The sequence below is a fragment of the Semicossyphus pulcher genome, unplaced genomic scaffold (assembly GCF_022749685.1).
Source record: "Semicossyphus pulcher isolate SPU_LCO1_2020_fin unplaced genomic scaffold, fSemPul1.0.p SCAF_16, whole genome shotgun sequence".
Classification (NCBI taxonomy): domain Eukaryota; kingdom Metazoa; phylum Chordata; class Actinopteri; order Labriformes; family Labridae; genus Semicossyphus; species Semicossyphus pulcher.
The window spans coordinates 28,089,917-28,234,095 of record NW_027211670.1 but is presented as its reverse complement, the minus strand read 5'-3'; positions in this window follow the sequence as shown (position 1 = coordinate 28,234,095).

The following is a 144,179-nucleotide window of genomic DNA, read 5'->3' as shown; positions in this document are numbered from 1 at the left end:
CATCTTCATTTAACTGATTTCATCGTTAACTGATTTCATCTTCATTTAATTGATTTCATCGTTAACTGATTTCATCGTTAACTGATTTCATCGTTAACTGATTTCATCTTCATTTAACTGATTTCATCGTTAACTGATTTCATCGTTAACTGATTTCATCTTCATTTAACTGATTTCATTTTCATTCTTCATTTAACTGATTTCATCGTTAACTGATTTCATCTTCATTTAATTGATTTCATCGTTAACTGATTTCATCGTTAACTGATTTCATCTTCATTTAACTGATTTCATCGTTAACTGATTTCATCGTTAACTGATTTCATCTTCATTTAACTGATTTCATCGTTAACTGATTTCATCGTTAATTGATTTCATCGTTAACTGATTTCATTTTCATTCTTCATTTAACTGATTTCATCGTTAACTGATTTCATCGTTAACTGATTTCATCTTCATTTAACTGATTTCATCGTTAACTGATTTCATCGTTAACTGATTTCATCTTCATTTAACTGATTTCATCGTTAACTGATTTCATCGTTAACTGATTTCATCGTTAACTGATTTCATCTTCATTTAACTGATTTCATCTTTAACTGATTTCATCGTTAACTGATTTCATCTTCATTTAACTGATTTCATCGTTAATTGATTTCATCGTTAACTGATTTCATCGTTAATTGATTTCATCGTTAACTGATTTCATCTTCATTTAACTGATTTCATCGTTAACTGATTTCATCTTCATTCTTCATTTAACTGATTTCATCTTTAACTGATTTCATCGTTAACTGATTTCATCTTCATTTAACTGATTTCATCGTTAATTGATTTCATCGTTAACTGATTTCATCGTTAATTGATTTCATCGTTAACTGATTTCATCTTCATTTAACTGATTTCATCGTTAACTGATTTCATCTTCATTCTTCATTTAACTGATTTCATCTTTAACTGATTTCATCGTTAACTGATTTCATCTTCATTTAACTGATTTCATCGTTAATTGATTTCATCGTTAACTGATTTCATCGTTAACTGATTTCATCTTCATTTAACTGATTTCATCGTTAACTGATTTCATCGTTAACTGATTTCATCTTTAACTGATTTCATCTTCATTTAACTGATTTCATCGTTAACTGATTTCATCTTCATTTAACTGATTTCATCTTCATTTAACTGATTTCATCGTTAACTGATTTCATCGTTAACTGATTTCATCTTCATTTAATTGATTTCATCGTTAACTGATTTCATCGTTAACTGATTTCATCGTTAACTGATTTCATCTTCATTTAACTGATTTCATCGTTAACTGATTTCATCGTTAACTGATTTCATCGTTAACTGATTTCATCGTTAACTGATTTCATCTTCATTTAACTGATTTCATCGTTAACTGATTTCATCGTTAATTGATTTCATCGTTAACTGATTTCATTTTCATTCTTCATTTAACTGATTTCATCGTTAACTGATTTCATCGTTAACTGATTTCATCTTCATTTAACTGATTTCATCGTTAACTGATTTCATCGTTAATTGATTTCATCGTTAACTGATTTCATCTTCATTCTTCATTTAACTGATTTCATCGTTAACTGATTTCATCTTCATTTAACTGATTTCATCGTTAACTGATTTCATCGTTAACTGATTTCATCGTTAACTGATTTCATCTTCATTTAACTGATTTCATCGTTAACTGATTTCATCTTCATTCTTCATTTAACTGATTTCATCTTTAACTGATTTCATCGTTAACTGATTTCATCTTCATTTAACTGATTTCATCGTTAATTGATTTCATCGTTAACTGATTTCATCGTTAACTGATTTCATCTTCATTTAACTGATTTCATCGTTAACTGATTTCATCGTTAACTGATTTCATCTTTAACTGATTTCATCTTCATTTAACTGATTTCATCGTTAACTGATTTCATCGTTAACTGATTTCATCGTTAACTGATTTCATCTTCATTTAACTGATTTCATTGTTAACTGATTTCATCGTTAACTGATTTCATCTTCATTTAACTGATTTCATCGTTAACTGATTTCATCGTTAACTGATTTCATCGTTAACTGATTTCATCTTCATTTAACTGATTTCATTTTCATTCTTCATTTAACTGATTTCATCGTTAACTGATTTCATCTTCATTTAACTGATTTCATCGTTAACTGATTTCATCGTTAACTGATTTCATCGTTAACTGATTTCATCTTTAACTGATTTCATCGTTAACTGATTTCATCTTCATTTAACTGATTTCATCGTTAACTGATTTCATCTTCATTTAATTGATTTCATCGTTAACTGATTTCATCGTTAACTGATTTCATCGTTAACTGATTTCATCTTCATTTAACTGATTTCATCGTTAACTGATTTCATCGTTAACTGATTTCATCTTCATTTAACTGATTTCATTTTCATTCTTCATTTAACTGATTTCATCGTTAACTGATTTCATCTTCATTTAATTGATTTCATCGTTAACTGATTTCATCGTTAACTGATTTCATCTTCATTTAACTGATTTCATCGTTAACTGATTTCATCGTTAACTGATTTCATCTTCATTTAACTGATTTCATCGTTAACTGATTTCATCGTTAATTGATTTCATCGTTAACTGATTTCATTTTCATTCTTCATTTAACTGATTTCATCGTTAACTGATTTCATCGTTAACTGATTTCATCTTCATTTAACTGATTTCATCGTTAACTGATTTCATCTTCATTCTTCATTTAACTGATTTCATCTTTAACTGATTTCATCGTTAACTGATTTCATCTTCATTTAACTGATTTCATCGTTAATTGATTTCATCGTTAACTGATTTCATCGTTAATTGATTTCATCGTTAACTGATTTCATCTTCATTTAACTGATTTCATCGTTAACTGATTTCATCGTTAACTGATTTCATCTTTAACTGATTTCATCGTTAACTGATTTCATCTTCATTTAACTGATTTCATCGTTAACTGATTTCATCTTCATTTAATTGATTTCATCGTTAACTGATTTCATCGTTAACTGATTTCATCTTCATTTAACTGATTTCATCGTTAACTGATTTCATCGTTAACTGATTTCATCTTCATTTAACTGATTTCATTTTCATTCTTCATTTAACTGATTTCATCGTTAACTGATTTCATCTTCATTTAATTGATTTCATCGTTAACTGATTTCATCGTTAACTGATTTCATCGTTAACTGATTTCATCGTTAACTGATTTCATCTTCATTTAACTGATTTCATCGTTAACTGATTTCATCGTTAACTGATTTCATCGTTAACTGATTTCATCTTCATTTAACTGATTTCATCGTTAACTGATTTCATCGTTAACTGATTTCATCTTCATTTAACTGATTTCATCGTTAACTGATTTCATCGTTAATTGATTTCATCGTTAACTGATTTCATTTTCATTCTTCATTTAACTGATTTCATCGTTAACTGATTTCATCGTTAACTGATTTCATCGTTAATTGATTTCATCGTTAACTGATTTCATCTTCATTCTTCATTTAACTGATTTCATCGTTAACTGATTTCATCTTCATTTAACTGATTTCATCGTTAACTGATTTCATCTTCATTTAACTGATTTCATCGTTAACTGATTTCATCGTTAACTGATTTCATCGTTAACTGATTTCATCTTCATTTAACTGATTTCATCGTTAACTGATTTCATCTTCATTCTTCATTTAACTGATTTCATCTTTAACTGATTTCATCGTTAACTGATTTCATCGTTAACTGATTTCATCGTTAACTGATTTCATCTTCATTTAATTGATTTCATCGTTAACTGATTTCATCGTTAACTGATTTCATCGTTAACTGATTTCATCTTCATTTAACTGATTTCATCGTTAACTGATTTCATCGTTAACTGATTTCATCGTTAACTGATTTCATCTTCATTTAACTGATTTCATCGTTAACTGATTTCATCGTTAACTGATTTCATCGTTAACTGATTTCATCGTTAATTGATTTCATCGTTAACTGATTTCATTTTCATTCTTCATTTAACTGATTTCATCGTTAACTGATTTCATCGTTAACTGATTTCATCTTCATTTAACTGATTTCATCGTTAACTGATTTCATCGTTAATTGATTTCATCGTTAACTGATTTCATCTTCATTCTTCATTTAACTGATTTCATCGTTAACTGATTTCATCTTCATTTAACTGATTTCATCGTTAACTGATTTCATCGTTAACTGATTTCATCGTTAACTGATTTCATCTTCATTTAACTGATTTCATCGTTAACTGATTTCATCTTTAACTGATTTCATCGTTAACTGATTTCATCGTTAACTGATTTCATCTTCATTTAACTGATTTCATTGTTAACTGATTTCATCGTTAACTGATTTCATCTTCATTCTTCATTTAACTGATTTCATCGTTAACTGATTTCATCTTCATTTAACTGATTTCATCGTTAACTGATTTCATCGTTAACTGATTTCATCGTTAACTGATTTCATCTTCATTTAACTGATTTCATCGTTAACTGATTTCATCTTCATTCTTCATTTAACTGATTTCATCTTTAACTGATTTCATCGTTAACTGATTTCATCGTTAACTGATTTCATCGTTAACTGATTTCATCTTCATTTAATTGATTTCATCGTTAACTGATTTCATCGTTAACTGATTTCATCGTTAACTGATTTCATCTTCATTTAACTGATTTCATCGTTAACTGATTTCATCGTTAACTGATTTCATCGTTAACTGATTTCATCTTCATTTAACTGATTTCATCGTTAACTGATTTCATCGTTAACTGATTTCATCGTTAACTGATTTCATCGTTAATTGATTTCATCGTTAACTGATTTCATTTTCATTCTTCATTTAACTGATTTCATCGTTAACTGATTTCATCGTTAACTGATTTCATCTTCATTTAACTGATTTCATCGTTAACTGATTTCATCGTTAATTGATTTCATCGTTAACTGATTTCATCTTCATTCTTCATTTAACTGATTTCATCGTTAACTGATTTCATCTTCATTTAACTGATTTCATCGTTAACTGATTTCATCGTTAACTGATTTCATCGTTAACTGATTTCATCTTCATTTAACTGATTTCATCGTTAACTGATTTCATCTTTAACTGATTTCATCGTTAACTGATTTCATCGTTAACTGATTTCATCTTCATTTAACTGATTTCATTGTTAACTGATTTCATCGTTAATTGATTTCATCGTTAACTGATTTCATCTTCATTTAACTGATTTCATCGTTAACTGATTTCATCGTTAACTGATTTCATCGTTAACTGATTTCATCTTTAACTGATTTCATCGTTAACTGATTTCATCGTTAACTGATTTCATCTTCATTTAACTGATTTCATTGTTAACTGATTTCATCGTTAACTGATTTCATCTTCATTTAATTGATTTCATCGTTAACTGATTTCATCTTCATTTAATTGATTTCATCGTTAACTGATTTCATCGTTAACTGATTTCATCGTTAACTGATTTCATCTTCATTTAACTGATTTCATCGTTAACTGATTTCATCGTTAACTGATTTCATCTTCATTTAACTGATTTCATCGTTAACTGATTTCATCGTTAACTGATTTCATCTTCATTTAACTGATTTCATCGTTAACTGATTTCATCGTTAACTGATTTCATCGTTAACTGATTTCATCTTCATTTAACTGATTTCATTGTTAACTGATTTCATCGTTAACTGATTTCATCTTCATTTAACTGATTTCATCGTTAACTGATTTCATCGTTAACTGATTTCATCGTTAACTGATTTCATCTTCATTTAACTGATTTCATCGTTAACTGATTTCATCTTCATTTAACTGATTTCATCGTTAACTGATTTCATCGTTAACTGATTTCATCTTTAACTGATTTCATCGTTAACTGATTTCATCTTCATTTAACTGATTTCATCGTTAACTGATTTCATCTTCATTTAATTGATTTCATCGTTAACTGATTTCATCGTTAACTGATTTCATCTTCATTTAACTGATTTCATCGTTAACTGATTTCATCGTTAACTGATTTCATCGTTAACTGATTTCATCTTTAACTGATTTCATCGTTAACTGATTTCATCTTCATTTAACTGATTTCATCGTTAACTGATTTCATCTTCATTTAATTGATTTCATCGTTAACTGATTTCATCGTTAACTGATTTCATCGTTAACTGATTTCATCTTCATTTAACTGATTTCATCGTTAACTGATTTCATCGTTAACTGATTTCATCTTCATTTAACTGATTTCATCGTTAACTGATTTCATCGTTAATTGATTTCATCGTTAACTGATTTCATTTTCATTCTTCATTTAACTGATTTCATCGTTAACTGATTTCATCGTTAACTGATTTCATCTTCATTTAACTGATTTCATCGTTAACTGATTTCATCGTTAATTGATTTCATCGTTAACTGATTTCATCTTCATTCTTCATTTAACTGATTTCATCGTTAACTGATTTCATCTTCATTTAACTGATTTCATCGTTAACTGATTTCATCGTTAACTGATTTCATCGTTAACTGATTTCATCTTCATTTAACTGATTTCATTGTTAACTGATTTCATCGTTAACTGATTTCATCTTCATTTAACTGATTTCATCGTTAACTGATTTCATCGTTAACTGATTTCATCGTTAACTGATTTCATCTTCATTTAACTGATTTCATTTTCATTCTTCATTTAACTGATTTCATCGTTAACTGATTTCATCTTCATTTAACTGATTTCATCGTTAACTGATTTCATCGTTAACTGATTTCATCGTTAACTGATTTCATCTTTAACTGATTTCATCGTTAACTGATTTCATCTTCATTTAACTGATTTCATCGTTAACTGATTTCATCTTCATTTAATTTATTTCATCGTTAACTGATTTCATCGTTAACTGATTTCATCGTTAACTGATTTCATCTTCATTTAACTGATTTCATCGTTAACTGATTTCATCGTTAACTGATTTCATCTTCATTTAACTGATTTCATTTTCATTCTTCATTTAACTGATTTCATCGTTAACTGATTTCATCTTCATTTAATTGATTTCATCGTTAACTGATTTCATCGTTAACTGATTTCATCGTTAACTGATTTCATCTTCATTTAACTGATTTCATCGTTAACTGATTTCATCGTTAACTGATTTCATCGTTAACTGATTTCATCGTTAACTGATTTCATCTTCATTTAACTGATTTCATCGTTAACTGATTTCATCGTTAACTGATTTCATCGTTAACTGATTTCATCTTCATTTAACTGATTTCATCGTTAACTGATTTCATCGTTAATTGATTTCATCGTTAACTGATTTCATTTTCATTCTTCATTTAACTGATTTCATCGTTAACTGATTTCATCGTTAACTGATTTCATCTTCATTTAACTGATTTCATCGTTAACTGATTTCATCGTTAATTGATTTCATCGTTAACTGATTTCATTTTCATTCTTCATTTAACTGATTTCATCGTTAACTGATTTCATCGTTAACTGATTTCATCTTCATTTAACTGATTTCATCGTTAACTGATTTCATCGTTAATTGATTTCATCGTTAACTGATTTCATCTTCATTCTTCATTTAACTGATTTCATCGTTAACTGATTTCATCTTCATTTAACTGATTTCATCGTTAACTGATTTCATCGTTAACTGATTTCATCGTTAACTGATTTCATCTTCATTTAACTGATTTCATCGTTAACTGATTTCATCTTCATTCTTCATTTAACTGATTTCATCTTTAACTGATTTCATCGTTAACTGATTTCATCGTTAACTGATTTCATCGTTAACTGATTTCATCTTCATTTAATTGATTTCATCGTTAACTGATTTCATCGTTAACTGATTTCATCGTTAACTGATTTCATCTTCATTTAACTGATTTCATCGTTAACTGATTTCATCGTTAACTGATTTCATCGTTAACTGATTTCATCTTCATTTAACTGATTTCATCGTTAACTGATTTCATCGTTAACTGATTTCATCGTTAATTGATTTCATCGTTAACTGATTTCATTTTCATTCTTCATTTAACTGATTTCATCGTTAACTGATTTCATCGTTAACTGATTTCATCTTCATTTAACTGATTTCATCGTTAACTGATTTCATCGTTAATTGATTTCATCGTTAACTGATTTCATCTTCATTCTTCATTTAACTGATTTCATCGTTAACTGATTTCATCTTCATTTAACTGATTTCATCGTTAACTGATTTCATCGTTAACTGATTTCATCGTTAACTGATTTCATCTTCATTTAACTGATTTCATCGTTAACTGATTTCATCTTTAACTGATTTCATCGTTAACTGATTTCATCGTTAACTGATTTCATCTTCATTTAACTGATTTCATTGTTAACTGATTTCATCGTTAATTGATTTCATCGTTAACTGATTTCATCTTCATTTAACTGATTTCATCGTTAACTGATTTCATCGTTAACTGATTTCATCGTTAACTGATTTCATCTTTAACTGATTTCATCGTTAACTGATTTCATCGTTAACTGATTTCATCTTCATTTAACTGATTTCATTGTTAACTGATTTCATCGTTAACTGATTTCATCTTCATTTAATTGATTTCATCGTTAACTGATTTCATCTTCATTTAATTGATTTCATCGTTAACTGATTTCATCGTTAACTGATTTCATCGTTAACTGATTTCATCTTCATTTAACTGATTTCATCGTTAACTGATTTCATCGTTAACTGATTTCATCTTCATTTAACTGATTTCATCGTTAACTGATTTCATCGTTAACTGATTTCATCTTCATTTAACTGATTTCATCGTTAACTGATTTCATCGTTAACTGATTTCATCGTTAACTGATTTCATCTTCATTTAACTGATTTCATTGTTAACTGATTTCATCGTTAACTGATTTCATCTTCATTTAACTGATTTCATCGTTAACTGATTTCATCGTTAACTGATTTCATCGTTAACTGATTTCATCTTCATTTAACTGATTTCATCGTTAACTGATTTCATCTTCATTTAACTGATTTCATCGTTAACTGATTTCATCGTTAACTGATTTCATCGTTAACTGATTTCATCTTTAACTGATTTCATCGTTAACTGATTTCATCTTCATTTAACTGATTTCATCGTTAACTGATTTCATCTTCATTTAATTGATTTCATCGTTAACTGATTTCATCGTTAACTGATTTCATCTTCATTTAACTGATTTCATCGTTAACTGATTTCATCGTTAACTGATTTCATCGTTAACTGATTTCATCTTTAACTGATTTCATCGTTAACTGATTTCATCTTCATTTAACTGATTTCATCGTTAACTGATTTCATCTTCATTTAATTGATTTCATCGTTAACTGATTTCATCGTTAACTGATTTCATCGTTAACTGATTTCATCTTCATTTAACTGATTTCATCGTTAACTGATTTCATCGTTAACTGATTTCATCTTCATTTAACTGATTTCATCGTTAACTGATTTCATCGTTAATTGATTTCATCGTTAACTGATTTCATTTTCATTCTTCATTTAACTGATTTCATCGTTAACTGATTTCATCGTTAACTGATTTCATCTTCATTTAACTGATTTCATCGTTAACTGATTTCATCGTTAATTGATTTCATCGTTAACTGATTTCATCTTCATTCTTCATTTAACTGATTTCATCGTTAACTGATTTCATCTTCATTTAACTGATTTCATCGTTAACTGATTTCATCGTTAACTGATTTCATCGTTAACTGATTTCATCTTCATTTAACTGATTTCATTGTTAACTGATTTCATCGTTAACTGATTTCATCTTCATTTAACTGATTTCATCGTTAACTGATTTCATCGTTAACTGATTTCATCGTTAACTGATTTCATCTTCATTTAACTGATTTCATTTTCATTCTTCATTTAACTGATTTCATCGTTAACTGATTTCATCTTCATTTAACTGATTTCATCGTTAACTGATTTCATCGTTAACTGATTTCATCGTTAACTGATTTCATCTTTAACTGATTTCATCGTTAACTGATTTCATCTTCATTTAACTGATTTCATCGTTAACTGATTTCATCTTCATTTAATTTATTTCATCGTTAACTGATTTCATCGTTAACTGATTTCATCGTTAACTGATTTCATCTTCATTTAACTGATTTCATCGTTAACTGATTTCATCGTTAACTGATTTCATCGTTAACTGATTTCATCTTTAACTGATTTCATCGTTAACTGATTTCATCTTCATTTAACTGATTTCATCGTTAACTGATTTCATCTTCATTTAATTGATTTCATCGTTAACTGATTTCATCGTTAACTGATTTCATCGTTAACTGATTTCATCTTCATTTAACTGATTTCATCGTTAACTGATTTCATCGTTAACTGATTTCATCTTCATTTAACTGATTTCATCGTTAACTGATTTCATCGTTAATTGATTTCATCGTTAACTGATTTCATTTTCATTCTTCATTTAACTGATTTCATCGTTAACTGATTTCATCGTTAACTGATTTCATCTTCATTTAACTGATTTCATCGTTAACTGATTTCATCGTTAACTGATTTCATCTTCATTTAACTGATTTCATCGTTAACTGATTTCATCGTTAATTGATTTCATCGTTAACTGATTTCATTTTCATTCTTCATTTAACTGATTTCATCGTTAACTGATTTCATCGTTAACTGATTTCATCTTCATTTAACTGATTTCATCGTTAACTGATTTCATCGTTAATTGATTTCATCGTTAACTGATTTCATCTTCATTCTTCATTTAACTGATTTCATCGTTAACTGATTTCATCTTCATTTAACTGATTTCATCGTTAACTGATTTCATCGTTAACTGATTTCATCGTTAACTGATTTCATCGTTAACTGATTTCATCTTCATTTAACTGATTTCATTGTTAACTGATTTCATCGTTAACTGATTTCATCTTCATTTAACTGATTTCATCGTTAACTGATTTCATCGTTAACTGATTTCATCGTTAACTGATTTGATCTTCATTTAACTGATTTCATTTTCATTCTTCATTTAACTGATTTCATCGTTAACTGATTTCATCTTCATTTAACTGATTTCATCGTTAACTGATTTCATCGTTAACTGATTTCATCGTTAACTGATTTCATCTTTAACTGATTTCATCGTTAACTGATTTCATCTTCATTTAACTGATTTCATCGTTAACTGATTTCATCTTCATTTAATTGATTTCATCGTTAACTGATTTCATCGTTAACTGATTTCATCTTCATTTAACTGATTTCATCGTTAACTGATTTCATCGTTAACTGATTTCATCGTTAACTGATTTCATCTTCATTTAACTGATTTCATTTTCATTCTTCATTTAACTGATTTCATCGTTAACTGATTTCATCTTCATTTAATTGATTTCATCGTTAACTGATTTCATCGTTAACTGATTTCATCGTTAACTGATTTCATCTTCATTTAACTGATTTCATCGTTAACTGATTTCATCGTTAACTGATTTCATCGTTAACTGATTTCATCTTCATTTAACTGATTTCATCGTTAACTGATTTCATCGTTAACTGATTTCATCTTCATTTAACTGATTTCATCGTTAACTGATTTCATCGTTAATTGATTTCATCGTTAACTGATTTCATTTTCATTCTTCATTTAACTGATTTCATCGTTAACTGATTTCATCGTTAACTGATTTCATCTTCATTTAACTGATTTCATCGTTAACTGATTTCATCGTTAATTGATTTCATCGTTAACTGATTTCATCTTCATTCTTCATTTAACTGATTTCATCGTTAACTGATTTCATCTTCATTTAACTGATTTCATCGTTAACTGATTTCATCGTTAACTGATTTCATCGTTAACTGATTTCATCTTCATTTAACTGATTTCATCGTTAACTGATTTCATCTTCATTCTTCATTTAACTGATTTCATCTTTAACTGATTTCATCGTTAACTGATTTCATCTTCATTTAACTGATTTCATCGTTAATTGATTTCATCGTTAACTGATTTCATCTTCATTTAACTGATTTCATCGTTAACTGATTTCATCTTCATTCTTCATTTAACTGATTTCATCTTTAACTGATTTCATCGTTAACTGATTTCATCGTTAACTGATTTCATCTTCATTTAACTGATTTCATCTTCATTTAACTGATTTCATCGTTAACTGATTTCATCGTTAACTGATTTCATCTTCATTTAATTGATTTCATCGTTAACTGATTTCATCGTTAACTGATTTCATCTTCATTTAACTGATTTCATCGTTAACTGATTTCATCGTTAACTGATTTCATCGTTAACTGATTTCATCTTCATTTAACTGATTTCATCGTTAACTGATTTCATCGTTAACTGATTTCATCTTCATTTAACTGATTTCATCGTTAACTGATTTCATCGTTAATTGATTTCATCGTTAACTGATTTCATTTTCATTCTTCATTTAACTGATTTCATCGTTAACTGATTTCATCGTTAACTGATTTCATCTTCATTTAACTGATTTCATCGTTAACTGATTTCATCGTTAATTGATTTCATCGTTAACTGATTTCATCTTCATTCTTCATTTAACTGATTTCATCGTTAACTGATTTCATCTTCATTTAACTGATTTCATCGTTAACTGATTTCATCGTTAACTGATTTCATCGTTAACTGATTTCATCTTCATTTAACTGATTTCATCGTTAACTGATTTCATCTTCATTCTTCATTTAACTGATTTCATCTTTAACTGATTTCATCGTTAACTGATTTCATCTTCATTTAACTGATTTCATCGTTAATTGATTTCATCGTTAACTGATTTCATCGTTAACTGATTTCATCTTCATTTAACTGATTTCATCGTTAACTGATTTCATCGTTAACTGATTTCATCTTTAACTGATTTCATCTTCATTTAACTGATTTCATCGTTAACTGATTTCATCGTTAACTGATTTCATCGTTAACTGATTTCATCTTCATTTAACTGATTTCATCTTCATTTAACTGATTTCATCGTTAACTGATTTCATCGTTAACTGATTTCATCTTCATTTAATTGATTTCATCGTTAACTGATTTCATCGTTAACTGATTTAATCGTTAACTGATTTCATCTTCATTTAACTGATTTCATCGTTAACTGATTTCATCGTTAACTGATTTCATCTTCATTTAATTGATTTCATCGTTAACTGATTTCATCGTTAACTGATTTCATCGTTAACTGATTTCATCTTCATTTAACTGATTTCATCGTTAACTGATTTCATCGTTAACTGATTTCATCGTTAACTGATTTCATCTTCATTTAACTGATTTCATCGTTAACTGATTTCATCGTTAACTGATTTCATCTTCATTTAACTGATTTCATCGTTAACTGATTTCATCGTTAATTGATTTCATCGTTAACTGATTTCATTTTCATTCTTCATTTAACTGATTTCATCGTTAACTGATTTCATCGTTAACTGATTTCATCTTCATTTAACTGATTTCATCGTTAACTGATTTCATCGTTAATTGATTTCATCGTTAACTGATTTCATCTTCATTCTTCATTTAACTGATTTCATCGTTAACTGATTTCATCTTCATTTAACTGATTTCATCGTTAACTGATTTCATCGTTAACTGATTTCATCGTTAACTGATTTCATCTTCATTTAACTGATTTCATCGTTAACTGATTTCATCTTCATTCTTCATTTAACTGATTTCATCTTTAACTGATTTCATCGTTAACTGATTTCATCTTCATTTAACTGATTTCATCGTTAATTGATTTCATCGTTAACTGATTTCATCGTTAACTGATTTCATCTTCATTTAACTGATTTCATCGTTAACTGATTTCATCGTTAACTGATTTCATCTTTAACTGATTTCATCTTCATTTAACTGATTTCATCGTTAACTGATTTCATCGTTAACTGATTTCATCGTTAACTGATTTCATCTTCATTTAACTGATTTCATTGTTAACTGATTTCATCGTTAACTGATTTCATCTTCATTTAACTGATTTCATCGTTAACTGATTTCATCGTTAACTGATTTCATCGTTAACTGATTTCATCTTCATTTAACTGATTTCATTTTCATTCTTCATTTAACTGATTTCATCGTTAACTGATTTCATCTTCATTTAACTGATTTCATCGTTAACTGATTTCATCGTTAACTGATTTCATCGTTAACTGATTTCATCTTTAACTGATTTCATCGTTAACTGATTTCATCTTCATTTAACTGATTTCATCGTTAACTGATTTCATCTTCATTTAATTGATTTCATCGTTAACTGATTTCATCGTTAACTGATTTCATCGTTAACTGATTTCATCTTCATTTAACTGATTTCATCGTTAACTGATTTCATCGTTAACTGATTTCATCGTTAACTGATTTCATCTTTAACTGATTTCATCGTTAACTGATTTCATCTTCATTTAACTGATTTCATCGTTAACTGATTTCATCTTCATTTAATTGATTTCATCGTTAACTGATTTCATCGTTAACTGATTTCATCGTTAACTGATTTCATCTTCATTTAACTGATTTCATCGTTAACTGATTTCATCGTTAACTGATTTCATCTTCATTTAACTGATTTCATCGTTAACTGATTTCATCGTTAATTGATTTCATCGTTAACTGATTTCATCTTCATTTAACTGATTTCATCGTTAACTGATTTCATCTTTAACTGATTTCATCTTCATTTAACTGATTTCATCGTTAACTGATTTCATCGTTAACTGATTTCATCTTCATTTAATTGATTTCATCGTTAACTGATTTCATCGTTAACTGATTTCATCGTTAACTGATTTCATCTTCATTTAACTGATTTCATCGTTAACTGATTTCATCGTTAACTGATTTCATCGTTAACTGATTTCATCTTCATTTAACTGATTTCATCGTTAACTGATTTCATCGTTAACTGATTTCATCTTCATTTAACTGATTTCATCGTTAACTGATTTCATCGTTAATTGATTTCATCGTTAACTGATTTCATTTTCATTCTTCATTTAACTGATTTCATCGTTAACTGATTTCATCGTTAACTGATTTCATCTTCATTTAACTGATTTCATCGTTAACTGATTTCATCGTTAATTGATTTCATCGTTAACTGATTTCATCTTCATTCTTCATTTAACTGATTTCATCGTTAACTGATTTCATCTTCATTTAACTGATTTCATCGTTAACTGATTTCATCGTTAACTGATTTCATCGTTAACTGATTTCATCTTCATTTAACTGATTTCATTGTTAACTGATTTCATCTTCATTCTTCATTTAACTGATTTCATCTTTAACTGATTTCATCGTTAACTGATTTCATCTTCATTTAACTGATTTCATCGTTAATTGATTTCATCGTTAACTGATTTCATCGTTAACTGATTTCATCTTCATTTAACTGATTTCATCGTTAACTGATTTCATCGTTAACTGATTTCATCTTTAACTGATTTCATCTTCATTTAACTGATTTCATCGTTAACTGATTTCATCGTTAACTGATTTCATCTTCATTTAACTGATTTCATTGTTAACTGATTTCATCGTTAACTGATTTCATCTTCATTTAACTGATTTCATCGTTAACTGATTTCATCGTTAACTGATTTCATCGTTAACTGATTTCATCTTCATTTAACTGATTTCATTTTCATTCTTCATTTAACTGATTTCATCGTTAACTGATTTCATCTTCATTTAACTGATTTCATCGTTAACTGATTTCATCGTTAACTGATTTCATCGTTAACTGATTTCATCTTTAACTGATTTCATCGTTAACTGATTTCATCTTCATTTAACTGATTTCATCGTTAACTGATTTCATCTTCATTTAATTGATTTCATCGTTAACTGATTTCATCGTTAACTGATTTCATCGTTAACTGATTTCATCTTCATTTAACTGATTTCATCGTTAACTGATTTCATCGTTAACTGATTTCATCTTCATTTAACTGATTTCATCTTCATTTAACTGATTTCATCGTTAACTGATTTCATCTTCATTTAATTGATTTCATCGTTAACTGATTTCATCGTTAACTGATTTCATCGTTAACTGATTTCATCTTCATTTAACTGATTTCATCGTTAACTGATTTCATCGTTAACTGATTTCATCTTCATTTAATTGATTTCATCGTTAACTGATTTCATCGTTAACTGATTTCATCGTTAACTGATTTCATCTTCATTTAACTGATTTCATCGTTAACTGATTTCATCGTTAACTGATTTCATCGTTAACTGATTTCATCTTCATTTAACTGATTTCATCGTTAACTGATTTCATCGTTAACTGATTTCATCTTCATTTAACTGATTTCATCGTTAACTGATTTCATCGTTAATTGATTTCATCGTTAACTGATTTCATTTTCATTCTTCATTTAACTGATTTCATCGTTAACTGATTTCATCGTTAACTGATTTCATCTTCATTTAACTGATTTCATCGTTAACTGATTTCATCGTTAATTGATTTCATCGTTAACTGATTTCATCTTCATTCTTCATTTAACTGATTTCATCGTTAACTGATTTCATCTTCATTTAACTGATTTCATCGTTAACTGATTTCATCGTTAACTGATTTCATCGTTAACTGATTTCATCTTCATTTAACTGATTTCATCGTTAACTGATTTCATCTTCATTCTTCATTTAACTGATTTCATCTTTAACTGATTTCATCGTTAACTGATTTCATCTTCATTTAACTGATTTCATCGTTAATTGATTTCATCGTTAACTGATTTCATCGTTAACTGATTTCATCTTCATTTAACTGATTTCATCGTTAACTGATTTCATCGTTAACTGATTTCATCTTTAACTGATTTCATCTTCATTTAACTGATTTCATCGTTAACTGATTTCATCGTTAACTGATTTCATCTTCATTTAACTGATTTCATTTTCATTCTTCATTTAACTGATTTCATCGTTAACTGATTTCATCTTCATTTAACTGATTTCATCTTCATTTAACTGATTTCATCGTTAACTGATTTCATCGTTAACTGATTTCATCTTTAACTGATTTCATCGTTAACTGATTTCATCTTCATTTAACTGATTTCATCGTTAACTGATTTCATCTTCATTTAATTGATTTCATCGTTAACTGATTTCATCGTTAACTGATTTCATCGTTAACTGATTTCATCTTCATTTAACTGATTTCATCGTTAACTGATTTCATCGTTAACTGATTTCATCGTTAACTGATTTCATCTTTAACTGATTTCATCGTTAACTGATTTCATCTTCATTTAACTGATTTCATCGTTAACTGATTTCATCTTCATTTAATTGATTTCATCGTTAACTGATTTCATCGTTAACTGATTTCATCGTTAACTGATTTCATCTTCATTTAACTGATTTCATCGTTAACTGATTTCATCGTTAACTGATTTCATCTTCATTTAACTGATTTCATCGTTAACTGATTTCATCTTCATTTAATTGATTTCATCGTTAACTGATTTCATCGTTAACTGATTTCATCGTTAACTGATTTCATCTTCATTTAACTGATTTCATCGTTAACTGATTTCATCGTTAACTGATTCCATCGTTAACTGATTTCATCGTTAACTGATTTCATCTTCATTTAACTGATTTCATCGTTAACTGATTTCATCGTTAACTGATTTCATCTTCATTTAACTGATTTCATTGTTAACTGATTTCATCGTTAACTGATTTCATCTTCATTTAACTGATTTCATCGTTAACTGATTTCATCGTTAACTGATTTCATCGTTAACTGATTTCATCTTCATTTAACTGATTTCATTTTCATTCTTCATTTAACTGATTTCATCGTTAACTGATTTCATCTTCATTTAACTGATTTCATCGTTAACTGATTTCATCGTTAACTGATTTCATCGTTAACTGATTTCATCTTTAACTGATTTCATCGTTAACTGATTTCATCTTCATTTAACTGATTTCATCGTTAACTGATTTCATCTTCATTTAATTGATTTCATCGTTAACTGATTTCATCGTTAACTGATTTCATCGTTAACTGATTTCATCTTCATTTAACTGATTTCATCGTTAACTGATTTCATCGTTAACTGATTTCATCTTCATTTAACTGATTTCATTTTCATTCTTCATTTAACTGATTTCATCGTTAACTGATTTCATCTTCATTTAATTGATTTCATCGTTAACTGATTTCATCGTTAACTGATTTCATCGTTAACTGATTTCATCTTCATTTAACTGATTTCATCGTTAACTGATTTCATCGTTAACTGATTTCATCTTCATTTAACTGATTTCATCGTTAACTGATTTCATCGTTAACTGATTTCATCTTCATTTAACTGATTTCATCGTTAACTGATTTCATCGTTAATTGATTTCATCGTTAACTGATTTCATTTTCATTCTTCATTTAACTGATTTCATCGTTAACTGATTTCATCGTTAACTGATTTCATCTTCATTTAACTGATTTCATCGTTAACTGATTTCATCGTTAATTGATTTCATCGTTAACTGATTTCATCTTCATTCTTCATTTAACTGATTTCATCGTTAACTGATTTCATCTTCATTTAACTGATTTCATCGTTAACTGATTTCATCGTTAACTGATTTCATCTTCATTTAACTGATTTCATCGTTAACTGATTTCATCGTTAATTGATTTCATCGTTAACTGATTTCATCTTCATTCTTCATTTAACTGATTTCATCGTTAACTGATTTCATCTTCATTTAACTGATTTCATCGTTAACTGATTTCATCGTTAACTGATTTCATCGTTAACTGATTTCATCTTCATTTAACTGATTTCATTGTTAACTGATTTCATCTTCATTCTTCATTTAACTGATTTCATCTTTAACTGATTTCATCGTTAACTGATTTCATCTTCATTTAACTGATTTCATCGTTAATTGATTTCATCGTTAACTGATTTCATCGTTAACTGATTTCATCTTCATTTAACTGATTTCATCGTTAACTGATTTCATCGTTAACTGATTTCATCTTTAACTGATTTCATCTTCATTTAACTGATTTCATCGTTAACTGATTTCATCGTTAACTGATTTCATCTTCATTTAACTGATTTCATTGTTAACTGATTTCATCGTTAACTGATTTCATCTTCATTTAACTGATTTCATCGTTAACTGATTTCATCGTTAACTGATTTCATCGTTAACTGATTTCATCTTCATTTAACTGATTTCATTTTCATTCTTCATTTAACTGATTTCATCGTTAACTGATTTCATCTTCATTTAACTGATTTCATCGTTAACTGATTTCATCGTTAACTGATTTCATCTTTAACTGATTTCATCGTTAACTGATTTCATCTTCATTTAACTGATTTCATCGTTAACTGATTTCATCTTCATTTAATTGATTTCATCGTTAACTGATTTCATCGTTAACTGATTTCATCGTTAACTGATTTCATCTTCATTTAACTGATTTCATCGTTAACTGATTTCATCGTTAACTGATTTCATCGTTAACTGATTTCATCTTCATTTAACTGATTTCATCTTCATTTAACTGATTTCATCGTTAACTGATTTCATCTTCATTTAATTGATTTCATCGTTAACTGATTTCATCGTTAACTGATTTCATCGTTAACTGATTTCATCTTCATTTAACTGATTTCATCGTTAACTGATTTCATCGTTAACTGATTTCATCTTCATTTAATTGATTTCATCGTTAACTGATTTCATCGTTAACTGATTTCATCGTTAACTGATTTCATCTTCATTTAACTGATTTCATCGTTAACTGATTTCATCGTTAACTGATTTCATCTTCATTTAACTGATTTCATCGTTAACTGATTTCATCGTTAACTGATTTCATCTTCATTTAACTGATTTCATCGTTAACTGATTTCATCGTTAATTGATTTCATCGTTAACTGATTTCATTTTCATTCTTCATTTAACTGATTTCATCGTTAACTGATTTCATCGTTAACTGATTTCATCTTCATTTAACTGATTTCATCGTTAACTGATTTCATCGTTAATTGATTTCATCGTTAACTGATTTCATCTTCATTCTTCATTTAACTGATTTCATCGTTAACTGATTTCATCTTCATTTAACTGATTTCATCGTTAACTGATTTCATCGTTAACTGATTTCATCGTTAACTGATTTCATCTTCATTTAACTGATTTCATCGTTAACTGATTTCATCTTCATTCTTCATTTAACTGATTTCATCTTTAACTGATTTCATCGTTAACTGATTTCATCTTCATTTAACTGATTTCATCGTTAATTGATTTCATCGTTAACTGATTTCATCGTTAACTGATTTCATCTTCATTTAACTGATTTCATCGTTAACTGATTTCATCGTTAACTGATTTCATCTTTAACTGATTTCATCTTCATTTAACTGATTTCATCGTTAACTGATTTCATCGTTAACTGATTTCATCGTTAACTGATTTCATCTTCATTTAACTGATTTCATTGTTAACTGATTTCATCGTTAACTGATTTCATCTTCATTTAACTGATTTCATCGTTAACTGATTTCATCGTTAACTGATTTCATCGTTAACTGATTTCATCTTCATTTAACTGATTTCATTTTCATTCTTCATTTAACTGATTTCATCGTTAACTGATTTCATCTTCATTTAACTGATTTCATCTTCATTTAACTGATTTCATCGTTAACTGATTTCATCGTTAACTGATTTCATCTTTAACTGATTTCATCGTTAACTGATTTCATCTTCATTTAACTGATTTCATCGTTAACTGATTTCATCTTCATTTAATTGATTTCATCGTTAACTGATTTCATCGTTAACTGATTTCATCGTTAACTGATTTCATCTTCATTTAACTGATTTCATCGTTAACTGATTTCATCGTTAACTGATTTCATCGTTAACTGATTTCATCGTTAACTGATTTCATCTTTAACTGATTTCATCGTTAACTGATTTCATCTTCATTTAACTGATTTCATCGTTAACTGATTTCATCTTCATTTAATTGATTTCATCGTTAACTGATTTCATCGTTAACTGATTTCATCGTTAACTGATTTCATCTTCATTTAACTGATTTCATCGTTAACTGATTTCATCGTTAACTGATTTCATCTTCATTTAACTGATTTCATCGTTAACTGATTTCATCTTCATTTAATTGATTTCATCGTTAACTGATTTCATCGTTAACTGATTTCATCGTTAACTGATTTCATCTTCATTTAACTGATTTCATCGTTAACTGATTTCATCGTTAACTGATTCCATCGTTAACTGATTTCATCGTTAACTGATTTCATCTTCATTTAACTGATTTCATCGTTAACTGATTTCATCGTTAACTGATTTCATCTTCATTTAACTGATTTCATTGTTAACTGATTTCATCGTTAACTGATTTCATCTTCATTTAACTGATTTCATCGTTAACTGATTTCATCGTTAACTGATTTCATCGTTAACTGATTTCATCTTCATTTAACTGATTTCATTTTCATTCTTCATTTAACTGATTTCATCGTTAACTGATTTCATCTTCATTTAACTGATTTCATCGTTAACTGATTTCATCGTTAACTGATTTCATCGTTAACTGATTTCATCTTTAACTGATTTCATCGTTAACTGATTTCATCTTCATTTAACTGATTTCATCGTTAACTGATTTCATCTTCATTTAATTGATTTCATCGTTAACTGATTTCATCGTTAACTGATTTCATCGTTAACTGATTTCATCTTCATTTAACTGATTTCATCGTTAACTGATTTCATCGTTAACTGATTTCATCTTCATTTAACTGATTTCATTTTCATTCTTCATTTAACTGATTTCATCGTTAACTGATTTCATCTTCATTTAATTGATTTCATCGTTAACTGATTTCATCGTTAACTGATTTCATCGTTAACTGATTTCATCTTCATTTAACTGATTTCATCGTTAACTGATTTCATCGTTAACTGATTTCATCTTCATTTAACTGATTTCATCGTTAACTGATTTCATCGTTAACTGATTTCATCTTCATTTAACTGATTTCATCGTTAACTGATTTCATCGTTAATTGATTTCATCGTTAACTGATTTCATTTTCATTCTTCATTTAACTGATTTCATCGTTAACTGATTTCATCGTTAACTGATTTCATCGTTAACTGATTTCATCTTCATTTAACTGATTTCATCGTTAACTGATTTCATCGTTAATTGATTTCATCGTTAACTGATTTCATCTTCATTCTTCATTTAACTGATTTCATCGTTAACTGATTTCATCTTCATTTAACTGATTTCATCGTTAACTGATTTCATCGTTAACTGATTTCATCGTTAACTGATTTCATCTTCATTTAACTGATTTCATCGTTAACTGATTTCATCTTCATTCTTCATTTAACTGATTTCATCGTTAACTGATTTCATCTTTAACTGATTTCATCGTTAACTGATTTCATCGTTAACTGATTTCATCTTCATTTAACTGATTTCATCGTTAACTGATTTCATCTTTAACTGATTTCATCGTTAACTGATTTCATCTTCATTTAACTGATTTCATCGTTAACTGATTTCATCTTCATTTAACTGATTTCATCGTTAACTGATTTCATCGTTAACTGATTTCATCGTTAACTGATTTCATCTTCATTTAACTGATTCCATCGTTAACTGATTTCATCGTTAACTGATTTCATCGTTAACTGATTTCATCTTCATTTAACTGATTTCATCGTTAACTGATTTCATCGTTAACTGATTTCATCTTTAACTGATTTCATCGTTAACTGATTTCATCTTCATTTAACTGATTTCATCGTTAACTGATTTCATCGTTAACTGATTTCATCGTTAACTGATTTCATCTTCATTTAACTGATTTCATCGTTAACTGATTTCATCGTTAACTGATTCCATCGTTAACTGATTTCATCGTTAACTGATTTCATCTTCATTTAACTGATTTCATCGTTAACTGATTTCATCTTCATTTAACTGATTTCATCGTTAACTGATTTCATCGTTAACTGATTTCATCGTTAACTGATTTCATCTTCATTTAACTGATTTCATTTTCATTCTTCATTTAACTGATTTCATCGTTAACTGATTTCATCTTCATTTAACTGATTTCATCGTTAACTGATTTCATCTTCATTTAATTGATTTCATCGTTAACTGATTTCATCGTTAACTGATTTCATCGTTAACTGATTTCATCTTCATTTAACTGATTTCATCGTTAACTGATTTCATCGTTAACTGATTCCATCGTTAACTGATTTCATCGTTAACTGATTTCATCTTCATTTAACTGATTTCATCGTTAACTGATTTCATCGTTAACTGATTTCATCTTCATTTAACTGATTTCATCGTTAACTGATTTCATCTTTAACTGATTTCATCGTTAACTGATTTCATCGTTAACTGATTTCATCTTCATTTAACTGATTTCATCGTTAACTGATTTCATCGTTAACTGATTTCATCTTCATTTAACTGATTTCATCGTTAACTGATTTCATCGTTAACTGATTTCATCTTCATTTAACTGATTTCATCGTTAACTGATTTCATCGTTAACTGATTCCATCGTTAACTGATTTCATCTTTAACTGATTTCATCGTTAACTGATTTCATCTTCATTTAACTGATTTCATCGTTAACTGATTTCATCTTCATTCAACTGATTTCATCGTTAACTGATTTCGTCTTCATTTAACTGATTTCATCGTTAACTGATTTCATCTTTAACTGATTTCATCGTTAACTGATTTCATCTTCATTTAACTGATTTCATCGTTAACTGATTTCATCGTTAACTGATTTCATCTTCATTTAACTGATTTCATCGTTAACTGATTTCATCGTTAACTGATTTCATCGTTAACTGATTTCATCTTCATTTAACTGATTTCATCGTTCACTGATTTCATCGTTAACTGATTTCATCTTCATTTAACTGATTTCATCGTTAACTGATTTCATCGTTAACTGATTTCATCTTCATTTAACTGATTTCATCGTTAACTGATTTCATCTTCATTCAACTGATTTCATCGTTAACTGATTTCGTCTTCATTTAACTGATTTCATCGTTAACTGATTTCATCTTTAACTGATTTCATCGTTAACTGATTTCATCTTCATTTAACTGATTTCATCGTTAACTGATTTCATCGTTAACTGATTTCATCGTTAACTGATTTCATCTTCATTTAACTGATTCCATCGTTAACTGATTTCATCGTTAACTGATTTCATCTTCATTTAACTGATTTCATCGTTAACTTATTTCATCGTTAACTGATTCCATCGTTAACTGATTTCATCTTTAACTGATTTCATCGTTAACTGATTTCATCTTCATTTAACTGATTTCATCGTTAACTGATTTCATCTTCATTTAATTGATTTCATCGTTAACTGATTTCATCCTTAACTGATTTCATCTTCATTTAACTGATTTCATCGTTAACTGATTTCATCGTTAACTGATTTCATCTTCATTTAACTGATTTCATCGTTAACTGATTTCATCGTTAACTGATTTCATCTTCATTTAACTGATTTCATCGTTAACTGATTTCATCGTTAACTGATTTCATCTTCATTTAACTGATTTCATCGTTAACTGATTTCATCTTCATTTAACTGATTTCATCGTTAACTGATTTCATCGTTAACTGATTTCATCTTCATTTAACTGATTTCATCGTTAACTGATTTCATCGTTAACTGATTTCATCTTCATTTAACTGATTTCATCGTTAACTGATTTCATCGTTAACTGATTTCATCTTTAACTGATTTCATCGTTAACTGATTTCATCTTCATTTAACTGATTTCATCGTTAACTGATTTCATCTTCATTTAACTGATTTCATCGTTAACTGATTTCATCGTTAACTGATTTCATCTTCATTTAACTGATTTCATCGTTAACTGATTTCATCGTTAACTGATTTCATCTTTAACTGATTTCATCGTTAACTGATTTCATCTTCATTTAACTGATTTCATCGTTAACTGATTTCATCGTTAACTGATTTCATCTTCATTTAACTGATTTCATCGTTAACTGATTTCATCTTTAACTGATTTCATCGTTAACTGATTTCATCTTCATTTAACTGATTTCATCGTTAACTGATTTCATCGTTAACTGATTTCATCTTAATTTAACTGATTTCATCTTCATTTAACTGATTTCATCGTTAACTGATTTCATCTTCATTTAACTGATTTCATCGTTAACTGATTTCATCGTTAACTGATTTCATCTTCATTTAACTGATTCCATCGTTAACTGATTTCATCGTTAACTGATTTCATCTTCATTTAACTGATTCCATCGTTAACTGATTTCATCGTTAACTGATTTCATCGTTAACTGATTTCATCTTCATTTAACTGATTTCATCTTCATTTAACTGATTTCATCGTTAACTGATTTCATCTTCATTTAACTGATTTCATCGTTAACTGATTTCATCGTTAACTGATTTCATCTTCATTTAACTGATTTCATCGTTAACTGATTTCATCGTTAACTGATTCCATCGTTAACTGATTTCATCTTCATTTAACTGATTTCATCGTTAACTGATTTCATCTTCATTTAACTGATTCCATCGTTAACTGATTCCATCGTTAACTGATTTCATCGTTAACTGATTTCATCTTCATTTAACTGATTTCATTTTCATTCTTCATTTAACTGATTTCATCGTTAACTGATTTCATCTTCATTTAACTGATTTCATCGTTAACTGATTTCATCGTTAACTGATTTCATGGTTAACTGATTTCATCTTCATTTAACTGATTTCATCGTTAACTGATTTCATCGTTAACTGATTTCATCGTTAACTGATTTCATCTTTAACTGATTTCATCGTTAACTGATTTCATCTTCATTTAACTGATTTCATCGTTAACTGATTTCATCTTCATTTAACTGATTCCATCGTTAACTGATTTCATCGTTAACTGATTTCATCGTTAACTGATTTCATCTTCATTTAACTGATTTCATCGTTAACTGATCTCATCGTTAACTGATCTCATCGTTAACTGATTCCATCGTTAACTGATTTCACCGTGAACTGATTTCATCTTCATTTAACTGATTCCATCGTTAACTGATTTCATCGTTAACTGATTTCATCGTTAACTGATTTCATCTTTAACTGATTTCATCGTTAACTGATTTCATCTTCATTTAACTGATTTCATTTTCATTCTTCATTTAACTGATTTCATCGTTAACTGATTTCATCGTTAACTGATTTCATCTTCATTTAACTGATTTCATCGTTAACTGATTTCATCGTTAATTGATTTCATCGTTAACTGATTTCATCTTCATTCTTCATTTAACTGATTTCATCGTTAACTGATTTCATCGTTAACTGATTTCATCTTCATTCTTCATTTAACTGATTTCATCTTTAACTGATTTCATCGTTAACTGATTTCATCTTCATTTAACTGATTTCATCGTTAATTGATTTCATCGTTAACTGATTTCATCGTTAACTGATTTCATCTTCATTTAACTGATTTCATCGTTAAATGATTTCATCGTTAACTGATTTCATCTTTAACTGATTTCATCTTCATTTAACTGATTTCATCGTTAACTGATTTCATCGTTAACTGATTTCATCGTTAACTGATTTCATCGTTAACTGATTTCATCTTCATTTAACTGATTCCATCGTTAACTGATTTCATCGTTAACTGATTTCATCTTCATTTAACTGATTTCATCGTTAACTGATTTCATCGTTAACTGATTTCATCTTCATTTAACTGATTTCATCGTTAACTGATTTCATCTTCATTTAACTGATTTCCTCGTTAACTGATTTCATCGTTAACTGATTTCATCTTCATTTAACTGATTCCATCGTTAACTGATTTCATCGTTAACTGATTTCATCGTTAACTGATTTCATCTTTAACTGATTTCATCGTTAACTGATTTCATCTTCATTTAACTGATTTCATCGTTAACTGATTTCATCGTTAACTGATTTCATCTTCATTTAACTGATTTCATTTTCATTCTTCATTTAACTGATTTCATCGTTAACTGATTTCATCTTCATTTAACTGATTTCATTTTCATTCTTCATTTAACTGATTTCATCGTTAACTGATTTCATCTTCATTTAACTGATTTCATCGTTAACTGATTTCATCGTTAACTGATTTCATCTTCATTTAACTGATTTCATCGTTAACTGATTTCATCGTTAACTGATTTCATCGTTAACTGATTTCATCTTCATTTAACTGATTCCATCGTTAACTGATTTCATCGTTAACTGATTTCATCGTTAACTGATTTCATCTTCATTTAACTGATTTCATCGTTAACTGATTTCATCGTTAACTGATTTCATCTTTAACTGATTTCATCGTTAACTGATTTCATCTTCATTTAACTGATTTCATCGTTAACTGATTTCATCGTTAACTGATTTCATCGTTAACTGATTTCATCTTCATTTAACTGATTTCATCGTTAACTGATTTCATCGTTAACTGATTCCATCGTTAACTGATTTCATCGTTAACTGATTTCATCTTCATTTAACTGATTTCATCGTTAACTGATTTCATCTTCATTTAACTGATTTCATCGTTAACTGATTTCATCGTTAACTGATTTCATCGTTAACTGATTTCATCTTCATTTAACTGATTTCATTTTCATTCTTCATTTAACTGATTTCATCGTTAACTGATTTCATCTTCATTTAACTGATTTCATCGTTAACTGATTTCATCTTCATTTAACTGATTTCATCGTTAACTGATTTCATCGTTAACTGATTTCATCTTCATTTAACTGATTTCATCGTTAACTGATTTCATCGTTAACTGATTCCATCGTTAACTGATTTCATCGTTAACTGATTTCATCTTCATTTAACTGATTTCATCGTTAACTGATTTCATCGTTAACTGATTTCATCTTCATTTAACTGATTTCATCGTTAACTGATTTCATCTTTAACTGATTTCATCGTTAACTGATTTCATCGTTAACTGATTTCATCTTCATTTAACTGATTTCATCGTTAACTGATTTCATCGTTAACTGATTTCATCTTCATTTAACTGATTTCATCGTTAACTGATTTCATCGTTAACTGATTTCATCTTCATTTAACTGATTTCATCGTTAACTGATTTCATCTTCATTTAACTGATTTCATCGTTAACTGATTTCATCGTTAACTGATTCCATCGTTAACTGATTTCATCTTCATTTAACTGATTTCATCGTTAACTGATTTCATCTTCATTTAACTGATTCCATCGTTAACTGATTCCATCGTTAACTGATTTCATCGTTAACTGATTTCATCTTCATTTAACTGATTTCATTTTCATTCTTCATTTAACTGATTTCATCGTTAACTGATTTCATCTTCATTTAACTGATTTCATCGTTAACTGATTTCATCGTTAACTGATTTCATGGTTAACTGATTTCATCTTCATTTAACTGATTTCATCGTTAACTGATTTCATCGTTAACTGATTTCATCTTTAACTGATTTCATCGTTAACTGATTTCATCTTCATTTAACTGATTTCATCGTTAACTGATTTCATCTTCATTTAACTGATTCCATCGTTAACTGATTTCATCGTTAACTGATTTCATCGTTAACTGATTTCATCTTCATTTAACTGATTTCATCGTTAACTGATCTCATCGTTAACTGATCTCATCGTTAACTGATTCCATCGTTAACTGATTTCACCGTGAACTGATTTCATCTTCATTTAACTGATTCCATCGTTAACTGATTTCATCGTTAACTGATTTCATCGTTAACTGATTTCATCTTTAACTGATTTCATCGTTAACTGATTTCATCTTCATTTAACTGATTTCATTTTCATTCTTCATTTAACTGATTTCATCGTTAACTGATTTCATCGTTAACTGATTTCATCTTCATTTAACTGATTTCATCGTTAACTGATTTCATCGTTAATTGATTTCATCGTTAACTGATTTCATCTTCATTCTTCATTTAACTGATTTCATCGTTAACTGATTTCATCGTTAACTGATTTCATCTTCATTTAACTGATTTCATCGTTAACTGATTTCATCTTCATTCTTCATTTAACTGATTTCATCTTTAACTGATTTCATCGTTAACTGATTTCATCTTCATTTAACTGATTTCATCGTTAATTGATTTCATCGTTAACTGATTTCATCGTTAACTGATTTCATCTTCATTTAACTGATTTCATCGTTAAATGATTTCATCGTTAACTGATTTCATCTTTAACTGATTTCATCTTCATTTAACTGATTTCATCGTTAACTGATTTCATCGTTAACTGATTTCATCGTTAACTGATTTCATCTTCATTTAACTGATTCCATCGTTAACTGATTTCATCGTTAACTGATTTCATCTTCATTTAACTGATTTCATCGTTAACTGATTTCATCGTTAACTGATTTCATCTTCATTTAACTGATTTCATCGTTAACTGATTTCATCTTCATTTAACTGATTTCCTCGTTAACTGATTTCATCGTTAACTGATTTCATCTTCATTTAACTGATTCCATCGTTAACTGATTTCATCGTTAACTGATTTCATCGTTAACTGATTTCATCTTTAACTGATTTCATCGTTAACTGATTTCATCTTCATTTAACTGATTTCATCGTTAACTGATTTCATCGTTAACTGATTTCATCTTCATTTAACTGATTTCATTTTCATTCTTCATTTAACTGATTTCATCGTTAACTGATTTCATCTTCATTTAACTGATTTCATTTTCATTCTTCATTTAACTGATTTCATCGTTAACTGATTTCATCTTCATTTAACTGATTTCATCGTTAACTGATTTCATCGTTAACTGATTTCATCTTCATTTAACTGATTTCATCGTTAACTGATTTCATCGTTAACTGATTTCATCTTCATTTAACTGATTTCATCGTTAACTGATTTCATCGTTAACTGATTTCATCGTTAACTGATTTCATCTTCATTTAACTGATTTCATCGTTAACTGATTTCATCTTTAACTGATTTCATCGTTAACTGATTTCATCGTTAACTGATTTCATCTTCATTTAACTGATTTCATCGTTAACTGATTTCATCGTTAACTGATTTCATCTTTAACTGATTTCATCGTTAACTGATTTCATCTTCATTTAACTGATTTCATCGTTAACTGATTTCATCTTCATTTAACTGATTTCATCGTTAACTGATTTCATCGTTAACTGATTTCATCGTTAACTGATTTCATCTTCATTTAACTGATTCCATCGTTAACTGATTTCATCGTTAACTGATTTCATCGTTAACTGATTTCATCTTCATTTAACTGATTTCATCGTTAACTGATTTCATCGTTAACTGATTTCATCTTTAACTGATTTCATCGTTAACTGATTTCATCTTCATTTAACTGATTTCATCGTTAACTGATTTCATCGTTAACTGATTTCATCGTTAACTGATTTCATCTTCATTTAACTGATTTCATCGTTAACTGATTTCATCGTTAACTGATTCCATCGTTAACTGATTTCATCGTTAACTGATTTCATCTTCATTTAACTGATTTCATCGTTAACTGATTTCATCTTCATTTAACTGATTTCATCGTTAACTGATTTCATCGTTAACTGATTTCATCGTTAACTGATTTCATCTTCATTTAACTGATTTCATTTTCATTCTTCATTTAACTGATTTCATCGTTAACTGATTTCATCTTCATTTAACTGATTTCATCGTTAACTGATTTCATCTTCATTTAACTGATTTCATCGTTAACTGATTTCATCGTTAACTGATTTCATCGTTAACTGATTTCATCTTCATTTAACTGATTTCATCGTTAACTGATTTCATCGTTAACTGATTCCATCGTTAACTGATTTCATCGTTAACTGATTTCATCTTCATTTAACTGATTTCATCGTTAACTGATTTCATCGTTAACTGATTTCATCTTCATTTAACTGATTTCATCGTTAACTGATTTCATCTTTAACTGATTTCATCGTTAACTGATTTCATCTTCATTTAACTGATTTCATCGTTAACTGATTTCATCGTTAACTGATTTCATCGTTAACTGATTTCATCTTCATTTAACTGATTTCATCGTTAACTGATTTCATCGTTAACTGATTTCATCTTCATTTAACTGATTTCATCGTTAACTGATTTCATCGTTAACTGATTCCATCGTTAACTGATTTCATCTTTAACTGATTTCATCGTTAACTGATTTCATCTTCATTTAACTGATTTCATCGTTAACTGATTTCATCTTCATTCAACTGATTTCATCGTTAACTGATTTCGTCTTCATTTAACTGATTTCATCGTTAACTGATTTCATCTTTAACTGATTTCATCGTTAACTGATTTCATCTTCATTTAACTGATTTCATCGTTAACTGATTTCATCGTTAACTGATTTCATCTTCATTTAACTGATTTCATCGTTAACTGATTTCATCGTTAACTGATTTCATCGTTAACTGATTTCATCTTCATTTAACTGATTTCATCGTTCACTGATTTCATCGTTAACTGATTTCATCTTCATTTAACTGATTTCATCGTTAACTGATTTCATCGTTAACTGATTTCATCGTTAACTGATTTCATCTTCATTTAACTGATTTCATCGTTAACTGATTTCATCTTCATTCAACTGATTTCATCGTTAACTGATTTCGTCTTCATTTAACTGATTTCATCGTTAACTGATTTCATCTTTAACTGATTTCATCGTTAACTGATTTCATCTTCATTTAACTGATTTCATCGTTAACTGATTTCATCGTTAACTGATTTCATCGTTAACTGATTTCATCTTCATTTAACTGATTCCATCGTTAACTGATTTCATCGTTAACTGATTTCATCTTCATTTAACTGATTTCATCGTTAACTTATTTCATCGTTAACTGATTCCATCGTTAACTGATTTCATCTTTAACTGATTTCATCGTTAACTGATTTCATCTTCATTTAACTGATTTCATCGTTAACTGATTTCATCTTCATTTAATTGATTTCATCGTTAACTGATTTCATCCTTAACTGATTTCATCTTCATTTAACTGATTTCATCGTTAACTGATTTCATCGTTAACTGATTTCATCTTCATTTAACTGATTTCATCGTTAACTGATTTCATCGTTAACTGATTTCATCGTTAACTGATTTCATCTTCATTTAACTGATTTCATCGTTAACTGATTTCATCTTCATTTAACTGATTTCATCGTTAACTGATTTCATCGTTAACTGATTTCATCGTTAACTGATTTCATCTTCATTTAACTGATTTCATTGTTAACTGATTTCATCGTTAACTGATTTCATCTTCATTTAACTGATTTCATCGTTAACTGATTTCATCGTTAACTGATTTCATCGTTAACTGATTTCATCTTCATTTAACTGATTTCATTTTCATTCTTCATTTAACTGATTTCATCGTTAACTGATTTCATCTTCATTTAACTGATTTCATCTTCATTTAACTGATTTCATCGTTAACTGATTTCATCTTCATTTAATTGATTTCATCGTTAACTGATTTCATCGTTAACTGATTTCATCGTTAACTGATTTCATCTTCATTTAACTGATTTCATCGTTAACTGATTTCATCGTTAACTGATTTCATCGTTAACTGATTTCATCGTTAACTGATTTCATCTTCATTTAACTGATTTCATCGTTAACTGATTTCATCGTTAATTGATTTCATCGTTAACTGATTTCATTTTCATTCTTCATTTAACTGATTTCATCGTTAACTGATTTCATCGTTAACTGATTTCATCTTCATTTAACTGATTTCATCGTTAACTGATTTCATCGTTAATTGATTTCATCGTTAACTGATTTCATCTTCATTCTTCATTTAACTGATTTCATCGTTAACTGATTTCATCTTCATTTAACTGATTTCATCGTTAACTGATTTCATCGTTAACTGATTTCATCGTTAACTGATTTCATCTTCATTTAACTGATTTCATCGTTAACTGATTTCATCTTCATTCTTCATTTAACTGATTTCATCTTTAACTGATTTCATCGTTAACTGATTTCATCTTCATTTAACTGATTTCATCGTTAATTGATTTCATCGTTAACTGATTTCATCGTTAACTGATTTCATCTTCATTTAACTGATTTCATCGTTAACTGATTTCATCGTTAACTGATTTCATCTTTAACTGATTTCATCTTCATTTAACTGATTTCATCGTTAACTGATTTCATCGTTAACTGATTTCATCGTTAACTGATTTCATCTTCATTTAACTGATTTCATTGTTAACTGATTTCATCGTTAACTGATTTCATCTTCATTTAACTGATTTCATCGTTAACTGATTTCATCGTTAACTGATTTCATCGTTAACTGATTTCATCTTCATTTAACTGATTTCATCGTTAACTGATTTCATCGTTAACTGATTTCATCGTTAACTGATTTCATCTTTAACTGATTTCATCGTTAACTGATTTCATCTTCATTTAACTGATTTCATCGTTAACTGATTTCATCTTCATTTAATTGATTTCATCGTTAACTGATTTCATCGTTAACTGATTTCATCGTTAACTGATTTCATCTTCATTTAACTGATTTCATCGTTAACTGATTTCATCGTTAACTGATTTCATCTTCATTTAACTGATTTCATTTTCATTCTTCATTTAACTGATTTCATCGTTAACTGATTTCATCTTCATTTAATTGATTTCATCGTTAACTGATTTCATCGTTAACTGATTTCATCTTCATTTAACTGATTTCATCGTTAACTGATTTCATCGTTAACTGATTTCATCTTCATTTAACTGATTTCATCGTTAACTGATTTCATCGTTAATTGATTTCATCGTTAACTGATTTCATTTTCATTCTTCATTTAACTGATTTCATCGTTAACTGATTTCATCGTTAACTGATTTCATCTTCATTTAACTGATTTCATCGTTAACTGATTTCATCGTTAACTGATTTCATCTTCATTTAACTGATTTCATCGTTAACTGATTTCATCGTTAACTGATTTCATCGTTAACTGATTTCATCTTCATTTAACTGATTTCATTGTTAACTGATTTCATCGTTAACTGATTTCATCTTCATTTAACTGATTTCATCGTTAACTGATTTCATCGTTAACTGATTTCATCGTTAACTGATTTCATCTTCATTTAACTGATTTCATTTTCATTCTTCATTTAACTGATTTCATCGTTAACTGATTTCATCTTCATTTAACTGATTTCATCGTTAACTGATTTCATCGTTAACTGATTTCATCGTTAACTGATTTCATCTTCATTTAATTGATTTCATCGTTAACTGATTTCATCTTCATTTAACTGATTTCATCGTTAACTGATTTCATCGTTAATTGATTTCATCGTTAACTGATTTCATCTTCATTTAACTGATTTCATCGTTAACTGATTTCATCGTTAACTGATTTCATCGTTAACTGATTTCATCTTCATTTAACTGATTTCATCGTTAACTGATTTCATCGTTAATTGATTTCATCGTTAACTGATTTCATTTTCATTCTTCATTTAACTGATTTCATCGTTAACTGATTTCATCGTTAACTGATTTCATCTTCATTTAACTGATTTCATCGTTAACTGATTTCATCGTTAATTGATTTCATCGTTAACTGATTTCATCTTCATTCTTCATTTAACTGATTTCATCGTTAACTGATTTCATCTTCATTTAACTGATTTCATCGTTAACTGATTTCATCGTTAACTGATTTCATCTTCATTTAACTGATTTCATCGTTAACTGATTTCATCTTCATTCTTCATTTAACTGATTTCATCTTTAACTGATTTCATCGTTAACTGATTTCATCTTCATTTAACTGATTTCATCGTTAATTGATTTCATCGTTAACTGATTTCATCGTTAACTGATTTCATCGTTAACTGATTTCATCTTCATTTAACTGATTTCATCGTTAATTGATTTCATCGTTAACTGATTTCATCGTTAATTGATTTCATCGTTAACTGATTTCATCTTCATTTAACTGATTTCATCGTTAACTGATTTCATCTTTAACTGATTTCATCGTTAACTGATTTCATCTTCATTTAACTGATTTCATCGTTAATTGATTTCATCGTTAACTGATTTCATCGTTAATTGATTTCATCGTTAACTGATTTCATCTTCATTTAACTGATTTCATCGTTAACTGATTTCATCTTCATTCTTCATTTAACTGATTTCATCTTTAACTGATTTCATCGTTAACTGATTTCATCTTCATTTAACTGATTTCATCGTTAATTGATTTCATCGTTAACTGATTTCATCGTTAATTGATTTCATCGTTAACTGATTTCATCTTCATTTAACTGATTTCATCGTTAACTGATTTCATCTTCATTCTTCATTTAACTGATTTCATCTTTAACTGATTTCATCGTTAACTGATTTCATCTTCATTTAACTGATTTCATCGTTAATTGATTTCATCGTTAACTGATTTCATCGTTAACTGATTTCATCTTCATTTAACTGATTTCATCGTTAACTGATTTCATCGTTAACTGATTTCATCTTTAACTGATTTCATCTTCATTTAACTGATTTCATCGTTAACTGATTTCATCGTTAACTGATTTCATCGTTAACTGATTTCATCTTCATTTAATTGATTTCATCGTTAACTGATTTCATCGTTAACTGATTTCATCGTTAACTGATTTCATCTTCATTTAACTGATTTCATCGTTAACTGATTTCATCGTTAATTGATTTCATCGTTAACTGATTTCATTTTCATTCTTCATTTAACTGATTTCATCGTTAACTGATTTCATCGTTAACTGATTTCATCTTCATTTAACTGATTTCATCGTTAACTGATTTCATCGTTAATTGATTTCATCGTTAACTGATTTCATCTTCATTCTTCATTTAACTGATTTCATCGTTAACTGATTTCATCTTCATTTAACTGATTTCATCGTTAACTGATTTCATCGTTAACTGATTTCATCGTTAACTGATTTCATCTTCATTTAACTGATTTCATCGTTAACTGATTTCATCTTTAACTGATTTCATCGTTAACTGATTTCATCGTTAACTGATTTCATCTTCATTTAACTGATTTCATTGTTAACTGATTTCATCGTTAATTGATTTCATCGTTAACTGATTTCATCTTCATTTAACTGATTTCATCGTTAACTGATTTCATCGTTAACTGATTTCATCGTTAACTGATTTCATCTTTAACTGATTTCATCGTTAACTGATTTCATCGTTAACTGATTTCATCTTCATTTAACTGATTTCATTGTTAACTGATTTCATCGTTAACTGATTTCATCTTCATTTAATTGATTTCATCGTTAACTGATTTCATCTTCATTTAATTGATTTCATCGTTAACTGATTTCATCGTTAACTGATTTCATCGTTAACTGATTTCATCTTCATTTAACTGATTTCATCGTTAACTGATTTCATCGTTAACTGATTTCATCTTCATTTAACTGATTTCATCGTTAACTGATTTCATCGTTAACTGATTTCATCTTCATTTAACTGATTTCATCGTTAACTGATTTCATCGTTAACTGATTTCATCGTTAACTGATTTCATCTTCATTTAACTGATTTCATTGTTAACTGATTTCATCGTTAACTGATTTCATCGTTAACTGATTTCATCGTTAACTGATTTCATCTTCATTTAACTGATTTCATTTTCATTCTTCATTTAACTGATTTCATCGTTAACTGATTTCATCTTCATTTAACTGATTTCATCGTTAACTGATTTCATCGTTAACTGATTTCATCGTTAACTGATTTCATCTTTAACTGATTTCATCGTTAACTGATTTCATCTTCATTTAACTGATTTCATCGTTAACTGATTTCATCTTCATTTAATTGATTTCATCGTTAACTGATTTCATCGTTAACTGATTTCATCGTTAACTGATTTCATCTTCATTTAACTGATTTCATCGTTAACTGATTTCATCGTTAACTGATTTCATCTTCATTTAACTGATTTCATTTTCATTCTTCATTTAACTGATTTCATCGTTAACTGATTTCATCTTCATTTAATTGATTTCATCGTTAACTGATTTCATCGTTAACTGATTTCATCGTTAACTGATTTCATCGTTAACTGATTTCATCTTCATTTAACTGATTTCATCGTTAACTGATTTCATCGTTAACTGATTTCATCGTTAACTGATTTCATCTTCATTTAACTGATTTCATCGTTAACTGATTTCATCGTTAACTGATTTCATCTTCATTTAACTGATTTCATCGTTAACTGATTTCATCGTTAATTGATTTCATTTTCATTCTTCATTTAACTGATTTCATCGTTAACTGATTTCATCGTTAACTGATTTCATCTTCATTTAACTGATTTCATCGTTAACTGATTTCATCGTTAATTGATTTCATCGTTAACTGATTTCATCTTCATTCTTCATTTAACTGATTTCATCGTTAACTGATTTCATCTTCATTTAACTGATTTCATCGTTAACTGATTTCATCGTTAACTGATTTCATCGTTAACTGATTTCATCTTCATTTAACTGATTTCATCGTTAACTGATTTCATCTTCATTCTTCATTTAACTGATTTCATCTTTAACTGATTTCATCGTTAACTGATTTCATCGTTAACTGATTTCATCTTCATTTAACTGATTTCATCGTTAATTGATTTCATCGTTAACTGATTTCATCGTTAACTGATTTCATCTTCATTTAACTGATTTCATCGTTAACTGATTTCATCGTTAACTGATTTCATCTTTAACTGATTTCATCTTCATTTAACTGATTTCATCGTTAACTGATTTCATCGTTAACTGATTTCATCTTCATTTAACTGATTTCATCTTCATTTAACTGATTTCATCGTTAACTGATTTCATCGTTAACTGATTTCATCTTCATTTAATTGATTTCATCGTTAACTGATTTCATCGTTAACTGATTTCATCGTTAACTGATTTCATCTTCATTTAACTGATTTCATCGTTAACTGATTTCATCGTTAACTGATTTCATCGTTAACTGATTTCATCTTCATTTAACTGATTTCATCGTTAACTGATTTCATCGTTAACTGATTTCATCTTCATTTAACTGATTTCATCGTTAACTGATTTCATCGTTAATTGATTTCATCGTTAACTGATTTCATTTTCATTCTTCATTTAACTGATTTCATCGTTAACTGATTTCATCGTTAACTGATTTCATCTTCATTTAACTGATTTCATCGTTAACTGATTTCATCGTTAATTGATTTCATCGTTAACTGATTTCATCTTCATTCTTCATTTAACTGATTTCATCGTTAACTGATTTCATCTTCATTTAACTGATTTCATCGTTAACTGATTTCATCGTTAACTGATTTCATCGTTAACTGATTTCATCTTCATTTAACTGATTTCATCGTTAACTGATTTCATCTTCATTCTTCATTTAACTGATTTCATCTTTAACTGATTTCATCGTTAACTGATTTCATCTTCATTTAACTGATTTCATCGTTAATTGATTTCATCGTTAACTGATTTCATCGTTAACTGATTTCATCTTCATTTAACTGATTTCATCGTTAACTGATTTCATCGTTAACTGATTTCATCTTTAACTGATTTCATCTTCATTTAACTGATTTCATCGTTAACTGATTTCATCGTTAACTGATTTCATCTTCATTTAACTGATTTCATTGTTAACTGATTTCATCGTTAACTGATTTCATCTTCATTTAACTGATTTCATCGTTAACTGATTTCATCGTTAACTGATTTCATCGTTAACTGATTTCATCTTCATTTAACTGATTTCATTTTCATTCTTCATTTAACTGATTTCATCGTTAACTGATTTCATCTTCATTTAACTGATTTCATCGTTAACTGATTTCATCGTTAACTGATTTCATCTTTAACTGATTTCATCGTTAACTGATTTCATCTTCATTTAACTGATTTCATCGTTAACTGATTTCATCTTCATTTAATTGATTTCATCTTCATTTAACTGATTTCATCGTTAACTGATTTCATCGTTAACTGATTTCATCTTCATTTAACTGATTTCATCGTTAACTGATTTCATCGTTAACTGATTTCATCTTTAACTGATTTCATCGTTAACTGATTTCATCTTCATTTAACTGATTTCATCGTTAACTGATTTCATCTTCATTTAATTGATTTCATCGTTAACTGATTTCATCGTTAACTGATTTCATCGTTAACTGATTTCATCTTCATTTAACTGATTTCATCGTTAACTGATTTCATCGTTAACTGATTTCATCTTCATTTAACTGATTTCATCGTTAACTGATTTCATCGTTAATTGATTTCATCGTTAACTGATTTCATTTTCATTCTTCATTTAACTGATTTCATCGTTAACTGATTTCATCGTTAACTGATTTCATCGTTAACTGATTTCATCTTCATTTAACTGATTTCATCGTTAACTGATTTCATCGTTAACTGATTTCATCTTCATTTAACTGATTTCATCGTTAACTGATTTCATCGTTAATTGATTTCATCGTTAACTGATTTCATCGTTAACTGATTTCATCTTCATTTAACTGATTTCATCGTTAACTGATTTCATCTTTAACTGATTTCATCGTTAACTGATTTCATCTTCATTTAACTGATTTCATCGTTAACTGATTTCATCTTCATTTAATTGATTTCATCGTTAACTGATTTCATCGTTAACTGATTTCATCGTTAACTGATTTCATCTTCATTTAACTGATTTCATCGTTAACTGATTTCATCGTTAACTGATTTCATCTTCATTTAACTGATTTCATCGTTAACTGATTTCATCGTTAATTGATTTCATCGTTAACTGATTTCATTTTCATTCTTCATTTAACTGATTTCATCGTTAACTGATTTCATCGTTAACTGATTTCATCTTCATTTAACTGATTTCATCGTTAACTGATTTCATCGTTAACTGATTTCATCTTCATTTAACTGATTTCATCGTTAACTGATTTCATCGTTAATTGATTTCATCGTTAACTGATTTCATTTTCATTCTTCATTTAACTGATTTCATCGTTAACTGATTTCATCGTTAACTGATTTCATCTTCATTTAACTGATTTCATCGTTAACTGATTTCATCGTTAATTGATTTCATCGTTAACTGATTTCATCTTCATTCTTCATTTAACTGATTTCATCGTTAACTGATTTCATCTTCATTTAACTGATTTCATCGTTAACTGATTTCATCGTTAACTGATTTCATCGTTAACTGATTTCATCTTCATTTAACTGATTTCATTGTTAACTGATTTCATCGTTAACTGATTTCATCTTCATTTAACTGATTTCATCGTTAACTGATTTCATCGTTAACTGATTTCATCGTTAACTGATTTCATCTTCATTTAACTGATTTCATTTTCATTCTTCATTTAACTGATTTCATCGTTAACTGATTTCATCTTCATTTAACTGATTTCATCGTTAACTGATTTCATCGTTAACTGATTTCATCGTTAACTGATTTCATCGTTAACTGATTTCATCGTTAACTGATTTCATCTTCATTTAACTGATTTCATTTTCATTCTTCATTTAACTGATTTCATCGTTAACTGATTTCATTCTTCATTTAACTGATTTCATCTTTAACTGATTTCATCGTTAACTGATTTCATCTTCATTTAACTGATTTCATCGTTAACTGATTTCATCTTCATTTAATTGATTTCATCGTTAACTGATTTCATCGTTAACTGATTTCATCGTTAACTGATTTCATCTTCATTTAACTGATTTCATCGTTAACTGATTTCATCGTTAACTGATTTCATCTTCATTTAACTGATTTCATTTTCATTCTTCATTTAACTGATTTCATCGTTAACTGATTTCATCTTCATTTAATTGATTTCATCGTTAACTGATTTCATCGTTAACTGATTTCATCGTTAACTGATTTCATCTTCATTTAACTGATTTCATCGTTAACTGATTTCATCGTTAACTGATTTCATCGTTAACTGATTTCATCGTTAACTGATTTCATCTTCATTTAACTGATTTCATCGTTAACTGATTTCATCGTTAACTGATTTCATCGTTAACTGATTTCATCTTCATTTAACTGATTTCATCGTTAACTGATTTCATCGTTAACTGATTTCATCTTCATTTAACTGATTTCATCGTTAACTGATTTCATCGTTAATTGATTTCATCGTTAACTGATTTCATTTTCATTCTTCATTTAACTGATTTCATCGTTAACTGATTTCATCGTTAACTGATTTCATCTTCATTTAACTGATTTCATCGTTAACTGATTTCATCGTTAATTGATTTCATCGTTAACTGATTTCATCTTCATTCTTCATTTAACTGATTTCATCGTTAACTGATTTCATCGTTAACTGATTTCATCGTTAATTGATTTCATCGTTAACTGATTTCATCTTCATTTAACTGATTTCATCGTTAACTGATTTCATCTTCATTCTTCATTTAACTGATTTCATCTTTAACTGATTTCATCGTTAACTGATTTCATCTTCATTTAACTGATTTCATCGTTAACTGATTTCATCGTTAACTGATTTCATCTTCATTTAATTGATTTCATCGTTAACTGATTTCATCGTTAACTGATTTCATCGTTAACTGATTTCATCTTCATTTAACTGATTTCATCGTTAACTGATTTCATCGTTAACTGATTTCATCTTCATTTAACTGATTTCATCGTTAACTGATTTCATCGTTAATTGATTTCATCGTTAACTGATTTCATTTTCATTCTTCATTTAACTGATTTCATCGTTAACTGATTTCATCGTTAACTGATTTCATCTTCATTTAACTGATTTCATCGTTAACTGATTTCATCGTTAATTGATTTCATCGTTAACTGATTTCATCTTCATTCTTCATTTAACTGATTTCATCGTTAACTGATTTCATCTTCATTTAACTGATTTCATCGTTAACTGATTTCATCGTTAACTGATTTCATCGTTAACTGATTTCATCTTCATTTAACTGATTTCATCGTTAACTGATTTCATCTTCATTCTTCATTTAACTGATTTCATCTTTAACTGATTTCATCGTTAACTGATTTCATCTTCATTTAACTGATTTCATCGTTAATTGATTTCATCGTTAACTGATTTCATCGTTAACTGATTTCATCTTCATTTAACTGATTTCATCGTTAACTGATTTCATCGTTAACTGATTTCATCTTTAACTGATTTCATCTTCATTTAACTGATTTCATCGTTAACTGATTTCATCGTTAACTGATTTCATCGTTAACTGATTTCATCTTCATTTAACTGATTTCATTGTTAACTGATTTCATCGTTAACTGATTTCATCTTCATTTAACTGATTTCATCGTTAACTGATTTCATCGTTAACTGATTTCATCGTTAACTGATTTCATCTTCATTTAACTGATTTCATTTTCATTCTTCATTTAACTGATTTCATCGTTAACTGATTTCATCTTCATTTAACTGATTTCATCGTTAACTGATTTCATCGTTAACTGATTTCATCTTTAACTGATTTCATCGTTAACTGATTTCATCTTCATTTAACTGATTTCATCGTTAACTGATTTCATCTTCATTTAATTGATTTCATCGTTAACTGATTTCATCGTTAACTGATTTCATCGTTAACTGATTTCATCGTTAACTGATTTCATCTTCATTTAACTGATTTCATCGTTAACTGATTTCATCGTTAACTGATTTCATCGTTAACTGATTTCATCTTTAACTGATTTCATCGTTAACTGATTTCATCTTCATTTAACTGATTTCATCGTTAACTGATTTCATCTTCATTTAATTGATTTCATCGTTAACTGATTTCATCGTTAACTGATTTCATCGTTAACTGATTTCATCTTCATTTAACTGATTTCATCGTTAACTGATTTCATCGTTAACTGATTTCATCTTCATTTAACTGATTTCATCGTTAACTGATTTCATCGTTAATTGATTTCATCGTTAACTGATTTCATTTTCATTCTTCATTTAACTGATTTCATCGTTAACTGATTTCATCGTTAACTGATTTCATCTTCATTTAACTGATTTCATCGTTAACTGATTTCATCGTTAACTGATTTCATCTTCATTTAACTGATTTCATCGTTAACTGATTTCATCGTTAATTGATTTCATCGTTAACTGATTTCATTTTCATTCTTCATTTAACTGATTTCATCGTTAACTGATTTCATCGTTAACTGATTTCATCTTCATTTAACTGATTTCATCGTTAACTGATTTCATCGTTAATTGATTTCATCGTTAACTGATTTCATCTTCATTCTTCATTTAACTGATTTCATCGTTAACTGATTTCATCTTCATTTAACTGATTTCATCGTTAACTGATTTCATCGTTAACTGATTTCATCGTTAACTGATTTCATCTTCATTTAACTGATTTCATTGTTAACTGATTTCATCGTTAACTGATTTCATCTTCATTTAACTGATTTCATTGTTAACTGATTTCATCGTTAACTGATTTCATCTTCATTTAACTGATTTCATCGTTAACTGATTTCATCGTTAACTGATTTCATCGTTAACTGATTTCATCTTCATTTAACTGATTTCATTTTCATTCTTCATTTAACTGATTTCATCGTTAACTGATTTCATCTTCATTTAACTGATTTCATCGTTAACTGATTTCATCGTTAACTGATTTCATCGTTAACTGATTTCATCTTTAACTGATTTCATCGTTAACTGATTTCATCTTCATTTAACTGATTTCATCGTTAACTGATTTCATCTTCATTTAATTGATTTCATCGTTAACTGATTTCATCGTTAACTGATTTCATCGTTAACTGATTTCATCTTCATTTAACTGATTTCATCGTTAACTGATTTCATCGTTAACTGATTTCATCGTTAACTGATTTCATCTTCATTTAACTGATTTCATTTTCATTCTTCATTTAACTGATTTCATCGTTAACTGATTTCATCTTCATTTAATTGATTTCATCGTTAACTGATTTCATCGTTAACTGATTTCATCGTTAACTGATTTCATCTTCATTTAACTGATTTCATCGTTAACTGATTTCATCGTTAACTGATTTCATCTTCATTTAACTGATTTCATCGTTAACTGATTTCATCGTTAACTGATTTCATCTTCATTTAACTGATTTCATCGTTAACTGATTTCATCGTTAATTGATTTCATCGTTAACTGATTTCATTTTCATTCTTCATTTAACTGATTTCATCGTTAACTGATTTCATCGTTAACTGATTTCATCTTCATTTAACTGATTTCATCGTTAACTGATTTCATCGTTAATTGATTTCATCGTTAACTGATTTCATCTTCATTCTTCATTTAACTGATTTCATCGTTAACTGATTTCATCTTCATTTAACTGATTTCATCGTTAACTGATTTCATCGTTAACTGATTTCATCGTTAACTGATTTCATCTTCATTTAACTGATTTCATCGTTAACTGATTTCATCTTCATTCTTCATTTAACTGATTTCATCTTTAACTGATTTCATCGTTAACTGATTTCATCTTCATTTAACTGATTTCATCGTTAATTGATTTCATCGTTAACTGATTTCATCTTCATTTAACTGATTTCATCGTTAACTGATTTCATCTTCATTCTTCATTTAACTGATTTCATCTTTAACTGATTTCATCGTTAACTGATTTCATCGTTAACTGATTTCATCTTCATTTAACTGATTTCATCTTCATTTAACTGATTTCATCGTTAACTGATTTCATCGTTAACTGATTTCATCTTCATTTAATTGATTTCATCGTTAACTGATTTCATCGTTAACTGATTTCATCGTTAACTGATTTCATCTTCATTTAACTGATTTCATCGTTAACTGATTTCATCGTTAACTGATTTCATCGTTAACTGATTTCATCTTCATTTAACTGATTTCATCGTTAACTGATTTCATCGTTAACTGATTTCATCTTCATTTAACTGATTTCATCGTTAACTGATTTCATCGTTAATTGATTTCATCGTTAACTGATTTCATTTTCATTCTTCATTTAACTGATTTCATCGTTAACTGATTTCATCGTTAACTGATTTCATCTTCATTTAACTGATTTCATCGTTAACTGATTTCATCGTTAATTGATTTCATCGTTAACTGATTTCATCTTCATTCTTCATTTAACTGATTTCATCGTTAACTGATTTCATCTTCATTTAACTGATTTCATCGTTAACTGATTTCATCGTTAACTGATTTCATCGTTAACTGATTTCATCTTCATTTAACTGATTTCATCGTTAACTGATTTCATCTTCATTCTTCATTTAACTGATTTCATCTTTAACTGATTTCATCGTTAACTGATTTCATCTTCATTTAACTGATTTCATCGTTAACTGATTTCATCGTTAACTGATTTCATCTTCATTTAACTGATTTCATCGTTAACTGATTTCATCGTTAACTGATTTCATCTTTAACTGATTTCATCTTCATTTAACTGATTTCATCGTTAACTGATTTCATCGTTAACTGATTTCATCGTTAACTGATTTCATCTTCATTTAACTGATTTCATCTTCATTTAACTGATTTCATCGTTAACTGATTTCATCGTTAACTGATTTCATCTTCATTTAATTGATTTCATCGTTAACTGATTTCATCGTTAACTGATTTCATCGTTAACTGATTTCATCTTCATTTAACTGATTTCATCGTTAACTGATTTCATCGTTAACTGATTTCATCTTCATTTAATTGATTTCATCGTTAACTGATTTCATCGTTAACTGATTTCATCGTTAACTGATTTCATCTTCATTTAACTGATTTCATCGTTAACTGATTTCATCGTTAACTGATTTCATCTTCATTTAACTGATTTCATCGTTAACTGATTTCATCGTTAACTGATTTCATCTTCATTTAACTGATTTCATCGTTAACTGATTTCATCGTTAATTGATTTCATCGTTAACTGATTTCATTTTCATTCTTCATTTAACTGATTTCATCGTTAACTGATTTCATCGTTAACTGATTTCATCTTCATTTAACTGATTTCATCGTTAACTGATTTCATCGTTAATTGATTTCATCGTTAACTGATTTCATCTTCATTCTTCATTTAACTGATTTCATCGTTAACTGATTTCATCTTCATTTAACTGATTTCATCGTTAACTGATTTCATCGTTAACTGATTTCATCGTTAACTGATTTCATCTTCATTTAACTGATTTCATCGTTAACTGATTTCATCTTCATTCTTCATTTAACTGATTTCATCTTTAACTGATTTCATCGTTAACTGATTTCATCTTCATTTAACTGATTTCATCGTTAATTGATTTCATCGTTAACTGATTTCATCGTTAACTGATTTCATCTTCATTTAACTGATTTCATCGTTAACTGAATTCATCGTTAACTGATTTCATCTTTAACTGATTTCATCTTCATTTAACTGATTTCATCGTTAACTGATTTCATCGTTAACTGATTTCATCGTTAACTGATTTCATCTTCATTTAACTGATTTCATTGTTAACTGATTTCATCGTTAACTGATTTCATCTTCATTTAACTGATTTCATCGTTAACTGATTTCATCGTTAACTGATTTCATCGTTAACTGATTTCATCTTCATTTAACTGATTTCATTTTCATTCTTCATTTAACTGATTTCATCGTTAACTGATTTCATCTTCATTTAACTGATTTCATCGTTAACTGATTTCATCGTTAACTGATTTCATCGTTAACTGATTTCATCTTTAACTGATTTCATCGTTAACTGATTTCATCTTCATTTAACTGATTTCATCGTTAACTGATTTCATCTTCATTTAATTGATTTCATCGTTAACTGATTTCATCGTTAACTGATTTCATCGTTAACTGATTTCATCTTCATTTAACTGATTTCATCGTTAACTGATTTCATCGTTAACTGATTTCATCGTTAACTGATTTCATCTTTAACTGATTTCATCGTTAACTGATTTCATCTTCATTTAACTGATTTCATCGTTAACTGATTTCATCTTCATTTAATTGATTTCATCGTTAACTGATTTCATCGTTAACTGATTTCATCGTTAACTGATTTCATCTTCATTTAACTGATTTCATCGTTAACTGATTTCATCGTTAACTGATTTCATCTTCATTTAACTGATTTCATCGTTAACTGATTTCATCGTTAATTGATTTCATCGTTAACTGATTTCATCTTCATTTAACTGATTTCATCGTTAACTGATTTCATCGTTAACTGATTTCATCTTTAACTGATTTCATCTTCATTTAACTGATTTCATCGTTAACTGATTTCATCGTTAACTGATTTCATCTTCATTTAATTGATTTCATCGTTAACTGATTTCATCGTTAACTGATTTCATCGTTAACTGATTTCATCTTCATTTAACTGATTTCATCGTTAACTGATTTCATCGTTAACTGATTTCATCGTTAACTGATTTCATCTTCATTTAACTGATTTCATCGTTAACTGATTTCATCGTTAACTGATTTCATCTTCATTTAACTGATTTCATCGTTAACTGATTTCATCGTTAATTGATTTCATCGTTAACTGATTTCATTTTCATTCTTCATTTAACTGATTTCATCGTTAACTGATTTCATCGTTAACTGATTTCATCTTCATTTAACTGATTTCATCGTTAACTGATTTCATCGTTAATTGATTTCATCGTTAACTGATTTCATCTTCATTCTTCATTTAACTGATTTCATCGTTAACTGATTTCATCTTCATTTAACTGATTTCATCGTTAACTGATTTCATCGTTAACTGATTTCATCGTTAACTGATTTCATCTTCATTTAACTGATTTCATCGTTAACTGATTTCATCTTCATTCTTCATTTAACTGATTTCATCTTTAACTGATTTCATCGTTAACTGATTTCATCTTCATTTAACTGATTTCATCGTTAATTGATTTCATCGTTAACTGATTTCATCGTTAACTGATTTCATCTTCATTTAACTGATTTCATCGTTAACTGATTTCATCGTTAACTGATTTCATCTTTAACTGATTTCATCTTCATTTAACTGATTTCATCGTTAACTGATTTCATCGTTAACTGATTTCATCTTCATTTAACTGATTTCATTGTTAACTGATTTCATCGTTAACTGATTTCATCTTCATTTAACTGATTTCATCGTTAACTGATTTCATCGTTAACTGATTTCATCGTTAACTGATTTCATCTTCATTTAACTGATTTCATTTTCATTCTTCATTTAACTGATTTCATCGTTAACTGATTTCATCTTCATTTAACTGATTTCATCGTTAACTGATTTCATCGTTAACTGATTTCATCGTTAACTGATTTCATCTTTAACTGATTTCATCGTTAACTGATTTCATCTTCATTTAACTGATTTCATCGTTAACTGATTTCATCTTCATTTAATTGATTTCATCGTTAACTGATTTCATCGTTAACTGATTTCATCTTCATTTAACTGATTTCATCGTTAACTGATTTCATCGTTAACTGATTTCATCGTTAACTGATTTCATCTTCATTTAACTGATTTCATCTTCATTTAACTGATTTCATCGTTAACTGATTTCATCTTCATTTAATTGATTTCATCGTTAACTGATTTCATCGTTAACTGATTTCATCGTTAACTGATTTCATCTTCATTTAACTGATTTCATCGTTAACTGATTTCATCGTTAACTGATTTCATCTTCATTTAATTGATTTCATCGTTAACTGATTTCATCGTTAACTGATTTCATCGTTAACTGATTTCATCTTCATTTAACTGATTTCATCGTTAACTGATTTCATCGTTAACTGATTTCATCTTCATTTAACTGATTTCATCGTTAACTGATTTCATCTTCATTTAACTGATTTCATCGTTAACTGATTTCATCGTTAATTGATTTCATCGTTAACTGATTTCATTTTCATTCTTCATTTAACTGATTTCATCGTTAACTGATTTCATCGTTAACTGATTTCATCTTCATTTAACTGATTTCATCGTTAACTGATTTCATCGTTAATTGATTTCATCGTTAACTGATTTCATCTTCATTCTTCATTTAACTGATTTCATCGTTAACTGATTTCATCTTCATTTAACTGATTTCATCGTTAACTGATTTCATCGTTAACTGATTTCATCGTTAACTGATTTCATCTTCATTTAACTGATTTCATCGTTAACTGATTTCATCTTCATTCTTCATTTAACTGATTTCATCTTTAACTGATTTCATCGTTAACTGATTTCATCTTCATTTAACTGATTTCATCGTTAATTGATTTCATCGTTAACTGATTTCATCGTTAACTGATTTCATCTTCATTTAACTGATTTCATCGTTAACTGATTTCATCGTTAACTGATTTCATCTTCATTTAACTGATTTCATCGTTAACTGATTTCATCGTTAACTGATTTCATCGTTAACTGATTTCATCTTCATTTAACTGATTTCATTGTTAACTGATTTCATCGTTAACTGATTTCATCTTCATTTAACTGATTTCATCGTTAACTGATTTCATCGTTAACTGATTTCATCGTTAACTGATTTCATCTTCATTTAACTGATTTCATTTTCATTCTTCATTTAACTGATTTCATCGTTAACTGATTTCATCTTCATTTAACTGATTTCATCGTTAACTGATTTCATCGTTAACTGATTTCATCTTTAACTGATTTCATCGTTAACTGATTTCATCTTCATTTAACTGATTTCATCGTTAACTGATTTCATCTTCATTTAATTGATTTCATCGTTAACTGATTTGATCGTTAACTGATTTCATCGTTAACTGATTTCATCTTCATTTAACTGATTTCATCGTTAACTGATTTCATCGTTAACTGATTTCATCGTTAACTGATTTCATCTTTAACTGATTTCATCGTTAACTGATTTCATCTTCATTTAACTGATTTCATCGTTAACTGATTTCATCTTCATTTAATTGATTTCATCGTTAACTGATTTCATCGTTAACTGATTTCATCGTTAACTGATTTCATCTTCATTTAACTGATTTCATCGTTAACTGATTTCATCGTTAACTGATTTCATCTTCATTTAACTGATTTCATCGTTAACTGATTTCATCTTCATTTAATTGATTTCATCGTTAACTGATTTCATCGTTAACTGATTTCATCGTTAACTGATTTCATCTTCATTTAACTGATTTCATCGTTAACTGATTTCATCGTTAACTGATTCCATCGTTAACTGATTTCATCGTTAACTGATTTCATCTTCATTTAACTGATTTCATCGTTAACTGATTTCATCGTTAACTGATTTCATCTTCATTTAACTGATTTCATTGTTAACTGATTTCATCGTTAACTGATTTCATCTTCATTTAACTGATTTCATCGTTAACTGATTTCATCGTTAACTGATTTCATCGTTAACTGATTTCATCTTTAACTGATTTCATCGTTAACTGATTTCATCTTCATTTAACTGATTTCATCGTTAACTGATTTCATCTTCATTTAATTGATTTCATCGTTAACTGATTTCATCGTTAACTGATTTCATCGTTAACTGATTTCATCTTCATTTAACTGATTTCATCGTTAACTGATTTCATCGTTAACTGATTTCATCTTCATTTAACTGATTTCATTTTCATTCTTCATTTAACTGATTTCATCGTTAACTGATTTCATCTTCATTTAATTGATTTCATCGTTAACTGATTTCATCGTTAACTGATTTCATCGTTAACTGATTTCATCTTCATTTAACTGATTTCATCGTTAACTGATTTCATCGTTAACTGATTTCATCGTTAACTGATTTCATCTTCATTTAACTGATTTCATCGTTAACTGATTTCATCGTTAACTGATTTCATCTTCATTTAACTGATTTCATCGTTAACTGATTTCATCGTTAACTGATTTCATTTTCATTCTTCATTTAACTGATTTCATCGTTAACTGATTTCATCGTTAACTGATTTCATCGTTAACTGATTTCATCTTCATTTAACTGATTTCATCGTTAACTGATTTCATCGTTAATTGATTTCATCGTTAACTGATTTCATCTTCATTCTTCATTTAACTGATTTCATCGTTAACTGATTTCATCTTCATTTAACTGATTTCATCGTTAACTGATTTCATCGTTAACTGATTTCATCGTTAACTGATTTCATCTTCATTTAACTGATTTCATCGTTAACTGATTTCATCTTCATTCTTCATTTAACTGATTTCATCGTTAACTGATTTCATCTTTAACTGATTTCATCGTTAACTGATTTCATCGTTAACTGATTTCATCTTCATTTAACTGATTTCATCGTTAACTGATTTCATCGTTAACTGATTTCATCTTTAACTGATTTCATCGTTAACTGATTTCATCTTCATTTAACTGATTTCATCGTTAACTGATTTCATTTTCATTCTTCATTTAACTGATTTCATCGTTAACTGATTTCATCGTTAACTGATTTCATCTTCATTTAACTGATTTCATCGTTAACTGATTTCATCGTTAATTGATTTCATCGTTAACTGATTTCATCTTCATTCTTCATTTAACTGATTTCATCGTTAACTGATTTCATCTTCATTTAACTGATTTCATCGTTAACTGATTTCATCGTTAACTGATTTCATCTTCATTTAACTGATTTCATCGTTAACTGATTTCATCTTCATTCTTCATTTAACTGATTTCATCTTTAACTGATTTCATCGTTAACTGATTTCATCTTCATTTAACTGATTTCATCGTTAATTGATTTCATCGTTAACTGATTTCATCGTTAACTGATTTCATCTTCATTTAACTGATTTCATCGTTAACTGAATTCATCGTTAACTGATTTCATCTTTAACTGATTTCATCTTCATTTAACTGATTTCATCGTTAACTGATTTCATCGTTAACTGATTTCATCGTTAACTGATTTCATCTTCATTTAACTGATTTCATTGTTAACTGATTTCATCGTTAACTGATTTCATCTTCATTTAACTGATTTCATCGTTAACTGATTTCATCGTTAACTGATTTCATCTTCATTTAACTGATTTCATTTTCATTCTTCATTTAACTGATTTCATCGTTAACTGATTTCATCTTCATTTAACTGATTTCATCGTTAACTGATTTCATCGTTAACTGATTTCATCGTTAACTGATTTCATCTTTAACTGATTTCATCGTTAACTGATTTCATCTTCATTTAACTGATTTCATCGTTAACTGATTTCATCTTCATTTAATTGATTTCATCGTTAACTGATTTCATCGTTAACTGATTTCATCGTTAACTGATTTCATCTTCATTTAACTGATTTCATCGTTAACTGATTTCATCGTTAACTGATTTCATCGTTAACTGATTTCATCTTTAACTGATTTCATCGTTAACTGATTTCATCTTCATTTAACTGATTTCATCGTTAACTGATTTCATCTTCATTTAATTGATTTCATCGTTAACTGATTTCATCGTTAACTGATTTCATCGTTAACTGATTTCATCTTCATTTAACTGATTTCATCGTTAACTGATTTCATCGTTAACTGATTTCATCTTCATTTAACTGATTTCATCGTTAACTGATTTCATCGTTAATTGATTTCATCGTTAACTGATTTCATCTTCATTTAACTGATTTCATCGTTAACTGATTTCATCGTTAACTGATTTCATCTTTAACTGATTTCATCTTCATTTAACTGATTTCATCGTTAACTGATTTCATCGTTAACTGATTTCATCTTCATTTAATTGATTTCATCGTTAACTGATTTCATCGTTAACTGATTTCATCGTTAACTGATTTCATCTTCATTTAACTGATTTCATCGTTAACTGATTTCATCGTTAACTGATTTCATCGTTAACTGATTTCATCTTCATTTAACTGATTTCATCGTTAACTGATTTCATCGTTAACTGATTTCATCTTCATTTAACTGATTTCATCGTTAACTGATTTCATCGTTAATTGATTTCATCGTTAACTGATTTCATTTTCATTCTTCATTTAACTGATTTCATCGTTAACTGATTTCATCGTTAACTGATTTCATCTTCATTTAACTGATTTCATCGTTAACTGATTTCATCGTTAATTGATTTCATCGTTAACTGATTTCATCTTCATTCTTCATTTAACTGATTTCATCGTTAACTGATTTCATCTTCATTTAACTGATTTCATCGTTAACTGATTTCATCGTTAACTGATTTCATCGTTAACTGATTTCATCTTCATTTAACTGATTTCATCGTTAACTGATTTCATCTTCATTCTTCATTTAACTGATTTCATCTTTAACTGATTTCATCGTTAACTGATTTCATCTTCATTTAACTGATTTCATCGTTAATTGATTTCATCGTTAACTGATTTCATCGTTAACTGATTTCATCTTCATTTAACTGATTTCATCGTTAACTGATTTCATCGTTAACTGATTTCATCTTTAACTGATTTCATCTTCATTTAACTGATTTCATCGTTAACTGATTTCATCGTTAACTGATTTCATCTTCATTTAACTGATTTCATTGTTAACTGATTTCATCGTTAACTGATTTCATCTTCATTTAACTGATTTCATCGTTAACTGATTTCATCGTTAACTGATTTCATCGTTAACTGATTTCATCTTCATTTAACTGATTTCATTTTCATTCTTCATTTAACTGATTTCATCGTTAACTGATTTCATCTTCATTTAACTGATTTCATCGTTAACTGATTTCATCGTTAACTGATTTCATCGTTAACTGATTTCATCTTTAACTGATTTCATCGTTAACTGATTTCATCTTCATTTAACTGATTTCATCGTAAACTGATTTCATCTTCATTTAATTGATTTCATCGTTAACTGATTTCATCGTTAACTGATTTCATCGTTAACTGATTTCATCTTCATTTAACTGATTTCATCGTTAACTGATTTCATCGTTAACTGATTTCATCGTTAACTGATTTCATCTTCATTTAACTGATTTCATCTTCATTTAACTGATTTCATCGTTAACTGATTTCATCTTCATTTAATTGATTTCATCGTTAACTGATTTCATCGTTAACTGATTTCATCTTCATTTAACTGATTTCATCGTTAACTGATTTCATCGTTAACTGATTTCATCTTCATTTAATTGATTTCATCGTTAACTGATTTCATCTTCATTTAATTGATTTCATCGTTAACTGATTTCATCGTTAACTGATTTCATCGTTAACTGATTTCATCGTTAACTGATTTCATCGTTAACTGATTTCATCTTCATTTAACTGATTTCATCGTTAACTGATTTCATCGTTAATTGATTTCATCGTTAACTGATTTCATTTTCATTCTTCATTTAACTGATTTCATCGTTAACTGATTTCATCGTTAACTGATTTCATCTTCATTTAACTGATTTCATCGTTAACTGATTTCATCGTTAATTGATTTCATCGTTAACTGATTTCATCTTCATTCTTCATTTAACTGATTTCATCGTTAACTGATTTCATCTTCATTTAACTGATTTCATCGTTAACTGATTTCATCGTTAACTGATTTCATCGTTAACTGATTTCATCTTCATTTAACTGATTTCATCGTTAACTGATTTCATCTTCATTCTTCATTTAACTGATTTCATCTTTAACTGATTTCATCGTTAACTGATTTCATCTTCATTTAACTGATTTCATCGTTAATTGATTTCATCGTTAACTGATTTCATCGTTAACTGATTTCATCTTCATTTAACTGATTTCATCGTTAACTGATTTCATCGTTAACTGATTTCATCTTCATTTAACTGATTTCATCGTTAACTGATTTCATCGTTAACTGATTTCATCTTCATTTAACTGATTTCATCGTTAACTGATTTCATCGTTAACTGATTTCATCGTTAACTGATTTCATCTTCATTTAACTGATTTCATTTTCATTCTTCATTTAACTGATTTCATCGTTAACTGATTTCATCTTCATTTAACTGATTTCATCTTCATTTAACTGATTTCATCGTTAACTGATTTCATCGTTAACTGATTTCATCTTTAACTGATTTCATCGTTAACTGATTTCATCTTCATTTAACTGATTTCATCGTTAACTGATTTCATCTTCATTTAATTGATTTCATCGTTAACTGATTTCATCGTTAACTGATTTCATCGTTAACTGATTTCATCTTCATTTAACTGATTTCATCGTTAACTGATTTCATCGTTAACTGATTTCATCGTTAACTGATTTCATCTTTAACTGATTTCATCGTTAACTGATTTCATCTTCATTTAACTGATTTCATCGTTAACTGATTTCATCTTCATTTAATTGATTTCATCGTTAACTGATTTCATCGTTAACTGATTTCATCGTTAACTGATTTCATCTTCATTTAACTGATTTCATCGTTAACTGATTTCATCGTTAACTGATTTCATCTTCATTTAACTGATTTCATCGTTAACTGATTTCATCTTCATTTAATTGATTTCATCGTTAACTGATTTCATCGTTAACTGATTTCATCGTTAACTGATTTCATCTTCATTTAACTGATTTCATCGTTAACTGATTTCATCGTTAACTGATTCCATCGTTAACTGATTTCATCGTTAACTGATTTCATCTTCATTTAACTGATTTCATCGTTAACTGATTTCATCGTTAACTGATTTCATCTTCATTTAACTGATTTCATTGTTAACTGATTTCATCGTTAACTGATTTCATCTTCATTTAACTGATTTCATCGTTAACTGATTTCATCGTTAACTGATTTCATCGTTAACTGATTTCATCTTCATTTAACTGATTTCATTTTCATTCTTCATTTAACTGATTTCATCGTTAACTGATTTCATCTTCATTTAACTGATTTCATCGTTAACTGATTTCATCGTTAACTGATTTCATCGTTAACTGATTTCATCTTTAACTGATTTCATCGTTAACTGATTTCATCTTCATTTAACTGATTTCATCGTTAACTGATTTCATCTTCATTTAATTGATTTCATCGTTAACTGATTTCATCGTTAACTGATTTCATCGTTAACTGATTTCATCTTCATTTAACTGATTTCATCGTTAACTGATTTCATCGTTAACTGATTTCATCTTCATTTAACTGATTTCATTTTCATTCTTCATTTAACTGATTTCATCGTTAACTGATTTCATCTTCATTTAATTGATTTCATCGTTAACTGATTTCATCGTTAACTGATTTCATCGTTAACTGATTTCATCTTCATTTAACTGATTTCATCGTTAACTGATTTCATCGTTAACTGATTTCATCGTTAACTGATTTCATCTTCATTTAACTGATTTCATCGTTAACTGATTTCATCGTTAACTGATTTCATCTTCATTTAACTGATTTCATCGTTAACTGATTTCATCGTTAATTGATTTCATCGTTAACTGATTTCATTTTCATTCTTCATTTAACTGATTTCATCGTTAACTGATTTCATCGTTAACTGATTTCATCGTTAACTGATTTCATCTTCATTTAACTGATTTCATCGTTAACTGATTTCATCGTTAATTGATTTCATCGTTAACTGATTTCATCTTCATTCTTCATTTAACTGATTTCATCGTTAACTGATTTCATCTTCATTTAACTGATTTCATCGTTAACTGATTTCATCGTTAACTGATTTCATCGTTAACTGATTCCATCTTCATTTAACTGATTTCATCGTTAACTGATTTCATCTTCATTCTTCATTTAACTGATTTCATCGTTAACTGATTTCATCTTTAACTGATTTCATCGTTAACTGATTTCATCGTTAACTGATTTCATCTTCATTTAACTGATTTCATCGTTAACTGATTTCATCGTTAACTGATTTCATCTTTAACTGATTTCATCGTTAACTGATTTCATCTTCATTTAACTGATTTCATCGTTAACTGATTTCATCTTCATTTAACTGATTTCATCGTTAACTGATTTCATCGTTAACTGATTTCATCGTTAACTGATTTCATCTTCATTTAACTGATTCCATCGTTAACTGATTTCATCGTTAACTGATTTCATCGTTAACTGATTTCATCTTCATTTAACTGATTTCATCGTTAACTGATTTCATCGTTAACTGATTTCATCTTTAACTGATTTCATCGTTAACTGATTTCATCTTCATTTAACTGATTTCATCGTTAACTGATTTCATCGTTAACTGATTTCATCGTTAACTGATTTCATCTTCATTTAACTGATTTCATCGTTAACTGATTTCATCGTTAACTGATTCCATCGTTAACTGATTTCATCGTTAACTGATTTCATCTTCATTTAACTGATTTCATCGTTAACTGATTTCATCTTCATTTAACTGATTTCATCGTTAACTGATTTCATCGTTAACTGATTTCATCGTTAACTGATTTCATCTTCATTTAACTGATTTCATTTTCATTCTTCATTTAACTGATTTCATCGTTAACTGATTTCATCTTCATTTAACTGATTTCATCGTTAACTGATTTCATCTTCATTTAACTGATTTCATCGTTAACTGATTTCATCTTCATTTAATTGATTTCATCGTTAACTGATTTCATCGTTAACTGATTTCATCGTTAACTGATTTCATCTTCATTTAACTGATTTCATCGTTAACTGATTTCATCGTTAACTGATTCCATCGTTAACTGATTTCATCTTCATTTAACTGATTTCATCGTTAACTGATTTCATCGTTAACTGATTTCATCTTCATTTAACTGATTTCATCGTTAACTGATTTCATCTTTAACTGATTTCATCGTTAACTGATTTCATCGTTAACTGATTTCATCTTCATTTAACTGATTTCATCGTTAACTGATTTCATCGTTAACTGATTTCATCGTTAACTGATTTCATCTTCATTTAACTGATTTCATCGTTAACTGATTTCATCGTTAACTGATTTCATCTTCATTTAACTGATTTCATCGTTAACTGATTTCATCGTTAACTGATTCCATCGTTAACTGATTTCATCTTTAACTGATTTCATCGTTAACTGATTTCATCTTCATTTAACTGATTTCATCGTTAACTGATTTCATCTTCATTCAACTGATTTCATCGTTAACTGATTTCGTCTTCATTTAACTGATTTCATCGTTAACTGATTTCATCTTTAACTGATTTCATCGTTAACTGATTTCATCTTCATTTAACTGATTTCATCGTTAACTGATTTCATCGTTAACTGATTTCATCGTTAACTGATTTCATCTTCATTTAACTGATTTCATCGTTAACTGATTTCATCGTTAACTGATTTCATCGTTAACTGATTTCATCTTCATTTAACTGATTTCATCGTTAACTGATTTCATCTTCATTCAACTGATTTCATCGTTAACTGATTTCGTCTTCATTTAACTGATTTCATCGTTAACTGATTTCATCTTTAACTGATTTCATCGTTAACTGATTTCATCTTCATTTAACTGATTTCATCGTTAACTGATTTCATCGTTAACTGATTTCATCTTCATTTAACTGATTCCATCGTTAACTGATTTCATCGTTAACTGATTTCATCTTCATTTAACTGATTTCATCGTTAACTTATTTCATCGTTAACTGATTCCATCGTTAACTGATTTCATCTTTAACTGATTTCATCGTTAACTGATTTCATCTTCATTTAACTGATTTCATCGTTAACTGATTTCATCTTCATTTAATTGATTTCATCGTTAACTGATTTCATCCTTAACTGATTTCATCTTCATTTAACTGATTTCATCGTTAACTGATTTCATCGTTAACTGATTTCATCTTCATTTAACTGATTTCATCGTTAACTGATTTCATCGTTAACTGATTTCATCTTCATTTAACTGATTTCATCGTTAACTGATTTCATCTTCATTTAACTGATTTCATCGTTAACTGATTTCATCGTTAACTGATTTCATCTTCATTTAACTGATTTCATCGTTAACTGATTTCATCGTTAACTGATTTCATCTTCATTTAACTGATTTCATCGTTAACTGATTTCATCGTTAACTGATTTCATCTTTAACTGATTTCATCGTTAACTGATTTCATCTTCATTTAACTGATTTCATCGTTAACTGATTTCATCTTCATTTAACTGATTTCATCGTTAACTGATTTCATCGTTAACTGATTTCATCTTCATTTAACTGATTTCATCGTTAACTGATTTCATCGTTAACTGATTTCATCTTTAACTGATTTCATCGTTAACTGATTTCATCTTCATTTAACTGATTTCATCGTTAACTGATTTCATCGTTAACTGATTTCATCTTCATTTAACTGATTTCATCGTTAACTGATTTCATCTTTAACTGATTTCATCGTTAACTGATTTCATCTTCATTTAACTGATTTCATCGTTAACTGATTTCATCGTTAACTGATTTCATCTTCATTTAACTGATTTCATCTTCATTTAACTGATTTCATCGTTAACTGATTTCATCTTCATTTAACTGATTTCATCGTTAACTGATTTCATCGTTAACTGATTTCATCTTCATTTAACTGATTCCATCGTTAACTGATTTCATCGTTAACTGATTTCATCTTCATTTAACTGATTCCATCGTTAACTGATTTCATCGTTAACTGATTTCATCGTTAACTGATTTCATCTTCATTTAACTGATTTCATCTTCATTTAACTGATTTCATCGTTAACTGATTTCATCTTCATTTAACTGATTTCATCGTTAACTGATTTCATCGTTAACTGATTTCATCTTCATTTAACTGATTTCATCGTTAACTGATTTCATCGTTAACTGATTCCATCGTTAACTGATTTCATCTTCATTTAACTGATTTCATCGTTAACTGATTTCATCTTCATTTAACTGATTCCATCGTTAACTGATTCCATCGTTAACTGATTTCATCGTTAACTGATTTCATCTTCATTTAACTGATTTCATTTTCATTCTTCATTTAACTGATTTCATCGTTAACTGATTTCATCTTCATTTAACTGATTTCATCGTTAACTGATTTCATCGTTAACTGATTTCATGGTTAACTGATTTCATCTTCATTTAACTGATTTCATCGTTAACTGATTTCATCGTTAACTGATTTCATCTTTAACTGATTTCATCGTTAACTGATTTCATCTTCATTTAACTGATTTCATCGTTAACTGATTTCATCTTCATTTAACTGATTCCATCGTTAACTGATTTCATCGTTAACTGATTTCATCGTTAACTGATTTCATCTTCATTTAACTGATTTCATCGTTAACTGATCTCATCGTTAACTGATCTCATCGTTAACTGATTCCATCGTTAACTGATTTCACCGTGAACTGATTTCATCTTCATTTAACTGATTCCATCGTTAACTGATTTCATCGTTAACTGATTTCATCTTTAACTGATTTCATCGTTAACTGATTTCATCTTCATTTAACTGATTTCATTTTCATTCTTCATTTAACTGATTTCATCGTTAACTGATTTCATCGTTAACTGATTTCATCTTCATTTAACTGATTTCATCGTTAACTGATTTCATCGTTAATTGATTTCATCGTTAACTGATTTCATCTTCATTCTTCATTTAACTGATTTCATCGTTAACTGATTTCATCGTTAACTGATTTCATCTTCATTCTTCATTTAACTGATTTCATCTTTAACTGATTTCATCGTTAACTGATTTCATCTTCATTTAACTGATTTCATCGTTAATTGATTTCATCGTTAACTGATTTCATCGTTAACTGATTTCATCTTCATTTAACTGATTTCATCGTTAAATGATTTCATCGTTAACTGATTTCATCTTCATTTAACTGATTTCATCGTTAACTGATTTCATCGTTAACTGATTTCATCGTTAACTGATTTCATCGTTAACTGATTTCATCTTCATTTAACTGATTCCATCGTTAACTGATTTCATCGTTAACTGATTTCATCTTCATTTAACTGATTTCATCGTTAACTGATTTCATCGTTAACTGATTTCATCTTCATTTAACTGATTTCATCGTTAACTGATTTCATCTTCATTTAACTGATTTCCTCGTTAACTGATTTCATCGTTAACTGATTTCATCTTCATTTAACTGATTCCATCGTTAACTGATTTCATCGTTAACTGATTTCATCGTTAACTGATTTCATCTTTAACTGATTTCATCGTTAACTGATTTCATCTTCATTTAACTGATTTCATCGTTAACTGATTTCATCGTTAACTGATTTCATCTTCATTTAACTGATTTCATTTTCATTCTTCATTTAACTGATTTCATCGTTAACTGATTTCATCTTCATTTAACTGATTTCATTTTCATTCTTCATTTAACTGATTTCATCGTTAACTGATTTCATCTTCATTTAACTGATTTCATCGTTAACTGATTTCATCGTTAACTGATTTCATCTTCATTTAACTGATTTCATCGTTAACTGATTTCATCGTTAACTGATTTCATCTTCATTTAACTGATTTCATCGTTAACTGATTTCATCGTTAACTGATTTCATCGTTAACTGATTTCATCTTCATTTAACTGATTTCATCGTTAACTGATTTCATCTTTAACTGATTTCATCGTTAACTGATTTCATCGTTAACTGATTTCATCTTCATTTAACTGATTTCATCGTTAACTGATTTCATCGTTAACTGATTTCATCTTTAACTGATTTCATCGTTAACTGATTTCATCTTCATTTAACTGATTTCATCGTTAACTGATTTCATCTTCATTTAACTGATTTCATCGTTAACTGATTTCATCGTTAACTGATTTCATCGTTAACTGATTTCATCTTCATTTAACTGATTCCATCGTTAACTGATTTCATCGTTAACTGATTTCATCGTTAACTGATTTCATCTTCATTTAACTGATTTCATCGTTAACTGATTTCATCGTTAACTGATTTCATCTTTAACTGATTTCATCGTTAACTGATTTCATCTTCATTTAACTGATTTCATCGTTAACTGATTTCATCGTTAACTGATTTCATCGTTAACTGATTTCATCTTCATTTAACTGATTTCATCGTTAACTGATTTCATCGTTAACTGATTCCATCGGTAACTGATTTCATCGTTAACTGATTTCATCTTCATTTAACTGATTTCATCGTTAACTGATTTCATCTTCATTTAACTGATTTCATCGTTAACTGATTTCATCGTTAACTGATTTCATCGTTAACTGATTTCATCTTCATTTAACTGATTTCATTTTCATTCTTCATTTAACTGATTTCATCGTTAACTGATTTCATCTTCATTTAACTGATTTCATCGTTAACTGATTTCATCTTCATTTAACTGATTTCATCGTTAACTGATTTCATCGTTAACTGATTTCATCTTCATTTAACTGATTTCATCGTTAACTGATTTCATCGTTAACTGATTCCATCGTTAACTGATTTCATCGTTAACTGATTTCATCTTCATTTAACTGATTTCATCGTTAACTGATTTCATCGTTAACTGATTTCATCTTCATTTAACTGATTTCATCGTTAACTGATTTCATCGTTAACTGATTTCATCGTTAACTGATTTCATCGTTAACTGATTTCATCTTCATTTAACTGATTTCATCGTTAACTGATTTCATCGTTAACTGATTTCATCTTCATTTAACTGATTTCATCGTTAACTGATTTCATCGTTAACTGATTTCATCTTCATTTAACTGATTTCATCGTTAACTGATTTCATCTTCATTTAACTGATTTCATCGTTAACTGATTTCATCGTTAACTGATTCCATCGTTAACTGATTTCATCTTCATTTAACTGATTTCATCGTTAACTGATTTCATCTTCATTTAACTGATTCCATCGTTAACTGATTCCATCGTTAACTGATTTCATCGTTAACTGATTTCATCTTCATTTAACTGATTTCATTTTCATTCTTCATTTAACTGATTTCATCGTTAACTGATTTCATCTTCATTTAACTGATTTCATCGTTAACTGATTTCATCGTTAACTGATTTCATGGTTAACTGATTTCATCTTCATTTAACTGATTTCATCGTTAACTGATTTCATCGTTAACTGATTTCATCTTTAACTGATTTCATCGTTAACTGATTTCATCTTCATTTAACTGATTTCATCGTTAACTGATTTCATCTTCATTTAACTGATTCCATCGTTAACTGATTTCATCGTTAACTGATTTCATCGTTAACTGATTTCATCTTCATTTAACTGATTTCATCGTTAACTGATCTCATCGTTAACTGATCTCATCGTTAACTGATTCCATCGTTAACTGATTTCACCGTGAACTGATTTCATCTTCATTTAACTGATTCCATCGTTAACTGATTTCATCGTTAACTGATTTCATCGTTAACTGATTTCATCTTTAACTGATTTCATCGTTAACTGATTTCATCTTCATTTAACTGATTTCATTTTCATTCTTCATTTAACTGATTTCATCGTTAACTGATTTCATCGTTAACTGATTTCATCTTCATTTAACTGATTTCATCGTTAACTGATTTCATCGTTAATTGATTTCATCGTTAACTGATTTCATCTTCATTCTTCATTTAACTGATTTCATCGTTAACTGATTTCATCGTTAACTGATTTCATCTTCATTTAACTGATTTCATCGTTAACTGATTTCATCTTCATTCTTCATTTAACTGATTTCATCTTTAACTGATTTCATCGTTAACTGATTTCATCTTCATTTAACTGATTTCATCGTTAATTGATTTCATCGTTAACTGATTTCATCGTTAACTGATTTCATCTTCATTTAACTGATTTCATCGTTAAATGATTTCATCGTTAACTGATTTCATCTTTAACTGATTTCATCTTCATTTAACTGACTTCATCGTTAACTGATTTCATCGTTAACTGATTTCATCGTTAACTGATTTCATCTTCATTTAACTGATTCTATCGTTAACTGATTTCATCGTTAACTGATTTCATCTTCATTTAACTGATTTCATCGTTAACTGATTTCATCGTTAACTGATTTCATCTTCATTTAACTGATTTCATCGTTAACTGATTTCATCTTCATTTAACTGATTTCCTCGTTAACTGATTTCATCGTTAACTGATTTCATCTTTAACTGATTTCATCGTTAACTGATTTCATCGTTAACTGATTTCATCGTTAACTGATTTCATCTTTAACTGATTTCATCGTTAACTGATTTCATCTTCATTTAACTGATTTCATCGTTAACTGATTTCATCGTTAACTGATTTCATCTTCATTTAACTGATTTCATTTTCATTCTTCATTTAACTGATTTCATCGTTAACTGATTTCATCTTCATTTAACTGATTTCATTTTCATTCTTCATTTAACTGATTTCATCGTTAACTGATTTCATCTTCATTTAACTGATTTCATCGTTAACTGATTTCATCGTTAACTGATTTCATCTTCATTTAACTGATTTCATCGTTAACTGATTTCATCGTTAACTGATTTCATCGTTAACTGATTTCATCGTTAACTGATTTCATCGTTAACTGATTTCATCTTCATTTAACTGATTTCATCGTTAACTGATTTCATCTTTAACTGATTTCATCGTTAACTGATTTCATCGTTAACTGATTTCATCTTCATTTAACTGATTTCATCGTTAACTGATTTCATCGTTAACTGATTTCATCTTTAACTGATTTCATCGTTAACTGATTTCATCTTCATTTAACTGATTTCATCGTTAACTGATTTCATCTTCATTTAACTGATTTCATCGTTAACTGATTTCATCGTTAACTGATTTCATCGTTAACTGATTTCATCTTCATTTAACTGATTCCATCGTTAACTGATTTCATCGTTAACTGATTTCATCGTTAACTGATTTCATCTTCATTTAACTGATTTCATCGTTAACTGATTTCATCGTTAACTGATTTCATCTTTAACTGATTTCATCGTTAACTGATTTCATCTTCATTTAACTGATTTCATCGTTAACTGATTTCATCGTTAACTGATTTCATCGTTAACTGATTTCATCTTCATTTAACTGATTTCATCGTTAACTGATTTCATCGTTAACTGATTCCATCGTTAACTGATTTCATCGTTAACTGATTTCATCTTCATTTAACTGATTTCATCGTTAACTGATTTCATCTTCATTTAACTGATTTCATCGTTAACTGATTTCATCGTTAACTGATTTCATCGTTAACTGATTTCATCTTCATTTAACTGATTTCATTTTCATTCTTCATTTAACTGATTTCATCGTTAACTGATTTCATCTTCATTTAACTGATTTCATCGTTAACTGATTTCATCTTCATTTAACTGATTTCATCGTTAACTGATTTCATCGTTAACTGATTTCATCGTTAACTGATTTCATCTTCATTTAACTGATTTCATCGTTAACTGATTTCATCGTTAACTGATTCCATCGTTAACTGATTTCATCGTTAACTGATTTCATCTTCATTTAACTGATTTCATCGTTAACTGATTTCATCGTTAACTGATTTCATCTTCATTTAACTGATTTCATCGTTAACTGATTTCATCTTTAACTGATTTCATCGTTAACTGATTTCATCTTCATTTAACTGATTTCATCGTTAACTGATTTCATCGTTAACTGATTTCATCGTTAACTGATTTCATCTTCATTTAACTGATTTCATCGTTAACTGATTTCATCGTTAACTGATTTCATCTTCATTTAACTGATTTCATCGTTAACTGATTTCATCGTTAACTGATTCATCGTTAACTGATTTCATCTTTAACTGATTTCATCGTTAACTGATTTCATCTTCATTTAACTGATTTCATCGTTAACTGATTTCATCTTCATTCAACTGATTTCATCGTTAACTGATTTCGTCTTCATTTAACTGATTTCATCGTTAACTGATTTCATCTTTAACTGATTTCATCGTTAACTGATTTCATCTTCATTTAACTGATTTCATCGTTAACTGATTTCATCGTTAACTGATTTCATCGTTAACTGATTTCATCTTCATTTAACTGATTTCATCGTTAACTGATTTCATCGTTAACTGATTTCATCGTTAACTGATTTCATCTTCATTTAACTGATTTCATCGTTCACTGATTTCATCGTTAACTGATTTCATCTTCATTTAACTGATTTCATCGTTAACTGATTTCATCGTTAACTGATTTCATCTTCATTTAACTGATTTCATCGTTAACTGATTTCATCTTCATTCAACTGATTTCATCGTTAACTGATTTCGTCTTCATTTAACTGATTTCATCGTTAACTGATTTCATCTTTAACTGATTTCATCGTTAACTGATTTCATCTTCATTTAACTGATTTCATCGTTAACTGATTTCATCGTTAACTGATTTCATCGTTAACTGATTTCATCTTCATTTAACTGATTTCATCGTTAACTTATTTCATCGTTAACTGATTCCATCGTTAACTGATTTCATCTTTAACTGATTTCATCGTTAACTGATTTCATCTTCATTTAACTGATTTCATCGTTAACTGATTTCATCTTCATTTAATTGATTTCATCGTTAACTGATTTCATCCTTAACTGATTTCATCTTCATTTAACTGATTTCATCGTTAACTGATTTCATCGTTAACTGATTTCATCTTCATTTAACTGATTTCATCGTTAACTGATTTCATCGTTAACTGATTTCATCGTTAACTGATTTCATCTTCATTTAACTGATTTCATCGTTAACTGATTTCATCTTCATTTAACTGATTTCATCGTTAACTGATTTCATCGTTAACTGATTTCATCTTCATTTAACTGATTTCATTGTTAACTGATTTCATCGTTAACTGATTTCATCTTCATTTAACTGATTTCATCGTTAACTGATTTCATCGTTAACTGATTTCATCGTTAACTGATTTCATCTTCATTTAACTGATTTCATTTTCATTCTTCATTTAACTGATTTCATCGTTAACTGATTTCATCTTCATTTAACTGATTTCATCGTTAACTGATTTCATCGTTAACTGATTTCATCGTTAACTGATTTCATCTTTAACTGATTTCATCGTTAACTGATTTCATCTTCATTTAACTGATTTCATCGTTAACTGATTTCATCTTCATTTAATTGATTTCATCGTTAACTGATTTCATCGTTAACTGATTTCATCTTCATTTAACTGATTTCATCGTTAACTGATTTCATCGTTAATTGATTTCATCGTTAACTGATTTCATCTTCATTTAACTGATTTCATCGTTAACTGATTTCATCGTTAACTGATTTCATCGTTAACTGATTTCATCTTTAACTGATTTCATCTTCATTTAACTGATTTCATCGTTAACTGATTTCATCGTTAACTGATTTCATCTTCATTTAATTGATTTCATCGTTAACTGATTTCATCGTTAACTGATTTCATCGTTAACTGATTTCATCTTCATTTAACTGATTTCATCGTTAACTGATTTCATCGTTAACTGATTTCATCTTCATTTAACTGATTTCATCGTTAACTGATTTCATCGTTAACTGATTTCATCTTCATTTAACTGATTTCATCGTTAACTGATTTCATCGTTAATTGATTTCATCGTTAACTGATTTCATCTTCATTTAACTGATTTCATCGTTAACTGATTTCATCGTTAATTGATTTCATCGTTAACTGATTTCATCTTCATTTAACTGATTTCATTTTCATTCTTCATTTAACTGATTTCATCGTTAACTGATTTCATCGTTAACTGATTTCATCTTCATTTAACTGATTTCATCGTTAACTGATTTCATCGTTAATTGATTTCATCGTTAACTGATTTCATCTTCATTCTTCATTTAACTGATTTCATCGTTAACTGATTTCATCTTCATTTAACTGATTTCATCGTTAACTGATTTCATCGTTAACTGATTTCATCGTTAACTGATTTCATCTTCATTTAACTGATTTCATCGTTAACTGATTTCATCTTCATTCTTCATTTAACTGATTTCATCTTTAACTGATTTCATCGTTAACTGATTTCATCTTCATTTAACTGATTTCATCGTTAATTGATTTCATCGTTAACTGATTTCATCGTTAACTGATTTCATCTTCATTTAACTGATTTCATCGTTAACTGATTTCATCGTTAACTGATTTCATCTTTAACTGATTTCATCTTCATTTAACTGATTTCATCGTTAACTGATTTCATCGTTAACTGATTTCATCTTCATTTAACTGATTTCATTGTTAACTGATTTCATCGTTAACTGATTTCATCTTCATTTAACTGATTTCATCGTTAACTGATTTCATCGTTAACTGATTTCATCGTTAACTGATTTCATCTTCATTTAACTGATTTCATTTTCATTCTTCATTTAACTGATTTCATCGTTAACTGATTTCATCGTTAACTGATTTCATCTTCATTTAACTGATTTCATCGTTAACTGATTTCATCGTTAACTGATTTCATCGTTAACTGATTTCATCTTTAACTGATTTCATCGTTAACTGATTTCATCTTCATTTAACTGATTTCATCGTTAACTGATTTCATCTTCATTTAATTGATTTCATCGTTAACTGATTTCATCGTTAACTGATTTCATCGTTAACTGATTTCATCTTCATTTAACTGATTTCATCGTTAACTGATTTCATCGTTAACTGATTTCATCGTTAACTGATTTCATCTTCATTTAACTGATTTCATCTTCATTTAACTGATTTCATCGTTAACTGATTTCATCGTTAACTGATTTCATCTTCATTTAATTGATTTCATCGTTAACTGATTTCATCGTTAACTGATTTCATCGTTAACTGATTTCATCTTCATTTAACTGATTTCATCGTTAACTGATTTCATCTTCATTTAATTGATTTCATCGTTAACTGATTTCATCGTTAACTGATTTCATCTTCATTTAACTGATTTCATCGTTAACTGATTTCATCGTTAACTGATTTCATCGTTAACTGATTTCATCTTCATTTAACTGATTTCATCGTTAACTGATTTCATCTTCATTTAACTGATTTCATCGTTAACTGATTTCATCGTTAACTGATTTCATCTTCATTTAACTGATTTCATTGTTAACTGATTTCATCGTTAACTGATTTCATCTTCATTTAACTGATTTCATCGTTAACTGATTTCATCGTTAACTGATTTCATCGTTAACTGATTTCATCTTCATTTAACTGATTTCATTTTCATTCTTCATTTAACTGATTTCATCGTTAACTGATTTCATCTTCATTTAACTGATTTCATCGTTAACTGATTTCATCGTTAACTGATTTCATCGTTAACTGATTTCATCTTTAACTGATTTCATCGTTAACTGATTTCATCTTCATTTAACTGATTTCATCGTTAACTGATTTCATCTTCATTTAATTGATTTCATCGTTAACTGATTTCATCGTTAACTGATTTCATCGTTAACTGATTTCATCTTCATTTAACTGATTTCATCGTTAACTGATTTCATCGTTAACTGATTTCATCGTTAACTGATTTCATCTTTAACTGATTTCATCGTTAACTGATTTCATCTTCATTTAACTGATTTCATCGTTAACTGATTTCATCTTCATTTAATTGATTTCATCGTTAACTGATTTCATCGTTAACTGATTTCATCGTTAACTGATTTCATCTTCATTTAACTGATTTCATCGTTAACTGATTTCATCGTTAACTGATTTCATCTTCATTTAACTGATTTCATCGTTAACTGATTTCATCGTTAATTGATTTCATCGTTAACTGATTTCATCTTCATTTAACTGATTTCATCGTTAACTGATTTCATCGTTAACTGATTTCATCGTTAACTGATTTCATCTTTAACTGATTTCATCTTCATTTAACTGATTTCATCGTTAACTGATTTCATCGTTAACTGATTTCATCTTCATTTAATTGATTTCATCGTTAACTGATTTCATCGTTAACTGATTTCATCGTTAACTGATTTCATCTTCATTTAACTGATTTCATCGTTAACTGATTTCATCGTTAACTGATTTCATCTTCATTTAACTGATTTCATCGTTAACTGATTTCATCGTTAACTGATTTCATCTTCATTTAACTGATTTCATCGTTAACTGATTTCATCGTTAATTGATTTCATCGTTAACTGATTTCATCTTCATTTAACTGATTTCATCGTTAACTGATTTCATCGTTAATTGATTTCATCGTTAACTGATTTCATCTTCATTTAACTGATTTCATTTTCATTCTTCATTTAACTGATTTCATCGTTAACTGATTTCATCGTTAACTGATTTCATCTTCATTTAACTGATTTCATCGTTAACTGATTTCATCGTTAATTGATTTCATCGTTAACTGATTTCATCTTCATTCTTCATTTAACTGATTTCATCGTTAACTGATTTCATCTTCATTTAACTGATTTCATCGTTAACTGATTTCATCGTTAACTGATTTCATCGTTAACTGATTTCATCTTCATTTAACTGATTTCATCGTTAACTGATTTCATCTTCATTCTTCATTTAACTGATTTCATCTTTAACTGATTTCATCGTTAACTGATTTCATCTTCATTTAACTGATTTCATCGTTAATTGATTTCATCGTTAACTGATTTCATCGTTAACTGATTTCATCTTCATTTAACTGATTTCATCGTTAACTGATTTCATCGTTAACTGATTTCATCTTTAACTGATTTCATCTTCATTTAACTGATTTCATCGTTAACTGATTTCATCGTTAACTGATTTCATTGTTAACTGATTTCATCGTTAACTGATTTCATCTTCATTTAACTGATTTCATCGTTAACTGATTTCATCGTTAACTGATTTCATCGTTAACTGATTTCATCTTCATTTAACTGATTTCATTTTCATTCTTCATTTAACTGATTTCATCGTTAACTGATTTCATCTTCATTTAACTGATTTCATCGTTAACTGATTTCATCGTTAACTGATTTCATCGTTAACTGATTTCATCTTTAACTGATTTCATCGTTAACTGATTTCATCTTCATTTAACTGATTTCATCGTTAACTGATTTCATCTTCATTTAATTGATTTCATCGTTAACTGATTTCATCGTTAACTGATTTCATCGTTAACTGATTTCATCTTCATTTAACTGATTTCATCGTTAACTGATTTCATCGTTAACTGATTTCATCGTTAACTGATTTCATCTTCATTTAACTGATTTCATCTTCATTTAACTGATTTCATCGTTAACTGATTTCATCGTTAACTGATTTCATCTTCATTTAATTGATTTCATCGTTAACTGATTTCATCGTTAACTGATTTCATCGTTAACTGATTTCATCTTCATTTAACTGATTTCATCGTTAACTGATTTCATCGTTAACTGATTTCATCGTTAACTGATTTCATCTTCATTTAATTGATTTCATCGTTAACTGATTTCATCGTTAACTGATTTCATCGTTAACTGATTTCATCTTCATTTAACTGATTTCATCGTTAACTGATTTCATCGTTAACTGATTTCATCTTCATTTAACTGATTTCATCGTTAACTGATTTCATCGTTAACTGATTTCATCTTCATTTAACTGATTTCATCGTTAACTGATTTCATCGTTAATTGATTTCATCGTTAACTGATTTCATTTTCATTCTTCATTTAACTGATTTCATCGTTAACTGATTTCATCGTTAACTGATTTCTTCTTCATTTAACTGATTTCATCGTTAACTGATTTCATCGTTAACTGATTTCATCGTTAACTGATTTCATCTTCATTTAACTGATTTCATCGTTAACTGATTTCATCGTTAACTGATTTCATCGTTAACTGATTTCATCGTTAACTGATTTCATCTTCATTTAACTGATTTCATTGTTAACTGATTTCATCGTTAACTGATTTCATCTTCATTTAACTGATTTCATCGTTAACTGATTTCATCGTTAACTGATTTCATCTTCATTTAACTGATTTCATTTTCATTCTTCATTTAACTGATTTCATCGTTAACTGATTTCATCTTCATTTAACTGATTTCATCGTTAACTGATTTCATCGTTAACTGATTTCATCGTTAACTGATTTCATCTTTAACTGATTTCATCGTTAACTGATTTCATCTTCATTTAACTGATTTCATCGTTAACTGATTTCATCTTCATTTAATTGATTTCATCGTTAACTGATTTCATCGTTAACTGATTTCATCGTTAACTGATTTCATCTTCATTTAACTGATTTCATCGTTAACTGATTTCATCGTTAACTGATTTCATCTTCATTTAACTGATTTCATTTTCATTCTTCATTTAACTGATTTCATCGTTAACTGATTTCATCTTCATTTAATTGATTTCATCGTTAACTGATTTCATCGTTAACTGATTTCATCTTCATTTAACTGATTTCATCGTTAACTGATTTCATCGTTAACTGATTTCATCGTTAACTGATTTCATCTTCATTTAACTGATTTCATCGTTAACTGATTTCATCGTTAACTGATTTCATCTTCATTTAACTGATTTCATCGTTAACTGATTTCATCGTTAATTGATTTCATCGTTAACTGATTTCATTTTCATTCTTCATTTAACTGATTTCATCGTTAACTGATTTCATCGTTAACTGATTTCATCTTCATTTAACTGATTTCATCGTTAACTGATTTCATCGTTAATTGATTTCATCGTTAACTGATTTCATCTTCATTCTTCATTTAACTGATTTCATCGTTAACTGATTTCATCTTCATTTAACTGATTTCATCGTTAACTGATTTCATCGTTAACTGATTTCATCGTTAACTGATTTCATCTTCATTTAACTGATTTCATCGTTAACTGATTTCATCTTCATTCTTCATTTAACTGATTTCATCTTTAACTGATTTCATCGTTAACTGATTTCATCTTCATTTAACTGATTTCATCGTTAATTGATTTCATCGTTAACTGATTTCATCGTTAACTGATTTCATCTTCATTTAACTGATTTCATCGTTAACTGATTTCATCGTTAACTGATTTCATCTTTAACTGATTTCATCTTCATTTAACTGATTTCATCGTTAACTGATTTCATCGTTAACTGATTTCATCGTTAACTGATTTCATCTTCATTTAACTGATTTCATTGTTAACTGATTTCATCGTTAACTGATTTCATCTTCATTTAACTGATTTCATCGTTAACTGATTTCATCGTTAACTGATTTCATCGTTAACTGATTTCATCTTCATTTAACTGATTTCATTTTCATTCTTCATTTAACTGATTTCATCTTTAACTGATTTCATCTTCATTTAACTGATTTCATCGTTAACTGATTTCATCGTTAACTGATTTCATCGTTAACTGATTTCATCTTCATTTAACTGATTTCATTGTTAACTGATTTCATCGTTAACTGATTTCATCTTCATTTAACTGATTTCATCGTTAACTGATTTCATCGTTAACTGATTTCATCGTTAACTGATTTCATCTTCATTTAACTGATTTCATCGTTAACTGATTTCATCGTTAACTGATTTCATCGTTAACTGACTTCATCTTTAACTGATTTCATCGTTAACTGATTTCATCTTCATTTAACTGATTTCATCGTTAACTGATTTCATCTTCATTTAATTGATTTCATCGTTAACTGATTTCATCGTTAACTGATTTCATCGTTAACTGATTTCATCTTCATTTAACTGATTTCATCGTTAACTGATTTCATCGTTAACTGATTTCATCTTCATTTAACTGATTTCATTTTCATTCTTCATTTAACTGATTTCATCGTTAACTGATTTCATCTTCATTTAATTGATTTCATCGTTAACTGATTTCATCGTTAACTGATTTCATCGTTAACTGATTTCATCTTCATTTAACTGATTTCATCGTTAACTGATTTCATCGTTAACTGATTTCATCTTCATTTAACTGATTTCATTTTCATTCTTCATTTAACTGATTTCATCGTTAACTGATTTCATCTTCATTTAATTGATTTCATCGTTAACTGATTTCATCGTTAACTGATTTCATCGTTAACTGATTTCATCGTTAACTGATTTCATCTTCATTTAACTGATTTCATCGTTAACTGATTTCATCGTTAACTGATTTCATCTTCATTTAACTGATTTCATCGTTAACTGATTTCATCGTTAATTGATTTCATCGTTAACTGATTTCATCTTCATTCTTCATTTAACTGATTTCATCGTTAACTGATTTCATCTTCATTTAACTGATTTCATCGTTAACTGATTTCATCGTTAACTGATTTCATCTTCATTTAACTGATTTCATTGTTAACTGATTTCATCGTTAACTGATTTCATCTTCATTTAACTGATTTCATCGTTAACTGATTTCATCGTTAACTGATTTCATCGTTAACTGATTTCATCTTCATTTAACTGATTTCATTTTCATTCTTCATTTAACTGATTTCATCGTTAACTGATTTCATCTTCATTTAACTGATTTCATCGTTAACTGATTTCATCGTTAACTGATTTCATCGTTAACTGATTTCATCTTTAACTGATTTCATCGTTAACTGATTTCATCTTCATTTAACTGATTTCATCGTTAACTGATTTCATCTTCATTTAATTGATTTCATCGTTAACTGATTTCATCGTTAACTGATTTCATCGTTAACTGATTTCATCTTCATTTAACTGATTTCATCGTTAACTGATTTCATCGTTAACTGATTTCATCTTCATTTAACTGATTTCATTTTCATTCTTCATTTAACTGATTTCATCGTTAACTGATTTCATCTTCATTTAATTGATTTCATCGTTAACTGATTTCATCGTTAACTGATTTCATCGTTAACTGATTTCATCTTCATTTAACTGATTTCATCGTTAACTGATTTCATCGTTAACTGATTTCATCGTTAACTGATTTCATCTTCATTTAACTGATTTCATCGTTAACTGATTTCATCGTTAATTGATTTCATCGTTAACTGATTTCATTTTCATTCTTCATTTAACTGATTTCATCGTTAACTGATTTCATCGTTAACTGATTTCATCTTCATTTAACTGATTTCATCGTTAACTGATTTCATCGTTAATTGATTTCATCGTTAACTGATTTCATCTTCATTCTTCATTTAACTGATTTCATCGTTAACTGATTTCATCTTCATTTAACTGATTTCATCGTTAACTGATTTCATCGTTAACTGATTTCATCGTTAACTGATTTCATCTTCATTTAACTGATTTCATCGTTAACTGATTTCATCTTCATTCTTCATTTAACTGATTTCATCTTTAACTGATTTCATCGTTAACTGATTTCATCTTCATTTAACTGATTTCATCGTTAATTGATTTCATCGTTAACTGATTTCATCGTTAACTGATTTCATCGTTAACTGATTTCATCTTCATTTAACTGATTTCATTTTCATTCTTCATTTAACTGATTTCATCGTTAACTGATTTCATCTTCATTTAACTGATTTCATCGTTAACTGATTTCATCGTTAACTGATTTCATCGTTAACTGATTTCATCTTTAACTGATTTCATCGTTAACTGATTTCATCTTCATTTAACTGATTTCATCGTTAACTGATTTCATCTTCATTTAATTGATTTCATCGTTAACTGATTTCATCGTTAACTGATTTCATCGTTAACTGATTTCATCTTCATTTAACTGATTTCATCGTTAACTGATTTCATCGTTAACTGATTTCATCTTCATTTAACTGATTTCATTTTCATTCTTCATTTAACTGATTTCATCGTTAACTGATTTCATCTTCATTTAATTGATTTCATCGTTAACTGATTTCATCGTTAACTGATTTCATCGTTAACTGATTTCATCTTCATTTAACTGATTTCATCGTTAACTGATTTCATCGTTAACTGATTTCATCTTCATTTAACTGATTTCATCGTTAACTGATTTCATCTTCATTCTTCATTTAACTGATTTCATCTTTAACTGATTTCATCGTTAACTGATTTCATCTTCATTTAACTGATTTCATCGTTAATTGATTTCATCGTTAACTGATTTCATCGTTAACTGATTTCATCGTTAACTGATTTCATCTTCATTTAACTGATTTCATCGTTAATTGATTTCATCGTTAACTGATTTCATCGTTAATTGATTTCATCGTTAACTGATTTCATCTTCATTTAACTGATTTCATCGTTAACTGATTTCATCTTCATTCTTCATTTAACTGATTTCATCTTTAACTGATTTCATCGTTAACTGATTTCATCTTCATTTAACTGATTTCATCGTTAATTGATTTCATCGTTAACTGATTTCATCGTTAATTGATTTCATCGTTAACTGATTTCATCTTCATTTAACTGATTTCATCGTTAACTGATTTCATCTTCATTATTCATTTAACTGATTTCATCTTTAACTGATTTCATCGTTAACTGATTTCATCTTCATTTAACTGATTTCATCGTTAATTGATTTCATCGTTAACTGATTTCATCGTTAACTGATTTCATCTTCATTTAACTGATTTCATCGTTAACTGATTTCATCGTTAACTGATTTCATCTTTAACTGATTTCATCTTCATTTAACTGATTTCATCGTTAACTGATTTCATCGTTAACTGATTTCATCGTTAACTGATTTCATCTTCATTTAACTGATTTCATCTTCATTTAACTGATTTCATCGTTAACTGATTTCATCGTTAACTGATTTCATCTTCATTTAATTGATTTCATCGTTAACTGATTTCATCGTTAACTGATTTCATCGTTAACTGATTTCATCTTCATTTAACTGATTTCATCGTTAACTGATTTCATCGTTAACTGATTTCATCGTTAACTGATTTCATCTTCATTTAACTGATTTCATCGTTAACTGATTTCATCGTTAACTGATTTCATCTTCATTTAACTGATTTCATCGTTAACTGATTTCATCGTTAATTGATTTCATCGTTAACTGATTTCATTTTCATTCTTCATTTAACTGATTTCATCGTTAACTGATTTCATCGTTAACTGATTTCATCTTCATTTAACTGATTTCATCGTTAACTGATTTCATCGTTAATTGATTTCATCGTTAACTGATTTCATCTTCATTCTTCATTTAACTGATTTCATCGTTAACTGATTTCATCTTCATTTAACTGATTTCATCGTTAACTGATTTCATCGTTAACTGATTTCATCGTTAACTGATTTCATCTTCATTTAACTGATTTCATCGTTAACTGATTTCATCTTCATTCTTCATTTAACTGATTTCATCTTTAACTGATTTCATCGTTAACTGATTTCATCTTCATTTAACTGATTTCATCGTTAATTGATTTCATCGTTAACTGATTTCATCGTTAACTGATTTCATCTTCATTTAACTGATTTCATCGTTAACTGATTTCATCGTTAACTGATTTCATCTTTAACTGATTTCATCTTCATTTAACTGATTTCATCGTTAACTGATTTCATCGTTAACTGATTTCATCGTTAACTGATTTCATCTTCATTTAACTGATTTCATTGTTAACTGATTTCATCGTTAACTGATTTCATCTTCATTTAACTGATTTCATCGTTAACTGATTTCATCGTTAACTGATTTCATCGTTAACTGATTTCATCTTCATTTAACTGATTTCATTTTCATTCTTCATTTAACTGATTTCATCGTTAACTGATTTCATCTTCATTTAACTGATTTCATCGTTAACTGATTTCATCGTTAACTGATTTCATCGTTAACTGATTTCATCGTTAACTGATTTCATCTTCATTTAACTGATTTCATCGTTAACTGATTTCATCTTCATTTAATTGATTTCATCGTTAACTGATTTCATCGTTAACTGATTTCATCGTTAACTGATTTCATCGTTAACTGATTTCATCTTCATTTAACTGATTTCATCGTTAACTGATTTCATCGTTAACTGATTTCATCTTCATTTAACTGATTTCATTTTCATTCTTCATTTAACTGATTTCATCGTTAACTGATTTCATCTTCATTTAATTGATTTCATCGTTAACTGATTTCATCGTTAACTGATTTCATCGTTAACTGATTTCATCTTCATTTAACTGATTTCATCGTTAACTGATTTCATCGTTAACTGATTTCATCTTCATTTAACTGATTTCATCGTTAACTGATTTCATCGTTAATTGATTTCATCGTTAACTGATTTCATTTTCATTCTTCATTTAACTGATTTCATCGTTAACTGATTTCATCGTTAACTGATTTCATCTTCATTTAACTGATTTCATCGTTAACTGATTTCATCGTTAACTGATTTCATCTTCATTTAACTGATTTCATCGTTAACTGATTTCATCGTTAATTGATTTCATCGTTAACTGATTTCATTTTCATTCTTCATTTAACTGATTTCATCGTTAACTGATTTCATCGTTAACTGATTTCATCTTCATTTAACTGATTTCATCGTTAACTGATTTCATCGTTAATTGATTTCATCGTTAACTGATTTCATCTTCATTCTTCATTTAACTGATTTCATCGTTAACTGATTTCATCTTCATTTAACTGATTTCATCGTTAACTGATTTCATCGTTAACTGATTTCATCGTTAACTGATTTCATCTTCATTTAACTGATTTCATCGTTAACTGATTTCATCTTCATTCTTCATTTAACTGATTTCATCTTTAACTGATTTCATCGTTAACTGATTTCATCTTCATTTAACTGATTTCATCGTTAATTGATTTCATCGTTAACTGATTTCATCGTTAACTGATTTCATCTTCATTTAACTGATTTCATCGTTAACTGATTTCATCGTTAACTGATTTCATCTTTAACTGATTTCATCTTCATTTAACTGATTTCATCGTTAACTGATTTCATCGTTAACTGATTTCATCGTTAACTGATTTCATCTTCATTTAACTGATTTCATTGTTAACTGATTTCATCGTTAACTGATTTCATCTTCATTTAACTGATTTCATCGTTAACTGATTTCATCGTTAACTGATTTCATCTTCATTTAACTGATTTCATTTTCATTCTTCATTTAACTGATTTCATCGTTAACTGATTTCATCTTCATTTAACTGATTTCATCGTTAACTGATTTCATCGTTAACTGATTTCATCGTTAACTGATTTCATCTTCATTTAACTGATTTCATTTTCATTCTTCATTTAACTGATTTCATCGTTAACTGATTTCATCTTCATTTAACTGATTTCATCGTTAACTGATTTCATCGTTAACTGATTTCATCGTTAACTGATTTCATCTTTAACTGATTTCATCGTTAACTGATTTCATCTTCATTTAACTGATTTCATCGTTAACTGATTTCATCTTCATTTAATTGATTTCATCGTTAACTGATTTCATCGTTAACTGATTTCATCGTTAACTGATTTCATCTTCATTTAACTGATTTCATCGTTAACTGATTTCATCGTTAACTGATTTCATCTTCATTTAACTGATTTCATTTTCATTCTTCATTTAACTGATTTCATCGTTAACTGATTTCATCTTCATTTAATTGATTTCATCGTTAACTGATTTCATCGTTAACTGATTTCATCGTTAACTGATTTCATCTTCATTTAACTGATTTCATCGTTAACTGATTTCATCGTTAACTGATTTCATCGTTAACTGATTTCATCTTCATTTAACTGATTTCATCGTTAACTGATTTCATCGTTAACTGATTTCATCTTCATTTAACTGATTTCATCGTTAACTGATTTCATCGTTAATTGATTTCATCGTTAACTGATTTCATTTTCATTCTTCATTTAACTGATTTCATCGTTAACTGATTTCATCGTTAACTGATTTCATCTTCATTTAACTGATTTCATCGTTAACTGATTTCATCGTTAATTGATTTCATCGTTAACTGATTTCATCTTCATTCTTCATTTAACTGATTTCATCGTTAACTGATTTCATCTTCATTTAACTGATTTCATCGTTAACTGATTTCATCGTTAACTGATTTCATCGTTAACTGATTTCATCTTCATTTAACTGATTTCATCGTTAACTGATTTCATCTTCATTCTTCATTTAACTGATTTCATCTTTAACTGATTTCATCGTTAACTGATTTCATCTTCATTTAACTGATTTCATCGTTAATTGATTTCATCGTTAACTGATTTCATCGTTAACTGATTTCATCTTCATTTAACTGATTTCATCGTTAACTGATTTCATCGTTAACTGATTTCATCTTTAACTGATTTCATCTTCATTTAACTGATTTCATCGTTAACTGATTTCATCGTTAACTGATTTCATCTTCATTTAACTGATTTCATCTTCATTTAACTGATTTCATCGTTAACTGATTTCATCGTTAACTGATTTCATCTTCATTTAATTGATTTCATCGTTAACTGATTTCATCGTTAACTGATTTCATCGTTAACTGATTTCATCTTCATTTAACTGATTTCATCGTTAACTGATTTCATCGTTAACTGATTTCATCGTTAACTGATTTCATCTTCATTTAACTGATTTCATCGTTAACTGATTTCATCGTTAACTGATTTCATCTTCATTTAACTGATTTCATCGTTAACTGATTTCATCGTTAATTGATTTCATCGTTAACTGATTTCATTTTCATTCTTCATTTAACTGATTTCATCGTTAACTGATTTCATCGTTAACTGATTTCATCTTCATTTAACTGATTTCATCGTTAACTGATTTCATCGTTAATTGATTTCATCGTTAACTGATTTCATCTTCATTCTTCATTTAACTGATTTCATCGTTAACTGATTTCATCTTCATTTAACTGATTTCATCGTTAACTGATTTCATCGTTAACTGATTTCATCGTTAACTGATTTCATCTTCATTTAACTGATTTCATCGTTAACTGATTTCATCTTCATTCTTCATTTAACTGATTTCATCTTTAACTGATTTCATCGTTAACTGATTTCATCTTCATTTAACTGATTTCATCTTCATTTAACTGATTTCATCGTTAATTGATTTCATCGTTAACTGATTTCATCGTTAACTGATTTCATCTTCATTTAACTGATTTCATCGTTAACTGATTTCATCGTTAACTGATTTCATCTTTAACTGATTTCATCTTCATTTAACTGATTTCATCGTTAACTGATTTCATCGTTAACTGATTTCATCTTCATTTAACTGATTTCATCGTTAACTGATTTCATCGTTAACTGATTTCATCGTTAACTGATTTCATCTTTAACTGATTTCATCGTTAACTGATTTCATCTTCATTTAACTGATTTCATCGTTAACTGATTTCATCTTCATTTAATTGATTTCATCGTTAACTGATTTCATCGTTAACTGATTTCATCGTTAACTGATTTCATCTTCATTTAACTGATTTCATCGTTAACTGATTTCATCGTTAACTGATTTCATCTTCATTTAACTGATTTCATTTTCATTCTTCATTTAACTGATTTCATCGTTAACTGATTTCATCTTCATTTAATTGATTTCATCGTTAACTGATTTCATCGTTAACTGATTTCATCTTCATTTAACTGATTTCATCGTTAACTGATTTCATCGTTAACTGATTTCATCGTTAACTGATTTCATCTTCATTTAACTGATTTCATCGTTAACTGATTTCATCGTTAACTGATTTCATCTTCATTTAACTGATTTCATCGTTAACTGATTTCATCGTTAATTGATTTCATCGTTAACTGATTTCATTTTCATTCTTCATTTAACTGATTTCATCGTTAACTGATTTCATCGTTAACTGATTTCATCTTCATTTAACTGATTTCATCGTTAACTGATTTCATCGTTAATTGATTTCATCGTTAACTGATTTCATCTTCATTCTTCATTTAACTGATTTCATCGTTAACTGATTTCATCTTCATTTAACTGATTTCATCGTTAACTGATTTCATCGTTAACTGATTTCATCGTTAACTGATTTCATCTTCATTTAACTGATTTCATCGTTAACTGATTTCATCTTCATTCTTCATTTAACTGATTTCATCGTTAACTGATTTCATCGTTAACTGATTTCATCTTCATTTAACTGATTTCATCGTTAATTGATTTCATCGTTAACTGATTTCATCGTTAACTGATTTCATCTTCATTTAACTGATTTCATCGTTAACTGATTTCATCGTTAACTGATTTCATCTTTAACTGATTTCATCTTCATTTAACTGATTTCATCGTTAACTGATTTCATCGTTAACTGATTTCATCGTTAACTGATTTCATCTTCATTTAACTGATTTCATCGTTAACTGATTTCATCGTTAACTGATTTCATCTTCATTTAATTGATTTCATCGTTAACTGATTTCATCGTTAACTGATTTCATCGTTAACTGATTTCATCTTCATTTAACTGATTTCATCGTTAACTGATTTCATCGTTAACTGATTTCATCGTTAACTGATTTCATCTTCATTTAACTGATTTCATCGTTAACTGATTTCATCGTTAACTGATTTCATCGTTAACTGATTTCATCTTCATTTAACTGATTTCATCGTTAAATGATTTCATCGTTAATTGATTTCATCGTTAACTGATTTCATTTTCATTCTTCATTTAACTGATTTCATCGTTAACTGATTTCATCGTTAACTGATTTCATCTTCATTTAACTGATTTCATCGTTAACTGATTTCATCGTTAATTGATTTCATCGTTAACTGATTTCATCTTCATTCTTCATTTAACTGATTTCATCGTTAACTGATTTCATCTTCATTTAACTGATTTCATCGTTAACTGATTTCATCGTTAACTGATTTCATCGTTAACTGATTTCATCTTCATTTAACTGATTTCATCGTTAACTGATTTCATCTTCATTCTTCATTTAACTGATTTCATCTTTAACTGATTTCATCGTTAACTGATTTCATCTTCATTTAACTGATTTCATCGTTAATTGATTTCATCGTTAACTGATTTCATCGTTAACTGATTTCATCTTCATTTAACTGATTTCATCGTTAACTGATTTCATCGTTAACTGATTTCATCTTTAACTGATTTCATCTTCATTTAACTGATTTCATCGTTAACTGATTTCATCGTTAACTGATTTCATCGTTAACTGATTTCATCTTCATTTAACTGATTTCATTGTTAACTGATTTCATCGTTAACTGATTTCATCTTCATTTAACTGATTTCATCGTTAACTGATTTCATCGTTAACTGATTTCATCTTCATTTAACTGATTTCATTTTCATTCTTCATTTAACTGATTTCATCGTTAACTGATTTCATCTTCATTTAACTGATTTCATCGTTAACTGATTTCATCGTTAACTGATTTCATCGTTAACTGATTTCATCTTTAACTGATTTCATCGTTAACTGATTTCATCTTCATTTAACTGATTTCATCGTTAACTGATTTCATCTTCATTTAATTGATTTCATCGTTAACTGATTTCATCGTTAACTGATTTCATCGTTAACTGATTTCATCTTCATTTAACTGATTTCATCGTTAACTGATTTCATCGTTAACTGATTTCATCTTCATTTAACTGATTTCATTTTCATTCTTCATTTAACTGATTTCATCGTTAACTGATTTCATCTTCATTTAATTGATTTCATCGATAACTGATTTCATCGTTAACTGATTTCATCGTTAACTGATTTCATCTTCATTTAACTGATTTCATCGTTAACTGATTTCATCGTTAACTGATTTCATCTTCATTTAACTGATTTCATCGTTAACTGATTTCATCGTTAATTGATTTCATCGTTAACTGATTTCATTTTCATTCTTCATTTAACTGATTTCATCTTCATTTAACTGATTTCATCGTTAACTGATTTCATCTTCATTTAACTGATTTCATCGTTAACTGATTTCATCGTTAATTGATTTCATCGTTAACTGATTTCATCTTCATTCTTCATTTAACTGATTTCATCGTTAACTGATTTCATCTTCATTTAACTGATTTCATCTTCATTTAACTGATTTCATCGTTAACTGATTTCATCGTTAACTGATTTCATCGTTAACTGATTTCATCTTCATTTAACTGATTTCATCTTCATTTAACTGATTTCATCGTTAACTGATTTCATCGTTAACTGATTTCATCTTCATTTAATTGATTTCATCGTTAACTGATTTCATCGTTAACTGATTTCATCGTTAACTGATTTCATCTTCATTTAACTGATTTCATCGTTAACTGATTTCATCGTTAACTGATTTCATCGTTAACTGATTTCATCTTCATTTAACTGATTTCATCGTTAACTGATTTCATCGTTAACTGATTTCATCTTCATTTAACTGATTTCATCGTTAACTGATTTCATCGTTAATTGATTTCATCGTTAACTGATTTCATTTTCATTCTTCATTTAACTGATTTCATCGTTAACTGATTTCATCGTTAACTGATTTCATCTTCATTTAACTGATTTCATCGTTAACTGATTTCATCGTTAATTGATTTCATCGTTAACTGATTTCATCTTCATTCTTCATTTAACTGATTTCATCGTTAACTGATTTCATCTTCATTTAATTGATTTCATCGTTAACTGATTTCATCGTTAACTGATTTCATCGTTAACTGATTTCATCTTCATTTAACTGATTTCATCGTTAACTGATTTCATCGTTAACTGATTTCATCTTCATTTAACTGATTTCATCGTTAACTGATTTCATCGTTAACTGATTTCATCTTCATTTAACTGATTTCATCGTTAACTGATTTCATCGTTAACTGATTTCATCGTTAACTGATTTCATCGTTAACTGATTTCATCTTCATTTAACTGATTTCATTGTTAACTGATTTCATCGTTAACTGATTTCATCTTCATTTAACTGATTTCATCGTTAACTGATTTCATCGTTAACTGATTTCATCGTTAACTGATTTCATCTTCATTTAACTGATTTCATTTTCATTCTTCATTTAACTGATTTCATCGTTAACTGATTTCATCTTCATTTAACTGATTTCATCGTTAACTGATTTCATCGTTAACTGATTTCATCGTTAACTGATTTCATCTTTAACTGATTTCATCGTTAACTGATTTCATCTTCATTTAACTGATTTCATCGTTAACTGATTTCATCTTCATTTAATTGATTTCATCGTTAACTGATTTCATCGTTAACTGATTTCATCGTTAACTGATTTCATCTTCATTTAACTGATTTCATCGTTAACTGATTTCATCGTTAACTGATTTCATCGTTAACTGATTTCATCTTCATTTAACTGATTTCATCGTTAACTGATTTCATCGTTAACTGATTTCATCTTCATTTAACTGATTTCATTTTCATTCTTCATTTAACTGATTTCATCGTTAACTGATTTCATCTTCATTTAATTGATTTCATCGTTAACTGATTTCATCGTTAACTGATTTCATCGTTAACTGATTTCATCTTCATTTAACTGATTTCATCGTTAACTGATTTCATCGTTAACTGATTTCATCTTCATTTAACTGATTTCATCGTTAACTGATTTCATCGTTAATTGATTTCATCGTTAACTGATTTCATTTTCATTCTTCATTTAACTGATTTCATCGTTAACTGATTTCATCGTTAACTGATTTCATCTTCATTTAACTGATTTCATCGTTAACTGATTTCATCGTTAATTGATTTCATCGTTAACTGATTTCATCTTCATTCTTCATTTAACTGATTTCATCGTTAACTGATTTCATCTTCATTTAACTGATTTCATCTTCATTTAACTGATTTCATCGTTAACTGATTTCATCGTTAACTGATTTCATCTTCATTTAACTGATTTCATCGTTAACTGATTTCATCGTTAACTGATTTCATCGTTAACTGATTTCATCTTCATTTAACTGATTTCATCGTTAACTGATTTCATCGTTAACTGATTTCATCGTTAACTGATTTCATCTTTAACTGATTTCATCGTTAACTGATTTCATCTTCATTTAACTGATTTCATCGTTAACTGATTTCATCTTCATTTAATTGATTTCATCGTTAACTGATTTCATCGTTAACTGATTTCATCGTTAACTGATTTCATCTTCATTTAACTGATTTCATCGTTAACTGATTTCATCGTTAACTGATTTCATCTTCATTTAACTGATTTCATTTTCATTCTTCATTTAACTGATTTCATCGTTAACTGATTTCATCTTCATTTAATTTATTTCATCGTTAACTGATTTCATCGTTAACTGATTTCATCTTCATTTAACTGATTTCATCGTTAACTGATTTCATCGTTAACTGATTTCATCGTTAACTGATTTCATCTTCATTTAACTGATTTCATCGTTAACTGATTTCATCGTTAACTGATTTCATCTTCATTTAACTGATTTCATCGTTAACTGATTTCATCGTTAATTGATTTCATCGTTAACTGATTTCATTTTCATTCTTCATTTAACTGATTTCATCGTTAACTGATTTCATCGTTAACTGATTTCATCTTCATTTAACTGATTTCATCGTTAACTGATTTCATCGTTAATTGATTTCATCGTTAACTGATTTCATCTTCATTCTTCATTTAACTGATTTCATCGTTAACTGATTTCATCTTCATTTAACTGATTTCATCGTTAACTGATTTCATCGTTAACTGATTTCATCGTTAACTGATTTCATCTTCATTTAACTGATTTCATCGTTAACTGATTTCATCTTCATTCTTCATTTAACTGATTTCATCTTTAACTGATTTCATCGTTAACTGATTTCATCTTCATTTAACTGATTTCATCGTTAATTGATTTCATCGTTAACTGATTTCATCGTTAACTGATTTCATCTTCATTTAACTGATTTCATCGTTAACTGATTTCATCGTTAACTGATTTCATCTTCATTTAACTGATTTCATCGTTAACTGATTTCATCGTTAACTGATTTCATCTTCATTTAACTGATTTCATCGTTAACTGATTTCATCGTTAACTGATTTCATCGTTAACTGATTTCATCTTCATTTAACTGATTTCATCGTTAACTGATTTCATCGTTAACTGATTTCATCGTTAACTGATTTCATCTTTAACTGATTTCATCGTTAACTGATTTCATCTTCATTTAACTGATTTCATCGTTAACTGATTTCATCTTCATTTAATTGATTTCATCGTTAACTGATTTCATCGTTAACTGATTTCATCGTTAACTGATTTCATCTTCATTTAACTGATTTCATCGTTAACTGATTTCATCGTTAACTGATTTCATCTTCATTTAACTGATTTCATTTTCATTCTTCATTTAACTGATTTCATCGTTAACTGATTTCATCTTCATTTAATTGATTTCATCGTTAACTGATTTCATCGTTAACTGATTTCATCGTTAACTGATTTCATCTTCATTTAACTGATTTCATCGTTAACTGATTTCATCGTTAACTGATTTCATCGTTAACTGATTTCATCTTCATTTAACTGATTTCATCGTTAACTGATTTCATCGTTAACTGATTTCATCTTCATTTAACTGATTTCATCGTTAACTGATTTCATCGTTAATTGATTTCATCGTTAACTGATTTCATTTTCATTCTTCATTTAACTGATTTCATCTTCATTTAACTGATTTCATCTTCATTTAACTGATTTCATCTTCATTTAACTGATTTCATCGTTAACTGATTTCATCTTTAACTGATTTCATCTTCATTTAACTGATTTCATCGTTAACTGATTTCATCGTTAACTGATTTCATCTTCATTTAACTGATTTCATCGTTAACTGATTTCATCGTTAACTGATTTCATCTTTAACTGATTTCATCGTTAACTGATTTCATCTTCATTTAACTGATTCCATCGTTAACTGATTTCATCGTTAACTGATTTCATCTTCATTTAACTGATTTCATCGTTATCTGATTTCATCGTTAACTGATTTCATCTTTAACTGATTTCATCTTCATTTAACTGATTTCATCGTTAACTGATTTCATCTTCATTTAACTGATTTCATCGTTAACTGATTTCATCGTTAACTGATTTCATCTTCATTTAACTGATTTCATTTTCATTCTTCATTTAACTGATTTCATCGTTAACTGATTTCATCTTCATTTAATTGATTTCATCGTTAACTGATTTCATCGTTAACTGATTTCATCTTCATTTAACTGATTTCATCGTTAACTGATTTCATCGTTAACTGATTTCATCTTCATTTAACTGATTTCATCGTTAACTGATTTCATCGTTAATTGATTTCATCGTTAACTGATTTCATTTTCATTCTTCATTTAACTGATTTCATCGTTAACTGATTTCATCGTTAACTGATTTCATCTTCATTTAACTGATTTCATCGTTAACTGATTTCATCGTTAACTGATTTCATCTTCATTTAACTGATTTCATCGTTAACTGATTTCATCTTTAACTGATTTCATCGTTAACTGATTTCATCTTCATTTAACTGATTTCATCGTTAATTGATTTCATCGTTAACTGATTTCATCGTTAACTGATTTCATCTTCATTTAACTGATTTCATCGTTAACTGATTTCATCGTTAACTGATTTCATCTTTAACTGATTTCATCTTCATTTAACTGATTTCATCGTTAACTGATTTCATCGTTAACTGATTTCATCGTTAACTGATTTCATCTTCATTTAACTGATTTCATCGTTAACTGATTTCATCGTTAACTGATTTCATCTTCATTTAATTGATTTCATCGTTAACTGATTTCATCGTTAACTGATTTCATCGTTAACTGATTTCATCTTCATTTAACTGATTTCATCGTTAACTGATTTCATCGTTAACTGATTTCATCGTTAACTGATTTCATCTTCATTTAACTGATTTCATCGTTAACTGATTTCATCGTTAACTGATTTCATCTTCATTTAACTGATTTCATCGTTAACTGATTTCATCGTTAATTGATTTCATCGTTAACTGATTTCATTTTCATTCTTCATTTAACTGATTTCATCGTTAACTGATTTCATCGTTAACTGATTTCATCTTCATTTAACTGATTTCATCGTTAACTGATTTCATCGTTAATTGATTTCATCGTTAACTGATTTCATCTTCATTCTTCATTTAACTGATTTCATCGTTAACTGATTTCATCTTCATTTAACTGATTTCATCGTTAACTGATTTCATCGTTAACTGATTTCATCGTTAACTGATTTCATCTTCATTTAACTGATTTCATCGTTAACTGATTTCATCTTCATTCTTCATTTAACTGATTTCATCTTTAACTGATTTCATCGTTAACTGATTTCATCTTCATTTAACTGATTTCATCGTTAATTGATTTCATCGTTAACTGATTTCATCGTTAACTGATTTCATCTTCATTTAACTGATTTCATCGTTAACTGATTTCATCGTTAACTGATTTCATCTTTAACTGATTTCATCTTCATTTAACTGATTTCATCGTTAACTGATTTCATCGTTAACTGATTTCATCGTTAACTGATTTCATCTTCATTTAACTGATTTCATTGTTAACTGATTTCATCGTTAACTGATTTCATCTTCATTTAACTGATTTCATCGTTAACTGATTTCATCGTTAACTGATTTCATCTTCATTTAACTGATTTCATTTTCATTCTTCATTTAACTGATTTCATCGTTAACTGATTTCATCTTCATTTAACTGATTTCATCGTTAACTGATTTCATCGTTAACTGATTTCATCGTTAACTGATTTCATCGTTAACTGATTTCATCTTCATTTAACTGATTTCATTTTCATTCTTCATTTAACTGATTTCATCGTTAACTGATTTCATCTTCATTTAACTGATTTCATCGTTAACTGATTTCATCGTTAACTGATTTCATCTTCATTTAACTGATTTCATCGTTAACTGATTTCATCTTTAACTGATTTCATCGTTAACTGATTTCATCTTCATTTAACTGATTTCATCGTTAACTGATTTCATCTTCATTTAATTGATTTCATCGTTAACTGATTTCATCGTTAACTGATTTCATCGTTAACTGATTTCATCTTCATTTAACTGATTTCATCGTTAACTGATTTCATCGTTAACTGATTTCATCTTCATTTAACTGATTTCATTTTCATTCTTCATTTAACTGATTTCATCGTTAACTGATTTCATCTTCATTTAATTGATTTCATCGTTAACTGATTTCATCGTTAACTGATTTCATCTTCATTTAACTGATTTCATCGTTAACTGATTTCATCGTTAACTGATTTCATCTTCATTTAACTGATTTCATCGTTAACTGATTTCATCGTTAACTGATTTCATCTTTAACTGATTTCATCTTCATTTAACTGATTTCATCGTTAACTGATTTCATCGTTAACTGATTTCATCTTCATTTAATTGATTTCATCGTTAACTGATTTCATCGTTAACTGATTTCATCGTTAACTGATTTCATCTTCATTTAACTGATTTCATCGTTAACTGATTTCATCGTTAACTGATTTCATCTTCATTTAACTGATTTCATCGTTAACTGATTTCATCGTTAACTGATTTCATCTTCATTTAACTGATTTCATCGTTAACTGATTTCATCTTCATTTAACTGATTTCATCGTTAACTGATTTCATCGTTAATTGATTTCATCGTTAACTGATTTCATTTTCATTCTTCATTTAACTGATTTCATCGTTAACTGATTTCATCGTTAACTGATTTCATCTTCATTTAACTGATTTCATCGTTAACTGATTTCATCGTTAACTGATTTCATCGTTAACTGATTTCATCTTCATTCTTCATTTAACTGATTTCATCGTTAACTGATTTCATCTTCATTTAACTGATTTCATCGTTAACTGATTTCATCGTTAACTGATTTCATCTTCATTTAACTGATTTCATCGTTAACTGATTTCATCTTCATTCTTCATTTAACTGATTTCATCTTTAACTGATTTCATCGTTAACTGATTTCATCTTCATTTAACTGATTTCATCGTTAATTGATTTCATCGTTAACTGATTTCATCGTTAACTGATTTCATCTTCATTTAACTGATTTCATCGTTAACTGATTTCATCGTTAACTGATTTCATCTTTAACTGATTTCATCTTCATTTAACTGATTTCATCGTTAACTGATTTCATCTTCATTTAACTGATTTCATTGTTAACTGATTTCATCGTTAACTGATTTCATCTTCATTTAACTGATTTCATCGTTAACTGATTTCATCGTTAACTGATTTCATCGTTAACTGATTTCATCTTCATTTAACTGATTTCATTTTCATTCTTCATTTAACTGATTTCATCGTTAACTGATTTCATCTTCATTTAACTGATTTCATCGTTAACTGATTTCATCGTTAACTGATTTCATCGTTAACTGATTTCATCTTTAACTGATTTCATCGTTAACTGATTTCATCTTCATTTAACTGATTTCATCGTTAACTGATTTCATCTTCATTTAATTGATTTCATCGTTAACTGATTTCATCGTTAACTGATTTCATCGTTAACTGATTTCATCTTCATTTAACTGATTTCATCGTTAACTGATTTCATCGTTAACTGATTTCATCTTCATTTAACTGATTTCATCGTTAACTGATTTCATCGTTAACTGATTTCATCTTCATTTAACTGATTTCATCGTTAACTGATTTCATCGTTAACTGATTTCATCGTTAACTGATTTCATCGTTAACTGATTTCATCTTCATTTAACTGATTTCATTGTTAACTGATTTCATCGTTAACTGATTTCATCTTCATTTAACTGATTTCATCGTTAACTGATTTCATCGTTAACTGATTTCATCGTTAACTGATTTCATCTTCATTTAACTGATTTCATTTTCATTCTTCATTTAACTGATTTCATCGTTAACTGATTTCATCTTCATTTAACTGATTTCATCGTTAACTGATTTCATCGTTAACTGATTTCATCGTTAACTGATTTCATCTTTAACTGATTTCATCGTTAACTGATTTCATCTTCATTTAACTGATTTCATCGTTAACTGATTTCATCTTCATTTAATTGATTTCATCGTTAACTGATTTCATCGTTAACTGATTTCATCTTCATTTAACTGATTTCATCGTTAACTGATTTCATCGTTAACTGATTTCATCTTCATTTAACTGATTTCATTTTCATTCTTCATTTAACTGATTTCATCGTTAACTGATTTCATCTTCATTTAATTGATTTCATCGTTAACTGATTTCATCGTTAACTGATTTCATCGTTAACTGATTTCATCTTCATTTAACTGATTTCATCGTTAACTGATTTCATCGTTAACTGATTTCATCTTCATTTAACTGATTTCATCGTTAACTGATTTCATCGTTAACTGATTTCATCTTCATTTAACTGATTTCATCGTTAACTGATTTCATCGTTAATTGATTTCATCGTTAACTGATTTCATTTCATTCTTCATTTAACTGATTTCATCGTTAACTGATTTCATCGTTAACTGATTTCATCTTCATTTAACTGATTTCATCGTTAACTGATTTCATCGTTAATTGATTTCATCGTTAACTGATTTCATCTTCATTCTTCATTTAACTGATTTCATCGTTAACTGATTTCATCTTCATTTAACTGATTTCATCGTTAACTGATTTCATCGTTAACTGATTTCATCGTTAACTGATTTCATCTTCATTTAACTGATTTCATCGTTAACTGATTTCATCTTCATTCTTCATTTAACTGATTTCATCTTTAACTGATTTCATCGTTAACTGATTTCATCTTCATTTAACTGATTTCATCGTTAATTGATTTCATCGTTAACTGATTTCATCGTTAATTGATTTCATCGTTAACTGATTTCATCTTCATTTAACTGATTTCATCGTTAACTGATTTCATCTTCATTCTTCATTTAACTGATTTCATCTTTAACTGATTTCATCGTTAACTGATTTCATCTTCATTTAACTGATTTCATCGTTAATTGATTTCATCGTTAACTGATTTCATCGTTAATTGATTTCATCGTTAACTGATTTCATCTTCATTTAACTGATTTCATCGTTAACTGATTTCATCTTCATTCTTCATTTAACTGATTTCATCTTTAACTGATTTCATCGTTAACTGATTTCATCTTCATTTAACTGATTTCATCGTTAATTGATTTCATCGTTAACTGATTTCATCGTTAATTGATTTCATCGTTAACTGATTTCATCTTCATTTAACTGATTTCATCGTTAACTGATTTCATCTTCATTCTTCATTTAACTGATTTCATCTTTAACTGATTTCATCGTTAACTGATTTCATCTTCATTTAACTGATTTCATCGTTAATTGATTTCATCGTTAACTGATTTCATCGTTAACTGATTTCATCGTTAACTGATTTCATCTTCATTTAACTGATTTCATCGTTAACTGATTTCATCTTCATTCTTCATTTAACTGATTTCATCTTTAACTGATTTCATCGTTAACTGATTTCATCTTCATTTAACTGATTTCATCGTTAATTGATTTCATCGTTAACTGATTTCATCGTTAATTGATTTCATCGTTAACTGATTTCATCTTCATTTAACTGATTTCATCGTTAACTGATTTCATCTTCATTCTTCATTTAACTGATTTCATCTTTAACTGATTTCATCGTTAACTGATTTCATCTTCATTTAACTGATTTCATCGTTAATTGATTTCATCGTTAACTGATTTCATCGTTAACTGATTTCATCGTTAACTGATTTCATCTTCATTTAACTGATTTCATCGTTAACTGATTTCATCGTTAACTGATTTCATCTTTAACTGATTTCATCTTCATTTAACTGATTTCATCGTTAACTGATTTCATCGTTAACTGATTTCATCTTCATTTAACTGATTTCATCTTCATTTAACTGATTTCATCGTTAACTGATTTCATCGTTAACTGATTTCATCTTCATTTAATTGATTTCATCGTTAACTGATTTCATCGTTAACTGATTTCATCGTTAACTGATTTCATCGTTAACTGATTTCATCTTCATTTAACTGATTTCATCGTTAACTGATTTCATCGTTAACTGATTTCATCGTTAACTGATTTCATCTTCATTTAACTGATTTCATCGTTAACTGATTTCATCGTTAACTGATTTCATCTTCATTTAACTGATTTCATCGTTAACTGATTTCATCGTTAATTGATTTCATCGTTAACTGATTTCATTTTCATTCTTCATTTAACTGATTTCATCGTTAACTGATTTCATCGTTAACTGATTTCATCTTCATTTAACTGATTTCATCGTTAACTGATTTCATCGTTAATTGATTTCATCGTTAACTGATTTCATCTTCATTCTTCATTTAACTGATTTCATCGTTAACTGATTTCATCTTCATTTAACTGATTTCATCGTTAACTGATTTCATCGTTAACTGATTTCATCGTTAACTGATTTCATCTTCATTTAACTGATTTCATCGTTAACTGATTTCATCTTCATTCTTCATTTAACTGATTTCATCTTTAACTGATTTCATCGTTAACTGATTTCATCTTCATTTAACTGATTTCATCGTTAATTGATTTCATCGTTAACTGATTTCATCGTTAACTGATTTCATCTTCATTTAACTGATTTCATCGTTAACTGATTTCATCGTTAACTGATTTCATCTTTAACTGATTTCATCTTCATTTAACTGATTTCATCGTTAACTGATTTCATCGTTAACTGATTTCATCGTTAACTGATTTCATCGTTAACTGATTTCATTGTTAACTGATTTCATCGTTAACTGATTTCATCTTCATTTAACTGATTTCATCGTTAACTGATTTCATCGTTAACTGATTTCATCGTTAACTGATTTCATCTTTAACTGATTTCATCGTTAACTGATTTCATCTTCATTTAACTGATTTCATCGTTAACTGATTTCATCTTCATTTAATTGATTTCATCGTTAACTGATTTCATCGTTAACTGATTTCATCGTTAACTGATTTCATCTTCATTTAACTGATTTCATCGTTAACTGATTTCATCGTTAACTGATTTCATCTTCATTTAACTGATTTCATTTTCATTCTTCATTTAACTGATTTCATCGTTAACTGATTTCATCTTCATTTAATTGATTTCATCGTTAACTGATTTCATCGTTAACTGATTTCATCTTCATTTAACTGATTTCATCGTTAACTGATTTCATCGTTAACTGATTTCATCTTCATTTAACTGATTTCATCGTTAACTGATTTCATCGTTAATTGATTTCATCGTTAACTGATTTCATTTTCATTCTTCATTTAACTGATTTCATCGTTAACTGATTTCATCGTTAACTGATTTCATCGTTAACTGATTTCATCTTCATTTAACTGATTTCATTTTCATTCTTCATTTAACTGATTTCATCGTTAACTGATTTCATCTTCATTTAACTGATTTCATCGTTAACTGATTTCATCGTTAACTGATTTCATCGTTAACTGATTTCATCTTTAACTGATTTCATCGTTAACTGATTTCATCTTCATTTAACTGATTTCATCGTTAACTGATTTCATCTTCATTTAATTGATTTCATCGTTAACTGATTTCATCGTTAACTGATTTCATCGTTAACTGATTTCATCTTCATTTAACTGATTTCATCGTTAACTGATTTCATCGTTAACTGATTTCATCGTTAACTGATTTCATCTTCATTTAACTGATTTCATCGTTAACTGATTTCATCGTTAACTGATTTCATCTTCATTTAACTGATTTCATCGTTAACTGATTTCATCGTTAACTGATTTCATCGTTAACTGATTTCATCGTTAACTGATTTCATCTTCATTTAACTGATTTCATTGTTAACTGATTTCATCGTTAACTGATTTCATCTTCATTTAACTGATTTCATCGTTAACTGATTTCATCGTTAACTGATTTCATCGTTAACTGATTTCATCTTCATTTAACTGATTTCATTTTCATTCTTCATTTAACTGATTTCATCGTTAACTGATTTCATCTTCATTTAACTGATTTCATCGTTAACTGATTTCATCTTCATTTAACTGATTTCATCGTTAACTGATTTCATCGTTAACTGATTTCATCGTTAACTGATTTCAACTTTAACTGATTTCATCGTTAACTGATTTCATCTTCATTTAACTGATTTCATCGTTAACTGATTTCATCTTCATTTAATTGATTTCATCGTTAACTGATTTCATCGTTAACTGATTTCATCGTTAACTGATTTCATCTTCATTTAACTGATTTCATCGTTAACTGATTTCATTGTTAACTGATTTCATCTTCATTTAACTGATTTCATTTTCATTCTTCATTTAACTGATTTCATCGTTAACTGATTTCATCTTCATTTAATTGATTTCATCGTTAACTGATTTCATCGTTAACTGATTTCATCGTTAACTGATTTCATCTTCATTTAACTGATTTCATCGTTAACTGATTTCATCGTTAACTGAATTCATCGTTAACTGATTTCATCTTCATTTAACTGATTTCATCGTTAACTGATTTCATCGTTAACTGATTTCATCTTCATTTAACTGATTTCATCGTTAACTGATTTCATCGTTAATTGATTTCATCGTTAACTGATTTCATTTTCATTCTTCATTTAACTGATTTCATCGTTAACTGATTTCATCGTTAACTGATTTCATCGTTAACTGATTTCATCTTCATTTAACTGATTTCATCGTTAACTGATTTCATCGTTAATTGATTTCATCGTTAACTGATTTCATCTTCATTCTTCATTTAACTGATTTCATCGTTAACTGATTTCATCTTCATTTAACTGATTTCATCGTTAACTGATTTCATCGTTAACTGATTTCATCGTTAACTGATTTCATCTTCATTTAACTGATTTCATCGTTAACTGATTTCATCTTCATTCTTCATTTAACTGATTTCATCTTTAACTGATTTCATCGTTAACTGATTTCATCTTCATTTAACTGATTTCATCGTTAATTGATTTCATCGTTAACTGATTTCATCGTTAATTGATTTCATCGTTAACTGATTTCATCTTCATTTAACTGATTTCATCGTTAACTGATTTCATCTTCATTCTTCATTTAACTGATTTCATCTTTAACTGATTTCATCGTTAACTGATTTCATCTTCATTTAACTGATTTCATCGTTAATTGATTTCATCGTTAACTGATTTCATCGTTAATTGATTTCATCGTTAACTGATTTCATCTTCATTTAACTGATTTCATCGTTAACTGATTTCATCTTCATTCTTCATTTAACTGATTTCATCTTTAACTGATTTCATCGTTAACTGATTTCATCTTCATTTAACTGATTTCATCGTTAATTGATTTCATCGTTAACTGATTTCATCGTTAATTGATTTCATCGTTAACTGATTTCATCTTCATTTAACTGATTTCATCGTTAACTGATTTCATCTTCATTCTTCATTTAACTGATTTCATCTTTAACTGATTTCATCGTTAACTGATTTCATCTTCATTTAACTGATTTCATCGTTAATTGATTTCATCGTTAACTGATTTCATCGTTAACTGATTTCATCTTCATTTAACTGATTTCATCGTTAACTGATTTCATCTTCATTTAACTGATTTCATCGTTAACTGATTTCATCGTTAACTGATTTCATCTTTAACTGATTTCATCTTCATTTAACTGATTTCATCGTTAACTGATTTCATCGTTAACTGATTTCATCTTCATTTAACTGATTTCATCGTTAACTGATTTCATCGTTAATTGATTTCATCGTTAACTGATTTCATTTTCATTCTTCATTTAACTGATTTCATCGTTAACTGATTTCATCTTCATTTAACTGATTTCATCGTTAACTGATTTCATCGTTAATTGATTTCATCGTTAACTGATTTCATCTTCATTCTTCATTTAACTGATTTCATCGTTAACTGATTTCATCTTCATTTAACTGATTTCATCGTTAACTGATTTCATCGTTAACTGATTTCATCGTTAACTGATTTCATCTTCATTTAACTGATTTCATCGTTAACTGATTTCATCTTCATTCTTCATTTAACTGATTTCATCTTTAACTGATTTCATCGTTAACTGATTTCATCTTCATTTAACTGATTTCATCGTTAATTGATTTCATCGTTAACTGATTTCATCGTTAATTGATTTCATCGTTAACTGATTTCATCTTCATTTAACTGATTTCATCGTTAACTGATTTCATCTTCATTCTTCATTTAACTGATTTCATCTTTAACTGATTTCATCGTTAACTGATTTCATCTTCATTTAACTGATTTCATCGTTAATTGATTTCATCGTTAACTGATTTCATCGTTAATTGATTTCATCGTTAACTGATTTCATCTTCATTTAACTGATTTCATCGTTAACTGATTTCATCTTCATTCTTCATTTAACTGATTTCATCTTTAACTGATTTCATCGTTAACTGATTTCATCTTCATTTAACTGATTTCATCGTTAATTGATTTCATCGTTAACTGATTTCATCGTTAATTGATTTCATCGTTAACTGATTTCATCTTCATTTAACTGATTTCATCGTTAACTGATTTCATCTTCATTCTTCATTTCTGATTTCATCTTTAACTGATTTCATCGTTAACTGATTTCATCTTCATTTAACTGATTTCATCGTTAATTGATTTCATCGTTAACTGATTTCATCGTTAACTGATTTCATCTTCATTTAACTGATTTCATCGTTAACTGATTTCATCTTCATTTAACTGATTTCATCGTTAACTGATTTCATCGTTAACTGATTTCATCTTTAACTGATTTCATCTTCATTTAACTGATTTCATCGTTAACTGATTTCATCGTTAACTGATTTCATCTTCATTTAACTGATTTCATCTTCATTTAACTGATTTCATCGTTAACTGATTTCATCGTTAACTGATTTCATCTTCATTTAATTGATTTCATCGTTAACTGATTTCATCGTTAACTGATTTCATCGTTAACTGATTTCATCTTCATTTAACTGATTTCATCGTTAACTGATTTCATCGTTAACTGATTTCATCGTTAACTGATTTCATCTTCATTTAACTGATTTCATCGTTAACTGATTTCATCGTTAATTGATTTCATCGTTAACTGATTTCATTTTCATTCTTCATTTAACTGATTTCATCGTTAACTGATTTCATCGTTAACTGATTTCATCTTCATTTAACTGATTTCATCGTTAACTGATTTCATCGTTAATTGATTTCATCGTTAACTGATTTCATCTTCATTCTTCATTTAACTGATTTCATCGTTAACTGATTTCATCTTCATTTAACTGATTTCATCGTTAACTGATTTCATCGTTAACTGATTTCATCGTTAACTGATTTCATCGTTAACTGATTTCATCTTCATTTAACTGATTTCATCGTTAACTGATTTCATCTTCATTCTTCATTTAACTGATTTCATCTTTAACTGATTTCATCGTTAACTGATTTCATCTTCATTTAACTGATTTCATCGTTAATTGATTTCATCGTTAACTGATTTCATCGTTAACTGATTTCATCTTCATTTAACTGATTTCATCGTTAACTGATTTCATCGTTAACTGATTTCATCTTCATTTAACTGATTTCATCGTTAACTGATTTCATCGTTAACTGATTTCATCTTCATTTAACTGATTTCATCGTTAACTGATTTCATCGTTAACTGATTTCATCTTCATTTAACTGATTTCATCGTTAACTGATTTCATCGTTAACTGATTTCATCGTTAACTGATTTCATCTTCATTTAACTGATTTCATTGTTAACTGATTTCATCGTTAACTGATTTCATCTTCATTTAACTGATTTCATCGTTAACTGATTTCATCGTTAACTGATTTCATCTTCATTTAATTGATTTCATCGTTAACTGATTTCATCGTTAACTGATTTCTCATCGTTAACTGATTTCATCTTCATTTAACTGATTTCATCGTTAACTGATTTCATCTTTAACTGATTTCATCGTTAAATGATTTCATCGTTAACTGATTTCATCGTTAACTGATTTCATCTTCATTTAACTGATTTCATCGTTAACTGATTTCATCGTTAATTGATTTCATCGTTAACTGATTTCATCTTCATTCTTCATTTAACTGATTTCATCGTTAACTGATTTCATCTTCATTTAACTGATTTCATCGTTAACTGATTTCATCGTTAACTGATTTCATCGTTAACTGATTTCATCTTCATTTAACTGATTTCATCGTTAACTGATTTCATCTTCATTCTTCATTTAACTGATTTCATCTTTAACTGATTTCATCGTTAACTGATTTCATCTTCATTTAACTGATTTCATCGTTAATTGATTTCATCGTTAACTGATTTCATCGTTAACTGATTTCATCTTCATTTAACTGATTTCATCGTTAACTGATTTCATCGTTAACTGATTTCATCTTTAACTGATTTCATCTTCATTTAACTGATTTCATCGTTAACTGATTTCATCGTTAACTGATTTCATCGTTAACTGATTTCATCGTTAACTGATTTCATCTTCATTTAACTGATTTCATTGTTAACTGATTTCATCGTTAACTGATTTCATCTTCATTTAACTGATTTCATCGTTAACTGATTTCATCGTTAACTGATTTCATCGTTAACTGATTTCATCTTTAACTGATTTCATCGTTAACTGATTTCATCTTCATTTAACTGATTTCATCGTTAACTGATTTCATCTTCATTTAATTGATTTCATCGTTAACTGATTTCATCGTTAACTGATTTCATCGTTAACTGATTTCATCTTCATTTAACTGATTTCATCGTTAACTGATTTCATCGTTAACTGATTTCATCTTCATTTAACTGATTTCATTTTCATTCTTCATTTAACTGATTTCATCGTTAACTGATTTCATCTTCATTTAATTGATTTCATCGTTAACTGATTTCATCGTTAACTGATTTCATCTTCATTTAACTGATTTCATCGTTAACTGATTTCATCGTTAACTGATTTCATCTTCATTTAACTGATTTCATCGTTAACTGATTTCATCGTTAATTGATTTCATCGTTAACTGATTTCATTTTCATTCTTCATTTAACTGATTTCATCGTTAACTGATTTCATCGTTAACTGATTTCATCGTTAACTGATTTCATCTTCATTTAACTGATTTCATTTTCATTCTTCATTTAACTGATTTCATCGTTAACTGATTTCATCTTCATTTAACTGATTTCATCGTTAACTGATTTCATCGTTAACTGATTTCATCGTTAACTGATTTCATCTTTAACTGATTTCATCGTTAACTGATTTCATCTTCATTTAACTGATTTCATCGTTAACTGATTTCATCTTCATTTAATTGATTTCATCGTTAACTGATTTCATCGTTAACTGATTTCATCGTTAACTGATTTCATCTTCATTTAACTGATTTCATCGTTAACTGATTTCATCGTTAACTGATTTCATCGTTAACTGATTTCATCTTCATTTAACTGATTTCATCGTTAACTGATTTCATCGTTAACTGATTTCATCTTCATTTAACTGATTTCATCGTTAACTGATTTCATCGTTAACTGATTTCATCGTTAACTGATTTCATCTTCATTTAACTGATTTCATTGTTAACTGATTTCATCGTTAACTGATTTCATCTTCATTTAACTGATTTCATCGTTAACTGATTTCATCGTTAACTGATTTCATCGTTAACTGATTTCATCTTCATTTAACTGATTTCATTTTCATTCTTCATTTAACTGATTTCATCGTTAACTGATTTCATCTTCATTTAACTGATTTCATCGTTAACTGATTTCATCGTTAACTGATTTCATCGTTAACTGATTTCAACTTTAACTGATTTCATCGTTAACTGATTTCATCTTCATTTAACTGATTTCATCGTTAACTGATTTCATCTTCATTTAATTGATTTCATCGTTAACTGATTTCATCGTTAACTGATTTCATCGTTAACTGATTTCATCTTCATTTAACTGATTTCATCGTTAACTGATTTCATTGTTAACTGATTTCATCTTCATTTAACTGATTTCATTTTCATTCTTCATTTAACTGATTTCATCGTTAACTGATTTCATCTTCATTTAATTGATTTCATCGTTAACTGATTTCATCGTTAACTGATTTCATCGTTAACTGATTTCATCTTCATTTAACTGATTTCATCGTTAACTGATTTCATCGTTAACTGAATTCATCGTTAACTGATTTCATCTTCATTTAACTGATTTCATCGTTAACTGATTTCATCGTTAACTGATTTCATCTTCATTTAACTGATTTCATCGTTAACTGATTTCATCGTTAATTGATTTCATCGTTAACTGATTTCATTTTCATTCTTCATTTAACTGATTTCATCGTTAACTGATTTCATCGTTAACTGATTTCATCTTCATTTAACTGATTTCATCGTTAACTGATTTCATCGTTAATTGATTTCATCGTTAACTGATTTCATCGTTAACTGATTTCATCTTCATTCTTCATTTAACTGATTTCATCGTTAACTGATTTCATCTTCATTTAACTGATTTCATCGTTAACTGATTTCATCGTTAACTGATTTCATCGTTAACTGATTTCATCTTCATTTAACTGATTTCATCGTTAACTGATTTCATCTTCATTCTTCATTTAACTGATTTCATCTTTAACTGATTTCATCGTTAACTGATTTCATCTTCATTTAACTGATTTCATCGTTAATTGATTTCATCGTTAACTGATTTCATCGTTAATTGATTTCATCGTTAACTGATTTCATCTTCATTTAACTGATTTCATCGTTAACTGATTTCATCTTCATTCTTCATTTAACTGATTTCATCTTTAACTGATTTCATCGTTAACTGATTTCATCTTCATTTAACTGATTTCATCGTTAATTGATTTCATCGTTAACTGATTTCATCGTTAATTGATTTCATCGTTAACTGATTTCATCTTCATTTAACTGATTTCATCGTTAACTGATTTCATCTTCATTCTTCATTTAACTGATTTCATCTTTAACTGATTTCATCGTTAACTGATTTCATCTTCATTTAACTGATTTCATCGTTAATTGATTTCATCGTTAACTGATTTCATCGTTAATTGATTTCATCGTTAACTGATTTCATCTTCATTTAACTGATTTCATCGTTAACTGATTTCATCTTCATTCTTCATTTAACTGATTTCATCTTTAACTGATTTCATCGTTAACTGATTTCATCTTCATTTAACTGATTTCATCGTTAATTGATTTCATCGTTAACTGATTTCATCGTTAACTGATTTCATCTTCATTTAACTGATTTCATCGTTAACTGATTTCATCGTTAACTGATTTCATCGTTAACTGATTTCATCTTCATTTAACTGATTTCATCGTTAACTGATTTCATCGTTAACTGATTTCATCTTCATTTAACTGATTTCATTGTTAACTGATTTCATCGTTAACTGATTTCATCTTCATTTAACTGATTTCATCGTTAACTGATTTCATCGTTAACTGATTTCATCGTTAACTGATTTCATCTTCATTTAACTGATTTCATTTTCATTCTTCTTTTAACTGATTTCATCGTTAACTGATTTCATCTTCATTTAATTGATTTCATCGTTAACTGATTTCATCGTTAACTGATTTCATCGTTAACTGATTTCATCTTCATTTAACTGATTTCATCGTTAACTGATTTCATCGTTAACTGATTTCATCGTTAACTGATTTCATCTTCATTTAACTGATTTCATCGTTAACTGATTTCATCGTTAACTGATTTCATCTTCATTTAACTGATTTCATCGTTAACTGATTTCATCGTTAATTGATTTCATCGTTAACTGATTTCATTTTCATTCTTCATTTAACTGATTTCATCGTTAACTGATTTCATCGTTAACTGATTTCATTTTCATTCTTCATTTAACTGATTCATCGTTAACTGATTTCATTCTTCATTTAACTGATTTCATCGTTAACTGATTTCATCTTCATTTAACTGATTTCATCGTTAACTGATTTCATCGTTAACTGATTTCATCGTTAACTGATTTCATCTTTAACTGATTTCATCGTTAACTGATTTCATCTTCATTTAACTGATTTCATCGTTAACTGATTTCATCTTCATTTAATTGATTTCATCGTTAACTGATTTCATCGTTAACTGATTTCATCGTTAACTGATTTCATCTTCATTTAACTGATTTCATCGTTAACTGATTTCATCGTTAACTGATTTCATCTTCATTTAACTGATTTCATCGTTAACTGATTTCATCGTTAACTGATTTCATCGTTAACTGATTTCATCTTCATTTAACTGATTTCATTGTTAACTGATTTCATCGTTAACTGATTTCATCTTCATTTAACTGATTTCATCGTTAACTGATTTCATCGTTAACTGATTTCATCGTTAACTGATTTCATCTTCATTTAACTGATTTCATTTTCATTCTTCATTTAACTGATTTCATCGTTAACTGATTTCATCTTCATTTAACTGATTTCATCGTTAACTGATTTCATCGTTAACTGATTTCATCGTTAACTGATTTCATCTTTAACTGATTTCATCGTTAACTGATTTCATCTTCATTTAACTGATTTCATCGTTAACTGATTTCATCTTCATTTAATTGATTTCATCGTTAACTGATTTCATCGTTAACTGATTTCATCGTTAACTGATTTCATCTTCATTTAACTGATTTCATCGTTAACTGATTTCATCGTTAATTGATTTCATCGTTAACTGATTTCATCGTTAACTGATTTCATCGTTAACTGATTTCATCTTCATTTAACTGATTTCATCGTTAACTGATTTCATCGTTAACTGATTTCATCTTCATTTAACTGATTTCATCGTTAACTGATTTCATCGTTAATTGATTTCATCGTTAACTGATTTCATTTTCATTCTTCATTTAACTGATTTCATCGTTAACTGATTTCATCGTTAATTGATTTCATCGTTAACTGATTTCATCTTCATTTAACTGATTTCATCGTTAACTGATTTCATCTTCATTCTTCATTTAACTGATTTCATCTTTAACTGATTTCATCGTTAACTGATTTCATCTTCATTTAACTGATTTCATCGTTAATTGATTTCATCTTCATTTAACTGATTTCATCGTTAATTGATTTCATCGTTAACTGATTTCATCGTTAATTGATTTCATCGTTAACTGATTTCATCTTCATTCTTCATTTAACTGATTTCATCTTTAACTGATTTCATCGTTAACTGATTTCATCTTCATTTAACTGATTTCATCGTTAATTGATTTCATCGTTAACTGATTTCATCGTTAATTGATTTCATCGTTAACTGATTTCATCTTCATTTAACTGATTTCATCGTTAACTGATTTCATCTTCATTCTTCATTTAACTGATTTCATCTTTAACTGATTTCATCGTTAACTGATTTCATCTTCATTTAACTGATTTCATCGTTAATTGATTTCATCGTTAACTGATTTCATCGTTAATTGATTTCATCGTTAACTGATTTCATCGTTAACTGATTTCATCTTCATTTAACTGATTTCATCGTTAACTGATTTCATCTTCATTTAACTGATTTCATCGTTAACTGATTTCATCTTCATTTAACTGATTTCATCGTTAACTGATTTCATCGTTAACTGATTTCATCTTTAACTGATTTCATCTTCATTTAACTGATTTCATCGTTAACTGATTTCATCGTTAACTGATTTCATCTTCATTTAACTGATTTCATCTTCATTTAACTGATTTCATCGTTAACTGATTTCATCGTTAACTGATTTCATCTTCATTTAATTGATTTCATCGTTAACTGATTTCATCGTTAACTGATTTCATCGTTAACTGATTTCATCTTCATTTAACTGATTTCATCGTTAACTGATTTCATCGTTAACTGATTTCATCGTTAACTGATTTTATCTTCATTTAACTGATTTCATCGTTAACTGATTTCATCGTTAATTGATTTCATCGTTAACTGATTTCATCTTCATTCTTCATTTAACTGATTTCATCGTTAACTGATTTCATCTTCATTTAACTGATTTCATCGTTAACTGATTTCATCGTTAACTGATTTCATCGTTAACTGATTTCATCTTCATTTAACTGATTTCATCGTTAACTGATTTCATCTTCATTCTTCATTTAACTGATTTCATCTTTAACTGATTTCATCGTTAACTGATTTCATCTTCATTTAACTGATTTCATCGTTAATTGATTTCATCGTTAACTGATTTCATCGTTAACTGATTTCATCTTCATTTAACTGATTTCATCGTTAACTGATTTCATCGTTAACTGATTTCATCTTTAACTGATTTCATCTTCATTTAACTGATTTCATCGTTAACTGATTTCATCGTTAACTGATTTCATCGTTAACTGATTTCATCTTCATTTAACTGATTTCATTGTTAACTGATTTCATCGTTAACTGATTTCATCTTCATTTAACTGATTTCATCGTTAACTGATTTCATCGTTAACTGATTTCATCGTTAACTGATTTCATCTTCATTTAACTGATTTCATTTTCATTCTTCATTTAACTGATTTCATCGTTAACTGATTTCATCTTCATTTAACTGATTTCATCGTTAACTGATTTCATCGTTAACTGATTTCATCGTTAACTGATTTCATCTTTAACTGATTTCATCGTTAACTGATTTCATCTTCATTTAACTGATTTCATCGTTAACTGATTTCATCTTCATTTAATTGATTTCATCGTTAACTGATTTCATCGTTAACTGATTTCATCGTTAACTGATTTCATCGTTAACTGATTTCATCTTCATTTAACTGATTTCATTTTCATTCTTCATTTAACTGATTTCATCGTTAACTGATTTCATCTTCATTTAATTGATTTCATCGTTAACTGATTTCATCGTTAACTGATTTCATCTTCATTTAACTGATTTCATCGTTAACTGATTTCATCGTTAACTGATTTCATCTTCATTTAACTGATTTCATCGTTAACTGATTTCATCGTTAATTGATTTCATCGTTAACTGATTTCATTTTCATTCTTCATTTAACTGATTTCATCGTTAACTGATTTCATCGTTAACTGATTTCATCTTCATTTAACTGATTTCATCGTTAATTGATTTCATCGTTAACTGATTTCATCTTCATTTAACTGATTTCATCGTTAACTGATTTCATCTTCATTTAACTGATTTCATCTTCATTTAACTGATTTCATCGTTAACTGATTTCATCGTTAACTGATTTCATCTTTAACTGATTTCATCTTCATTTAACTGATTTCATCGTTAACTGATTTCATCTTCATTTAACTGATTTCATCTTCATTTAACTGATTTCATCGTTAACTGATTTCATCGTTAACTGATTTCATCTTTAACTGATTTCATCGTTAACTGATTTCATCTTCATTTAACTGATTTCATCGTTAACTGATTTCATCTTCATTTAATTGATTTCATCGTTAACTGATTTCATCGTTAACTGATTTCATCGTTAATTGATTTCATCGTTAACTGATTTCATCTTCATTTAACTGATTTCATCGTTAATTGATTTCATCGTTAACTGATTTCATCGTTAACTGATTTCATCGTTAACTGATTTCATCTTTAACTGATTTCATCGTTAACTGATTTCATCTTCATTTAACTGATTTCATCGTTAATTGATTTCATCGTTAACTGATTTCATCGTTAATTGATTTCATCGTTAACTGATTTCATCTTCATTTAACTGATTTCATCGTTAACTGATTTCATCTTCATTCTTCATTTAACTGATTTCATCTTTAACTGATTTCATCGTTAACTGATTTCATCTTCATTTAACTGATTTCATCGTTAATTGATTTCATCGTTAACTGATTTCATCGTTAACTGATTTCATCTTCATTTAACTGATTTCATCGTTAACTGATTTCATCGTTAACTGATTTCATCTTTAACTGATTTCATCTTCATTTAACTGATTTCATCGTTAACTGATTTCATCGTTAACTGATTTCATCTTCATTTAACTGATTTCATCTTCATTTAACTGATTTCATCGTTAACTGATTTCATCGTTAACTGATTTCATCTTCATTTAATTGATTTCATCGTTAACTGATTTCATCGTTAACTGATTTAATCTTCATTTAACTGATTTCATCGTTAACTGATTTCATCGTTAACTGATTTCATCTTCATTTAACTGATTTCATCGTTAACTGATTTCATCGTTAACTGATTTCATCTTCATTTAACTGATTTCATCGTTAACTGATTTCATCGTTAATTGATTTCATCGTTAACTGATTTCATTTTCATTCTTCATTTAACTGATTTCATCGTTAACTGATTTCATCGTTAACTGATTTCATCTTCATTTAACTGATTTCATCGTTAATTGATTTCATCGTTAACTGATTTCATCTTCATTCTTCATTTAACTGATTTCATCGTTAACTGATTTCATCTTCATTTAACTGATTTCATCGTTAACTGATTTCATCGTTAACTGATTTCATCGTTAACTGATTTCATCTTCATTCTTCATTTAACTGATTTCATCTTTAACTGATTTCATCGTTAACTGATTTCATCTTCATTTAACTGATTTCATCGTTAATTGATTTCATCGTTAACTGATTTCATCGTTAACTGATTTCATCTTCATTTAACTGATTTCATCGTTAACTGATTTCATCGTTAACTGATTTCATCTTTAACTGATTTCATCTTCATTTAACTGATTTCATCGTTAACTGATTTCATCGTTAACTGATTTCATCTTCATTTAACTGATTTCATCTTCATTTAACTGATTTCATCGTTAACTGATTTCATCGTTAACTGATTTCATCTTCATTTAATTGATTTCATCGTTAACTGATTTCATCGTTAACTGATTTCATCTTCATTTAACTGATTTCATCGTTAACTGATTTCATCGTTAACTGATTTCATCGTTAACTGATTTCATCTTCATTTAACTGATTTCATCGTTAACTGATTTCATCGTTAACTGATTTCATCGTTAACTGATTTCATCTTCATTTAACTGATTTCATCGTTAACTGATTTCATCGTTAATTGATTTCATCGTTAACTGATTTCATTTTCATTCTTCATTTAACTGATTTCATCGTTAACTGATTTCATCGTTAACTGATTTCATTCTTCATTTAACTGATTTCATCGTTAACTGATTTCATCTTCATTTAATTGATTTCATCGTTAACTGATTTCATCGTTAACTGATTTCATCTTCATTTAACTGATTTCATCGTTAACTGATTTCATCTTCATTTAACTGATTTCATTTTCATTCTTCATTTAACTGATTTCATCGTTAACTGATTTCATCTTCATTTAACTGATTTCATTTTCATTCTTCATTTAACTGATTTCATCGTGAACTGATTTCATCTTCATTTAACTGATTTCATCGTTAACTGATTTCATCGTTAATTGATTTCATCGTTAACTGATTTCATTTTCATTCTTCATTTAACTGATTTCATCGTTAACTGATTTCATCTTCATTTAACTGATTTCATCGTTAACTGATTTCATCGTTAACTGATTTCATCGTTAACTGATTTCATCTTCATTTAACTGATTTCATCGTTAACTGATTTCATCTTCATTCTTCATTTAACTGATTTCATCTTTAACTGATTTCATCGTTAACTGATTTCATCTTCATTTAACTGATTTCATCGTTAATTGATTTCATCGTTAACTGATTTCATCGTTAACTGATTTCATCTTCATTTAACTGATTTCATCGTTAACTGATTTCATCGTTAACTGATTTCATCTTTAACTGATTTCATCTTCATTTAACTGATTTCATCGTTAACTGATTTCATCGTTAACTGATTTCATCTTCATTTAACTGATTTCTTCGTTAACTGATTTCATCTTCATTTAATTGATTTCATCGTTAACTGATTTCATCGTTAACTGATTTCATCGTTAACTGATTTCATCTTCATTTAACTGATTTCATCGTTAACTGATTTCATCGTTAACTGATTTCATCTTCATTTAACTGATTTCATTTTCATTCTTCATTTAACTGATTTCATCGTTAACTGATTTCATCTTCATTTAACTGATTTCATCGTTAACTGATTTCATCGTTAACTGATTTCATCTTCATTTAACTGATTTCATCGTTAACTGATTTCATCGTTAATTGATTTCATCGTTAACTGATTTCATTTTCATTCTTCATTTAACTGATTTCATCGTTAACTGATTTCATCGTTAACTGATTTCATCTTCATTTAACTGATTTCATCGTTAACTGATTTCATCGTTAATTGATTTCATCGTTAACTGATTTCATCTTCATTCTTCATTTAACTGATTTTATCGTTAACTGATTTCATCTTCATTTAACTGATTTCATCGTTAACTGATTTCATCGTTAACTGATTTCATCGTTAACTGATTTCATCTTCATTTAACTGATTTCATCGTTAACTGATTTCATCTTCATTCTTCATTTAACTGATTTCATCTTTAACTGATTTCATCGTTAACTGATTTCATCTTCATTTAACTGATTTCATCGTTAATTGATTTCATCGTTAACTGATTTCATCGTTAATTGATTTCATCGTTAACTGATTTCATCTTCATTTAACTGATTTCATCGTTAACTGATTTCATCTTCATTCTTCATTTAACTGATTTCATCTTTAACTGATTTCATCGTTAACTGATTTCATCTTCATTTAACTGATTTCATCGTTAATTGATTTCATCGTTAACTGATTTCATCGTTAATTGATTTCATCGTTAACTGATTTCATCTTCATTTAACTGATTTCATCGTTAACTGATTTCATCTTCATTCTTCATTTAACTGATTTCATCTTTAACTGATTTCATCGTTAACTGATTTCATCTTCATTTAACTGATTTCATCGTTAATTGATTTCATCGTTAACTGATTTCATCGTTAATTGATTTCATCGTTAACTGATTTCATCTTCATTTAACTGATTTCATCGTTAACTGATTTCATCTTCATTCTTCATTTAACTGATTTCATCTTTAACTGATTTCATCGTTAACTGATTTCATCTTCATTTAACTGATTTCATCGTTAATTGATTTCATCGTTAACTGATTTCATCGTTAACTGATTTCATCTTCATTTAACTGATTTCATCGTTAACTGATTTCATCGTTAACTGATTTCATCTTTAACTGATTTCATCTTCATTTAACTGATTTCATCGTTAACTGATTTCATCGTTAACTGATTTCATCGTTAACTGATTTCATCGTTAACTGATTTCATCTTCATTTAACTGATTTCATCTTCATTTAACTGATTTCATCGTTAACTGATTTCATCGTTAACTGATTTCATCTTCATTTAATTGATTTCATCTTCATTTAATTGATTTCATCGTTAACTGATTTCATCGTTAACTGATTTCATCGTTAACTGATTTCATCTTCATTTAACTGATTTCATCGTTAACTGATTTCATCGTTAACTGATTTCATCTTCATTTAACTGATTTCATCGTTAACTGATTTCATCGTTAACTGATTTCATCTTCATTTAACTGATTTCATCGTTAACTGATTTCATCGTTAATTGATTTCATCGTTAACTGATTTCATCTTCATTCTTCATTTAACTGATTTCATCGTTAACTGATTTCATCTTCATTTAACTGATTTCATCGTTAACTGATTTCATCGTTAACTGATTTCATCTTCATTTAACTGATTTCATCGTTAACTGATTTCATCTTCATTCTTCATTTAACTGATTTCATCTTTAACTGATTTCATCGTTAACTGATTTCATCTTCATTTAACTGATTTCATCGTTAATTGATTTCATCGTTAACTGATTTCATCGTTAATTGATTTCATCGTTAACTGATTTCATCTTCATTTAACTGATTTCATCGTTAACTGATTTCATCTTCATTCTTCATTTAACTGATTTCATCTTTAACTGATTTCATCGTTAACTGATTTCATCTTCATTTAACTGATTTCATCGTTAATTGATTTCATCGTTAACTGATTTCATCGTTAATTGATTTCATCGTTAACTGATTTCATCTTCATTTAACTGATTTCATCGTTAACTGATTTCATCTTCATTCTTCATTTAACTGATTTCATCTTTAACTGATTTCATCGTTAACTGATTTCATCTTCATTTAACTGATTTCATCGTTAATTGATTTCATCGTTAACTGATTTCATCGTTAACTGATTTCATCTTCATTTAACTGATTTCATCGTTAACTGATTTCATCGTTAACTGATTTCATCGTTAACTGATTTCATCTTCATTTAACTGATTTCATCGTTAACTGATTTCATCTTCATTTAATTGATTTCATCGTTAACTGATTTCATCGTTAACTGATTTCATCGTTAACTGATTTCATCTTCATTTAACTGATTTCATCGTTAACTGATTTCATCGTTAACTGATTTCATCGTTAACTGATTTCATCTTCATTTAACTGATTTCATCGTTAACTGATTTCATCGTTAACTGATTTCATCTTCATTTAACTGATTTCATCGTTAACTGATTTCATCGTTAATTGATTTCATCGTTAACTGATTTCATTTTCATTCTTCATTTAACTGATTTCATCGTTAACTGATTTCATCGTTAACTGATTTCATCTTCATTTAACTGATTTCATCGTTAACTGATTTCATCGTTAATTGATTTCATCGTTAACTGATTTCATCTTCATTCTTCATTTAACTGATTTCATCGTTAACTGATTTCATCTTCATTTAACTGATTTCATCGTTAACTGATTTCATCGTTAACTGATTTCATCGTTAACTGATTTCATCTTCATTTAACTGATTTCATCGTTAACTGATTTCATCTTCATTCTTCATTTAACTGATTTCATCTTTAACTGATTTCATCGTTAACTGATTTCATCTTCATTTAACTGATTTCATCGTTAATTGATTTCATCGTTAACTGATTTCATCGTTAACTGATTTCATCTTCATTTAACTGATTTCATCGTTAACTGATTTCATCGTTAACTGATTTCATCTTTAACTGATTTCATCTTCATTTAACTGATTTCATCGTTAACTGATTTCATCGTTAACTGATTTCATCGTTAACTGATTTCATCTTCATTTAACTGATTTCATCGTTAACTGATTTCATCGTTAACTGATTTCATCGTTAACTGATTTCATCTTCATTTAACTGATTTCATCGTTAACTGATTTCATCTTCATTCTTCATTTAACTGATTTCATCTTTAACTGATTTCATCGTTAACTGATTTCATCTTCATTTAACTGATTTCATCGTTAATTGATTTCATCGTTAACTGATTTCATCGTTAACTGATTTCATCTTCATTTAACTGATTTCATCGTTAACTGATTTCATCGTTAACTGATTTCATCTTTAACTGATTTCATCTTCATTTAACTGATTTCATCGTTAACTGATTTCATCGTTAACTGATTTCATCGTTAACTGATTTCATCTTCATTTAACTGATTTCATTGTTAACTGATTTCATCGTTAACTGATTTCATCTTCATTTAACTGATTTCATCGTTAACTGATTTCATCGTTAACTGATTTCATCTTCATTTAACTGATTTCATTTTCATTCTTCATTTAATTGATTTCATCGTTAACTGATTTCATCTTCATTTAACTGATTTCATCGTTAACTGATTTCATCGTTAATTGATTTCATCGTTAACTGATTTCATTTTCATTCTTCATTTAACTGATTTCATCGTTAACTGATTTCATCGTTAACTGATTTCATCTTCATTTAACTGATTTCATCGTTAACTGATTTCATCGTTAATTGATTTCATCGTTAACTGATTTCATCTTCATTCTTCATTTAACTGATTTCATCGTTAACTGATTTCATCTTCATTTAACTGATTTCATCGTTAACTGATTTCATCGTTAACTGATTTCATCGTTAACTGATTTCATCTTCATTTAACTGATTTCATCGTTAACTGATTTCATCTTCATTCTTCATTTAACTGATTTCATCTTTAACTGATTTCATCGTTAACTGATTTCATCTTCATTTAACTGATTTCATCGTTAATTGATTTCATCGTTAACTGATTTCATCGTTAACTGATTTCATCTTCATTTAACTGATTTCATCGTTAACTGATTTCATCGTTAACTGATTTCATCTTTAACTGATTTCATCTTCATTTAACTGATTTCATCGTTAACTGATTTCATCGTTAACTGATTTCATCGTTAACTGATTTCATCTTCATTTAACTGATTTCATCGTTAACTGATTTCATCGTTAACTGATTTCATCGTTAACTGATTTCATCTTCATTTAACTGATTTCATCGTTAACTGATTTCATCTTCATTCTTCATTTAACTGATTTCATCTTTAACTGATTTCATCGTTAACTGATTTCATCTTCATTTAACTGATTTCATCGTTAATTGATTTCATCGTTAACTGATTTCATCGTTAACTGATTTCATCTTCATTTAACTGATTTCATCGTTAACTGATTTCATCGTTAACTGATTTCATCTTTAACTGATTTCATCTTCATTTAACTGATTTCATCGTTAACTGATTTCATCGTTAACTGATTTCATCGTTAACTGATTTCATCTTCATTTAACTGATTTCATTGTTAACTGATTTCATCGTTAACTGATTTCATCTTCATTTAACTGATTTCATCGTTAACTGATTTCATCGTTAACTGATTTCATCTTCATTTAACTGATTTCATTTTCATTCTTCATTTAATTGATTTCATCGTTAACTGATTTCATCGTTAACTGATTTCATCGTTAACTGATTTCATCGTTAACTGATTTCATCTTCATTTAACTGATTTCATCGTTAACTGATTTCATCGTTAACTGATTTCATCTTCATTTAACTGATTTCATTTTCATTCTTCATTTAACTGATTTCATCGTTAACTGATTTCATCTTCATTTAATTGATTTCATCGTTAACTGATTTCATCGTTAACTGATTTCATCGTTAACTGATTTCATCTTCATTTAACTGATTTCATCGTTAACTGATTTCATCGTTAACTGATTTCATCGTTAACTGATTTCATCTTCATTTAACTGATTTCATCGTTAACTGATTTCATCGTTAACTGATTTCATCTTCATTTAACTGATTTCATCGTTAACTGATTTCATCGTTAATTGATTTCATCGTTAACTGATTTCATTTTCATTCTTCATTTAACTGATTTCATCGTTAACTGATTTCATCGTTAACTGATTTCATCTTCAGTTAACTGATTTCATCGTTAACTGATTTCATCGTTAACTGATTTCATCGTTAATTGATTTCATCGTTAATTGATTTCATCGTTAACTGATTTCATTTTCATTCTTCATTTAACTGATTTCATCGTTAACTGATTTCATCTTCATTTAACTGATTTCATCGTTAACTGATTTCATCGTTAACTGATTTCATCGTTAACTGATTTCATCGTTAACTGATTTCATCTTCATTTAACTGATTTCATCGTTAACTGATTTCATCTTCATTCTTCATTTAACTGATTTCATCTTTAACTGATTTCATCGTTAACTGATTTCATCTTCATTTAACTGATTTCATCGTTAATTGATTTCATCGTTAACTGATTTCATCGTTAACTGATTTCATCGTTAACTGATTTCATCTTCATTTAACTGATTTCATCGTTAATTGATTTCATCGTTAACTGATTTCATCGTTAATTGATTTCATCGTTAACTGATTTCATCTTCATTTAACTGATTTCATCGTTAACTGATTTCATCTTCATTCTTCATTTAACTGATTTCATCTTTAACTGATTTCATCGTTAACTGATTTCATCTTCATTTAACTGATTTCATCGTTAATTGATTTCATCGTTAACTGATTTCATCGTTAATTGATTTCATCGTTAACTGATTTCATCTTCATTTAACTGATTTCATCGTTAACTGATTTCATCTTCATTCTTCATTTAACTGATTTCATCTTTAACTGATTTCATCGTTAACTGATTTCATCTTCATTTAACTGATTTCATCGTTAATTGATTTCATCGTTAACTGATTTCATCGTTAATTGATTTCATCGTTAACTGATTTCATCTTCATTTAACTGATTTCATCGTTAACTGATTTCATCTTCATTCTTCATTTAACTGATTTCATCTTTAACTGATTTCATCGTTAACTGATTTCATCTTCATTTAACTGATTTCATCGTTAATTGATTTCATCGTTAACTGATTTCATCGTTAACTGATTTCATCTTCATTTAACTGATTTCATCGTTAACTGATTTCATCGTTAACTGATTTCATCTTTAACTGATTTCATCTTCATTTAACTGATTTCATCGTTAATTGATTTCATCGTTAACTGATTTCATCGTTAACTGATTTCATCGTTAACTGATTTCATCTTCATTTAACTGATTTCATCGTTAATTGATTTCATCGTTAACTGATTTCATCGTTAATTGATTTCATCGTTAACTGATTTCATCTTCATTTAACTGATTTCATCGTTAACTGATTTCATCTTCATTCTTCATTTAACTGATTTCATCTTTAACTGATTTCATCGTTAACTGATTTCATCTTCATTTAACTGATTTCATCGTTAATTGATTTCATCGTTAACTGATTTCATCGTTAATTGATTTCATCGTTAACTGATTTCATCTTCATTTAACTGATTTCATCGTTAACTGATTTCATCTTCATTCTTCATTTAACTGATTTCATCTTTAACTGATTTCATCGTTAACTGATTTCATCTTCATTTAACTGATTTCATCGTTAATTGATTTCATCGTTAACTGATTTCATCGTTAACTGATTTCATCTTCATTTAACTGATTTCATCGTTAACTGATTTCATCGTTAACTGATTTCATCTTTAACTGATTTCATCTTCATTTAACTGATTTCATCGTTAACTGATTTCATCGTTAACTGATTTCATCGTTAACTGATTTCATCTTCATTTAACTGATTTCATCTTCATTTAACTGATTTCATCGTTAACTGATTTCATCGTTAACTGATTTCATCTTCATTTAATTGATTTCATCGTTAACTGATTTCATCGTTAACTGATTTCATCGTTAACTGATTTCATCTTCATTTAACTGATTTCATCGTTAACTGATTTCATCGTTAACTGATTTCATCGTTAACTGATTTCATCTTCATTTAACTGATTTCATCGTTAACTGATTTCATCGTTAACTGATTTCATCTTCATTTAACTGATTTCATCGTTAACTGATTTCATCGTTAATTGATTTCATCGTTAACTGATTTCATTTTCATTCTTCATTTAACTGATTTCATCGTTAACTGATTTCATCGTTAACTGATTTCATCTTCATTTAACTGATTTCATCGTTAACTGATTTCATCGTTAATTGATTTCATCGTTAACTGATTTCATCTTCATTCTTCATTTAACTGATTTCATCTTTAACTGATTTCATCGTTAACTGATTTCATCTTCATTTAACTGATTTCATCGTTAATTGATTTCATCGTTAACTGATTTCATCGTTAACTGATTTCATCTTCATTTAACTGATTTCATCGTTAACTGATTTCATCGTTAACTGATTTCATCTTTAACTGATTTCATCTCCATTTAACTGATTTTATCGTTAACTGATTTCATCGTTAACTGATTTCATCGTTAACTGATTTCATCGTTAACTGATTTCATCGTTAACTGATTTCATCTTCATTTAACTGATTTCATTGTTAACTGATTTCATCGTTAACTGATTTCATCTTCATTTAACTGATTTCCTCGTTAACTGATTTCATCGTTAACTGATTTCATCGTTAACTGATTTCATCTTCATTTAACTGATTTCATTTTCATTCTTCATTTAACTGATTTCATCGTTAACTGATTTCATCTTCATTTAACTGATTTCATCGTTAACTGATTTCATCGTTAACTGATTTCATCGTTAACTGATTTCATCGTTAACTGATTTCATCTTCATTTAACTGATTTCATCGTTAACTGATTTCATCTTCATTTAATTGATTTCATCGTTAACTGATTTCATCGTTAACTGATTTCATCGTTAACTGATTTCATCTTCATTTAACTGATTTCATCGTTAACTGATTTCATCGTTAACTGATTTCATCTTCATTTAACTGATTTCATTTTCATTCTTCATTTAACTGATTTCATCGTTAACTGATTTCATCTTCATTTAATTGATTTCATCGTTAACTGATTTCATCGTTAACTGATTTCATCGTTAACTGATTTCATCTTCATTTAACTGATTTCATCGTTAACTGATTTCATCTTCATTTAACTGATTTCATCGTTAACTGATTTCATCGTTAATTGATTTCATCGTTAACTGATTTCATTTTCATTCTTCATTTAACTGATTTCATCGTTAACTGATTTCATCGTTAACTGATTTCATCTTCATTTAACTGATTTCATCGTTAACTGATTTCATCGTTAATTGATTTCATCGTTAACTGATTTCATCTTCATTCTTCATTTAACTGATTTCATCGTTAACTGATTTCATCTTCATTTAACTGATTTCATCGTTAACTGATTTCATCGTTAACTGATTTCATCGTTAACTGATTTCATCTTCATTTAACTGATTTCATTGTTAACTGATTTCATCGTTAACTGATTTCATCTTCATTTAACTGATTTCATCGTTAACTGATTTCATCGTTAACTGATTTCATCGTTAACTGATTTCATCTTCATTTAACTGATTTCATTTTCATTCTTCATTTAACTGATTTCATCGTTAACTGATTTCATCTTCATTTAACTGATTTCATCGTTAACTGATTTCATCGTTAACTGATTTCATCTTTAACTGATTTCATCGTTAACTGATTTCATCTTCATTTAACTGATTTCATCGTTAACTGATTTCATCTTCATTTAATTGATTTCATCGTTAACTGATTTCATCGTTAACTGATTTCATCGTTAACTGATTTCATCTTCATTTAACTGATTTCATCGTTAACTGATTTCATCGTTAACTGATTTCATCTTCATTTAACTGATTTCATTTTCATTCTTCATTTAACTGATTTCATCGTTAACTGATTTCATCTTCATTTAATTGATTTCATCGTTAACTGATTTCATCGTTAACTGATTTCATCGTTAACTGATTTCATCTTCATTTAACTGATTTCATCGTTAACTGATTTCATCGTTAACTGATTTCATCGTTAACTGATTTCATCTTCATTTAACTGATTTCATCGTTAACTGATTTCATCGTTAACTGATTTCATCTTCATTTAACTGATTTCATCGTTAACTGATTTCATCGTTAATTGATTTCATCGTTAACTGATTTCATTTTCATTCTTCATTTAACTGATTTCATCGTTAACTGATTTCATCGTTAACTGATTTCATCTTCATTTAACTGATTTCATCGTTAACTGATTTCATCGTTAATTGATTTCATCGTTAACTGATTTCATCTTCATTCTTCATTTAACTGATTTCATCGTTAACTGATTTCATCTTCATTTAACTGATTTCATCGTTAACTGATTTCATCGTTAACTGATTTCATCGTTAACTGATTTCATCTTCATTTAACTGATTTCATCGTTAACTGATTTCATCTTCATTCTTCATTTAACTGATTTCATCTTTAACTGATTTCATCGTTAACTGATTTCATCTTCATTTAACTGATTTCATCGTTAATTGATTTCATCGTTAACTGATTTCATCGTTAACTGATTTCATCGTTAACTGATTTCATCTTCATTTAACTGATTTCATCGTTAATTGATTTCATCGTTAACTGATTTCATCGTTAATTGATTTCATCGTTAACTGATTTCATCTTCATTTAACTGATTTCATCGTTAACTGATTTCATCTTCATTCTTCATTTAACTGATTTCATCTTTAACTGATTTCATCGTTAACTGATTTCATCTTCATTTAACTGATTTCATCGTTAATTGATTTCATCGTTAACTGATTTCATCGTTAATTGATTTCATCGTTAACTGATTTCATCTTCATTTAACTGATTTCATCGTTAACTGATTTCATCTTCATTCTTCATTTAACTGATTTCATCTTTAACTGATTTCATCGTTAACTGATTTCATCTTCATTTAACTGATTTCATCGTTAATTGATTTCATCGTTAACTGATTTCATCGTTAATTGATTTCATCGTTAACTGATTTCATCTTCATTTAACTGATTTCATCGTTAACTGATTTCATCTTCATTCTTCATTTAACTGATTTCATCTTTAACTGATTTCATCGTTAACTGATTTCATCTTCATTTAACTGATTTCATCGTTAATTGATTTCATCGTTAACTGATTTCATCGTTAACTGATTTCATCTTCATTTAACTGATTTCATCGTTAACTGATTTCATCGTTAACTGATTTCATCGTTAACTGATTTCATCGTTAACTGATTTCATCTTTAACTGATTTCATCTTCATTTAACTGATTTCATCGTTAATTGATTTCATCGTTAACTGATTTCATCGTTAACTGATTTCATCGTTAACTGATTTCATCTTCATTTAACTGATTTCATCGTTAATTGATTTCATCGTTAACTGATTTCATCGTTAATTGATTTCATCGTTAACTGATTTCATCTTCATTTAACTGATTTCATCGTTAACTGATTTCATCTTCATTCTTCATTTAACTGATTTCATCTTTAACTGATTTCATCGTTAACTGATTTCATCTTCATTTAACTGATTTCATCGTTAATTGATTTCATCGTTAACTGATTTCATCGTTAATTGATTTCATCGTTAACTGATTTCATCTTCATTTAACTGATTTCATCGTTAACTGATTTCATCTTCATTCTTCATTTAACTGATTTCATCTTTAACTGATTTCATCGTTAACTGATTTCATCTTCATTTAACTGATTTCATCGTTAATTGATTTCATCGTTAACTGATTTCATCGTTAACTGATTTCATCTTCATTTAACTGATTTCATCGTTAACTGATTTCATCGTTAACTGATTTCATCTTTAACTGATTTCATCTTCATTTAACTGATTTCATCGTTAACTGATTTCATCGTTAACTGATTTCATCGTTAACTGATTTCATCTTCATTTAACTGATTTCATCTTCATTTAACTGATTTCATCGTTAACTGATTTCATCGTTAACTGATTTCATCTTCATTTAATTGATTTCATCGTTAACTGATTTCATCGTTAACTGATTTCATCGTTAACTGATTTCATCTTCATTTAACTGATTTCATCGTTAACTGATTTCATCGTTAACTGATTTCATCGTTAACTGATTTCATCTTCATTTAACTGATTTCATCGTTAACTGATTTCATCGTTAACTGATTTCATCTTCATTTAACTGATTTCATCGTTAACTGATTTCATCGTTAATTGATTTCATCGTTAACTGATTTCATTTTCATTCTTCATTTAACTGATTTCATCGTTAACTGATTTCATCGTTAACTGATTTCATCTTCATTTAACTGATTTCATCGTTAACTGATTTCATCGTTAATTGATTTCATCGTTAACTGATTTCATCTTCATTCTTCATTTAACTGATTTCATCTTTAACTGATTTCATCGTTAACTGATTTCATCTTCATTTAACTGATTTCATCGTTAATTGATTTCATCGTTAACTGATTTCATCGTTAACTGATTTCATCTTCATTTAACTGATTTCATCGTTAACTGATTTCATCGTTAACTGATTTCATCGTTAACTGATTTCATCTTTAACTGATTTCATCTTCATTTAACTGATTTCATCGTTAACTGATTTCATCGTTAACTGATTTCATCGTTAACTGATTTCATCTTCATTTAACTGATTTCATTGTTAACTGATTTCATCGTTAACTGATTTCATCTTCATTTAACTGATTTCCTCGTTAACTGATTTCATCGTTAACTGATTTCATCGTTAACTGATTTCATCTTCATTTAACTGATTTCATTTTCATTCTTCATTTAACTGATTTCATCGTTAACTGATTTCATCTTCATTTAACTGATTTCATCGTTAACTGATTTCATCGTTAACTGATTTCATCTTTAACTGATTTCATCGTTAACTGATTTCATCTTCATTTAACTGATTTCATCGTTAACTGATTTCATCTTCATTTAATTGATTTCATCGTTAACTGATTTCATCGTTAACTGATTTCATCGTTAACTGATTTCATCTTCATTTAACTGATTTCATCGTTAACTGATTTCATCGTTAACTGATTTCATCTTCATTTAACTGATTTCATTTTCATTCTTCATTTAACTGATTTCATCGTTAACTGATTTCATCTTCATTTAATTGATTTCATCGTTAACTGATTTCATCGTTAACTGATTTCATCGTTAACTGATTTCATCTTCATTTAACTGATTTCATCGTTAACTGATTTCATCGTTAACTGATTTCATCGTTAACTGATTTCATCTTCATTTAACTGATTTCATCGTTAACTGATTTCATCGTTAACTGATTTCATCTTCATTTAACTGATTTCATCGTTAACTGATTTCATCGTTAATTGATTTCATCGTTAACTGATTTCATCTTCATTCTTCATTTAACTGATTTCATCGTTAACTGATTTCATCTTCATTTAACTGATTTCATCGTTAACTGATTTCATCGTTAACTGATTTCATCGTTAACTGATTTCATCGTTAACTGATTTCATCTTCATTTAACTGATTTCATTGTTAACTGATTTCATCGTTAACTGATTTCATCTTCATTTAACTGATTTCATCGTTAACTGATTTCATCGTTAACTGATTTCATCTTCATTTAACTGATTTCATTTTCATTCTTCATTTAACTGATTTCATCGTTAACTGATTTCATCTTCATTTAACTGATTTCATCGTTAACTGATTTCATCGTTAACTGATTTCATCGTTAACTGATTTCATCTTTAACTGATTTCATCGTTAACTGATTTCATCTTCATTTAACTGATTTCATCGTTAACTGATTTCATCTTCATTTAATTGATTTCATCGTTAACTGATTTCATCGTTAACTGATTTCATCGTTAACTGATTTCATCGTTAACTGATTTCATCTTCATTTAACTGATTTCATCGTTAACTGATTTCATCTTCATTCTTCATTTAACTGATTTCATCTTTAACTGATTTCATCGTTAACTGATTTCATCGTTAATTGATTTCATCGTTAACTGATTTCATCGTTAACTGATTTCATCGTTAACTGATTTCATCTTCATTCTTCATTTAACTGATTTCATCTTTAACTGATTTCATCGTTAACTGATTTCATCTTCATTTAACTGATTTCATCGTTAATTGATTTCATCGTTAACTGATTTCATCGTTAATTGATTTCATCGTTAACTGATTTCATCTTCATTTAACTGATTTCATCGTTAACTGATTTCATCTTCATTCTTCATTTAACTGATTTCATCTTTAACTGATTTCATCGTTAACTGATTTCATCTTCATTTAACTGATTTCATCGTTAATTGATTTCATAGTTAACTGATTTCATCGTTAACTGATTTCATCTTCATTTAACTGATTTCATCGTTAACTGATTTCATCGTTAACTGATTTCATCGTTAACTGATTTCATCTTCATTTAACTGATTTCATTTTCATTCTTCATTTAACTGATTTCATCGTTAACTGATTTCATCTTCATTTAACTGATTTCATCGTTAACTGATTTCATCGTTAACTGATTTCATCTTTAACTGATTTCATCGTTAACTGATTTCATCTTCATTTAACTGATTTCATCGTTAACTGATTTCATCTTCATTTAATTGATTTCATCGTTAACTGATTTCATCGTTAACTGATTTCATCGTTAACTGATTTCATCTTCATTTAACTGATTTCATCGTTAACTGATTTCATCGTTAACTGATTTCATCTTCATTTAACTGATTTCATTTTCATTCTTCATTTAACTGATTTCATCGTTAACTGATTTCATCTTCATTTAATTGATTTCATCGTTAACTGATTTCATCGTTAACTGATTTCATCGTTAACTGATTTCATCTTCATTTAACTGATTTCATCGTTAACTGATTTCATCGTTAACTGATTTCATCGTTAACTGATTTCATCGTTAACTGATTTCATCGTTAACTGATTTCATCTTCATTTAACTGATTTCATCGTTAACTGATTTCATCGTTAACTGATTTCATCTTCATTTAACTGATTTCATCGTTAACTGATTTCATCGTTAATTGATTTCATCGTTAACTGATTTCATTTTCATTCTTCATTTAACTGATTTCATCGTTAACTGATTTCATCGTTAACTGATTTCATCTTCATTTAACTGATTTCATCGTTAACTGATTTCATCGTTAATTGATTTCATCGTTAACTGATTTCATCTTCATTCTTCATTTAACTGATTTCATCGTTAACTGATTTCATCTTCATTTAACTGATTTCATCGTTAACTGATTTCATCGTTAACTGATTTCATCGTTAACTGATTTCATCTTCATTTAACTGATTTCATTGTTAACTGATTTCATCGTTAACTGATTTCATCTTCATTTAACTGATTTCATCGTTAACTGATTTCATCGTTAACTGATTTCATCGTTAACTGATTTCATCTTCATTTAACTGATTTCATTTTCATTCTTCATTTAACTGATTTCATCGTTAACTGATTTCATCGTTAACTGATTTCATCTTTAACTGATTTCATCGTTAACTGATTTCATCTTCATTTAACTGATTTCATCGTTAACTGATTTCATCTTCATTTAATTGATTTCATCGTTAACTGATTTCATCGTTAACTGATTTCATCGTTAACTGATTTCATCTTCATTTAACTGATTTCATCGTTAACTGATTTCATCTTCATTCTTCATTTAACTGATTTCATCTTTAACTGATTTCATCGTTAACTGATTTCATCTTCATTTAACTGATTTCATCGTTAATTGATTTCATCGTTAACTGATTTCATCGTTAACTGATTTCATCGTTAACTGATTTCATCTTCATTCTTCATTTAACTGATTTCATCTTTAACTGATTTCATCGTTAACTGATTTCATCTTCATTTAACTGATTTCATCATTAATTGATTTCATCGTTAACTGATTTCATCGTTAATTGATTTCATCGTTAACTGATTTCATCTTCATTTAACTGATTTCATCGTTAACTGATTTCATCTTCATTCTTCATTTAACTGATTTCATCTTTAACTGATTTCATCGTTAACTGATTTCATCTTCATTTAACTGATTTCATCGTTAATTGATTTCATCGTTAACTGATTTCATCGTTAACTGATTTCATCTTCATTTAACTGATTTCATCGTTAACTGATTTCATCGTTAACTGATTTCATCTTTAACTGATTTCATCTTCATTTAACTGATTTCATCGTTAACTGATTTCATCGTTAACTGATTTCATCGTTAATTGATTTCATCGTTAACTGATTTCATCTTCATTTAACTGATTTCATCGTTAACTGATTTCATCTTCATTCTTCATTTAACTGATTTCATCTTTAACTGATTTCATCGTTAACTGATTTCATCTTCATTTAACTGATTTCATCGTTAATTGATTTCATCGTTAACTGATTTCATCGTTAACTGATTTCATCTTCATTTAACTGATTTCATCGTTAACTGATTTCATCGTTAACTGATTTCATCTTTAACTGATTTCATCTTCATTTAACTGATTTCATCGTTAACTGATTTCATCGTTAACTGATTTCATCGTTAACTGATTTCATCTTCATTTAACTGATTTCATCTTCATTTAACTGATTTCATCGTTAACTGATTTCATCGTTAACTGATTTCATCGTTAACTGATTTCATCTTCATTTAACTGATTTCATCGTTAACTGATTTCATCGTTAACTGATTTCATCGTTAACTGATTTCATCTTCATTTAACTGATTTCATCGTTAACTGATTTCATCGTTAACTGATTTCATCTTCATTTAACTGATTTCATCGTTAACTGATTTCATCGTTAATTGATTTCATCGTTAACTGATTTCATTTTCATTCTTCATTTAACTGATTTCATCGTTAACTGATTTCATCTTCATTTAACTGATTTCATCGTTAACTGATTTCATCGTTAACTGATTTCATCGTTAACTGATTTCATCTTCATTTAACTGATTTCATCGTTAACTGATTTCATCTTCATTCTTCATTTAACTGATTTCATCTTTAACTGATTTCATCGTTAACTGATTTCATCTTCATTTAACTGATTTCATCGTTAACTGATTTCATCGTTAATTGATTTCATCGTTAACTGATTTCATCTTCATTCTTCATTTAACTGATTTCATCGTTAACTGATTTCATCTTCATTTAACTGATTTCATCGTTAACTGATTTCATCGTTAACTGATTTCATCGTTAACTGATTTCATCTTCATTTAACTGATTTCATCGTTAACTGATTTCATCTTCATTCTTCATTTAACTGATTTCATCTTTAACTGATTTCATCGTTAACTGATTTCATCTTCATTTAACTGATTTCATCGTTAATTGATTTCATCGTTAACTGATTTCATCGTTAACTGATTTCATCGTTAACTGATTTCATCGTTAACTGATTTCATCGTTAACTGATTTCATCTTCATTTAACTGATTTCATCGTTAATTGATTTCATCGTTAACTGATTTCATCGTTAATTGATTTCATCGTTAACTGATTTCATCTTCATTTAACTGATTTCATCGTTAACTGATTTCATCTTCATTCTTCATTTAACTGATTTCATCTTTAACTGATTTCATCGTTAACTGATTTCATCTTCATTTAACTGATTTCATCGTTAATTGATTTCATCGTTAACTGATTTCATCGTTAATTGATTTCATCGTTAACTGATTTCATCTTCATTTAACTGATTTCATCGTTAACTGATTTCATCTTCATTCTTCATTTAACTGATTTCATCTTTAACTGATTTCATCGTTAACTGATTTCATCTTCATTTAACTGATTTCATCGTTAATTGATTTCATCGTTAACTGATTTCATCGTTAATTGATTTCATCGTTAACTGATTTCATCTTCATTTAACTGATTTCATCGTTAACTGATTTCATCTTCATTCTTCATTTAACTGATTTCATCTTTAACTGATTTCATCGTTAACTGATTTCATCTTCATTTAACTGATTTCATCGTTAATTGATTTCATCGTTAACTGATTTCATCGTTAACTGATTTCATCTTCATTTAACTGATTTCATCGTTAACTGATTTCATCGTTAACTGATTTCATCGTTAACTGATTTCATCGTTAACTGATTTCATCTTTAACTGATTTCATCTTCATTTAACTGATTTCATCGTTAATTGATTTCATCGTTAACTGATTTCATCGTTAACTGATTTCATCGTTAACTGATTTCATCTTCATTTAACTGATTTCATCGTTAATTGATTTCATCGTTAACTGATTTCATCGTTAATTGATTTCATCGTTAACTGATTTCATCTTCATTTAACTGATTTCATCGTTAACTGATTTCATCTTCATTCTTCATTTAACTGATTTCATCTTTAACTGATTTCATCGTTAACTGATTTCATCTTCATTTAACTGATTTCATCGTTAATTGATTTCATCGTTAACTGATTTCATCGTTAATTGATTTCATCGTTAACTGATTTCATCTTCATTTAACTGATTTCATCGTTAACTGATTTCATCTTCATTCTTCATTTAACTGATTTCATCTTTAACTGATTTCATCGTTAACTGATTTCATCTTCATTTAACTGATTTCATCGTTAATTGATTTCATCGTTAACTGATTTCATCGTTAACTGATTTCATCTTCATTTAACTGATTTCATCGTTAACTGATTTCATCGTTAACTGATTTCATCTTTAACTGATTTCATCTTCATTTAACTGATTTCATCGTTAACTGATTTCATCGTTAACTGATTTCATCGTTAACTGATTTCATCTTCATTTAACTGATTTCATCTTCATTTAACTGATTTCATCGTTAACTGATTTCATCGTTAACTGATTTCATCTTCATTTAATTGATTTCATCGTTAACTGATTTCATCGTTAACTGATTTCATCGTTAACTGATTTCATCTTCATTTAACTGATTTCATCGTTAACTGATTTCATCGTTAACTGATTTCATCGTTAACTGATTTCATCTTCATTTAACTGATTTCATCGTTAACTGATTTCATCGTTAACTGATTTCATCTTCATTTAACTGATTTCATCGTTAACTGATTTCATCGTTAATTGATTTCATCGTTAACTGATTTCATTTTCATTCTTCATTTAACTGATTTCATCGTTAACTGATTTCATCGTTAACTGATTTCATCTTCATTTAACTGATTTCATCGTTAACTGATTTCATCGTTAATTGATTTCATCGTTAACTGATTTCATCTTCATTCTTCATTTAACTGATTTCATCTTTAACTGATTTCATCGTTAACTGATTTCATCTTCATTTAACTGATTTCATCGTTAATTGATTTCATCGTTAACTGATTTCATCGTTAACTGATTTCATCTTCATTTAACTGATTTCATCGTTAACTGATTTCATCGTTAACTGATTTCATCGTTAACTGATTTCATCTTTAACTGATTTCATCTTCATTTAACTGATTTCATCGTTAACTGATTTCATCGTTAACTGATTTCATCGTTAACTGATTTCATCTTCATTTAACTGATTTCATTGTTAACTGATTTCATCGTTAACTGATTTCATCTTCATTTAACTGATTTCCTCGTTAACTGATTTCATCGTTAACTGATTTCATCGTTAACTGATTTCATCTTCATTTAACTGATTTCATTTTCATTCTTCATTTAACTGATTTCATCGTTAACTGATTTCATCTTCATTTAACTGATTTCATCGTTAACTGATTTCATCGTTAACTGATTTCATCTTTAACTGATTTCATCGTTAACTGATTTCATCTTCATTTAACTGATTTCATCGTTAACTGATTTCATCTTCATTTAATTGATTTCATCGTTAACTGATTTCATCGTTAACTGATTTCATCGTTAACTGATTTCATCTTCATTTAACTGATTTCATCGTTAACTGATTTCATCGTTAACTGATTTCATCTTCATTTAACTGATTTCATTTTCATTCTTCATTTAACTGATTTCATCGTTAACTGATTTCATCTTCATTTAATTGATTTCATCGTTAACTGATTTCATCGTTAACTGATTTCATCGTTAACTGATTTCATCTTCATTTAACTGATTTCATCGTTAACTGATTTCATCGTTAACTGATTTCATCGTTAACTGATTTCATCTTCATTTAACTGATTTCATCGTTAACTGATTTCATCGTTAACTGATTTCATCTTCATTTAACTGATTTCATCGTTAACTGATTTCATCGTTAATTGATTTCATCGTTAACTGATTTCATCTTCATTCTTCATTTAACTGATTTCATCGTTAACTGATTTCATCTTCATTTAACTGATTTCATCGTTAACTGATTTCATCGTTAACTGATTTCATCGTTAACTGATTTCATCGTTAACTGATTTCATCTTCATTTAACTGATTTCATTGTTAACTGATTTCATCGTTAACTGATTTCATCTTCATTTAACTGATTTCATCGTTAACTGATTTCATCGTTAACTGATTTCATCTTCATTTAACTGATTTCATTTTCATTCTTCATTTAACTGATTTCATCGTTAACTGATTTCATCTTCATTTAACTGATTTCATCGTTAACTGATTTCATCGTTAACTGATTTCATCGTTAACTGATTTCATCTTTAACTGATTTCATCGTTAACTGATTTCATCTTCATTTAACTGATTTCATCGTTAACTGATTTCATCTTCATTTAATTGATTTCATCGTTAACTGATTTCATCGTTAACTGATTTCATCGTTAACTGATTTCATCGTTAACTGATTTCATCTTCATTTAACTGATTTCATCGTTAACTGATTTCATCTTCATTCTTCATTTAACTGATTTCATCTTTAACTGATTTCATCGTTAACTGATTTCATCTTCATTTAACTGATTTCATCGTTAATTGATTTCATCGTTAACTGATTTCATCGTTAACTGATTTCATCGTTAACTGATTTCATCTTCATTCTTCATTTAACTGATTTCATCTTTAACTGATTTCATCGTTAACTGATTTCATCTTCATTTAACTGATTTCATCGTTAATTGATTTCATCGTTAACTGATTTCATCGTTAATTGATTTCATCGTTAACTGATTTCATCTTCATTTAACTGATTTCATCGTTAACTGATTTCATCTTCATTCTTCATTTAACTGATTTCATCTTTAACTGATTTCATCGTTAACTGATTTCATCTTCATTTAACTGATTTCATCGTTAATTGATTTCATAGTTAACTGATTTCATCGTTAACTGATTTCATCTTCATTTAACTGATTTCATCGTTAACTGATTTCATCGTTAACTGATTTCATCGTTAACTGATTTCATCTTCATTTAACTGATTTCATTTTCATTCTTCATTTAACTGATTTCATCGTTAACTGATTTCATCTTCATTTAACTGATTTCATCGTTAACTGATTTCATCGTTAACTGATTTCATCTTTAACTGATTTCATCGTTAACTGATTTCATCTTCATTTAACTGATTTCATCGTTAACTGATTTCATCTTCATTTAATTGATTTCATCGTTAACTGATTTCATCGTTAACTGATTTCATCGTTAACTGATTTCATCTTCATTTAACTGATTTCATCGTTAACTGATTTCATCGTTAACTGATTTCATCTTCATTTAACTGATTTCATTTTCATTCTTCATTTAACTGATTTCATCGTTAACTGATTTCATCTTCATTTAATTGATTTCATCGTTAACTGATTTCATCGTTAACTGATTTCATCGTTAACTGATTTCATCTTCATTTAACTGATTTCATCGTTAACTGATTTCATCGTTAACTGATTTCATCGTTAACTGATTTCATCGTTAACTGATTTCATCGTTAACTGATTTCATCTTCATTTAACTGATTTCATCGTTAACTGATTTCATCGTTAACTGATTTCATCTTCATTTAACTGATTTCATCGTTAACTGATTTCATCGTTAATTGATTTCATCGTTAACTGATTTCATTTTCATTCTTCATTTAACTGATTTCATCGTTAACTGATTTCATCGTTAACTGATTTCATCTTCATTTAACTGATTTCATCGTTAACTGATTTCATCGTTAATTGATTTCATCGTTAACTGATTTCATCTTCATTCTTCATTTAACTGATTTCATCGTTAACTGATTTCATCTTCATTTAACTGATTTCATCGTTAACTGATTTCATCGTTAACTGATTTCATCGTTAACTGATTTCATCTTCATTTAACTGATTTCATTGTTAACTGATTTCATCGTTAACTGATTTCATCTTCATTTAACTGATTTCATCGTTAACTGATTTCATCGTTAACTGATTTCATCGTTAACTGATTTCATCTTCATTTAACTGATTTCATTTTCATTCTTCATTTAACTGATTTCATCGTTAACTGATTTCATCGTTAACTGATTTCATCTTTAACTGATTTCATCGTTAACTGATTTCATCTTCATTTAACTGATTTCATCGTTAACTGATTTCATCTTCATTTAATTGATTTCATCGTTAACTGATTTCATCGTTAACTGATTTCATCGTTAACTGATTTCATCTTCATTTAACTGATTTCATCGTTAACTGATTTCATCTTCATTCTTCATTTAACTGATTTCATCTTTAACTGATTTCATCGTTAACTGATTTCATCTTCATTTAACTGATTTCATCGTTAATTGATTTCATCGTTAACTGATTTCATCGTTAACTGATTTCATCGTTAACTGATTTCATCTTCATTCTTCATTTAACTGATTTCATCTTTAACTGATTTCATCGTTAACTGATTTCATCTTCATTTAACTGATTTCATCATTAATTGATTTCATCGTTAACTGATTTCATCGTTAATTGATTTCATCGTTAACTGATTTCATCTTCATTTAACTGATTTCATCGTTAACTGATTTCATCTTCATTCTTCATTTAACTGATTTCATCTTTAACTGATTTCATCGTTAACTGATTTCATCTTCATTTAACTGATTTCATCGTTAATTGATTTCATCGTTAACTGATTTCATCGTTAACTGATTTCATCTTCATTTAACTGATTTCATCGTTAACTGATTTCATCGTTAACTGATTTCATCTTTAACTGATTTCATCTTCATTTAACTGATTTCATCGTTAACTGATTTCATCGTTAACTGATTTCATCGTTAATTGATTTCATCGTTAACTGATTTCATCTTCATTTAACTGATTTCATCGTTAACTGATTTCATCTTCATTCTTCATTTAACTGATTTCATCTTTAACTGATTTCATCGTTAACTGATTTCATCTTCATTTAACTGATTTCATCGTTAATTGATTTCATCGTTAACTGATTTCATCGTTAACTGATTTCATCTTCATTTAACTGATTTCATCGTTAACTGATTTCATCGTTAACTGATTTCATCTTTAACTGATTTCATCTTCATTTAACTGATTTCATCGTTAACTGATTTCATCGTTAACTGATTTCATCGTTAACTGATTTCATCTTCATTTAACTGATTTCATCTTCATTTAACTGATTTCATCGTTAACTGATTTCATCGTTAACTGATTTCATCGTTAACTGATTTCATCGTTAACTGATTTCATCTTCATTTAACTGATTTCATCGTTAACTGATTTCATCGTTAACTGATTTCATCGTTAACTGATTTCATCTTCATTTAACTGATTTCATCGTTAACTGATTTCATCGTTAACTGATTTCATCTTCATTTAACTGATTTCATCGTTAACTGATTTCATCGTTAATTGATTTCATCGTTAACTGATTTCATTTTCATTCTTCATTTAACTGATTTCATCGTTAACTGATTTCATCTTCATTTAACTGATTTCATCGTTAACTGATTTCATCGTTAACTGATTTCATCGTTAACTGATTTCATCTTCATTTAACTGATTTCATCGTTAACTGATTTCATCTTCATTCTTCATTTAACTGATTTCATCTTTAACTGATTTCATCGTTAACTGATTTCATCTTCATTTAACTGATTTCATCGTTAATTGATTTCATCGTTAACTGATTTCATCGTTAACTGATTTCATCTTCATTTAACTGATTTCATCGTTAACTGATTTCATCGTTAACTGATTTCATCTTCATTTAACTGATTTCATCGTTAACTGATTTCATCGTTAACTGATTTCATCGTTAACTGATTTCATCTTCATTTAACTGATTTCATTGTTAACTGATTTCATCGTTAACTGATTTCATCTTCATTTAACTGATTTCATCGTTAACTGATTTCATCGTTAACTGATTTCATCGTTAACTGATTTCATCTTCATTTAACTGATTTCATTTTCATTCTTCATTTAACTGATTTCATCGTTAACTGATTTCATCTTCATTTAACTGATTTCATCGTTAACTGATTTCATCGTTAACTGATTTCATCGTTAACTGATTTCATCTTTAACTGATTTCATCGTTAACTGATTTCATCTTCATTTAACTGATTTCATCGTTAATTGATTTCATCGTTAACTGATTTCATTTTCATTCTTCATTTAACTGATTTCATCGTTAACTGATTTCATCGTTAACTGATTTCATCTTCATTTAACTGATTTCATCGTTAACTGATTTCATCGTTAACTGATTTCATCTTCATTTAACTGATTTCATCGTTAACTGATTTCATCGTTAACTGATTTCATCGTTAACTGATTTCATCTTCATTTAACTGATTTCATTGTTAACTGATTTCATCGTTAACTGATTTCATCTTCATTTAACTGATTTCATCTTCATTTAACTGATTTCATCGTTAACTGATTTCATCTTCATTTAACTGATTTCATTTTCATTCTTCATTTAACTGATTTCATCGTTAACTGATTTCATCTTCATTTAACTGATTTCATCGTTAACTGATTTCATCGTTAACTGATTTCATCGTTAACTGATTTCATCTTTAACTGATTTCATCGTTAACTGATTTCATCTTCATTTAACTGATTTCATCGTTAACTGATTTCATCTTCATTTAATTGATTTCATCGTTAACTGATTTCATCGTTAACTGATTTCATCGTTAACTGATTTCATCTTCATTTAACTGATTTCATCGTTAACTGATTTCATCGTTAACTGATTTCATCTTCATTTAACTGATTTCATTTTCATTCTTCATTTAACTGATTTCATCGTTAACTGATTTCATCTTCATTTAATTGATTTCATCGTTAACTGATTTCATCGTTAACTGATTTCATCGTTAACTGATTTCATCTTCATTTAACTGATTTCATCGTTAACTGATTTCATCGTTAACTGATTTCATCGTTAACTGATTTCATCTTCATTTAACTGATTTCATCGTTAACTGATTTCATCGTTAACTGATTTCATCTTCATTTAACTGATTTCATCGTTAACTGATTTCATCGTTAATTGATTTCATCGTTAACTGATTTCATTTTCATTCTTCATTTAACTGATTTCATCGTTAACTGATTTCATCGTTAACTGATTTCATCTTCATTTAACTGATTTCATCGTTAACTGATTTCATCGTTAATTGATTTCATCGTTAACTGATTTCATCTTCATTCTTCATTTAACTGATTTCATCGTTAACTGATTTCATCTTCATTTAACTGATTTCATCGTTAACTGATTTCATCGTTAACTGATTTCATCTTCATTTAACTGATTTCATCGTTAACTGATTTCATCTTCATTCTTCATTTAACTGATTTCATCTTTAACTGATTTCATCGTTAACTGATTTCATCTTCATTTAACTGATTTCATCGTTAATTGATTTCATCGTTAACTGATTTCATCGTTAATTGATTTCATCGTTAACTGATTTCATCTTCATTTAACTGATTTCATCGTTAACTGATTTCATCTTCATTCTTCATTTAACTGATTTCATCTTTAACTGATTTCATCGTTAACTGATTTCATCTTCATTTAACTGATTTCATCGTTAATTGATTTCATCGTTAACTGATTTCATCGTTAACTGATTTCATCTTCATTTAACTGATTTCATCGTTAACTGATTTCATCGTTAACTGATTTCATCGTTAACTGATTTCATCTTCATTCTTCATTTAACTGATTTCATCTTTAACTGATTTCATCGTTAACTGATTTCATCTTCATTTAACTGATTTCATCGTTAATTGATTTCATCGTTAACTGATTTCATCGTTAATTGATTTCATCGTTAACTGATTTCATCTTCATTTAACTGATTTCATCGTTAACTGATTTCATCTTCATTCTTCATTTAACTGATTTCATCTTTAACTGATTTCATCGTTAACTGATTTCATCTTCATTTAACTGATTTCATCGTTAATTGATTTCATCGTTAACTGATTTCATCGTTAATTGATTTCATCGTTAACTGATTTCATCTTCATTTAACTGATTTCATCGTTAACTGATTTCATCTTCATTCTTCATTTAACTGATTTCATCTTTAACTGATTTCATCGTTAACTGATTTCATCTTCATTTAACTGATTTCATCGTTAATTGATTTCATCGTTAACTGATTTCATCGTTAACTGATTTCATCTTCATTTAACTGATTTCATCGTTAACTGATTTCATCGTTAACTGATTTCATCTTTAACTGATTTCATCTTCATTTAACTGATTTCATCGTTAACTGATTTCATCGTTAACTGATTTCATCGTTAACTGATTTCATCTTCATTTAACTGATTTCATCGTTAACTGATTTCATCTTCATTTAATTGATTTCATCGTTAACTGATTTCATCGTTAACTGATTTCATCGTTAACTGATTTCATCTTCATTTAACTGATTTCATCGTTAACTGATTTCATCTTCATTTAACTGATTTCATCGTTAACTGATTTCATCGTTAACTGATTTCATCTTCATTTAACTGATTTCATCGTTAACTGATTTCATCGTTAATTGATTTCATCGTTAACTGATTTCATTTTCATTCTTCATTTAACTGATTTCATCGTTAACTGATTTCATCGTTAACTGATTTCATCTTCATTTAACTGATTTCATCGTTAACTGATTTCATCGTTAATTGATTTCATCGTTAACTGATTTCATCTTCATTCTTCATTTAACTGATTTCATCGTTAACTGATTTCATCTTCATTTAACTGATTTCATCGTTAACTGATTTCATCGTTAACTGATTTCATCGTTAACTGATTTCATCTTCATTTAACTGATTTCATCGTTAACTGATTTCATCTTCATTCTTCATTTAACTGATTTCATCTTTAACTGATTTCATCGTTAACTGATTTCATCTTCATTTAACTGATTTCATCGTTAATTGATTTCATCGTTAACTGATTTCATCGTTAACTGATTTCATCTTCATTTAACTGATTTCATCGTTAACTGATTTCATCTTTAACTGATTTCATCTTCATTTAACTGATTTCATCTTTAACTGATTTCATCTTCATTTAACTGATTTCATCGTTAACTGATTTCATCGTTAACTGATTTCATCGTTAACTGATTTCATCTTCATTTAACTGATTTCATCGTTAACTGATTTCATCGTTAACTGATTTCATCTTCATTTAACTGATTTCATTTTCATTCTTCATTTAATTGATTTCATCGTTAACTGATTTCATCGTTAACTGATTTCATCGTTAACTGATTTCATCGTTAACTGATTTCATCTTCATTTAACTGATTTCATCGTTAACTGATTTCATCGTTAACTGATTTCATCTTCATTTAACTGATTTCATTTTCATTCTTCATTTAACTGATTTCATCGTTAACTGATTTCATCTTCATTTAATTGATTTCATCGTTAACTGATTTCATCGTTAACTGATTTCATCTTCATTTAACTGATTTCATCGTTAACTGATTTCATCGTTAACTGATTTCATCGTTAACTGATTTCATCTTCATTTAACTGATTTCATCGTTAACTGATTTCATCGTTAACTGATTTCATCTTCATTTAACTGATTTCATCGTTAACTGATTTCATCGTTAATTGATTTCATCGTTAACTGATTTCATTTTCATTCTTCATTTAACTGATTTCATCGTTAACTGATTTCATCGTTAACTGATTTCATCTTCATTTAACTGATTTCATCGTTAATTGATTTCATCGTTAACTGATTTCATCTTCATTCTTCATTTAACTGATTTCATCGTTAACTGATTTCATCTTCATTTAACTGATTTCATCGTTAACTGATTTCATCGTTAACTGATTTCATCGTTAACTGATTTCATCTTCATTTAACTGATTTCATCGTTAACTGATTTCATCTTCATTTAACTGATTTCATCGTTAACTGATTTCATCTTCATTCTTCATTTAACTGATTTCATCTTTAACTGATTTCATCGTTAACTGATTTCATCTTCATTTAACTGATTTCATCGTTAATTGATTTCATCGTTAACTGATTTCATCGTTAACTGATTTCATCGTTAACTGATTTCATCTTCATTTAACTGATTTCATCGTTAATTGATTTCATCGTTAACTGATTTCATCGTTAATTGATTTCATCGTTAACTGATTTCATCTTCATTTAACTGATTTCATCGTTAACTGATTTCATCTTCATTCTTCATTTAACTGATTTCATCTTTAACTGATTTCATCGTTAACTGATTTCATCTTCATTTAACTGATTTCATCGTTAATTGATTTCATCGTTAACTGATTTCATCGTTAATTGATTTCATCGTTAACTGATTTCATCTTCATTTAACTGATTTCATCGTTAACTGATTTCATCTTCATTCTTCATTTAACTGATTTCATCTTTAACTGATTTCATCGTTAACTGATTTCATCTTCATTTAACTGATTTCATCGTTAATTGATTTCATCGTTAACTGATTTCATCGTTAATTGATTTCATCGTTAACTGATTTCATCTTCATTTAACTGATTTCATCGTTAACTGATTTCATCTTCATTCTTCATTTAACTGATTTCATCTTTAACTGATTTCATCGTTAACTGATTTCATCTTCATTTAACTGATTTCATCGTTAATTGATTTCATCGTTAACTGATTTCATCGTTAACTGATTTCATCTTCATTTAACTGATTTCATCGTTAACTGATTTCATCGTTAACTGATTTCATCTTTAACTGATTTCATCTTCATTTAACTGATTTCATCGTTAATTGATTTCATCGTTAACTGATTTCATCGTTAACTGATTTCATCGTTAACTGATTTCATCTTCATTTAACTGATTTCATCGTTAATTGATTTCATCGTTAACTGATTTCAACGTTAATTGATTTCATCGTTAACTGATTTCATCTTCATTTAACTGATTTCATCGTTAACTGATTTCATCTTCATTCTTCATTTAACTGATTTCATCTTTAACTGATTTCATCGTTAACTGATTTCATCTTCATTTAACTGATTTCATCGTTAATTGATTTCATCGTTAACTGATTTCATCGTTAACTGATTTCATCTTCATTTAACTGATTTCATCGTTAACTGATTTCATCGTTAACTGATTTCATCTTTAACTGATTTCATCTTCATTTAACTGATTTCATCGTTAACTGATTTCATCGTTAACTGATTTCATCGTTAACTGATTTCATCTTCATTTAACTGATTTCATCTTCATTTAACTGATTTAATCGTTAACTGATTTCATCGTTAACTGATTTCATCTTCATTTAATTGATTTCATCGTTAACTGATTTCATCGTTAACTGATTTCATCGTTAACTGATTTCATCTTCATTTAACTGATTTCATCGTTAACTGATTTCATCGTTAACTGATTTCATCGTTAACTGATTTCATCGTTAACTGATTTCATCGTTAACTGATTTCATCTTCATTTAACTGATTTCATCGTTAACTGATTTCATCGTTAACTGATTTCATCTTCATTTAACTGATTTCATCGTTAACTGATTTCATCGTTAATTGATTTCATCGTTAACTGATTTCATTTTCATTCTTCATTTAACTGATTTCATCGTTAACTGATTTCATCGTTAACTGATTTCATCTTCATTTAACTGATTTCATCGTTAACTGATTTCATCGTTAATTGATTTCATCGTTAACTGATTTCATCTTCATTCTTCATTTAACTGATTTCATCTTTAACTGATTTCATCGTTAACTGATTTCATCTTCATTTAACTGATTTCATCGTTAATTGATTTCATCGTTAACTGATTTCATCGTTAACTGATTTCATCTTCATTTAACTGATTTCATCGTTAACTGATTTCATCGTTAACTGATTTCATCTTTAACTGATTTCATCTTCATTTAACTGATTTCATCGTTAACTGATTTCATCGTTAACTGATTTCATCGTTAACTGATTTCATCTTCATTTAACTGATTTCATTGTTAACTGATTTCATCGTTAACTGATTTCATCTTCATTTAACTGATTTCCTCGTTAACTGATTTCATCGTTAACTGATTTCATCGTTAACTGATTTCATCTTCATTTAACTGATTTCATTTTCATTCTTCATTTAACTGATTTCATCGTTAACTGATTTCATCTTCATTTAACTGATTTCATCGTTAACTGATTTCATCGTTAACTGATTTCATCGTTAACTGATTTCATCTTTAACTGATTTCATCGTTAACTGATTTCATCTTCATTTAACTGATTTCATCGTTAACTGATTTCATCTTCATTTAATTGATTTCATCGTTAACTGATTTCATCGTTAACTGATTTCATCGTTAACTGATTTCATCTTCATTTAACTGATTTCATCGTTAACTGATTTCATCGTTAACTGATTTCATCTTCATTTAACTGATTTCATTTTCATTCTTCATTTAACTGATTTCATCGTTAACTGATTTCATCTTCATTTAATTGATTTCATCGTTAACTGATTTCATCGTTAACTGATTTCATCGTTAACTGATTTCATCTTCATTTAACTGATTTCATCGTTAACTGATTTCATCTTCATTTAACTGATTTCATCGTTAACTGATTTCATCGTTAATTGATTTCATCGTTAACTGATTTCATTTTCATTCTTCATTTAACTGATTTCATCGTTAACTGATTTCATCGTTAACTGATTTCATCTTCATTTAACTGATTTCATCGTTAACTGATTTCATCGTTAATTGATTTCATCGTTAACTGATTTCATCTTCATTCTTCATTTAACTGATTTCATCGTTAACTGATTTCATCTTCATTTAACTGATTTCATCGTTAACTGATTTCATCGTTAACTGATTTCATCTTCATTTAACTGATTTCATTGTTAACTGATTTCATCGTTAACTGATTTCATCTTCATTTAACTGATTTCATCGTTAACTGATTTCATCGTTAACTGATTTCATCGTTAACTGATTTCATCTTCATTTAACTGATTTCATTTTCATTCTTCATTTAACTGATTTCATCGTTAACTGATTTCATCTTCATTTAACTGATTTCATCGTTAACTGATTTCATCGTTAACTGATTTCATCTTTAACTGATTTCATCGTTAACTGATTTCATCTTCATTTAACTGATTTCATCGTTAACTGATTTCATCTTCATTTAATTGATTTCATCGTTAACTGATTTCATCGTTAACTGATTTCATCGTTAACTGATTTCATCTTCATTTAACTGATTTCATCGTTAACTGATTTCATCGTTAACTGATTTCATCTTCATTTAACTGATTTCATTTTCATTCTTCATTTAACTGATTTCATCGTTAACTGATTTCATCTTCATTTAATTGATTTCATCGTTAACTGATTTCATCGTTAACTGATTTCATCGTTAACTGATTTCATCTTCATTTAACTGATTTCATCGTTAACTGATTTCATCGTTAACTGATTTCATCTTCATTTAACTGATTTCATCGTTAACTGATTTCATCGTTAACTGATTTCATCGTTAACTGATTTCATCTTCATTTAACTGATTTCATCGTTAACTGATTTCATCGTTAACTGATTTCATCTTCATTTAACTGATTTCATCGTTAACTGATTTCATCGTTAATTGATTTCATCGTTAACTGATTTCATTTTCATTCTTCATTTAACTGATTTCATCGTTAACTGATTTCATCGTTAACTGATTTCATCTTCATTTAACTGATTTCATCGTTAACTGATTTCATCGTTAATTGATTTCATCGTTAACTGATTTCATCTTCATTCTTCATTTAACTGATTTCATCGTTAACTGATTTCATCTTCATTTAACTGATTTCATCGTTAACTGATTTCATCGTTAACTGATTTCATCGTTAACTGATTTCATCTTCATTTAACTGATTTCATCGTTAACTGATTTCATCTTCATTCTTCATTTAACTGATTTCATCTTTAACTGATTTCATCGTTAACTGATTTCATCTTCATTTAACTGATTTCATCGTTAATTGATTTCATCGTTAACTGATTTCATCGTTAACTGATTTCATCGTTAACTGATTTCATCTTCATTTAACTGATTTCATCGTTAATTGATTTCATCGTTAACTGATTTCATCGTTAATTGATTTCATCGTTAACTGATTTCATCTTCATTTAACTGATTTCATCGTTAACTGATTTCATCTTCATTCTTCATTTAACTGATTTCATCTTTAACTGATTTCATCGTTAACTGATTTCATCTTCATTTAACTGATTTCATCGTTAATTGATTTCATCGTTAACTGATTTCATCGTTAATTGATTTCATCGTTAACTGATTTCATCTTCATTTAACTGATTTCATCGTTAACTGATTTCATCTTCATTCTTCATTTAACTGATTTCATCTTTAACTGATTTCATCGTTAACTGATTTCATCTTCATTTAACTGATTTCATCGTTAATTGATTTCATCGTTAACTGATTTCATCGTTAATTGATTTCATCGTTAACTGATTTCATCTTCATTTAACTGATTTCATCGTTAACTGATTTCATCTTCATTCTTCATTTAACTGATTTCATCTTTAACTGATTTCATCGTTAACTGATTTCATCTTCATTTAACTGATTTCATCGTTAATTGATTTCATCGTTAACTGATTTCATCGTTAACTGATTTCATCTTCATTTAACTGATTTCATCGTTAACTGATTTCATCGTTAACTGATTTCATCTTTAACTGATTTCATCTTCATTTAACTGATTTCATCGTTAATTGATTTCATCGTTAACTGATTTCATCGTTAACTGATTTCATCGTTAACTGATTTCATCTTCATTTAACTGATTTCATCGTTAATTGATTTCATCGTTAACTGATTTCATCGTTAATTGATTTCATCGTTAACTGATTTCATCTTCATTTAACTGATTTCATCGTTAACTGATTTCATCTTCATTCTTCATTTAACTGATTTCATCTTTAACTGATTTCATCGTTAACTGATTTCATCTTCATTTAACTGATTTCATCGTTAATTGATTTCATCGTTAACTGATTTCATCGTTAATTGATTTCATCGTTAACTGATTTCATCTTCATTTAACTGATTTCATCGTTAACTGATTTCATCTTCATTCTTCATTTAACTGATTTCATCTTTAACTGATTTCATCGTTAACTGATTTCATCTTCATTTAACTGATTTCATCGTTAATTGATTTCATCGTTAACTGATTTCATCGTTAACTGATTTCATCTTCATTTAACTGATTTCATCGTTAACTGATTTCATCGTTAACTGATTTCATCTTTAACTGATTTCATCTTCATTTAACTGATTTCATCGTTAACTGATTTCATCGTTAACTGATTTCATCGTTAACTGATTTCATCTTCATTTAACTGATTTCATCTTCATTTAACTGATTTCATCGTTAACTGATTTCATCGTTAACTGATTTCATCTTCATTTAATTGATTTCATCGTTAACTGATTTCATCGTTAACTGATTTCATCGTTAACTGATTTCATCTTCATTTAACTGATTTCATCGTTAACTGATTTCATCGTTAACTGATTTCATCGTTAACTGATTTCATCTTCATTTAACTGATTTCATCGTTAACTGATTTCATCGTTAACTGATTTCATCTTCATTTAACTGATTTCATCGTTAACTGATTTCATCGTTAATTGATTTCATCGTTAACTGATTTCATTTTCATTCTTCATTTAACTGATTTCATCGTTAACTGATTTCATCGTTAACTGATTTCATCTTCATTTAACTGATTTCATCGTTAACTGATTTCATCGTTAA